Genomic DNA, 144179 nt, shown 5'->3' with positions numbered 1-144179 from the left:
TCTTACAAGGCACCACTTACATTCCATTGAGAGCCCATCATACCCCAGCGTATCTTTATCTGAACCTATGACATCATCAAGTATCTCACTTCTGAAGATGTTCACAGCCTAAGACACAGAGGTTAGGGCTCTGTTGTGAGTTGGAAGGTGGGGGGACACAAGGGATCCCATGACACTACACTTCTATTCTCACACTTGGGAACTCTGCTTCATTCAAAATCACCCCCACATAACGTAAATTCCCCACTGTGCATTTGCACCGAACAATGTGGTTTTTGAATGCCACGTGACCTCTAAATTGTGTTTCCTACTTACTCACCACGTGTTTTCCCCCCTGAAAGTAGAACTGTGCTTTGTGTGTTGCTGGTTTGCTTTTTCTTTCTTTCTGATCTTTATGCTTTCTCCATGAGCATGATCTTGAACAAAGATGGTGTCTCATCTGTGGGATAGGATGTCAAACCCTTCCTTTGGTTTCTTTACGTGCCATCATTTTGTCATCATTTTCCTGATGAGAAACTACAGAAACTACAACTAGCAACACCCACAGCATGTCTGTATCCGGTGCCATGCATCGCTGTGGAGCTAAGCCAGTGGTGTGCACGATGCACACTTTGCTTGAACTAACACCTTCCTGGCTCTTTGGCTGACACTTCAGAAGCATAAACACACAGACATGAGTCTTAAAGACACTCGTTTCAGGAACCCAGGTTAGTGTCTCTCTCAGCGCAGTGGCACTAGATTCCCTGTCAGAATTCGAAATGGTCCCATTGGAAGTGCTAAACCTCTTACTGATGACAAGAGGCTCTTCAGGTCCCCAGAACTCTGTTGTCATAGTTAGGGTTTCTATTGCTGTGATAAAACACCATGATGAAAAGCAAGTTGGGGAGAAAAGAGTTTAATTGGTTTATATTTCTGTATCACAGTCCATCATCATCAAAGGCAGCTGGGGCAAGAACTCAAGGAATGACCTGGAAGCAGGAACTAAAGCAGAAAACAGAGTAGTGGGTTAATGTTACTTCCAAGTTTGCTCCTCACAGCTCAGCCTACTTTTATATGGTGTTCAAGACTACCAACCCAGGCATTTTACTGAATTGCTTGTGGAAGAGGTCCATGTGCAAGCATTGCTTTGATGTTTCCTAAGGTTTCTAACAGATTTGAGAGCCACTGAGCCAATTTTCAGCTTTCTCAAAACCATTTTCTGAAAGTGTGTTCTACAGATCCCCTGAATCAGAACTACCAGAAGGGATTCCTCAAAAGACAGGCCTCCGGTTCTATCCCCAAACAAGTCAGACTATGAACTTGAAAACCTTCTAAAATAATAGCTTGCAGATTTATTTTTCTGGGTATTGCTTGTTATCATTCAAGAGCGCGGCCCATGGAGCGGCAATGAGCCATCGCATGCTCCTGTAGCCACTCTCTCGTCCACCAGCTCCTTTCTTCTTTCCTGCCGTCTGCTCTGCTGAGAAAAATAAAAATCTCCATACACAATGGTAGTTTCTTTCCGTTAACGATGGCAGTCTAACATAATCTGACCAGTAACCCACAAGAGGCCGACTAAAAGCAGAACTGCAAGGCCTTAGCTTCTTTGTAGAAAGGACTTCCATAGTGCCTTGCCCCTGCTTTTAAAACCTTCTCTCTTCCTGCTTTGAAATCCTGTATGCTGTCATCTTGTGACCATGAGGAGCAAGTTTGATAACCAAAGGCCAACTCACTCACCAGAGCTGATATGGAGTGACGGAAAGGGCCCAGATCTCTGACGTCATTAAGAAACTCGCAGAGACTTTTAGGATTCCCAACTGACAGCGTGTCTCACCTCCCTGAGCCCATTCCTCAGAGGAACTACATTTCAGAGTTAATACATCAACACTCGTCCTCAGCTTCTCTCTGGAATCTTTGATTCTGCTTCCTCCACTCCTACGTCATCCTAAACATCCTAAAATGAAGGACCTCACCAGGTCAACCCGACATGCTACCAGGTCCTTTCCACTCCACAGTGCTCTGACTTTTCTCCAGAGAACATGCATCCTCTCTGTCCTCTCCAAGACAGGGAGAGAAGCAGGGGACAGGGAATGGGGAAACCATGAGCCCCTTCAAATTACTCAAGCCGTCACACAAGGAAACCCAATAACTAAAAATATAGCCCTGAACATTCTAGAAAAGATAGGAAAGAGGAGTCATGGAGCTCATTCTGCATCCATAACCACAGCTCTAGGGGTCCATTCTTAACCCAGCCTGCCCTTCTGAGTAACCCTGGAGCTTATGCCATACCCTGCTCTAGAAACACAAATTTAACAGATCTGGACAGGGCTCAAATGCATGTTTAAAAGCTTTAGAGATGTTTGGTGAGCATCCATAGTTCATAACCCTAGGTCAGAAAAAAAATTAGAAACAGCGTCCAATAGCTCAATCAAGCAATGGCTAATTCATTCCCCAGCCCTCTCTTTGGTGAGCTTTTATTTTTCCTAATTAATTTTAAAAGAATTTGCAACTAAACAAAAGAAGTATGAGTTTTCCTAGGCTATTCCTACTTAACATAAGTGGTTTCGACCTAACGGCAGTGCTTCCTTGGCGTAAGGCAGGAACGGCTTCATGGTCCCGTGTTTCTTTGTGGAGTCACACTGTTTTATTGACATATGGCTTTTGGCTGCAAACTGAATTTCTACAGAGAGCAAGCAGTTCCTAAAGGAATGGAAATACATTAGGCACATTCCAACATTCCCTGAACAATGGGACAAGTAAAGACGCTGTGGCTCTGCACACTCCTGAGTCTGGCATTGACTCAGCTTTTCTTCATAACCCTGAGTTTCCTTCAGAAAAAGAGGAATAAAATTCTCAGTTCCTTTCTTATTCTGGAACTTTATTGTAAGCTAAACCCCACTGCCCTTTGGGACTAGTCTTAGACCATGAGTGCAAGCTAAAATTATTGGAGAGTAGCAACATGGGGCGGTAGCGTTGTATCAAATGGAAGGGATGTGTTTGCTCAAAGTCTCAGAGGACTCGGTTGATTTTTATTATAAATTCACAGACCTAACATTTTGCCACTGTCTATCTGAGGCACGTCACGCAAGGCGTGATAATAACAGTTTCCAACACTTTCTTTCCAGACACTACCATCAGGGTAGTCGTCACCTGTCATAACTCTGCACCAGCACATTAAGACCCTGGATACTTATTAGAATGTAACATGTTCCAAAGAATATTACTAAGTTAAAAGTATAATCCCTGAAGCCGAAAGATGCTCACGTATTCTAGGTATTGGCTCATGCATTTAACCAAAATGGTTTGCCATAGAAACTGATCTTTCATTGACCGAGCCAATCCAAATAAGATTAGGGTCCTGTAATTACCAAGAGAAGGAACAATTGATTGCATCGATGCTGTTCTGGGAGCCCTTTTCATTTATTTCTTGTGAATCGTATGAACTATAGCGAGATCTCACACCCTCTTTTTTGTTAAGGACCAGGTAATGCATCTAACTTTCATGTATGTCTCAGTCTGAAGAACCCTGTGGTCTGGCCTCTGGGATTTAGAAAAAAAACTAGATTCTCATCAGTATTAGGATCACTGAGGAGAAGCAGAAAGATTGTTCTCAGTCATCATTGGGGGAAAACCACTCATTTTATACAAAGGCAATGACATATTCACAGCAAGATGCAGGACTTCCCTGCCAAGGTCATAACACAGCATATACCTGGACCAGCAGACCTTCTCTTTGATGGAGAATCTTTTGGGTGCAATTCTGAGAGAGAAAGAGGGGGGGGGAGGGAGAGAGAGAGAGCATATATTTTTTCACTGCCTTCATTATGTCCCCAGTGTCTGATGCTGGCGTTTGATGACCTTCTGTATCCACATCATCATCATTTAAGGCACAGTTAAATAAGTTTCTGTGGAGCAATCCTTGGGCCAGGATTGAGGTGGGATAGAGATCCATTTCCTATGTTGGTAGGCTATGTCTCTCACCTCTGTGAATGTCTTCTTTGTTTCATAGTCTTATCTTTTTTTTCCAGCATGTTCTCAGCATGGTCTTTCTATTGACACGTCACTGTATATTATAATTGTGTCCAAAAGCAGCTATGTTAGCAGAATATGCTCAAGGCCAAGAATGTAAATCATCTTCATCTTCCCCGGCTATACTTCTGATTCTAGGATTTTAAATGTTCACTAAACAAAGCCATCAGTTCTCTGCAGGAGAAGCTACGGGAGATTACCTTCAAACTGATTTTTTGTTGACTCTTGGGACAAGCCAAGATGGACACTGTCTTGAACCTAAGGCTCTATCTTTTCTCTGGGATTACTTCTTAAAATTACGATTCATTCTAGCGAAGCGGCGTACACTGTTCATTGCAAATAAGTATAATCGCTATTAGAGAATATATCCCAATTTGGAGCTGGGTTCTTTCTTCTTTTTTAAATATATCTGTTGGCTCTCAACTGCGCATGTATGTGGGAGGTCAGAGGGCAACTTCAGATGTCTTTTGTTATTGGTCTCCGCTTTAGTTTTTGAGCTACACTTGGTTTTTTTAGCTTATATTTGGGCTATACTGGCTGGCCACCGAGCAACCAGGATCCTCCTGTCTCTGTACATCCTCTCCACTGTCACCAAGCTGCCACCAGAGGAGTGACCAGTGTGTTCGCCTCACCAGCCTTCACATGGGTGAAGTTGGATCCTCAAGCTCACCAGCAGGTTTTACTCGGTGAGTCTTCTCCCCAGCCCCGAGAGCTGGCTTCTTTTAAGGTCCCCAGTTGTATAAAATTCTTTCCTAGTTTTTTTTTTGTTTCCTGGCCTTTCAACCCAATTTCCTTTAAGGTTTTTTTCTCAAATAGAGGAAGTTGGGTTGAGACAGAGCAATGAAGTTTGCCCATATGTATTAAGATAATGCCTTTTATACATTGTGATTACAAAAGCGAGTCCAAGTCGGCTACTCCCAAGACATCTGCTCTTTGTGTGCAGTTCGGCTGCTACGTTCCCTGAGGAATCTATCAGCCTACCTCAGCAACTAGTCCGGCTGAGAGAGGGATATCAGGATGTGAGAACAAAGGAAAGCAAGGCTGGAACTGCAAACTGAATCTCAGAAGTGGGTGAGGTAACGGACAGGTAGCTCACGGAAAGGGAGCACTGAACGGGAGGAGAGAGCTGACTCAGTTTTGCCAGCTCCCACATAGAGGGTCTTCCAATTGGTTCCAAGAACCAAAGTTCATTTGCGTCATCCTGGAGACAGGAAGACAGTGAAGGACGTGCTTGGGAGAATGGAGAAGAAAGGCTGGAGCCCCGTGGGTGGTATTCATTGGCCTCTCACGATGCTGCCCGTAAAAGGCAGCACACATCCGAGAGACAATGGTAGCCATTACTAGCGATCGCCTACTGCCTTACAAAAGAACACAGGGCACTTGGAGTTTATCTTGAGAGCTCTTCTTGCGCAGATCCACATGAACAAAGAACCATGAGTCAGGAGCCGAAGAAAATGAGTCAGAGGATGATGAGTTCGGCTGTTTGAGCTTTGGCATCGCATCCAGGCAATCTGACTTATAGTTTGTCTGAAACCGAGAAGCAAAGTTAGTAAAGACACGTTAACAGTAAGATCATTATCTTCCGGCATGAAATGCATGTCTGAACCCCATGACTTCCGATCGAATCTTACAGTGAAGGTTTTCGCTTTCAAAAGTCCAAATGGCCTGCTGGCTTTTTCTGATAAACATCTGTATTAAGCATGGTGCCTACTAAAATTATAGAAAACACCTAAACCAAAAGAGATGATTTATGTTTTCTCTCTAAGAGGCATGTAACTCAATCCACGTTTAAAAGAAGCTGAATTAACAATTTGAAAGCGGTAGTCACAGTAATTATGTAACAGGCAACATCATAAAATATGCCACCTCAGGGTCTAGAAAACGTTTACAAATTTTAGTCAATAAAATATCAGATTGTCAGTGAGAGGGAAGATAGCCTTCATTTCTCTACATTCAGTTCATCCAAACACTGCTGTGATGAATGAACATCTCTTTTAAGGCAAAGGGAGACCTTTGTCCAGGTTTATTTTCTGCTTCTAAAGTAGAACAGGAAACCTAAGATGGAGCGACTCATAAAAAGAGTTTTTTTCTTACAGTGTTGGCACCTGGGAAGACCAAGATTGAGAGGTGACATGGGACACACAACTTCTTGTTGGTAGGTATTCTCTGCATGGTCTCCAAAGAGAGAGTAGACCGTCACATTAGGAATGGTGGACACATGTGAAGGACAGAGCCAAACTCTGTCTTATCGCAGAGCCACTCTTGAATGATGTAGTAACTTCCCTGTTTATTAATCAATGAATGGATAAACCCATTCATAAAGGTTCTGTCCTTGTGACCTTTGGATAAGTCACAGTGAGGTTTTAATTTCAACAAGAGTTCTGATGGGGACATTCATACCGTATCAACCACGGAGACAATTCAGAAACTCTCTTGTGTTCCTTTCAAACTTACTTTCTCCTTCTACTGTTTTATCATTTTGTCTTTCATGGCCCTTTTCATGTCTCCATGACAACCAAGTAAAGGAAGTATGACAAATGTCTGAGGCCTTATTGTATCCTTTTCAAATTAGACCTAGTGGCAGATGCCTGGAGCTCCAGCTCTTGGGAGGGGAGAGGGGGCTCTCAAGTTTGAGGCTGAGTTAATCTCAAGCCTAGCTACATAGATCCCACCACACACACACACACACACACACACACACACACACACACACATTGTTTAATTCGTTAGTTGACAATAAAACTCATCATTATCAAGCTACTCTTATTAGCTGCTCCAATAGTCTCAGAAAACAGGTTTCGCTCTCTCTGTTGTTTTTTTGTTTCCATGGAAACTTATTGGAAACTCTCTTGTTCTTCTCAGTTTAACTTCATTTACCTTCCACATTTGTCCAGCTGAATGCATGAAACGGCAGCTGCATTGCCCAAGTCTGAGTGAAACACTGGTACCTGAAGCCAGCAACTGAGAGTCAAGCTGATAAGAAAGTGCCAGAGGATCACATGTGATTTAATCTGCCAAGTCATGTGTTGGGGTCATCCAGAACAGAGTACAACCAGCATCCCTGAGGAAATACACAGTTTCATGATGAGGAAGGAAACCCCGGAAATAACCCAGTAACTAAAACTTCTTCAACAGCTATACCTTAAAGCTTTTATTTGTTCCAGCCACTGTTCTAAACACTTTGTATTATAGATTGACTCATTACGACTTCATTGAAAGTACACTAGGAAGGTATTAGTGACTCTATATTAGGGAAAATGAGATGATAATGTGAGTGACAGTAGACTGTCAGTGTCACACAGCTCAGTAGTGGGGCTGCTGGCATAAAAGTCTAACTCAGAATCTGCGTTGAACAGTGTGCCGTAGTGCCCTGCTTAGATTACAAAGGAAACTTATTGATGAGGGCCAGCAAACCTGACAGGTAAAAGCACCACATTTCTCTTCCGTGTCTGTAGTTTGCAGTTACTTTAGGTGTTGGTCGTAATTTGAAAGGAACAACAGGGACTTAAACCTGAGCCAGAAGAAATGGATGCCTCAGTTGTAGAGCAGATGGATCAACAGCCATAGCTATATTACTGAGCCACCCGGGCAACATTAGATATAGAAATTGGAGAAATTCAGGGCAGCAGGAATCATAGAGATGAATCTGCCTGACAGAAGCTAACATGTACTAATCCTTCTCTGGATTGCTATAGCAACTGTTATCTGCACCAGATGACTTAGCAATTGGTATAACATGTCTCTGTTTGTTCAAAATATTGCCTTTCCTCATCCTTATGAAATAGTAAGTCATCTAACATTTGAATGTGTTTTCTTAGGTATGGGTTATTGTATTCAATCCATAGTTAATAATCAAACAGATTTTAATGCATTTGTTGTTTGTGATTTGGTTTATTCGTAATGTTTTTTTCTTATGTAACACATAGAGTCATAAAAACAAGATGTATTCATGATAGAAACTGATATCACTAATCTTACTCTTTGGGTTATATACACTGTCTTCTTTCATAACTCCTTGAAGAATTCCCTGGTGTTTGAGTGGTATAATAATAAAAAGTATATAGAACAAGAATCCAGCCTGAAGCTCTCACTGTATAGAAGCTACAGCTGAATTAATGATTATTACTTTTATTTTTTGCATTTATAAGCACATACGTATTTCTAGAAGTGAAATTACTTCTTATGAGTATGTGTGTCTTAAATTTTACCAGAAACTGCCAAATTCCCTGAAAGAAAAAAAAATCCATAGCGTTTATTCTCCCTCACCATAAAAGGTATGCTCTTCCCTATATTCGAGTGCTTGTTTTTGTTGGACTTCTTGAAACCAGTTCTGTTCTAATTTGCTTTTTGTTGCTGTGATAAAAAACACTGTGACCAAAAGCAGCTGGGGGGGGGGGGGTCAGCTCTTCTACTCTGACACCCTTAGGGCTGGCTCATCTGCACCCCCAACAAAAGGGTCATCTCTAGTGTGCTGACCAGGTTGGGTGCAGGGCCTGTTCTCGTATACCTCCTACAGCAATCAGGAGAGAGGGCTCTGCACCTTGCCTGGGCAGAACAATAGAACTAGTCCTGGTGATCTGAGTGTGGGTGACCCCAACCTGAATTCATGGGGGCAAAAGAACTGGCCCTGTTCCTTGTTGTATGCTGCATTGGGTGAGCTAGCTGAGGCTGTGCTGGAGAGCTTGTCTAGGTAATGGCGATGAGGGAAAGCTGGCCGCCTGAGCAACCCAGCTACCACCCAGACCCCTAACCAGGCCTATGAGGTGGCCTACCGTGATATACACTGCATCTTTGAACTGTTGGAGCATGTGAAGGAGACAAATCTACAGATCCAAAACAGCAGGGTCTCCATGACACAGAGGAGCCCCAGCAAGAACTCATTATTGGTAGGGTAGCAGAAAACCGAGGCCTCCAACCTGTGGCAATGAACACTTGCAGGTAACAATGAATGGACTAAAGGGGAAACTGTGCCTCAGTGGCCCACACTGCAGCTTCCATGACAAGATGACAATAATGATTGCTTTGTTTGTTTTGGTTTTGCTGGTGTTGTTTGTTTTGTTTTGTTCCCTTGCTTTGTTTGTTTTTTCGGTTTTTCTTTTAAATTTGATTTTGACTTGAGGGAGGTTGCAAGGGCAGAGGGCAGATTTGAGGGGACAGGGAGATGAGAGGGATGGGGACACATGATATGAAATCCACAAAGAATCAATAAAAGTTGTTTTTGTTTTTAAGCAGCTGAGGGGAAGGAAGGGTTTACCATCATATGTAGAAAATTAAACAAATGCTCAGACTTTTATTTCATGATATTCATGTTCTGATGTTTCTTGAGAAATGTACCCATGGGATAGATTCCCAGACTAGATGCACACAAGAAAACAAACAACAATAGCATGCATCTCAGACTCAATGTGGCCAGCTATCTCATGTTCTTACCACTACAGCTAGCGCCTCCTCCCTCACTGTCATGTTTTCCCACTATTACAGACCATACCCTCAAACTGTGAGCCAAACTAAACCATTGCTTCTTAGTCTGCTTTTGTCAGTTATTTTACCAACATATATTTATATAATAATTTATAGTTGTATAAGTTTATATATATTTATTTGTTTTATATGTGTATAACTTTTTTTCCAGTGCTAGAAATTAAACCTAGAACCTCAGGCATGCAGCTGTATTCATATCCCCAATGCTCTTTTTCTGAAAAATAAACGTTACTAGACAAGGCTAGCATCAGAGTAGAGATGAAAGAGGAAGGTGACCCAAGTTAAAAATAGATCAAAGAAGGATGGGGAGACAAATGTTTTGGTGAAGTATTTGCATCTCAAGGACAAGGACCCGAGTTTTCTCCCCAGAACCTGCATAATAAAAGTTGGACATGATGGCATGCATGTAATCTCAGAACCACAGAAGTAGTGATAGGGATCCCAACGACTCACTGGCCAGGAAATTACAACAGTGAGAATTTCAGTCTCAAAACAAAAGCAACAGAAAAGGTGTGAACATCGTCTGAATAGCAATATCCCAGATTGTCCTCCGGCCCACATATGCATGCCTCATGCAAACAGGAGCATGTAAATACATATAAACACATATGCGGGGGGGGGGGGGAGAGAATAATGCTAGCTTTGAGAGCTGTGGGGCCACATCAAAAGGTTTATTTATTAAGTTCTTATTGGCGCTCCATCATTAGAAAAGAGAAGGTTGAAAGTATGAAGCAGAATAAATAGCAGCTTAAATGTGTCTAACTGTGGTAGCTGATATAACTAGAGCCATTGGTATTGCAGACAGTCCTATGGAAACCAAGGTTGAAGACTACATCTTAAAAACAAAAAGACAGCCTGGCGGTGGTGGCCCTAGCCTTTAATCCCAGAACTTGGGAGGCAGAGACAGGAAGATCTCTGAATCCATGGCCAACCTGGTGGACAAAGTGAGTTGTGGGACAGTCAGGACTACACAGAGAAACCCTGTCTCAAGAGACAAAACAGTAACAACAAAAATACAAGCACAAAATAAGGCCAAAAAATGTGTTGCAAAAAGGCCCCAAGTCAAATGATCAATGGGTTCTCACTAGAAGCAGCAGGGGTGAGCAACGTTTCCTTTCTGTATTGTTGCTGCCTTTTACACGAAAGTTATCCTAATCAGCAACCGCAACTCTGCCCCTACCAGCAGTGGTTAGGCAGCAAGAGCCACAGCCTGAGGAAATTCTGTTCCCTCAGGCACTGACTCTTTCAAAGCTACAAAAGGATTTTATCTAAATCTCTGTCCCTCCAAAGAACTCAAGATTCAAACCCTGAGGTAGAATTCTGCTCCCCAAAGAGGCTGAATAGCAAGCAGCTCACCTAGTTCACCTCCTCCCAAGTCTCCTTGCTCCCCTGAATAACCCTTTTCCTGGCTCCTCCCAGCTTCGGGTCAGGTAGTTGCTGACTCAGCCTCCGTACTGCTGGAGAATTTTATTTAATCAAACAGATCTCTGCATCATTAAACAAATGTTCCAGAGCAGAAACATAAGTAACACACCTTAGAATAATATTCTACAACAGGTGAGAGAATACACGTTCCAAGCAATACATTGATGGTTTTATGTCAGTACAAAATATTTAACTCTCTCAAAAATATGCTTCAAAAGTCAATAAAGAAGTTGTCAGATGGAACTGAACGATTTCATAACCCGCAGATTCACCTTGAGAGAGAAGGAAAACGAGATGAAATGGCAACACAAAGATCTGGGAAACAATACTGAACATCCGAAGAAGTAAACCCACCGAAGAGTATAAAAACAGTTTTCTTCATTTTTAGGAGTACACATGACTAATTAAGGCTTCAAATTGACATTGGTAGTGGAAAAGATTTTTTTTCACCCAAATGTGATGAGGATTCAATCTTTAGCAGACATAATTTTTCCTTGTCCAGAAACTGGCAGTTGCATTATAAATACTTTTATTATTTACTAAAGTGAAATGTACATTTTCTACCAGTGCTTACTTTTCATTCACTCTTTTTTGATTTTTTTCCTCCCCAGACCTAGAAAAAAAAATGTGTCTGGAATTGATAACTGAAGTACCCACACACGGCGTTTTATTTCTAATTTTATTTATTTATTTATTTATTTATTTATTATTTATTTATTTATTATGATTTTTTGAGACAGGGTTTCTCTGGTTGTCTTAGAACTCCCTCTGTAGACCAGGCTGACCTCAGAGTCAGAGATCCACCTGCCTCTGTCTCCCCAGAGCTCAGATTAAGGGTGTGCACCACCACAGCCTGGCCCCACAAAGCTCTTTCAGAAGGAACATTTTAATTCCTACTCAATGAACTGATAAGCAAGGAGTCCAGTACTGAATAATCAGAGCTCCTAAGATCCAGGAAGTATAGCTTTATCAACTTTGCAGTGTTTAAGATAAAAAGCAATTCAATATATCTTCAGACCAGGGTCAAATTCTTTGAGGAAACCCCCCACAAACAATATTGATTCCAAAATTATAGCATAAATATCCTCTAAACAAAAAAGCACAAATTCAGACATTTAGCTTTAAATGTCTCAAATACTGATGAACAAAAATAAGGAAATTATATGCTACTAAAAGATGTGTGCATGCAGTAACAACTAATGACAAAAGAGGCCCATGGATCCGAAGGAGAGCAGGAAGGAGTATATGGGACGGTTTGAAGGAGAGAAAGGGATGGGAGAAATGTTTAACTATATTATAATCTCAAAATTTAAAAAAAGTAAGAGTAGTGACTGGAGAGATTGCTCAGTGGTTACAAGCACTACCTGCCTTTCCAAAGGACGGGAGTTCTAATCCCAGCACCTCCATAGCAGCAGCTCACAACCATCTCTTAACTCCAGCCCCAGGGAATTTGATGCCCTCTTTTGGCCTCCATGGGCACTAGGCACACACATGGTCCACAGACATATGTGCCAGCAAAACATTCATACACATAAAGTAAAATTAAGTACATATTTTATTTGAGAGAAATAAATAAGAGAATATATATCCAGAAAAAGACTATCAAACTCATAACATAGTTGTTTCCATACTAATTTCTATAAATAAGTAAAAGATTATTTTCTCTGTCCCTGTGTTCACTGGCTTGACATTTGTACTAAATGTTTCATCAATTCCAAGTGTCTTCCTATGAGCAATCAACCTCTTCACACTTCATCTCCGAGCATATTCCTCTCCTTACTACATGGTCCATAGCCTTACCATCTGCTCTGTCTCAACTTCCAGACCTAACAGTGGTCTGAGCCCACTCTCAGATGTTCTCGGAACACACGTCTCGTGCTCTTCCTTTCCCTGTAAAGTCTCTGTGGCCTTCTCTTTCCTTTGCCCTTCCTATCTATCTAAGCGGTTTTACTCAAAACCAAGAAGCCTAGAATCTGGATAAGAAAAAGAAGTAGAGAAGATGTTATCTATGTCTTAATGATAACTTGCTGTGGAACAATCCTTTGTACCCTGTGCAGATTTGTTACTTGGATTGGTTTAATGAAAATTTAAACAGCCACTAGCTAGACAGGAGGTATAGGCAAGACAGCCAGAAACAGAAGATGCTGGAAAGAAGAAGGGCAAAGTCTGAGGAGACACCATGAGATGCAGAACCAGCAGGATGGGAAGTACCTACATGAGGTAAACAAGTCTTGGGGCAGCACATAGATTAATAGAAATGAGCTAGTTTAAGTTAACGAAAAACAAGCTTAAGCTATTGGTTGAGCATTTATAATTAATATTACATCTCTGTGTGGTTATTTGGGAAGCGACTGGCAGGAGAGAGCTGATGGGAGGTCTAGACAGAAAAGTCCACCTATAATAACTAACATTGAATGTTTAAATTACTTCACCTAGTGCTTACCTATATAGTAGATGCTCTTGAGAAGGTTAAGTCCCCAACTCAAGTAGCACATGAGTATAAAAAGATGAAGAGTCAGTGCTAGCAAGATGGCTCAGAGGATAAGAGCACTGACTGCTCTTCCAGAGGTCCTGAGTTCAATTTCAGACAACCACATGGTTGCTCATAACCATCTGTAATGAGATCTGGTGCCCTCTTCTGGCCCACAGTGATACATACAGACAGAATATTGTATATATAATAAATAAATAAATCTTTAAAAAAAAAAAAAGATGAACATCCCCATTGACTCAGTGTGTGGGTGCACGCCTCATGGTCCTGAGTTCCTTGCTTGTGCTCTCTCTCCTTCTGCTCCTCCTTTGGACCTTGGGATTTCAGTCCGGTGCTCCAATGTGGGTCTCTGTCTCTGTCTCCTTTCAGAAGACAGAGGTTAATATCCAGGAGGATAACTACATGTTTTTCTTTGGGTTCACCTTCTTATTTAGCTTCTCTAGGATCACAAATTATAGGCTCATTGTCCTTTATTTATGGCTAGAAACCAATTATGAGTGAGTACATCCTATGTTCCTCTTTTTGGGTCTGGCTCACCTCACTCAGGATAGTGTTTTCTATTTCCATCCATTTGCATGCAAAATTCAAGAAGTCATTGTTTTTTACTGCTGAGTAGTACTCTAATATGTATATATTCCATACTTTCTTCATCCATTCTTCCATTGAAGGGCATCTAGGTTGTTTCCAGGTTCTGGCTATTACAAACAATGCTGCTATGAACATAGTTGAGCAAATACTTTTGTTGTATGATAGGGCATCTCTTGGGTATATTCCCAAGTGTGATATTGCTGGGTCCAGGGATAGATTGATCCCGAATTTCCTGAGAAACCGCCACACTGCAAAGCATGGGATAAAACCGGACTCGCTGAACATAGCGGACAATGAGGGCTGCTGAGAAGTCAAGAACAAAGGCACTGGGTTTTGATCCTACTGCACATACTGGCTTTGTGGAAGCCTAGGCTGTCTAGATGCTCACCTTACTAGACATGGAAGGAGGTGGAAGGTCCTTGGACTTCCCACAGGGCAGGGAACCCTGACTGCTCTTTGGGCTGCTGAGGGAGGGGGAGTTGATTGGGGGAGGGGGAAGGAAATGGGAGGCGGTGGTGGGGAGGAGGCAGAAATCTTTAATAAATAAATAAATAAAATAAATAAAATAAAAGATAAATAAATAAATAAATAAATAAAAAGAATATTGAAAATAAAATAGCCAAGGTTACCAATAGAACTAAAAAAAAAAGAAAAAGATGAAGAGTCAATCAATGGTAGTTGCCTGTCTCAATCTGAAGTTGTATCTTTACTGATTTAAGTGTGGTCCATCTACTGCCTGCTACTGACACCTTTAGGTGTTTGGTGACATCAACACACATTTCCTCCAGAGCATGTGACACCAATGCAAAGTTATTGTTCTTAAGCCCAAATAAAATAGAAAGTGAAGGTGGAAAAGGGGAAATCATGGGACACAAGGCTGCATCTACAACAGGAAGCTGTAACTTTGACCTTTGAACTTAACCTTCTTCAACTCTGCTAAGTCCCAGGGAAGCCTACATCTCCTCAACCAGAATGTACTTTTAGTACATATTGTAAATGGGTCCCCGAGTCAGATCGAGGAGAACCTGAAGGACTCAAGGAATCTGTTCCCATGGAAGTCCAGGAATATTAGCTGATCTGTCTCTCAGTCAGTCAGTCTGTCTGTCTGTCTGTCATCTCAGAAACCAGCACCCTTGAGAGCTACTTTTCAGCCAAAACCACACTTCTGCATGAAATTGGCAGGATTCGAGTTTCTGCCTGTCAGAATCCGTGCCGGCTGGCAAAGGTGCCACTGTTCCTTTTAAACTTAAATGTGCTAGCCAAATTAGCCAAATTAATTCCATTAAACTCTGCGACCTCCATTGCAGAAAGCTCATTAAAGAAGGATATTATGTGATTGTCCCTCTTACTCCACCACTGAAATCTTCTTAAGGAAACAAAACTTTTTAAATGTCATGGAGTATTAAAGGTAAGGATAAGATTTTGCTCCTTTTTTTAAAGCTGCAGTTGCTGGGGTTTCAACCCAAGGCCTCACTCACTCTCGCACATGCTAGAACACGCCCTTCCAATGTGCTAGAGTGCCATCTTGACAACAGTGGTCTACCTTGAAGACGACCCTGTACAGTCAGGCGTAACAGAAAGAGAAAACCCATCAAGATAGGTATGTTGTCTTTAGTGGAAAAATAAAATAGATGTCACTTGGCTTTTGAAGTGAAATCTTAAAAAGCTCAATATATCCTTACTTTTTTTTTTCTTAGTCTTTTAAATGTAAAACTCTATACAGTCTAATCCAATGCTTCTAAAGGTAGTTTGAGTCATTTGGGAGTCAGTATTTCACTACTTACAATCCACAATGCTTCTGTTCATGCCTTCTGATTGCTGGATTATAGGTATCTATCACTGTGCCCTAAATAGACTATGTGGCATCTAATATAGAGAATTCCCATGTTATTTCAAGTGTCTCCTCTGGCCAGACAAATCGTTTCTTCATCATAAAATTGAGCCTCCCCTTTATTTTCTTCCTAAACTCTGAAGCAGTCTTGATACTGCCGTGCATTTAGACTTTTAACTGTCTCCATACAGACTCCTCTTCTATATGCTCATCTTTAGGGGAACGATGAAGAGACTAGCGGTTCTACTTCCAGTTTTAGACTTCCAACCTCAGCTAACAATTAGGAAAAAAAATAAAAACCCATGTATTAGTTACTCTCCTCATTACTTTGACCAAACACCAGCAGAAAACATCTTAATGAAAAATGGTTTATTTCACAAAAGCTCAAAGTTTCAGGGTATAGATCATCATGGGGGAAGCATTGCAACCTGAGTGTAAGGCAGATGGTCACTTGGTATCCATAATCCGTAAGAAAAGAGAGAAGAACGTTGGTACTCTACTGTTTTTTGTTTGGTTTGGTTTTGTCTTGTCTTTTTCTTTTCAGTCTAAGACTCCAGTCCATGAGGTGGTACTAATTACACTCAGGATGTGTTTTCCAACCTTACTTAAACCTCTCTGGAAACGCCACCCAAGATGGGCTCACGGGTGTGTCTCCTAGGTAACTCTCAATGCCATGAAGATGGCAAGCAAAATTTACCATCACATTCAACCGGAGAGTCATTGGTTCAATTACTGACAATAGTGGTATCTAAAATATTGAAAGCACTTACCAAGCAGGGCACAACTTACTAAGAAAGAAAAGTTAGGGGGCTGGAGAGATGGCTCAGCAGTTAAGACCACTGCTCTTCCAAAGGTCTTGAGTTCAATTCCCAGCAACCACTTGGTGGCTCACAACCATCTGTAATGAGATCTGGGGCCCTCTTGAGGAAGAGAGCTGGTCAGTTGTCCTCGTAGACTTAGACCACAAAACCCAATATAAACAAGTTTAACGGAACTGCGATATACGGGCTTCCCATGCATGCTTCAGCATTGCCAGGGCATACATTTCACTTTTTTTGTTTTTCAAAGAAAAGGTAGAGTTATGTAGTTTAGTCACAGCAAAACCATTAGAAATATTAACACCAGTATCGAATCTCAGAATATCTCCCATGAGAGTGTTTTTTCTTACTACAATGGCATTCTGCCTAGAAGCTTGTGATACAGTAGCAATCGGACTGGAAAATAATTGTGACAGGATTTATAGAAAAGATGTGACCAGATTTCATTCTGAATGTCACCCTAAAAGGCTAAAGGAAGAGGGATGCAATGGTGGCTGAAGAAAATTTCATGAATGAGTCACCCTCAAGCTGAATTCTAAGTAAAATACAGCAAAAGGGTTCTCCTATCCATGCATGAACACATTAGAAAGGGCAGAGATATAAAAGAAAGTGGTCTGTTTAATAGGGAGAGTAGTAGAAGCACAGAGACAGTGAGTGACTTTCCCAACAAAAAGATGCTAGTAAACCCTAGAGACAATATTTGAACCCAGAATATCTGACACTGTAGTCTGTGATCTCAGCTGTCACCCAATTAGACCTTCGAGCAAATATGTGTAGGTTTAGATCAATTCCGAACCAGAGTTCATCTTATGACTAGTGATATTTATCATTTTTAAAAGCTTCAATTTGTTCATCATAAAAGACAATTCTTAACAGAAATGAGTTATATGAATGTTATGTAAACACAACACCTGGTTCATAAACGTCAAAAAATTAATAGAATAATATTGAATAATGAATACTGAATAACAGTAGTAGTTAACATGACTCAAACTGGAGCTAAATATTCAGCTAGGACTTTTTGACAGCCTCCCAACCGACATCAATTTCTTTAGTTGACAGCTACCTGGGAACACATTCATGCTTACCATTTTCACAGGACTGAAGTATGAAAATACTTTATATCCAGCCAAGCTGACCTTGATGTATTGAAGATGTAAAGATGCAGAAGGTTTAAGTGTGAATAATTTGGGGTTTATTGTGTAACTGTGTGCTTCTTGTTAGAAGATGAACCTAACCCAACTGAGAGAAAATTAGAGAAACAATGCAAAAAGAATTTATGGTGAATGCTTAGAATATTTAGTCCAATTAAGAATAAGGTCAGAACAGGATGGAAGAATAATTAGATATGTGATCTGCACTCAAAATAAGGGAGTGTGGAGGAGAGACTGATAGAAAGGAAGCTTAAACTCATTGATTGTTAACAGCATTAAAGAATATGACATAAAAGCCAGGTGGTGCTGGCCCACGCCTTTAATCCCAGCACTTGGGAGGCAGAGGCAGGCAGATCTCTGTGAGTTTGAGGCCAACGTGATCTACAAGAGCTAGTGCCAGGATAGACTCCAAAGATCCAGAGAAACCCTGTCTCAAAAAAAAAAAAAAAGAAAGAAAGAAAGAAAGAAAGAAAGAAAGAAAGAAAGAAAGAAAAGAAAAGAGAATATGACCTAAAACTCAAAAACTAGATAGTAAAAAACTAGGTAAGAAAATAGAAAAATACAAATTTTCAAAAATATTAAAATAAAAATATTTTAAGAGCAAAGAAAGCATATCATATAAAAAAGTATGGACATTATATCTCTCATAGTGCCTATAAAATAATTTTAAAGCATTAAACCAAACATAACAGCTGTGTCAATAAACACAAATGAGCTTGTGTTACCTATTAAAGAAAAAAATGCCCAATTACTTTCGAAAGACCTGGTTTTATGCTGTACAGAGAAATACCAAAACGAACATGATTCAGAAAAGTTTAAAATGAAGGTAGAACAGAAAATGAAAATTATAACAAAATGACACCGGAGGTTTTGATGTCAGACAAAAGGGAATTTGAGTTATTAAATGTGGTGAAGGACGATCTTCAATGCTAAACAGTAACAACAATACAAAATGAAAAGCAAATGGTTATGAGCATATATGCATGGAGAGAAAGGCCAGGAACCATACTGTAATATGGAATGTTAGCACATCACTCTCAGCATACGACAGTAAAGTATAGAAGATCCAATGCCACAATCAAAAGGATGGATCTCATGAATTGTTAATGAACGTTATGCCCTAATAAAAGAGAGCACATTTCCTTCCAAAGTACTCACAGAGTATGTGCAACAGTGATTCTCTCTTAGGCCAAAGGGTGGGGGGAAGTAAGGTACACAAAATAGACCACTAACACCCTCTAATGACAACCCAATCAAATCTTCAGTTACCGATAAGGTTCTTCTTCATTGACATTTAAAAACTTTTATTAATTGTCTGTCACAGACAGAGGGTAGATGTTGCAGTGAGGTGCGCTGTGGTGACCTGGACTGGGTTCTGGTACAGAAAAAAGACTTGAACAGGGACAGGTAAAGAAATCTAAATAAGAAATGAAGAATAACCCATATTAATTAATATATCAACATCGATTCTTACCTTTGACTGATATAACATAATAAGATATTAATAGTAGACAAAAATGATTGAAGAGTATATGAGGATTCTCTCTACTGTGTTTATAGTTTTTCTGGAAATATAAAATCAGTACAAAGTAAATGGAGATACAATCATTGGCCAAGGGATGAAAACTTTTCCTTGTGAAAAAGTTCTTGAGATCTAACATATAACATGTCTTAGTTAGGCTATTATTGCTATGACGAAACACCATGATCAAAAGCAACCTGGGGGAAGATGGGGCTTCTTTGGCTTACGCCTTCAGATTTATCATTGAAGGAGATCAGAACAGGAACTCAAAGGAGGCAGGGACCTAGACACAGGTGCTGATGTAGAGGTCAAGAAGCCAATGCTGCTTACTGGCACCCCCAGATGACTTACTCAGCCTTCCTTCTTATAAAACCCAGGGTCATCAGCTCTGGCATGGCCCCAGCCACAGTGGGCTGGGCACTTTCTCAGTTGTGACTCCCTCCTTTCTGATGACTCTAGCTTGGGTCAAGTTGACATAAAACTAGGCAGCACACAACATGATGATAGGAGTAACATATTTTAGAACTGAAATCTTTTAGGTTAGATATCATCTTTTCTCACCATATGACATAAAAATTGTCAGATGGTGCATGTGCTAATGGCTTGATTGTTACAACCATCAGATAAAATATACTTACATCAAAACCTCATGTTATACATATTAAATATCTGCCCTACCTTTAAAATTATAAAGTGCTAAGATAAAAAATAATGAAATACTTGTTGTTATTACTCAGTGATGCTAATTGTATAAGATAATGGGTTTCATACATACACTTGTTGTGTTTTGGTCTATCTCCTCCTCTAAATACCATCTGCTGCTTGCCCTACCCCCATCACCTTCCCTTTTCTTAGAAGGCACCCTCCGTGTTCAGGTCATCCTGTCATGCTTTGATAATGACATTGTCCTCAGTTTTCGGTTTTCACATACAAAATTTTAGTTTTCATGAGACACTTTGACTCTTTGCCTAGCTCATTTCACTTAACATAATAGCCTCCAATTTTCCTACAAAGGACGTGATTCAATTCTTCTTTGCATATCAGTAAAATTTCATTCTGTACATAGATCATGGTTGTTTTCTTTGGAGTGTTTGTTTTGGTTTTTCGCCTCATCCCTCTGTTAATGGACTCTTGGACCGATTCCATATGGAGAGTAAAGTACTTCTCATACCCAAGCACTAATCAGGTCTGACTCTGCATCGCTTCCAAATTCAAACAAGATCAGGTGCACTGTGTGTGTGATATGGCCATAACACTGGACAAACAGTTATTTAAAAAGTAAATGGGCACCGGAAATAGCAGAAACTGTGAGGATGAATGATCATGAAAACACATTTTAATGTTCATGGCACCATATTTAAAGTTGTTATCAGAGGGGAATCATCCATAGTCTTAAGTTGTTTCTAAAGCAAAGGGAAGACCTCTGCCCCCCACCACCTCCCATCAATGTCTGAGGCAGGCGCAAGTGCTGGCCTTGAGGTTGGAAGGGTGGGAGAGTTGCTCCTGCCCGCCACCAGCTGTAACCCTCGGAAAAGCAGGCCCTGGAACCTCTCCTGGGCAGCAAAATAGAAGCAACCCCATTGGCAGAAGTATGGGTGAGCCCGCCGCAATAATGTGAGCATGGAAAAGCTGTCATGTGGTGGCATGGGCAGAAGAGAGATGCCCCCCTCCGCCCATCAATGCCTGAGGGAGGTGCTTAGGCAACACAGTAGAGCTGGCCCTGAAGACGAAGGCAGGAGGACTGGTCCCACCCCTCGCTCATCAGTGCAAAGGGAAAACTACCAAGATTATGCAGAAGAGTTCCCCCTGGTGGTGAGGACAAGTTAAAGCTGGCAGGTTGACCAATCCAGCAGAACCAAGCTTTTATGTGGGCCCACACCAACATCCACCCCATCTGTGATCTGCTGGAGCATGTAAAGGGACCGGTCCTGCAGACCCAAAGCGGCAGGATCTCCACACACAGGGCAACAATAGGATAACCAAGAGGGGTTCCGGTGAGGGCCCAGAATCAATAGTGTATAGAAACCAGAGGCCTCAAACCAGACCACTGACTCTCTGCAGTGAACACTTGCTAGTAAAGATGTATGGATAAAAGTGTTTACTACGTGACTCACTATGTCACACTACAGTTTCCAAGACTAGATCTCTCCTCCCCACCTTATTTTTCTTTTCTTTTTTCTCTTAATTTTTTTTTTCTGGTGGGGGGTTGCTGCAAGGGCAGAGGAAGTATATGGGAAATGAATGGGATTGAGATGCATGACATGAAAAACTCGAAGAATAAATAAAAAGAACATTTAAAAGAAGGAAAGAAGAATAAGAAGGAATAAGAAAAGAAGATAAATGCCCAACCACAAAAGTTAAACAACAAAAATAAAAAAAACTGAAATACCATAGAAGGAGCGATATGGCAAATATAAAAGCAGAAGTTTATCAGGGAGACAGTAAAAGAATTTCGATCTAAGCATTGAGACAAGATACTGGACTTTATCAAGGAGCAACATAATAAAAAAAACACTGGCTAATTTAATTAATGGGGGAAAGCAGAGAAAACAAATATAAAGATTCACAACTGAGGAACAATCCTTAAAACATGATTTTTTAAAAAATGAGACTACCCTGTAGAACTCCTTCCAAAAACATTCTAAAAACCGAATAGAACTGGGACATTTTTCTAGGGAAACTTTTAGCAAAGTTAACCAAAGTAGATTCATAACAGATATGAATGGCTGTTGGATGAGTCAAGTTCCTGAATTGCTGTGTAAATTTACACTTAAATGAAAAGAATGACAAAGAGAACTTATAAGAGGAAAAAGATGGCTAGGTGATTAGATTCCTCTCCTGTTTGGAATGTCCTCATTTTGTGTTCACTTTTGTTATTATTATTCTCTTCCACTTTGTTTCTGTCATATAAGTCATATTTCCTAGGTTGAACACTGATTCAGAAGAGATATTTTTATGTAAACTTTTCTTTGATGCTCCAATTCATTTTGAGACCTTCTAATAACTTCATCAATAATGTAATTTCAGTTTAGAACTCTGACATCTAATGCCAAATGGTAAATATACCTTTCACATTCCCTTGTACAAACAAACCATATCCCTGCTTGAATATTAATTTGTCAAAAGCAAGGGAAAGGTTCTCAAATTCCAGACAAGAGACTTGGCATTACATTATGTCTGAAATAGCTTTCTCCACAAGCAGGCTTGACAAATGTCTTGTGATTTGTCTTAGATTTCAAACCTGTTGTGGCTTCTTTTATGAACTTTCATAGCTCCTGTCCCAAGCTCTGACCTCTCCCCTTGGAAGCATTCCTGCTTCTCAGAAGCCACCATTTCAGTGGGTAAAACGATATCTTCTCTTGGTCATCTTTCTCCTTTGTCATCTCTAAAGATTTTATCATCTGAGTGGGATTATTTTCTCTCTGAATTGCATCAGGCTCCCAGCTAGTTTCCTAATAAGCCCTGGTTAGGGGTGGGAGGAAGTGGCCAGAAATAATCAAGAGTTGTCAACCATGAGCGTGGTTCATGCTGCGGTGAAGTCATGTTTACTTTTATGAAAATGAGAAGGTGCTGAATGAGCACCCCATCAAGTGATCATAAAAATATTGCTTCTCAGTGTTCCTTTTTCTTTGAATTTCCATGGTTTGAATTTTTGTGTTGTTGAGCCAAACTCTTAATATATAATGTCAATTACTCTGGCTTTTTTTTCATTTGTAGGGCTGATGGTATCAGCAGAAATTCTTTGAACTGTAATTTAAATTTTTGAGAATAAAGTCTTCCTTTGAGCAGTGTTGCCTCTACAGCAGTCTCATGAAGCCATGGGAATACATCTGCTCAGCTGCAAAAAATAAAAGGTCATTTTCCCCCTAGATATTCTTAATATGATAAAAAAAAATTAAAAGTATCTTGGTTTTACTTAAACTTAACAATTTCCTACAGTTTAAACTTTAATTTCTCTTTGATTTAAATATAACTTTAAAAAAAAAAATCTGGTTCTAATTCAGTTCAGGCCGCCCTAGGATTCACTCTGTAGCCCAGGCTGATCTCAAATTCCCGACAGTCCTGATTCAGCCTCTCAAGACTAGGACTTTCAGTACATACGGCCATGCCTGACTTGACTTCTCTTTTCATTTAGTGCTGAAGAAAAATTTTGTCTAGCATCATTACTTCAAGTTAATTTCAGATGGGAAGGAAGTAAAAGCAGGACAAACTTAATTCAAATCAAATTCTCCTGTGTATTCCACTTCTAAAGGAGAGCCGAAGTTGGGATTAGACATTTTGTTCTGTTGATGAGTGGACATCTACTTCATCGGCTGTTTCTTACTGCCTGTCCAACGGGGAGGCTTTCTGGAGTTCTCTCACCATAAGTAAAAAAATAAAAGGTAGGGCCTGATTCCACCAAACTTGCCATCTGACTGGGAAAACAAATTCAGAAAAGAATCATGTAATGCTAACTCATGATACATCAAGGGAAGACCAGGAAGATGATGTGTTCTAGAGACATGAACATCTGGAACATTCTGTAGAGTCACACGAGGCGCCTCCAAGGGAATGAATCGCATTTGCATGGAGAGCTGAGGAGGTATGGGTCCCCAGAAGGCGAATGAGTAGAAGATAAAGGACATTCCCTTTGGCTCCTGTCCTCAAGCAGTTCCGTGGTATGAGGTAGCCTGGTGTAAGGAGTGACCATAAGGAGTGTTTCTTGATACAACTTGCCATGAAACCTATCAACAATTTTGATAGAAAAAAAATAGGAAATGACCCTGGATATATACACAAAATAAATACAAGGTAAACTCTGGCTTCTATTGTTATGATTTTCCATTCCAGATTCTCTATCTCTCTCCCCAGCTGCATCTCTTCCCTGCCAACTTCCAAAGACAGCACCCCTGCTGCATCAGCCCCCAAGCAAGAGGCCCTTCCCAGGCACATTCCAAAACCTCTTCTAAAACAGCAGAAGCAATCTTTAAATAAATGCAACCCATGCATGAGTTTTCAACACCTTCAGCAGTCACTGCTATTAACAGCATAACACCCAGTCCTGCTTACTGAGGACGGTCTTTGTGCTGGGATGCCCCATGAGAGTGATCTTTTCACGTCCACTTCACGAGCTAGGAGAGAACAGAGATTAAGAAAATTCCCCAGGGTCACATACCTAGAAAGTCCCAATGTTGGGCTTTGAATTAAGACTATGCCTTCATGATAAGTACTCCTTTTGAGACAGACAAAGCCCTTGCTCACATAGAACATATTTAGAACAAGTCAGGGAGATGAGAGAAAAGTAATACACAAGAAAATGAGGAATCTGGATAATTTCAGCACGCCACTAGTTCTACAAAGGAATTAAAACGACATCCAAAGATGGAAAAAAGACGGGTAGTGGAATGGATTAATTAAAAATGCTGCGGAATACCCGATGGCTGCAGCAGCAGAAACACTTCAGGTCTGCCAAGCCGTGGCAGCAGACCATGTGGCAGCAGGCAGCGTCCCAAGAGCAGCCAGTCCTAGGCAGGGACTGGCACAGTTCCCCAAGTGGCTGCAGCAGGCCACCAGGAGAGAAAGACAGATGGGCATGCCATGAGACCATGCTGCAGGTCTCTGAAGGCGGCCGGTCCTGGACAGGAAGACAGGTAGCGGGCGAGAGGAGAGAGAGACAGAAGCGGCCTCTCTAAGAGGGAGTTGGAAAGGGAAGGGACTTGGGCAGCGAGCAGGAAAGATTTGCCTGCCTCAGCAGATGGGGGAGAAAGTGGGCGTGGCTTGTCTCTTAAAGAGACAGAACAAATTACAGGTAGCTCCACGGAAAAGAGGAAAGGGAATGACTTCCATCAGAGAGAATGGCAACTGCAAAGCTGGACGGATTATTGGGAAGCATGAAATGGCCATACATAGCGGAGGAACTGAGAGAAACCTAAGTATGAATAAGTTTTCTACTTCCATTTCTATTGCTGTGATAAAATTCTCTGATTTTTCTTTTGTAAACCAATCTGGAGCAGAGAGGGTTTATTTTAGCTTCCAGGTTATAGTCTATCATCTGAGAAAAGTCACGGGGGCAGAAGCCTGAAGCAGTTAGTCACAGAGAGTGTGTGTTCCAATTTGCTAGCTTGTGCTCAGCTCACTGCAGTCCAGGACCCCTGCCTAGGGAATGGCACCACCCATAGTGGACTGGGTCTTTCCACATCAATTAATAAGCATGCCCACAGACCAACCCAACCTAGACAATCCCTCACTGAGACTCTTCCCAGTCGATTCCAGGCTATGTTAAATTGACAATAAGCTAACAACCACAACAGGAATGTGAGATTGGATAGACCAGACTCATAAAGGGTCTGATGTCAAAGTGAGATACTGGGCAGCCAGGAACCTTTTCTTTAAGCTGTAAAGGGTCTGATTTATAGTTCCAGAATTTTACTGCTATGACCAGATCACAGATGTTAGGAATTTTTCTTAATGCAAGCTCTCTGCCGATGCAAAAATCCCAATCAAGCCAAATTAAGAAATATCCAGGTTTAATGGGATTCCTGAACCCTTGGGTGACCCGGAGGGGGAACCAGGAGGCCACTATTGCAACCACCACAGGGAGGCGAGGAAAGAGACCACGTGTTCCTCCTTTGGGAGCTCATTTAAATATCCTGTGGGAGTGGTCCTAACCACCTTCTCAGGGATGGGTCAGGACCTGGCATGCTGGGATTTGGAGTCCAGACCAATACAACTCTCAGGCCTGGGGTTATGCTCCCAACTTAACAACAGGGACCCCCAAAAGACCACCATAGAGACCAAATCCTGAATGTAAAAGCAAAGAACCTTTATTTAAGCAAAGCTTGGACTCTCTGTTGAGGGCAGAGAGTGACCAGCCCAGTCAGGGTAGGGTTTTTGTCATAGTAGAGGTTGGGGTGAGGGGATTTCCAAGGCTCAAGACCCTGATTGACTGACATTTGTCTAGGGTATCTGGGCCAAAGGGGAATAGGTGAGTCCTGGGCTCAGGGACACCTGTTGATCTTGTCTAATCTTATCTAATGGTTGGAATGCCAGGTACTCCCCTTTAGAGGCTGGTCCTTCCTGAGTGGTGTCAGCTTATGGCTTTTTCTGAAACGCAGTGCTGCCTTCCAGTAAACTGAGAAACTTAGGCCTATTTCTTAGCTGGTGTCCATCAAAGCCTGCCATGGCAGCTGTGCATCTGGGCCCCATATGTGTGGCCAGGCTGCCCTGGGTCCCACCTTTACCTGAATTCGTGTTTGGAAACATATATCGTTGGAACTAGACGTGATAGAAGACAGGTCAGATCCATGAGAAACAGCCGTAGTTTTTAGCAGGGTGTTTGCAGTGGGCCTAGAGAAGGGAACAGGTCCAGAATTTAAAACTGAAAGACCCGGATAAATCCAGACCCCTCTAGCAGGAAGAGAAGAGCCAATAATCTAGGATGAATAGGTTCAGTGACTCTGTTTCAGGAACCAGCTGAAGATAAAGTTAGATTCTAATCTTGAGAATAATCTTGAGAAACGGGGAGTTACCCCCTTCTGATTATCACTGGTATTTTCAGAATTTTCAATGATCACTGGTATTTTTGGAATTTTCCAATGATGCCCTCCCTACCCCCTTTGAATTACTGGGTTATGGTTTCTTCCCTTAAATACCCCTTCTCCTAGCTACTCGGGGTCAAACTCCTCCCCTGCGTGGGTTATGAGTCTTGGCCCCAGTGCACTGGCTCCTGTTCTGTCATCAATAAACCTCATGAGTTACTGGGGGGTCATGTTATCCTGAGACTTGAGTGACAGTCTCCCTACTCCGGGGGTCTTTCAAAACTTCCTAATGAATTTGAGAGAACAAGACCAGAGGAATGCAGAATTAATCCTAGACTTTTGGGATTGTATAGCTGCAAGCAGTGGCTCCTCCTAAAAGAGGAACAAGTTTTGACTTTTTTAATTTTATTTTGTTTTAGTTTTTTTTTTTTTATTTTCAGGGATGATTACGAGGTTGGTTTGAATATATTAGGCCATCAAGTAAAGACATAAAGCACAAAACTCGTCTATGTGAGGCTGTGCCCAGGGCTCGAGATAATAAATGTAAGAGTTATCTCATGTACATGAGATGTAAAACCTGCAAGACAGAGGGAGAAGAGATGAAGGACTGGGCCAGGCTGCAGTGGTTAATAAACCGCCCATGCCGGGATGGAGCTCGGAGTCCCTGTCAGTCAGCAATACCAAAGCATAAAGAAAACAGCTTCTGCTGAAGAATCTAAGTCTAATTTGTACTCCTTTCTCTTCGCTGTGCTTGCTCCCTTCTGTGGATGACAGGTAGAGAGATATTTTTGTTCTTTTTTCCTAACAAGTTCTCAGCAGAGATTGACGGACATGATGACATCTTCCTGAAGGAACAAGGGGAATAATTCTTAGATCATAGTCCAACTTTCCTCCCATGGCCTGAGTCCCTGCAGATAAAGGTCCCTATTTATTTCCTTTCGGAATGTCCTTGATGGTGAGACCCTGAAACGATGAACCTCTCTATGTAAATCAGATCAATCTGAGGTGACAGACACTCCACGGCAGCACGGAGGAGTAAACGGGCACAAAGCAGTCTCTACCAGCCACATAATCATTCTGGAAAATTCAGTTTCAGCACCGAGATTTACAAAGGCCCAGCAGATCCTCCTGCCATCCAAGTCTTAAGTATTTACCAGGTGCCCTTAGGGTGCCTAAGACTGGATGAGGCTGCTTTTGTGAGCAAGTCAGCCGGTCCTCAGCCACGAAAATAGAAATTTAATCACCTGCTCATCCAAGCATTTCCCTTCTGCTTCGGCAATATGCTTTTTTTGAGTGTGCCAATGACTAACAAACTGCTACAAAGAGCCTGCAAGTCCAGCCTGGAGGTGCTGGGAGGAGAGATGACTCATCTCTCTGACGTCAAAGCCTCCTTCCTTTCCGAAGAGGAGGGGAGGGGTAATGGCCTGGCAGAACGACCCAAATGCCCTCCTGAGAGCTGTGAGGGTCAGAACTGCTTCCTCCTCCCCCGCCTGGCAAAGATGATTACAATTCAAAGTTTAAGCTGTAAAATGTCGATTTCACTGTGGAGTTTACTGGGGAACTAGAAGCAGAAAAGTCTTTCTTCCTGTCAAGCAATACATTGTGTCTTTGTTAGGAATTTCTTCCCCTGGAAAATGTTGAGGGCTTTCCGCTCCTTTCATGGAGTGTCTCACGTTATTTTTTGACTTAAAGTCTCTCCAAGCTGCTGTAGCGTATGGATCATACAGTAGGTAGGCTTATTAAGGCTTGCTTGTATCCAGCAGTTCAGAGGCTGAGAAGAATCCAGCATCAAAGGGTCAGTGAATGCCCTCTTTGGGTGGCGAACTGCTATCTCTTCCCACATGAGAGCGAGCTAGCAGCAATCAATCGTTCTAGCCTCTTAACTTTTTTCTTCTTTTATCATATTTATTTGTTTATTTGTTATTTAATTTTGAAAAAGTTCCAGGTAGCCGAGGCTAGGCTCAAACTCCCTATGCAGTAGAGGATGACCTTAAATTCTTGATCCCATTCTTTCCTTTCCCCAAGTGCTGGGATTACAGCACAGGCCACCACACCTGGCCTCTTTTTGTTTTTCTTGTGAAGACATTGAAGACATTCCATTGAAGCAAAGCACAGAACCTACCTGATGCAACCATCCCTTGAGTCCTCCTCTCCAAATATCCACATACCAAGGGCAGGGTTTCAACACACACATTTGAGGCACAACAACATTCATTCCACGCCGAAGTCATGACTGAAGGCTTCATGACCTAAAGGAAAAGCCTCAGGAAGACTGGGAAAGTCCAAGCAGGGGAGCTGACCTGACACATCTTATCAGAGGACCTTAAAGACCCAGGAGACTTCGGGTAAGAGGATCAGAACACTGGCCTTCATTGGAGTCTACCACTTTGACACTGCAGGGGAACTGACCTCCAGATGGAATTTTCCATCCCAAAAGTTTCCCTCACTACAAAAGCCCCAATCTTGCTACACCATGAGTCCAGTCTTTACTCTTCCTGGGAGACTGGTACCCTTTACTGATTAAAGGCAATCTGCTTCTGGGGAGGCTGGCTTAATCTTTCATTTATTTCCACATCACCTCCATCAATCCCAGGCTAACAATGCCCATTCTCATCTCTATTTCATTCCAGGATTTCTTTCTTTCTTTCTTATTTTTTTTATTGATTTTTATTGAGCTCTAAATTTTTATCTGCTCCCCTGCATGCCTTTTCCCTCCCCTTCAACCCTCTCCCATGGTCCCCATGCTCGCAATTTACTCAAGAGATCTTTTTCTACTTTCTACTTCACATGTAAATTAGATCTATGTAAGTCTTTCTTAGTGTCCTCATTGTTGTCTAAGTTCTCTGGCATTGTGGTATGTAGGCTGGTTTTATTTGCTTTATGTTTAAAAAACACTTATGAGTGAGTACATGTGATAATTGTCTTTCTTTGTCTGGGTTACCTCACACAAAATAATGTTTTCTAGCTCCATCCATTTTCCTGCAAAATTCAAGATGCCATTATTTTTTTCTGCTGTGTAGTACTTTGTTGTGTAAATGTACCACGTTTTGCTATCCACTCTTTGGTAAGGGGACATTTAGGTTGTGTCCAGGTTATGGCTATGAAAAACAATGCTGCTATAAACATAGTTGAGCACATGTCCTTGTGGCACAATTGAGCATCCTTTGGATATATACCCAAAAGTGGTTACTGGATCTTGAGGAAGGTTGCTTCCTAATTTTCTGAGAAATCATCACACTGACATCCAAAGAGGCTGAACCAGCTTGCATTCCCACCAGCAATGTAGAAATATTCCCTTTACACCATAACCTCTCCAGCATAAGTTGTCATCAGTGTTATTGATGTTGGCCATTCTTACAGGTATAAGATGGAATCTCAGAGTTGTTTTGATTTGCATTTCTCTGATGACTAAGGATGTTGAACATTTCCTTAAGCCTTTCAGCCATTTTAGATTCCGCTATTGAGAGTTCTCTGTTTAGGTCTGTACTCCATTTTTTTATTGGATTATTTGTTCTTTTGGTAACCAATTTCTTGAGTTCTTTGTATATTTTGCAGATCAGACCTCTGTCTGATGTGGGGTTAGTGAAGATCTTTTCCCATTCAGTAGGCTGTCGTTTTGTCTTGTCAACCATGTCCTTTGCTTTACAGAGAAGCTTTTCAGTTTCAGGAGGTCCCATTTGTTGTTTCTCTCAGTGTCTGTGCTGCTGGGACTATATTTAGGAAGTGGTCTCCTGTGCCAATGTGTTCAAGTGTATTTCCCACTTTCTCTTCTATGAGGTTCAGTGTGGCTGGCTTTATGTTGAGGTCTTTGGTCCACTGGAACTTGAGTTTTGTGCATGGTGATAGATATGGGTCTATTGTCATTCTTCTACATGTTGATATCCAGTTGTGTCAGCACCATTTGTTAAATATGCTTTCTTTTTTCCATTTGATATATTTTTGCTTCTTTGTCAAAAATCAGGTGTTCAAAGATGTGTGGGTTGATATCCGGGTCTTCTATTCAGTTCCATTGGTCCTGCTGTCTGTTCTTACGCCAATACCAGGCTGTTTTTAGTACTGTAGCTCTGTAGTAGAGTTTGAAGTCAGGAATTGTGATGTCTCCAGAAGGGTTTTTTTTTATTGTATAGGATTGTTTTGTCTATCCTGGGTTTTTTGCTTTTCTATTTGAAATTGAGTACCCTTCTCTTGAGGTCTGTGAAAAAATTTGCTGGGATTTTGATGGCCATTGCATTGAATCTGTAGATTGCTTTTGGTAAGATTGCCATTTTTACTATGTTAATTCTGCCTACCTAAGAGCATGGGCGATCTTTCCAGTTTCTGGTGTCTTCTTCAATTTCTTTCTTCAAAGATTTGAAATTCTTGTCCTACAGGTCTTTCACTTGTTTGGTTAGAGTTACTCCAAGATATTTTATGCTATTTGTTGCTATTGTGAAGGATGTCGTTTCTCTGATTTCTTTCCAAGCCCTTTTATCATCTGTGTACAGGAGGGCTACTGATTTTTTGTTGTTGTTGCTGTTGTTAATCTTGTATCCTGCTACATTACTGAAAGTGTTTATGAGTTCTAGAAGTTCCTTGGTAGAATCTTTGGGATCACTTATGTAGACTATCATATCACCAGTAAACAGTGAGAGTTTGAACTCTTATTTTATTTGTATCCACTTTATCTCCATTTGGTGTTTTATTGCTCTAGCTAAGACCTCAAGAACTATATTGAGTAGATATAGAGAGAGTGGACAACCTTGTCTTGTTCCTGATTTCAGTGGAATCGATGGGAGTTTCTCTCCATTTAGTTTGATGTTTGCTGTTGACTTGCTGTACATTGCCTTTATTATGTTTAGGTATGTCCCTTGTATGTCTTCAAGACCTTTATCATGAAGGGATGTTGTATTTTGTCAAATGCTTTTTCGGCATCTAATGAAATTATTATTTTTCAGCTTGTTTATATGGTGGATTACGTTGACAGATTTTCGTATGTTGAACCATCCCTGTGTCTCTGGGATGAAGCTGACTTGATCATGGTGGATGATGGTTCTGATTTGTCCTTGGATTCGATTTGCCAGAATTTTATTCAGTATTTTTGCATCAATGTTCATGAGTGAGATTGGTTTGTAATTCTCTTTCTTAGTAATTTCTTTATGTGGTTTGGGTATCAGGGTAACTGTAACCTCATAAAAAGAGTTTGGCGATAGTCCTTCTGTTTCTAATGTATGGAATAATTTGAGGAACATTGGTATTATTTCTTCTTTGAACATCTTGTAAAATTCTGAGCTGAAGCCATCTGGTCCTGGGCTTTTTTAATTGGGAGACTTATGTTGACTGTTTCTATTTCTTCAGCAGTTATAGGTCTTTTTAATTTGCTTATCTGGTCTTGATTTAATTTTGGTAAGAGATATTTATCCAAAAAGTTGTCTGTTTCCTTTAAGTTTTCCAATTTTGTGGAATACAGGTTTTCAAAATATGACCTGATGATTCTCTGTATTTCCTCCTTGTCTGTTGTTATGTCCCCCTTTTCATTTCTGATTTTGTTAATTTGGATATTCTCTCTCTGCTTTTTGGTTAGTTTGGATAAAGGTTTGTCTATTTTGTTAATTTTCTTGAAGAACCAACCTTTTGTCTTATTGATTCTTTGTATTGTTTTCTTGTTTTTATTTTGATTTCAGCTCTCAATTTGATTATTTCCTGCTGTCTCGGTCTCTTACTTGTTTTTGTTCTGGAGATTCAAATGTTCTGTTAGTTCACTAGTATGGGATTTTTCCAGCTTCTTTATGTAGGCTTTTAGTGCTATGAACATTCCTCTTAACACTGCTTTCATTGTGTCATATAAATTTGGGTATGTTGTGTGGTGATTTTCATTGATTTTTAAAAAGTCTTTAATTTCTCCCTTTATTTCTCCCTTGACGCATTGATGATTCAGGTGAGCATTGTTTAATTTCTATGTGTTTGTGGGTTTTCTGGAATTAGTATTGCTGTTGACTTCTAGTTTTAAACTATGATGATCTGATAATGTACATTGGGTTTTTCGAATTTTTTTGTATTTGTAGAGGTTTGTATTGTTACTGAGTATGTGGTCAATTTTTAAGAAGTTTCATGAGGTGCTGAAAAGAAGATATATTCTTTTCTGTTTGAATGGAACAGAATATTCAATAGATGTCTGTTAAGTCCATTTGAGTTATAACATCTGTTAGTTCCCTTATTTCTCTGTTCCTTTTGTCTGACTGACCTATCTATTGGTGAGAGGAGAGTGTTGAAGTCTCCCACTATTAGTGTGTGGAGTTTAATGTATGATTCAAGCTTTAGAAGTGTTTCTTTTACATATGTGGATACCCTTGTATTTGGAGCATAGATGTTCGGTATTGAGATTTCCTCTTGATGGATTTTTCCTGTGACTAATATGAAATGACCTTCTTTGTCTCTTTTGGCTGATTTTAGCTTGAAGTCTATTTTGTTAGATATTAGGATAGCTACACCCACTTGTTTCTTAGGTCTATTCGATTGGAATATATTTTCCCTGCCCTTTACTCTGAGATAATGTCTGTCTTTGAGGTTGGGAGGTGTTTCTTGTATGTAGAAGAAGAATGCATTCTGTTTTTGGATCTAATCTGTTAGCCTGTGCCTTTTTATAGGTGAGTTGAGTCCATTTATATTAGGAAGTATTAGTAACCAGTGATTGCTATCTCCTGTTAATTTAGTTTTCATAGTTGGTGATGTTAATTTGTGTGTTTTTCCCTTCTTTGGGATTTGCTGCTATGAGATCATCAATTGTCTGTGTGTTTGTTGATGTAGCCAACTTCTTTGGGTTGGAGTTTTCCTTCTAGTATTTTGTGTAGGGCTGGGTTTGTGGCTAGGTATTGGTTAAATCTAGTTTTGTCATGAAATATCTTGTTTTGTCCTTCTATGGTGATTGAAAGTTTTGCTGGTATAGTAGTCTGGGCTGGCATCTGTGGTCTCTCAATGTCTGAATAACGCTTGACCATAACCTTCTGGCTTTTTCTCCAATGAAAATTCAGGTATATTTCTTATAGGTCTACCTTTATATGTTACTTGGTTTTTTCCTTTGCAGCTCTTAATATTCTTTCTTTACTCTGTATGTTTAGTGTTTTGATTATTATGTGGCAAGAGAACTTTTTTTGGATCCAGTCTATTTGGTGTTCTGTAAACTTCTTGTATCTTCATAGGTATAACTTTTTTAGGTTGGAAAAGTTTTCTTCTATGATTTTGTTAAATATTATTTTTTTGTGCTTTTGAGCTGAACTTCTTCTCTACCTATTATTCTTATATTTGGCCTTTTCATGGTGTCCCATATTTCCTGGATATTTTTGGGTTAAGCTTTTGTTAGATTTAATGTTTCTTTAACTGATGAGTCTATTTCCTCTACTGTATCTTCAGCATTTGAGATTCTTCCATTTCTTGTATTCTGCTCTTCATGCTTGTGTTTGTGGTTCCTGATAATTTTCTCATGATTTCTGTTTCTATAATTTCTTCGGTTTGTGTTTTCTTTATTGTCTCTATTTCAGTTTTCAAGTCTTGAATAGTTTCTTTCATGTTTGATTGCTTTTTTTTTTTTTTTTTTTTTTTTTTTTGGTTTTCTTTCCCTTTTTTCCCCCTTCCCGTTATATGGAATCTTGGTTTTCTTTAAGGGATTTGCTGAGTCTTCCAATCTTTTGTTTGTCTTTTCTTCCATTTCTTTGAGGGAATTTTTCATTTCCTCTTTAAGAGTTTCAAACATTCTCCTGAAGTTATTTTTAGGTCATTTTCTTCTGCTTCATCTATATTGGTTGCTCAAGTCTTGCTGTTGTAGGGTCTTTAGGTTTTACTGGTATCATGTTGCTCTTCATGGTGTTGTGTGTATTTTTCCCTTTTCTACTCATCTTTTCCTTTAATAGGTATGGTTGGGGCTGTCTGAGATTCTGTTGATTAATCTTCTAGGTGCCAGTGAATCCTAAGCTCAGATGGTTGTTCCTCTTGGTACAGTCAGTGCCACAGTTCTAGTTACATCATTGGTTACTCTGTGTTCCTGGAGATAGCACAGTGCTCCTGGACTTTGCTCTGCTCCCTTGGAGTTTGCTGTCTCAGGCCTATTTTGGCCTAGGTTACTACTGGCTTTGACCTGTCTCTGTAAATCCTGGTCTGGATCTCCTCCTGCAGAGGTCCCTGTCTTGGAGTTGGTCCTGAACAGGTCTCTGGCTCCGCTCTACTGTCTCAGAGTTCCCAGGCTCGGGTGCACCCAGAACTGCAGAGTACCTGGCTCAGGCTTACTCTCTCAGAAGTTCCAGACTCACACTTGGACCAGCAGAGGTTTCAAGTTCCTGCCTATTCCCACTGATGTCCCAGACCAATGTCCAGACGCACAGAGGTCCTGGCTCAGGCCCACTGCCTTTGAGGTCCCAGACTCATGTCTTTTTCTTCCTTCCTTCCTTCCTTCCTTCCTTCCTTCCTTCCTTCCTTCCTTTCCTTCCTTTCTTCCTTCCTTCCTTCCTTCCTTCCTTCCTTCCTTCCTTTCTTCCTTCTTTTTTTCTTTCTCTGTAGCTTTGGAGCCTGTCCTGGCACTAGCTCTGTAGACCAAGCTGGCCTTGAACTCACAGAGATCTGCCTGCCTCTGCCTCCCTAGGGCTGGGATGAAAGGCATGCACCACCACTGCCTGACTCATTCCAGATCAAGTCATGCATAGGGCCTGTCCAGTGTTTACTTTGATATTATCATACAGAGGCTCAGATGTACTAAAGAGTTCACGAACATCTGACAATGCTCTGACCATCCTATGTAAACAGTCAAACAAATTTGTCCCTGTAAAGGTTTGTGCTAAAACATACCATCCCCCCCCCAGGTATTTGCCCCATCTGTGTGATACCTTTGCTTAACTACTTAAGTCCTATGATCAATCCTATTCTATATTCTCTTCTTTGCAAGGAGACTAGATGGCTGATAAGTAGATCAAAGTTATCACTAATGGATCAACTTCTTGGTCCTCCTTTGAAATCTCTGTTCAAGCAGTAAATCTAGCCTTTCCAGTATCCGACAATCACTGCTTAACTCTTAATTGCCTATGAATATTTATCACTCCTTGCTTCTCTCTCCCATATATAAATATATTCTGATATATGTATATTATTATAAATAAATATATATAAATATATAGATGTAGATATATTATATATGTTGAGAGCGATAAACTTTTTCAGTCTTTAATCTTTTGCTTTTCTTCTTTTACTCAGAAATAAAGATAGATAGATAGATAGATAGATAGATAGATAGATAGATAGATAGATAGATGATACAGATAAAACATTCAATGGCAACTGTTCTGAGCTGATCTAGTTTCATATAAAATGTCTTCCACAGGCTCATTGTTCAAAGTTTGGTCCCCAGTTTCTAGAAACTTCAGGAGATAATGCCTAGCTGGAAGGTGGTCACTGGGGAGTGTGAATCCTTGAAAGTATATCTTTTTTCCCTTACATTGGCTTCCTGGTTGCCACAGGTTGCCCTAAATTAACCTGTAAGCCCCACCTGTCCAAGTACGAGGTGACTTCCTGGGATGCTAGGAGTTGTAGTTCTTGGAAAATAATAACAAAGCCTCATGGGAAAACACAGTGACTATAAAGGTTTGTTTTTAAATAGTTCTACAGCATTTGTCTCTGAGCCACTCAACTTCAAGTCCAGGGAGGGGTCTTGACCAAACTCCGTCTTGGTCAATGTTTAGTATGTTAATAAAGCTTGCTTCAAATTTGGCTCAAAATGGCAGAACTGGTTTTTCTCTGGAGACTTTCAGGATTAGCACATGCCCACTTGCATCCTCCTCTACGTCAGCATAACCAGAAACAAGGGAGTCAGGTGACCACGCACTGAATCTGTCAGTCAAATAAATCTTTCCTCTTTGAAACTTTTGTGGGGTATTTTGTGACAAGAAAGCAAAGCCTTGACTTGCGCAACTACTTGTCATTTGCTTTGTGCCTCTTGAGAAAAATACACTTGACTGACCCTTTAGTCTTTGCTTTGTCTTCTTTTACACAAAAGCCCATGGTAATGCCCTGCCCTGTAGGTTTATTCCTAAGTGTCTTGGCATGGCTGGGCTTCCGTTACAGCAGTTCTGGAACTGCAGGTGCGTCTCAGTTTATGATGGGGTTTATATCCCAGTAAACCCATCATGGTTGTGAAGATCATGAGATGAACATGTATTAATATGTCTACCAGCTGTACTTGGTAGGGTGTTGATGGCTGGCTCTCTTGATCACATAGTTGGGAGCTGTGGCCCTGCTCAACATCAGAACACTGTCGCCAGCGCCATGTGCTGCTAACCTAGGAGAAGAGACCCTTTTGAAAATGTGGCATCTACTCAATGGATCTCGCTTTGGAACAAGTTAAAAAAAAATACACAAATCAAATCGTCACGCATCAAGGATTGTCTCTCCTAATTGTGAAAATCTCATGGATCATTTCAGATACTGAGATGGGTTAAGATAAGCTGCTTATATCTTTCAGATGCTCTTAACATATCTACATATGTACCCACTGGTGTCCTCATTAGGCCTGCTTAGTTTGATATTAGTCCTGACCTAAATTAGACCTCAAAGCATTATTACCCTCCAAGTGCACAGGCCTGATTGCCAACAGGAAACAGCCCAGTTCTCCTAGTTAGGATGAAAAGAGGGTCTGACCTATGAAACATCACACCAGCCAAGACTAACATGTAAGTCTTCTAAGGAGAACAAATTAGAATGGGGGAGTGCCCAACAAATACTGAGTAAGAGTAAGGCAGATATTTGGATGGGCTTTAGAAAGGAGAAATAAATCCTTTCTTTCCTAGAGTGATAAAACTCTGAATACAGGAATTAGGAGTGCAGTTTTTTAGAAAGTACCCAGAACCACTATGATAAATTACTTTTTTCTTTTTCGGGGGAGTGGGGGGCTGTATAAATTTATATCTTCTCAATTCCTTGTCTTCATCTTATGTTCTTAACGGACATTCCTTAGTGTCTTTACCTGTTTGTTTATTTGTCTGTTTTTCTTTTCCCTCTTATAGAGACTACCTGGTTCATCTTGGATAAGATTTTCTTTATCTACCTGATAGTTCTCCCTCCAAATCTTTTAACTATTCAGTTTGGAATTTCTCTACTCTGATTATGCATTTGGAAAAAAAAAAAGAGGCAGGTCAGGGCTGGTGGTGAAGGCCTGTAATCTTATGTGTTCAGAAGATGGAGGCAGGAAGACTGGGGGGCTTTCTTGAGCTAAGGAGTTCAAACCCAACATGAGCAACTATAAGGAAGACTCATTCAAAATGAAAACTAAACAGGAGTCAGGGCAACTGCTCAATCATAGAGAACTTCTTACTAACAGCAGTGGAGGGGCGGTTTCTGAAGTTTACACTAGACAAACGCAAACTCCTGGCATCTACTGGACTAAAAAACGAGAGTGAAATCAAGAACAATTATTCCATATCAGGAAGAGCTGGCAGTTCATGGTTATTGTGACAAAGAATTATGATTTGGGTGTAGAGAGTCCCTAAATGAAGACAGATTAAGTGTTGGGGTGAAATTTAACTTTTACTGCGTACACTTCAATATGCGATGGTGGCTGTGAACTCAATTACAAGGAAACTGTGCTACAAAGGGTTAAAAAATGTAACTGTCCATTGTGGGTCTCTGTCTCTATCTCCATCCATCGCCAGATGAGGGTTCTATGGTGATATGCAAGGTATTCATCAATATGGCTCTAGGATAGGGTCATTTCAGGTTCCCTCTTCTCAGTTGCCCAAGGAACTAGCTGGGGACATCTCCCTGGACACCTGTGAGCCCCTCTAGAGTCAAATTTCTTGCCAACCCTAAGATGGCTCCCTTAATTAGAATATATACTTCCCTGCTCCCATATCCACCCTTCCTTTATCCCAACCATCTCATTCCCCCAAGCTCCCCCCATCCTCCCCTTCTCACTTTTCTCTCCCCATTTCCCCTTACCCCATCCCACCCCACCCCCAAGTTCCAAGTTTTTGCCTGGCAATCTTGTCTACTTCCCATATCCAGGCGGATGACTATATGTTTTTCTTTGGGTTCACCTTCTTATTTAGCTTCTCTAGGATCACAAATTATAGGCTCAATGTCCTTTATTTATGGCTAGAAACCAATTATGAGTGAGTACATCCCATGTTCATCTTTTGGGGTCTGGGTTACCTCACTCGGAATAGTGTTTTCTATTTCCATCCATTTGCTTGCAAAATTCAGGATGTCATTGTTTTTTACCACTGAGTAGTACTCTAATATGTATATATTCCACACTTTCTTTATCCATTCTTCCATTGAAGGGCATCTAGGTTGTTTCCACGTTCTGGCTATTACAAATAATGCTGCTATGAACATAGTTGAACAAATGTTTTTGTCATATGATAGGGCATCTCTTGGGTATATTCCCAAGAGTGGTATTACTGGGTCTTGGGGTAGGTTGATCCCGAATTTCCTGAGCTCCCAAGGTCCAAATGAGGAGCAGAAGGAGGGAGAACATGAGCATGGAAGTTAGGACCACCAGAGGTGCACCCACCCACTGTGATAGTGGGGCTGATCTATTGAGAGCTCACCAAAGCCAGCTAGACTGGAACTGAATAAGCATGGGATAAAACCAGACTCTCTGAACATGGCGGACAATGAGGGCTGATGAGAACCCAAAGACAATGGCACTGGGTTTTGATCCTACTGCATAAACTGGCTTTGTGGGAGCCTAGCCTGTTTGGATGCTCACCTTCCTGGACCTGAATGGAGGGGGGAGGACCTTGGACTTCCCACAGGACAGGGAATCTGGACTGCTCTTCAGACTGGAGAGGGAGGGGGAATGGAGTGGGGGGAGGGGGAGAGGAGTGGGGGGAGGAGGACGGAAATGGGAGGCGGGGAGGAGGTGGAAATTTTTTCAATAAAAAATAATAAAAAATGTAACTGTCCTGAAGGGCACAAAAATATTCTAAAGAGACTCATGTCTTCCCTTTGGCTATTGAAGTAATGGGCCCCCAAGTAATTGGGATTTCCCTAGAAATCTCACGGTGGGAGAAACAAAAGATTGAAAGCTGGGATAGCCAGAGAAAGAGCTTAAAGAGAGTTCACTCCATTCAAACAGTTCATCAGACCTCTGCAGAAGACTCTAGAGCTGAGGCTATGGGTCAGCAATGGGCAGAGCTCTACCTTGAGCAGGACTGCTTACTTACACAGAGCTCTTTCTTCTATTTACACCTGCACTTCATGTCTGGACCCCAAAGTTAAACTTGGAGCATTACTTGAATTCCTTTTCCCTCTTCCCAATGCGGCCACAATGAATAAATCTCATTCATTTGCATTTTACTCTTGTCTCCTGAGGACAGGGGAAGGAGTTAACACGGCAAGGTTCTCCTGGGGCTCCACCCTGGCGTGACCTTAACAACTCTGGTAGTAGTTTTTCTCTGACCCCGACAGACCCAGGAATAAGCACTTCGGAGCAGAATGAGATTTAAACTAATTCTATCAGGCTGAAAATCTGCCTGGCATCTTCCAGTGTATGTTCGACTCTGAGTATCATGACCTCTCAACTCCAACAATCAGCAACTAAGTTTCTACTAAGTCTACCGCTTGAATTTACTTCCCTATGCCTTCCCTAAAATACATCAAGTCAAATGCATTTCTCATGGTAGTGTAAATTCACTGATGTCCCTCTGGCCTGGAATGAACCTTCATTTGCCAGGCCCTCCATCTGTTCAGCATCCTTGCCTGTGGTTGGGGTTGGGTTTTCTCTCATTCTCCTCTTTTTGAGGCCTATCAACTCTCTTCCAAGGCTTGAATTGCCTCAGAGGCCCAGGCCAGCATCGAGAAGACAGTCACTGTTCTGCATCCCAGAGCCCAACAATCCCAACCTCCTTTCTTTCTTCTTAAGGAGTGATTTGTTTCTTACAGTTCCCGCCGCTGTGACATACTTATATTGCCCCCTAGCTTTTCTTAGTTCCCCATCCTTTTAACCATCTTTTCTGCTAAATTCCATCTGCTAGAATGACTGAGAATCTGTGTTTATGGCATAGCAACTGAAATCAGGAGTTGAAATTCTCTCAGCCTCCAGCCCACACACAGCTTTGTTATTGAACGCATTGGAAATATTTGCCACTTCCTTCTCATCCAGGTTCATCCAGCACAATGTCATCAAAGCTGAGGGCTCACATGCTGTTCTTCGGAATGACAGCATACTAAAGAGCTCTGCCATTACCTTGTGTCAGAAAGTAGGAGAATTGACGCAGCCCTGAGCCCACACCTTGAAGGTATGCTCTTGGGCCCATCAGGTAAAGAGCAAACTGCCTCTGGATGTGCTTTCCAATCAGAAAAGGCCGGCTACTTCATGCTAAATGCTGAGAAAAGCAAGTTTGCCTCAGTAAAGATAGCACGTCCAATTAGACATGAATAAGGGAGTCTCCTCTGATTACTCTTCTGGGAGTGCACAAGCAGTCCCAAAAATGAATTTCTACCACTGTACAGGGCAAACGGGCAAGATAAATGTGGATACCGAATTTCACCATGACTCAAATCTTCTAAGCATCTGAGGTGCTTTGGGAAGAAGAAAGAATGTAAAAAGACTCATCTGCGTGGCTCTGTGGTATGCTCGAAGAAACCTCATCATTGTCCTCAATATGCTTTTCTAGAATTGGCCCAGAGACAGTATTAAAATTATAATTTAAACCTTATTATAGTAGGATTGATGGAATAATGGAAAGTTCTTCCTTTTTCCATTTTTTTTCAATTTCCAACTCTATCCAATAAACTTTCGCTTGTTTTTCAATTTGAACCAAATCCTTTTATACAGAAGTCTCTCCTACTTGATAGTTAATAATTCTTTCTTAGGTATTTCCCAAAGCCAACACCACGTGACTTACTGGTGATTCTACTGAGGTCAGTATGGCTTTATCCCTTTCTAGTCACGTGTTCCGAACCCTCCGAATCAGTTTCTTCAAATATAAAACTAAAGAAACAATGTTACTGTGGAAATTAAATGCATTTGAGATACAACACAGGCTGGAAAGATGGCTCAGTGGTTAAGAGCACTTGCTACTCTTTCAGAGGAGTTCAGTTCCTAGCACCCACACCAGGCAATGCACCCTTTCCTGTAACTCCAAGCTCCAGCGGATCCAATGTCCCCTTCTGTTGCCTAGGATACCAACACACAGGGGCCATCTACTCCTACATGCAAATAAATAAATATAAAACTGAGCATTTTTAAAGAGATAGAAGGCATATATAATAGAGCCCAGCGCATGGAAAGAATTCAATAAATAGTGGCCATAGTGATAATAACTAACCAGCCAAACACAGCCTCTACTAGCATCCATTGAGTGGGAAGTGGGCCAGACACTATACTGAGCATGTCAGTAGATTATAGCCCTTCCTCTCGCGAGGCAGCGAGGCAGATGCTACTAACGGGAGTGAGGCTCTAATTACAATTCCTTTAATTACACGCATTCTCAGCCGTGCACCCGGAGAACGACCAGTGTGGACAGCTATGAATTATTATGAGCTCATTAGGTACTCGTTACTGCAGTGATTTCAGACCTTATTACTCAGAAAAACAACAGCACAGACTGGATCTTAACACCACGATCCCCATCTCTTCCTGAAACTGGACAAAGCTTTAGACCCCTCATGGGCACCCTAATAGCGCTTTTAATTTTTTTGCCCAATGTAACAGGAACTGACTTCCGGTTTGACCCAGGTGCCAATGACACTCTCATGTGATCAAATTATGGTCCTGTTGCTCTTATCTTCCCTCACTGAGGTTTCAGTCTCCAGCTTTTAAAAACAGTAAAAAGAGAACGGGAGGAGGAAAATACAAAGAACGAGGATCAGGGGGAAAGTGCAACGAAACTCCCCTCGGAACATGCTCTGCCCCAGAAGCTGCAGGTAGAGGCCCTTTGCGACTTCAAAGAAAGATGTTTTTGTTGTTGTTGTTTTTATTTTTTATTTATTTATGTTTTTGTTTTGTTTTTCAAGACAGGGTTTCTCTGTTGCTTCGGAGCCTGTCCTGGAACTAGCTCTTGTAGACCAGGCTGGCCTGGAACTCACGGCAATCTGCCTGCCTCTGCCCCCCAAGTGCTGAGATTAAAGCCATGCACCACCATTGCCTGACATGTTTTCTGTTTTTTCGACGAGATCGGGCGCGTTCAGGGTGGTATGGCCGTAGACAGGGTTTCCCTGTAGCTTTGGAGCCTGTCCTGGAGCTAACTCTTGTAGTTGTAGAAGGCTGGCCTCAAACTCACAGAGATCCGCCTGCTTCTGCCTCCTAAGTTAAAGGCGCGCACCACCACCGCCTGGCAAGGAAGATGTTTTTAATAAAACAATCCTTGCCTTTGTTCTTCTGGATACAATTAGATCCAAGTAAGCCAATATAATCAGGATGGGCTGAAACAATAGCTTGATAAAAAGAATGAGATAAACTGCTGGTCTTGGCTCCTATAAAATTGCCCGAAGCTCTTGACACTTTATTTAGCTCTTTGAATTCAAGTTCACACCATAAATACAGCAACTGTGAGGAGCCAGATATACTGCATGAGCTGGCTGCTAAGGCACATAGTCACACACCAATGTCAGCCACGCTCACTTCTCTGCGTCATTCCCTCTCAGGGACAATTTTAAATCCTTTATGAACAGTTAGCTACTAAATGTAAACATTTTAATTTTCATAAAAGAGAACCTGTATAAACAAGGCAATCAGGCATAAATGCCTCTTGGTCTCCACTTGGAGATTTTTGTGTGTTTCCATCATTAGTAGTAGCAAAAGTCATTCATTCCAGAATAGACCAGCTCTCCTATATACTCATACCTTCAGAAAATGTCTAGTCACATAAACTAGCATCTGTACCCATCTGTGGGGATAAAATAGAAAGCCCCTGACTTCAAGGAATATCTAGGAAAACTGTATGAGCCTAGTGAGCCTGAGCTATGGGCAGCAGGAGCTGGTGAAGAGGCACTCTGACTGTATAGCCACTGAGTGATCAAAGTGTCCCGGTGACACGGATGGAGACAAGAGATTTGGCATTAGTCCTCTAGTCATCAAATCCTCTTTAAAGACCAACACACATGCAATGAAGAAGCCAGTAAATACGAGGGAGAACACAGCCAGTGGTGAAATGCAGACAGTACAAGCAAGTTTGATCTTGGCTCAAGAAAACCTCGGAACCGCGGGATTATGACTCTACAGTCCTCTCTATACCCATGTATTCTTTCTGGCCTGTGGAAAGGGCCTAGCCAGAAAAGCAAGGCCTGACTAGAGTAGAAATGCTTGCGTGGATTTGCCAGATAAGAAACAAGCTGATTTGCATGACGACAGGGGATCCCGGTCTGGGGTAGCAGCAGGAAGAGGCCCTTGCAGAAGGGAAGGTCCATCCAAGCAGAAATGCTCACCAGGGGCTCTTCAAGGACTCCGAGGGTGGAAGGTGCGTTCCTTAGGATTGCACAGGCTTAGCCCAAGTACCTGAAAGCTCCATCCTAACATACTTCTCCATCTCAGCTCCTGGTCCCCAGAGCATCCCTGTACAGGACCATCCTCTGACACTCTGAAGTTCCTGAATGTCACAGCAGTGTTCTCATGTCCTCCTCCCCCTCCTCCTCATATCTCAACTTCCAATCTAAGTACATTCTTGGCTAGGCTAGGACTGTACACACGTCCATTTTCACAACCACTGTGAGCCAAGAATTCAGCCTCTTACTTAGCTGTTTCTTTGGCATAGCTCCCCAGCACATTTCTCATCAACCTACTCACCACTCTCTTGGACCATTTACTTCCCTGTCACATGGATCTTGTCAGTGTACCAACTCAATCTCAATCGCTTGAGAACCAACAAATGAGTTTATGAGTTTGGCTGACATTTGCTGGGCACTTTCTAATTGTCAGGCATGAACCAAGCTCTTCCAAGATTTTCTTATTTCAATTATGTCAAAAATATAGAAGAAAGGACAGAGAAACCATGTCTCGAAAAACCAAAAAAATAAAAACATAAAAAAATATAGAAGAAAGGAGATGCATTTCCCAGTTTTATTAATTAAAAATATATATAAACTGAGAAATCGGCAAAACCCAAAGTCCTATGGAAAATACAATCAAAGCCAGAGACCACATTGTGGGCTTCCTTATGGCAATGAGAAACCAAATTCTAACATTAAACTGAGAATGAGGTTGGACATACCAGCTGTACAACTTTGTAATTTTCTACCTAAAATTTTCTATCTAATCATAGCATCACTCACTGGTTTTGTTGTTGTTTGGTTTTTGTGTGTGTTTCTTTAAAATAAAGATATGGTGTGCTGGGGAGATAGCTGAGTGGGTAAAGTACTTGCTTTGCAAGCATGAAGACCCGGGTTCAATCCTCTAAACCCATGAAATGATGTCAAATATGAAGGCATACCATTATAATCTGAACCCAGGAGAAATGGAAGAGGATCCAGGGTTCACTGGCCAGCCTGCCTATGATCATTGGTGAGCTCCAGGTCAATGAAAGAGGTGGACAGTGTATCTAAGGATGACACTCAGGCTTGTCCTCTAGCCTCCATATGCACACATGCATGTGCACATGCACATATACATATATTTGCATAAAAGTTAAGACATTTGCTTATTGCATGATCTTAACCAAAGCCATTTTAATTAAAGTAGTCTGCAGTCTATGCTTGTTTTTCTAAACTCAGTGTACAGATAAAGGGGGCACTCCCTACACTTTTCAGAAACATTTATAACGAAAGGTTTGGAGTCTACCATTGCAATTTTCCTTGGGTGTTGCTTTGGATTCGTTTTTGGTTTCAGGTCCACGTTCAATCTCTCTTCTTTCAAAGTACTCTAATCTTTCTGCAGACAGTTCCCACTCGGCCATGTGGAGTCCAAGGTACATTGTCTCACCTTGGTACTGACAAGGTTCTAAAGGGGAACCTTCATCTACCTTCTCCCTGGAATGGCAAGGGTGGATATATGATCCCACCAGTCATTCAAATAGAAACACAGGGAACTTCATGACATACAATCCTAAGAATGACCTCAGATGAAATCTTACTTGGGACAACCTGGCAGCCGCAGTTCTGGGGCAGTGGGAATCATGATTGTATAACTCTGAACAGGCTGCAGTCTTTAAGTCCAGCAGTCAATGGAGGGTGAGTTCAGCTGCGATCTTGATGGGAGATGCGCTGGAGATGCCCTGACTCCCACCATTTTCCACGTATGTGTTCTTGACTCTCATCAATATGATAAATGTTCTCATGTATGCACAATGTCTGTTTATTTTCATATCCCCCCTTTGACTTAATTTCTTTCTCATTCATTTCCTTTTCCTATTTCTCTCCTCGACTCTCCTGTCCTCTTAAAATAGGTGATGACCAATAGAAAGTACTAAAAGGCAAATAAGTTCATTGGAAATAAAACATGTGTTCTCCCCTGTCTCCATCCTTGTATAGTCTCAACAGCTTTGTCTTGAAATGCAAGATGAAGCCACAAGGAGAGGATGTTTACATAGTAAAAAGGTCTTATGACTAAAGAAATCTAAAAGTACTAGGATTCAAGATGGTCACACAGAATATGAGCAAGAACAAAAGGGAATTGTTACTGAAGAAGAACTTTTCCAAGTCTCCAAGTCTTGCTTTTACCTAAAAACTACTGAATTTGAAGATCACATAGCTGACAATTATATTATTGGCTTCTTAGTGGCTCTGATAACCCCTCTGATATAGCAACCTTGCTATAACAACTGCAGGTAACTTCATAGAAACTTGAAGATTGTTTCTGCTGGAAGCACTGACTATTACAAGGCGTGCAGATGTCTACTGGATGACTACAGTGGCATGGAAGGATCTGTGGCTCTGGCTTCATGTGGTATTTGTTTCCTTTCTTGCTGTAACCCATGAGCTTCACTTTGTCCGGCATGGCATGTAAGACCACTTGGGAAATGTTTTGTCTAGGACGCCAACGGAAGGTGAGCTTGGCCTATTGTCTATGGAAGCTGGTATGTCTCTGCTACCATATTCCATGCTTTCTCAGCATGGCAAGCACCTAGAGTCCTTCAGTCACACCATAAGGTCCAGGCGAAGCCACAGAAGTTTATACAAGCAGATGCCAGTGACAGGATGGATCCATCTTCTGTTGACAGAAGCAGTGAAATTCCTTTAATAAGACTGACAATGCCGACAGCAGGTAGAACTCATCAGTCCCTGGATCCAGCAACTCCTTGTCAGCCCACCAAATACAAAGTCAGAACACTTGAATGTCAAGAAAAGTACTTATTGAAACCAGGTCCATGATCAAGGAATAATTACCAAACTTCTTTACAATCGAATAAAAGCCTACTGCCCACTCTGCTGAGCACAGCAGCTCCCTCCTCATCCCTGCCTCCTCCCTACCTTCCTCCCTTTTCATAGTAACTTTATGGTTTAATTCAATAAGCTTATATAATAACTACTCTGACTTGTGTTTACATGCCCAATATTCTTGGTCAGAAAATACTTTTTTCATTTATCCATCGGAACAATGAATCTTTGGAATTGCTCTCAAATTCAACTTCCAAATCACACATGAAAACCAGTCTCATGAAATTAACACCATTTCTACCGGAACGACTTTCACTCAAGTCAATCATATACCATAGTTGGCCTCAAGAGATTTCCGAATACCTGGATGCTCACCAGGGAACTGAGGCCAGAAAGTTTAAGAATTCAGATTTCTTTCTCTTCATGCCCGTGGGACCTTAGTCCAGTCAACCATTTGCCTGCTCTCCATTATTAAGCTATAAAGTGGGGTCTCTTATAGAACAGGTTCCCATAGTGGGAACTCAGATGTCATCCAGTCATGACGCAGCTGTACAGTGTGGTTTCCCTGAGGTATGTCTGAAAGAGGAATTCTGGCCTGTGTATGAGCACCAGTGCCAAATTAAGCATAGATCTTTCCAGAACAAGACCACACAGCATCTGGAATCTATGCTTTGGCATTTCAGCCTTGAAGATGGTAGTAGCCCAAAGCGGCTGCTTAGTTCTCCTCTGCTCAACCTCATCCATGATCAGTGTCTTTCTTCTCCTAACTCTGCTTCGTTAGCCAGAACAGAGATCTTATAGCCATTTCTTGAGGACTAACTTTGTCCTGAACTCTCCCATCCCAAGATGGTTGTTCTGTTAAATGCTCATTGAGTCTTGCCTGGCAGTATAATTCCTCCCCAGTCCCTACACAGCCAAGTGAGGACCTACTGAAGGGGACACATCAGAATAAACAAATGATGAGTGAGTGGTCCTTCCCTCTTCCCTGCATTGTCTGCTTTCATCATCTGAACACAGTTGCCACTTGATTTTTAACTTCTGTCAACACTACCCAGTTGTGGTTTTAATTAACTCCTGTTTCTCTATGATGTGTCTGGCGTGAATGTGATCTCATCTTCTATAATCATGAACTCTTCGAAGCTGTTTTAAGAACTCTGTTTTCCAGGCGGCTTTATGTACCCTCAATGAAAAGGGAAGCGGTGGAATCAGCACTGTAATGGTCAGGAGATTTCTGCTCCTCCGTATGATTTCTAGGGGTTTTGTCTTTTTATTAGAAGACTAAGGAGGATAAAGAGATAAAAATGAGAAGGAGGAAGAGGAGGAGACAGTGGAGGAAAGGGCATCAGTTGTATTAATACAAACCAAACTTTGTCTGATAAACACAAATTTTATAACTTGAAGAAAAAATACTTTCCGGAGGGTTTTCATGCTTGTCCTTTCTGTATAAGGAAAGAGTTTGAAAAAAAAAAAAAAAGCCTGCAGATGGAAATCAAGTCAGCATAGTAAGTATTAGTTGGGAATAACTATGGATTTACCCATTTATTCATGTATGCATTAAGAAATCAGCCTCGCAGGAACTGGAAAAATGGCTCAGCGGTTAAGAGCATTGCCTGCTCTTCCAAAGGTCCTGAGTTCAATTCCCAGCAATCACAACCAACAATTTCCAGGCTCACAACCATCTGTAATGAAGTCTGGTGCCCTCTTCTGGCCTTCAGGCATACACACAGACAGAATATTGTATACATAATAAATAAATAAATAAATATTTTTTTTAAAAAAGGAAATCAGCCTCGCTGGGTGGTGGTGTCACACGCCTTTAATGCCAGCACTCAGTAGCAGAGGCAGGTGGATCTCTGAGAGTTAGAGGCCAGCCTGGTCTACAAAGTGAGTTCCAGGACAGCCAGGGCTATCACACAGAGAAACCCTATCTTGTAAAACCAGGAAAAAAGAAAACAAAATCAGCCTCTACGGGATGCCATCCTGTGTGAGCTATGGACACAGAAAGACCAAGCCTTCCTTTCTGAGACTATTTGCTGTACAGGACGGCATATAATGTATCCACTAGCCACTTAAGATCTGTGTAGAGAGAAAAGAAACAAAGAAAGAAAGAAAAGGAAAGTTGAAGAGAATAATGATGGAAGGCCAGGGAGAGCCTCCTGAGGGCCAGATGCTCCTGAGACGTGTCCTGGGTGTTAAAGGTGCAGGCTCTCTCCGCAAAACCAAATGTGGAAGCAGAGACAGCAAATGCATATATATGTGCAGATGTCGTCAAACGAAAGCTTAATCTGCCAACAAATCAATAGGGCAAATTCGGATGGTGTAAGTGTCGCAAGGAAAATGAGACAGGGCCATGAACAAGAGAGCAACCATGGGAAAATAGCTGGCTGTTTCACTTCGGCAATCAAGCAAGAGCTCTGAGTGGAGATGACAGATAAAGAAGTTTAATATTTAACCAAGCAAAAATGCATAAGCAACCAAGCGCATCCCGCATGTGTTGGGGGTGGATAAACAAACCACAATGAGGCTGGAGACATCATGAAAAGACAGGCCTCCACACCAAGAATTGTAGGAATTATCTTAAAAGACACAGATAGCCACTGCTGAGTTCAGAGGCACAGAGGGGATGGATGTGACTTCTGTCTTAACTATCTTCCCTCCTGGGGAAATTATTGGGTTTAGAGATTCTTCTCAGATTCTTCTTCATTGGATAGACTTACAAAAGGCAATGAGTCAACAATGTAAACTGAATCTGGTGCCTATCAACAAACTAATGGATATCTGATTTCATTCCTGGCCAATATTCTGAAACTAAACCAAATTTAAAAAAATAATAATCACCAAGTGGTATGCAGTACCAGCATGCAGGGAAAATGACTAGCAAAACATGGCTTCACAAAGGCCTACGGATCAAGTATGGGGTAAGAACCAACCTCACCCATACCATGTTATGCAGAATGTGGAAGAAAGAACCTTGTAGGTCAAGAAACAGAAATTCTTCCTCAGAGAGGAGAAATGGGTGCCCTAGAATGCACCTCCAAGTGGACTGTGGGCTGGCACCTCCCTGTTATGTCTCTAGTAGAGCATAGGCCTCAGGAGTTGCCAGGCTCTTTCACATAAAAATCATCTTATTCCAGGCAAAACATCATTATGTTTTATAACATAAGGTTTAACAGACAGAAGGGGAACCCTAACTAGAAATTCTGTACTATGTGTTTCAAAAAGATAAAGGATTTAGAAAACTCTCACTACAGAGAATTGTAGATGTTTTAGGATATAAGTTTAGTTAGCCTGATTTAAACAACACATAAGATAAGCCTTCAAACATGTGACACATGGCTAATATGTACAACGTCTATGTTTTTTAGTATCAGTTTGAATTAGTAGTCAGTGAATTAGCAAAGTGAGTAGTTCCACATCAGACATTTACAGTCTGAATGCGCCTGTGAATCTGGGTGAGATACAGATTGAGAACCATTGGGCTTTACCACCATCTTCACTGGGCATCACCTTATTGATGAAGAAATAGCCTCTTGCATGATGAACATCACACAATCAGTTGTCTATCCTAGGTATTTAACTCACTCTCAGTTTTTAAATGATTATTAATGCCCTAGAAAGCTCACTCTATAGCATACTGTCATGAGTATCTTTCACTTTTGAGACTTTTCCTTCTTAGGTATAAATCATGAGTCAGAAGATATACTGCGCCAGGAGCCAGGGAGTAGGAATTCCCTCTTTCTCTTCCTCCTTCTCCTCCTCTATTTCCTCCTCTTCTTCTTCCTCTTATTTCTGCTCCTCCTCCTCCTCCTCTATCTCCTCCTTTATCTCCTCTTCCTCTACTTTTGCACCCCATTCTTCTCCTTCCTCTTGAGTACCCTTACTTGTAAAGTCGCCATATAAAAACACTCCACAGGTTGGATTTGGCCCTTGGACCACAGTTTGAGGACCTGAGGTAGAGTCTCAGCATTTATGAGCCATCACATAAGATCATTTTCACACACACCAACATACTCTTCTTCGGCAATATAGGTTTATCTGTCATCTTATAATGACTATTATTTTTAGTTTTGTTTTAAGTCATTTTAATTTTGTTAATGACAAATATACATTCACATATATATGCACAATTGTCAATCAGGTATACTAACATATACATGTGTGCAAATCTACTTCCATTAGAAACATGGAGATAATGGGGGGGGGAGCCCTAAATTATACTAACTCAAATGTTGACTGATAGTCTTTACCCAAGTCATGTTGATTCTGACTCTACATAATCCTAACAAAGTGTGAAACAATTGCATTGCACCTTCAGAGCATCTTCCTAGACTCCCCCTCCCCCCCAATCCTTCCCTAGTTATTTGTATCCACATACCATGTTACCAAACAACAGTGTCTGAATAGTGTTGGGTGTCAGAGTGCCCGTGGCAACCTTTAGTCTCAGGCATTCACTAAGGGAACTCTGAAGACACTGAAGCTGTGAACGCACTAGCTAAACACTATGACAATAAAAGAATGGACCTCCGAATCAGTAAAGAGAAAGAGTACAGACAGCAAAGTCCTAGGGACACCAAATCCGAGATTCTCAACATCCACTGTCAACAGCATCCTATGAGGGTGCCTTCAATACACCAGTGATGATACTAATCCTAATTTTTGACTCTAAAGTTTTATTTTGCTGCATTTCCATCAACAAAGAAGATGATGAAATGGAGGATCAAATGAACAGGGAATTTTTGCATTTGCCATTATGAAACTTGATCTCTTTTGCAACTTTCTATATTTCCTCGATTGCTCAACTGCTATAAGTTTCAAAAGGGGAAAAGGGGGGCGGGGGAGACAGTATTTTTCCTGCCCTTCATAAGCAATGGTTGAGCTCCATCTAGTGTAACTGGCCATCAATCATTCCCATGGCAACTGCCACTCTGAGCTACACTCAACCTTCCTTAAAGGAATCTTCCTCTCATTTACAAATGTGCTTCTCCAGGCTTCATTTTGACTTGCATTTGTACAGCTCCTGCAGGGTACAAGAGAATGCCAATGCATTTGTGTAGCAGAAGGCAAATGGAAGATTGATGAGGATGAGAATCAGCACACCACCACTTCCTAACTCCATAAATCAGAAAAAGAAATCATACAAAGGGGTGGGTTGAGGGGACTCGTTTTAAAAATGCTATCCCTGCAACAATTGTACTAAACTCATTATCTATGGGAAGAGCTAAACACAAAAATGCTCTGCTTGGGTAGAAACAAAGCGTGTATTTTTAAGAGTCTGTTCTTTCACATATAATCAGAAGCCACCAGGGTCTCATCCATCTTGAGAACAAAAGGTGACAACGAATTTGCCACCAGGATGAATGAATGGCTTTGCATAAACAGAATTGAATTAAAGCTGACCTGAAAATATGGGCGCCTAGAGTCTAGTATCAACGCACTTATTTCTTTCACAAAATATAAATAAACAAACAATAATAATAAAAAAAATTCTTAAGGTATCACTATTGCATTCAGTTTTAGTGTTGATCCTTGCATCACAGGGCAAGCAACACCTGACTTTCACTGTGTCCTTACTGACACTCCCTGTGCCAGGGCCTGATACAGAAGGTAGGCTCCTTAGCAAAAGAGAAAAAAAAAATCTTGGCAAATAAGAGTCAAAACCAATCTTCTGAAGCTTTGGGATCCTACCATGTTTTGGAAATGTAATTATGTCTCAAGATAAGAGACAATAGAAAGCCTTTTGACCAAAAGTGAACAATTCCGATAATTTGCTGTGAGAATGAAGACACTGCTTTGATACTTTCGCAAACCTGCTGTGCTTCTTTTTAAAAAAATATTTATTTATTTATTTATTTATTTATTATGTATACAATATTCTGTCTGTATGTATGCCTGCAGGCCAGAAGAGGGCACCAGACCTCATTACAGATGGTTGTGAGCCACCATGTGGTTGCTGGGAATTGAACTCAGGACCTTTGGAAGAGCAGGCAATGCTCTTAACTGCTGAACCATCTCTCCAGTCCCCTGCTGTGCTTCTTTAAAAGTATTCAAGCCTGGGAGTCATACGAGAAACTTACTGGAAACTCATAGACCATTGACCAGAAATAACTCTCTCTCTCCATTTCTTATCCCTCTCTTTTACACATGCGCGCACACACACTCAAAACCATCTTGATCATTGTAAATATTTTTTTCATGTCATCAGTATATAAGATATATATTTAGGTATATGAGATTATATTTAGGTATCTGCCAAAAGATATTGAAGGAGACATGTCATTGAAAGAACTTTTAGAGGAGGCAGGAAGAATGGATGATGGAAATTCACGACAACAGTGGCATTTAAGTGGTATCTTTTAAGAATCTAGGTATAAAATGGCTGGCAAGATGGCTCAGTGTAGAGGGGTGCTTGCTGCTAAACCCAGTGACCTAAATTTGATCTCCAGAATGCAAACGGTAGAATGCAAATGGTAGAAAGAGAGAACCAACTCCCACGAGTTATCTCCATGCATGTGCCATGGCATACACAAAGAGGAAGCACACAAAAAACATTTTTCTTAAAGAATCTAGGGTTAGAAGATGGACCAAGTAAAAGGAATAAATTGAACAATCAAAAGCCAAGAAAAATGGGATACACTCACCAGGCAGAAGAGAGCAGGATTTGTAACTTGTATTAGAACAGAACAAGGAGGCTCTCAGAAGACAGAGAAGAAGACTTCACTAGCAATCTCGGAAGAGGGTTTGAGCAAAAAGAGTCTAGGGCTAGGCAGGCATGTAAACTCAAGTGGACAGATACAGTGCTGAGAAAGTAGAAAACAGCAGTGTTGGCCCCAGGCTCCAGATTCTGAACATCCCAATATTGCCAGTGCTTACAATTTTCCAAAAATTATACAATTACACCTAATTGTATCAAATTATTAGGTCAAATAACAGGCTTTACATAATGAGAAACAAATGAACCTACAGGCTCAGAGTGTCCTTGGGACTCAAATTTTTATCTCCATAAAAACATCTGTGGACTACGAATGACAGACATCATAACCGTGTTTTTGTTAATACAGCTGATGTCTATATCTCAGGACCTGACTTAGCTTCTTCCGCATTGCTGCTGCCAAAATCCCTGAAAGGAACAACTTGACATAGGAAAGAATTTGGCTCATGGTTTCAGTCCTTGATGGCAGGGAAAGACTGGCAGAGTTTGTAAGGGCCACTGTCGCTGGGCATGTTGTATAAGAGTCTCAGAACCATGACCCGCTAAGCAGAGAGAACAGAACCGAACTTAAGACTGGGCTATAAGCTTTGAAGGCCAACCCCGAGGTTCCTCCTACTAGGACCTGCCTCCTCAAGAATCCACAATATCCCAAACAGCGCCACCAGCTGGGTGTTTAAAACATAAGCCCGGGAGGGACACGATATTCCAGCCGTCACAGTAGCTTGTTTCTGCAATCACAAGATAAGCAGCCGTGTGGGTTCAATGCCAAGGGTCTTATGGTTTGTCTATGTCCTAAGAACACACTGACGTCCTAGTCTTGATGATTCTGTTGGTAACAGCCCAGCACTGGGTCATGCATTGTTTAGGGCAGACTCATGTGACAATAAACAGCTTGAGTTCACTGGCTTCAGAAAGTAGAAGTCCCCTTCTGTCGCTTGAGATTGGTCAGTTGGTTGGCTTTTCTAACATGTTTTAAACTCTCGGCAAGCCTCTGCTTTCTCTGAATAATGGGTTCTTTCCCATCAGCTATAACAGTGAAGACGGAAAATGAATGACCACATATCAGTTCTGTGACTCAGAACATCACTTTGACCCACATTCCATTGGTCATTACTACACCATGAAAAACCTCACTTGCAAAAGAGATTGGGAAATGAATTCCCACAGCACACCCAAGAGCACCAGGAAGTGATCTCATAAATGAACACGCAGTTTTTTTGCTTCGCTTCCCAAGCCATGTTGTTTGCATCCTCCCTTGGCTCCTCAGCTCGGAATCAAATGTGAAGCTTTCGCTCATGCTTAGCTATAAACAAGGTTAAATGGATACCTTCGCTAAGTGGCCAAAGCTGCCATTGGACGCTACCTTTTCAGACTGTTATCCAGGGCCAGGAAGACATGTTTCCTTCTCAAGACGTGAGAAGTTCCACCTGTGAAACTCCCAAACACAAACTTGGCAGTTCACTTCTCGTCCATATTCCAGGAGCAGCCTTTTCTTTACTCCTGCAACGGTGTCCGTCGTTCAGAGCGCACTCAGTATACTTGACTCCCATCAGTTGAAAGAATGAAAATCATGCCCTGAAAGCGGTTAGCTTGTAGCACACACCAGGAAAACAGACTCATCAAATACCTTCCTATGGTAATGCCTTTGATCTAAAGAAAAGTTAATTAACCAAATGATTAGCACCATGACCCCATCAAAGTCTGAGCACTGGTGCTCTCCTTTCCTTTCCTCTGGTGTATAATGAGTAGTCTCTCTGGTTCACCTCAGTCATCCCATCATCTTCCCATAATCCACCTCTCAGTGAGTCCCGTCAATGACACTCAGGACTAGCATCAAGGTCCCCAAGCTCTATTGTAAAGCTCTAGCTAAACACAAATAGGATTCACAATTCCACTAATCACGCACCCTGGCCTATGTGCTGTGGCTTATTGCTTTGATTTCAGAGACTGGTTTCTGAGAACCATAATAGAGATAAAAATTCAGGTCCAATTTCCTATTGCAGTTCATAAAAACTAAAATTATATTTAATGGCATTTGGATGGCGTCCTCAGAAAAATTCTTAACTTCAGTACGTACATATTGTTGCTCATAATGTTTTAAGTGCAGACTACTGGAATAGTGTGTCTTTGTCTGGTTTCTATTGCTGTAATAAAACACCATGAGCAAAAGCCACTTAGGAACAGCATAGTATCTGTGCCGAAGCTCAAGGCAGAAACTTAGAAGCAAGAACTGAAGCAGAAGTCATGGAACAAGACTGCTTACTGACTTTCCTTCATGGCTTGCTCAACCCACTTTCTCACAACACCAACAACCACCTGCCCAGGAGTGGCAATGTTCCCAGGGGGTGGCACTTTTTTCCATCAGACTTCACCCACCGACAAACTGATAGAGGCATTTTCTCAGCTGAGGTTTCTCTTCCCAGATAATTCTAGCCTGTGTCCAGCTGACAAAAGCCAAGCAGGACCCAGAGTGAGAAGGCTAGAATACAAAGGTCTCGCAGGAAGCATCTCCTGAAATCACCAACTCACCTCATTTTATACTTCATTATTTACTGTGTTTAGGTTTGTTGTATATGTAAAAGATTTACATTTTCCTCAAATTATGCTTCTATAATTTTAGTAAATTTTTCAATTAACAATCTAAAATTGTTGTCTTTGTTGATATCACATGGGATTATTGCTCTAAGTAGAATATACAACTGATTCTAGCAATTTTTCTCATTAACTTACATTGGTTTATTTCCCCATTATTTTAGTCTTAGCCTTTAATCATATAATGACTCAAAAATTGACTAGACAAAATGTCACTGAGCATTTTTTTCCTCAAAGTGCTCAACTTCTAAATAATGGAAAATGTAATTTCATTAAGTCAATTCATTACGGAAGATAAATTCTCCAAATATGTATTTAATCCTGCATAATTAAAACTAATATATATATAGTTTAAGAGCTTTATGAAATTTCATTTTATTTAACCAAAATTTAACATTTCAAGCATTCAAATTTAAACTGTATTAATTGAAAATTTATCACACTCTCACTTCTCAGTTTATTTGATTCCATTTTAATGAATGCAAATAATCTAACTGTTGCTTTATTTTTTCTTTTTCAATTATTTTAAAAAAATTTGAGAATTACATACAGTATATTTATTATACTCTTCTCCTTGCCCCCGTGCCTCCCAGATCTTCCTCCTCTCTACCCACCTAACTTCATGTTCTTTCTTTCAAAAAGAGAGAGAGAAAGAGAAAGAGAAAGAGAAGGAGGGAGGGAAGGAGAGAGAAAGAAATAAAAACTCCATTAAAAACCATGGAGTCTGATTCGTGCTGGCCAACTACTCCTAAGCATGAGGTCTGCCCTGGACTGTGGTGGAAGAACCCAGTGTCACTCGATGGAGGCATAAATGTATCTCAAATTAACTGACTTTTCTTAGTCAAGAGAGAAATGCTCTCAAAAGAAACGTTTGAACATTATCTGGCAAAGTTCCAAAACACGCTAGAAAGCAAAACAATAAATGAGTACCTAGAACTGAAGCCATGATGAGAGAGGTGCACATGCTAGGGACCGATGACCCACATCCAAGAGGACCCTAAGATTCAGTAAATATGTGAATTCATTCGTGGAGAACTTTCTAACGTCTGTCTGGAGGCTTACCTATGGTGTCATATGCCGATAATCTCAGCAGCTGGGTGGCAGGGGCAGGAGGGTCACCAGCTAGAGGCCAGCTTTGGCTATACAATGAGGTCCTGTGACATGAAAAAAATGACAGTGAGTGTGGTGGCTAGATTTCTGTCACCTTGACACAGACTTGAGTCACCTATATTTGAGGGACCCTCAGTTGAGAAATTGCCACCATTGGATTGACCTGTGTACAAATCTGTGTGGCATTTTCTTGAGTCATAATTAATGTGGGAGGGCCCAGCCCACTGAGGGTGGTACTACCTTGGGGGGATGGGGGTTCTAAGTGGTATAGGCAAGCAAGATGAGTAAGCAGCAATCCTATGTGTCTGCTTCAGTTCCTGCCTCCAGTTTCCTGCCCTGACTTCCCTTCATGATGGTCTATAAACCATAAGCTGAAATAAACTCTCTTCACCAAGGTGATTTTGGTCGTGGTATTTTATCGCAGCAATAGAAAACTAAGACAGAGAGGGAGAAGAGAGGGAAGGAAGAGGGGGGGAGGAAGTAGAGGAAGAAGGCATTAAGTCAAGGAGAGAGAGAGAGGGAGGGAAGGAGGAAAAGGTGTGAGGATGGAGAGGAGTGGAGAGAGAAGAGGGGATAAGGGATGGGGGAGAGGAGAAAGGTGACTTTAATAAAGCCCTAGATATTATTAGATGCTTGTGGTTTTACCTGTGACAAAGCAGATTATTGCTATCTAGTATCAAGGCACATTGTGTATGGGTAGTTTTATTAAGTGTTTGTAACAAATCAAAAAAGGGTTGAAACAAAGAAATGGCCTCCCATTTACCATTGTTGGAAATTGGCATTGGTTGGCTTTACATATCCCAGAACATCTGAATGTATTGTATCAAAAACTGCAGGGACCATATGAAAAACTACACTAACACTTATCAATGTGTTTATTGATGAAACCTCTGAGAAGTCGATCGATGTCCACGCAGTCCGTCAACAATATTTTATAGTTCGATAATACACATCTTGGAAGGATTATTGGGATTCGAAGCACAGTGTATTTGATGAAAGCCTTACCATTATTTTAAGAGATTCAGGATGAGAAAATTCACTTATTTTATCGCAAAAAAGGTCTTGACATTTGTTAATGAAAGTAGTGAAAGATTGATTGCTTCCTCGGCTGCCAGTAAAGAAATCCTGTTATCACACTGTAAAGAAATGCTGGAAGAACAGAATGGGGGAAGAAAGGACTCTTCTCCCACGAGCCTCCACCTTGTGAGGTTCTCATTACTAAATAGCAAGAAATTATTGTCTTTTTTCTCTTTTTAGCTGTTTTTGTGTGCATGTGTGCGGAGGAGGGTTGTTTTGTTTTGTTTTGTTTTGTTTTGTTTTGTTTTTGAGACAGGGTTTCTCTGTGTAGCCCTGACTGTTCTGAAACTCGCTGTGTAGATCAGGCTGGCCTTGAACTCAGAGATCTACCTGCCTCTGCCTCCTGAGTGCTGGGATTAAAGGCATGAGCCACCACTGCCAAGGGTAGCAAGAAATTCTAAAGGGATTTTACCAGAAACTAAAATTAAAATTATAAGAACTAAAAGATTAGTTAACACATACACACATGTATATGTATATATATTACATGTATGGTCATGAAAACACACTCAAGTTCATTATCAACATTTTTTAACATTTTATTTGGAAGTTTTATACAAATTCAGTATTACTTTTCTTTTCACTTGGTACTTTTCTTAGACTTTTGTAATAATAAAGAAAATAAGCATAATGATTTTTCACTAAAGTTCATGTAAGCCGTTCCTCAAATCCTTTGAATTTACCCCAGTATGCCATATAAATATAATCACTTTCTATGTGTACACCGACAGGAAGAATACTTGAACAAGCTGAACCGTGTCAAAAATGTTATTATCTAGAATATAAGCAGTACATTTTATGATACCTTCATGCAAAAACACTGAGAAGGAACCAGAAAAACCTCTGAAATTACAGAAAGTTCAGTTTTACAAAATGTTTGAAAAACAGATTCTTACCATATTTTTTTTTAAGTTACTGCACAAAACTGAAGTCTGTCTAAACAAAGTTGTTCAAAAAGGACAAACATCAACCTGCCACCATAATTATATTATTAATCTGAAACTACATCAGCTATTTAAAGTCCATTTATTACCTCATATGCAAACTGAATTATTGCCTTTATATAAATGGTTATATTGAGAAATGGGTCTGTTTGACTGTTCTTCCATTCTGGTTTTGTCATCATCCCTGAAATATGACTGATGAGATGAACCAAAGACACCAAACCATCATGTTCCCTTTCGAGATCTCCCACAGAACCCAAACTCAAACTCACTATTGTCTTAGGGAAAACAAAAGCGTCCTAAGCACTCTGATATGGATGATATCAGACCTTGACATCCACAATGAAAATGCATACCCGAAACTCCAGACAGGGGCGCCGAGAACAAACGCCACACAGCAACTCCCTATTTCATGTCTGAGCACACTCAGTACCTGACTATGCAGAACGTTTGTTTTGGAAGCATGAAGGTGACATGGTCACAATAATAGTGGTCAGCAGAAAATATTTTCTTGGGGAGGGGGAGAGGAAAAAGGAATGGAGTCACCTCCCATAAAGGACACAATGAAAATACATGCCCTAAGGAAACCTAATACATTCAGCTTACATTAAAAATATTTGAAGAAGCCTCTCAATCACAAGGATTAATTAGGACATGAGATGTAAAATAGTAGTGGAGATGACAATTATTGATCTAGCTATTCCTTTGTTAGTACTTTGGTAATAATAGGAGATGCTGTAATATTTTATCTCCAGATCTCCTGAAACCATAATAAATAGGTAACTTATAGAAAATATAACCTTACTGAAATGTCCCTTATGTTCAATTGAAAGTAAAGTAAAAATAAAAAAAAACTCAATCTAGCACCTTCTAAGACATCAAAATCATTTATAAAGTTCTATGCCAATTCTGAAGAAAATAAGTTGAATTCAAAATATTAAATTATATTTTGTATACATATAAATTGTATCTGACCTGAAATTATAGTAATATTGAACATTTAAAAAAATGTCTGCATCATGTATGAAATCTGAACTAGTAACATAAATTTGAATTCATGTACCTTTTAAAAACATTTAGGAAAGGCATTTGTTATATAAAATATACTTTACATTCAAAATTGTGTGTTATCACAAAGTAGTTGTCAGTCTACAGGTAGACTGATCAAATGGCAACAAAAATTATTATATTGTAACTAATATTTGAAATTACGTTTAAAAAAATGCCACAAACACGGCAAACAACTATGCGATCTGCAGCAATTATTTGAAACAACTAGAGCCACAATGAGTACTGATACACAGAATAATACAGACACGTAGCAACTATAAATACGTTATGCTAACAACAATCCCTTTAAGTTATTTTTGGCATCGAGCCAGAAGCTGTGTGGAGACGGATGCAAAGAGTTGCTCATTGGTCGATTCCCAACACGAAGCACTCAGAATCTTCAAGTAGACGGCACAGTTAAAACGTGGGCTTGTTCATGTATTCTTCCATTGTCTGAAAAAGAACAGTGACTTAGAGCAATCTTCCCTTTAAACTATATGCATTAACAGACTATGATTTGTTTTTCATTCTGTTGGTTTTTGTCTTTTGCAATGTTGAAAAAATTCAAAAACATATATAGACATAACTCTTTGCATTGTATCAAAAGTAGCTACAAGTTTGAATATCATTTATCTACATGTCCACATGGCTGTACATACATCACTTTCAACTGAGAAAAGGGTAAGCTTGTCAGGAAGTGGATGTTTGGGAAGAGAGATGCTAAAGAAACAACTGCGGAGACACCACTGTTCATTTAAAGCTCCTGTCTAAATGGCCGCAAGGACCATATGTGGGCACATGTGTTCGAGAAGCCCCAAGTATACACATGTAACACATGCATTGTTTTCTATACTGTGTGGAACCTCTTCATCATACCTACAGCCCGGTCAGAAGGGATAAGTATCCTATGACTCTGAAAGCTTTCCACCATGCCTTTGGAAGAGCACTTCTCCAAAATATCTAGACCCTCTTTCAGTTATCAAGTTTGCTGCTAAGCCCTAAAGTTTTAGTTTCCTGTCTTCATCTTTTCTTTTAAGTGTTTGATAAGACAGGTAGAGTTCCACACTGGTATTGCAGACTCCCTCCTACTGAACAGATACACATTTATGAAAATCAATGACCCAGGTTACATCAGAGCTCATGGAGGGTGGGGGGTAGTAAGTTATCCTTAGGCAAAACTTTAAGCCACTTTGAGTCACTCCCAATTTGCTTAGCAATTGATATTTAATTATGCACCCCAATATGTGTGTGACCATTCAACATCTCAGGAAAGATTGGCAGCAGGGCCAAAGAGTTCAACGATAATGGCCAACAAGATTGTCCAGAGCCACTCAACCTGGAGGTTGCATAGTAGATACCCAGCAAATCAGGTATTTACATTTATAATTCATAGCAGTAGAAAAATTACAATTATGAGAAGCCACAGAATAACTTTATGGTTGGGGGCGGTCATCACAACATGAGGAACTGTGTTGAAGGGTTGCAGCATCAGGAAGACTGAGCACCACTGGTCTAGAGGATACCCATATCAGAAATCAGGGTTTCTACCTGTGCTCCCTGTCTCTTTAGAATCTCAGTGTACCACTGCTGAAATGATTTATGATTAGTCACCCACACTTTCTTAAAGCTTGTCCAAAGAGGCTCATAACCAAGGACATCTGGCTTGAATCTCCTCTTAAATATTCCATCACTACCTTTAATTTGACTTGGGTATCAACACTGACCCCCAGCCGATGTGAATTTTGTAGAGTCTATCCCCATTTAAAAATATTCAAAGCAAATTAAGTCTAAAATTTATTTAGAGTAAGAGATGACAGCACATTATCAATATTAAAAAAGATGATAAGATAAAATCTAGAATAAAATATTCCCTTTGTTTGATATTCTTATATTGCTATGGCTAAAATGTCTTACTGTTGCAAATCTGAATGGACAGTATGGACACCCTGCCCAACACTTTCTGCAGCCTTGACGAAGCATAAGATGATCAAGGACATAAAGTGACTACCTCACAGCCGCAAAGGTTCACTGGGCTCTGGTTAGCCACCCTATATTAGCATGAAGTGACTCAGCGACTGCCAGACCTGCCCTCTCTGAGTCCTGCTATCACTCCAGGGACATAAAGAAATGATGTAAGAATTTGTTGTTTTCTTGAACTTGCACTTAAAATGGTTGGAACTGACTTAAAACAGTAACAGTCTCAAATCTTTGTCTTTCCTTGCCTTCACAAGAGTGAAGCTAGGGTCATATCTTTGAACCCAACTGGAGACTCTCACACCTTGATAAGATGCATTCTGTACCTAATATGCATCACCTTTGTACTGCATTGCAGTTTTGGTTTATGCTCTGAAGACTGAAACGTGTTGGGGTGCGCCAAGCAGTTGTTCATACATTCTCAAGGATGAGATGGCCTACGGCTTGACTCCATTTGACCATCCCTTCCTAACAGACTATTGTCTGTGAAGATCATTCTCTTAATGTGTGCCTCCATATGGTAATCTTGAGAATTAGAACCTCTATTCTACAATCTCTATGGTCCTAACTTTATGACATCACCCACATTGCTATTACTCCGTCTGATATCAGTCATCCCCAGACAATTAGACTTTCAGAATTATCAACATCTGACCTGGATATGCTCAGATTAAGATGAGCACCTGGAGCTTTAAGACTATGGGCCTTATTAAATATGAAATTAACTTTTGTTTCTCTCCCCTAGCCCAAGGAACTTTCATTAGGTGTAATTGAGGGGAAAGTCCTAAGAGCTACTTCATGGTTTTCAGTTGTTCTGAAAGAAGACAACATCATAAAGGCCTTCCTTGGCCCCTAGTAACTACTAGTGTGTACTTGGAGCTGAGGTCAGAGTGGGAACCCACAGAGGAGGATCCGATCCACCTTGACTAAAAGTCAGAGAGTCAGACCTTTTCTGGCTCCTTCAAGGTTATATTTCGGGAGGTTTGACCTAAGGTGTGGCTACTGACATGATGTTTTGACCTAGAGTGTGGTTTGGGGTACTAAGAATGTAATTACTTTGTTAGTTCCTTGTATCATGGTAAAGAAGTCTCTTGCCTTCCCCTTCCTCTTTGGATTGGGGTACAGAAAGCCTATGAGAAAAAAAATATGAGGCAAAACTCATTATTTACTAGATGCCCTCCCAACTTTATCAGTTGTCTCTTGCCTATTTTTCTTAATCCTCACACTTCCCTCCAAACAAGGACGAAGAAGCCCGGCAGGACCCAGTAATTGTCACCCAGGCATGGGATATGACAAATGGTGTCCAACGTGGGGCTCGTGGCAGGTCAGGAAGTAAAGGGGCATTCTTTCCCCTTTATGCAATTTGAACATTTTCTCCTACATATTCTCTACTTTGTGAAGCAGACCAGACAAGCAAAGCTGACTCTTCCACAAGCTCTCCCAAATGTTCACGGATGGCACTGGAAGGGGTACTGGAGCCCACAGGGACACTAGCAACACTGGTGTTTGGCAGGCTCTGTTCATTCAACAAGGGTCATTTAAGGGCAGCCACAACCTTGCCTGATAGCTGGGGTACAGTGCTTAATACGGGGCATCTAACTCTACCAGTTCACACTGTCTTCTCAGCCATCGGGGACACGGCCAACCAGTTAGTGCTTTCCTGTGAAAGGGCTCACTTCTTGAAATGCCTGCTTCCAAGATTTAAGTGGAACTAGGAACACAGATCCACTGAAAGTTCTTAAAGCCTATTTCCTGCAGCCAGAGGACTTCGAAATAACTCAGGTGTGTCTTGGCCTCGTATCAGGAAGCTTTAGCTACGAAAGTACCAAAGACCCTGTGAAAGGTCTGCCTCTCCTATAAGAAGCTTCTATCTTAAAGACAAAGAGTAGAGTCTTAGGAATAACCCCCACTTCCTACTCCCTGCTTCTCCACCCCAGCATATTTTAATAAATGTTCTTTTACAAGTTATTTACAAGTACTGATTGCTTCAGTGCCTCATAAAATCCCTTTTGTGACATTTGGAAGGAGTCAAGTAAGACTCAATGAGGTTTAATGCATTTCTTCAAGGGGATAATACCTCTAGCAATGAATACATTGACCTAACAGGCACCCAGAGCTGCTTGTGGGAACCCACCCTTGTCTTTCTTCATGTCCACTCACCTGAGGATGGAGTCCCTCCATGGGCAGGAGTAAGTAATCAGCTCAAAGTATTGCCAAGACAGTTGCTGGGAAATCATGCCTAATGTCTTATTAACTTAATCAGTCTCTTATTTCCAAATAGCAGGAAGAATGGCCTTAGTACCAGTTTTAAAAGGGTACTTTACAATTCTTGAAATCCTCTTGACTCTTGACCTGCTGTTATGAAAACAGGAAGATGGAAAGACCCACTGAGGCCAGGTGTGGTACACGCCTGTCATCCCAGCACTTGGGAGGTAGAGGCAGAAGAATAGTGAATTTAAAGCCAGCCTGGGTTACACTGTAAGACTCTGTCCAAAAAAACAAACACACACATACACACACACACACACACACACACACACACAGCAGAGAGTGGGGGCAACAGAGGGGAAAAAGAGGGAAGGAAGGAAGACCCACTGATATTCTGAGAGGCTGGGAAAGAATCTAAGCACCCAGAAATATGCTTAGTTTAGGACTGCTCAGAACTGCCTCATTCTAGAAGGCAAAGGTCCGTGAAACACAGTGTTCTTTTCCAGTGTCCTGGAAGAAGTTAATGTAGGTTATATCACCCTACTAGGTCAGATTCAAATCTGGGATGCTTCTAAAAAAAAAAGTCCCTGGATATTATATGAGGCAAAGTGTCAGGGGCAGTGCCAAGCACAGGTTTGAGGGCCCATTTATACCTCAGCAATTCAGCCATAAGTGCTCCTGATTCATTTACGCAAACAAGAGCACACAGACCTAGGGCCTTCCCAAGAGGCAGGGAATTTCAATTAAAATGACAAATGCCATCTTCGATAACATAGCTCTAATATTCCTAGCAAATGAAATAACTACATACTGCTGTGTCTCCTTTCCAGGGCACAGCAGATATTTTAATGAAAGCCTTTGTATACATCGCATAAAATTACGTTTGCAAAGAATAGCTCCAAGCATTTGATACCCCTAAGAGGGTAAGATATTTTAGACCCTGTAGCTCAGCCGGACAGGACAAGCAAAGACTCAGGACTAAACCGCAAGGGTCCAAAGATCTATTTCATATTTATTAACTTCAAACATGAGCAGGACATTTCACCTCCCGAGTCTCTGTTCACTCACAAGAAAACAGACTGAGACTGGTTAGAATTGCTGAAAGAACTAAGCAAACTAATACGTGAGAATTGTTTAAAGTAGAAGCTATGCCCAGCACAACATGAGGGTGTAGTAATCAGAGTGGTAGCTATATTATAATTAGTGCTGGAATCAACATCATCTTTCCCAGGAATAAAAACTATACTGACCTCCTGTAACATATCAGAGTCTTCAATGGCCTTGACTGCTGTTTTCTTGGATGTTTCCTGAATTTCTCCACCTATTATAAATTCATCAAGGATAAAATACGCCTTTTCAAAATTAAAGATAATATCCAGCTCACAGACCTGGTAAGGAGAAAAAAAATAAACGTTTTGATAAATTTGGAGTAGAATCAGGAAAGCGTCTGCCACTGTCTCCAACTCTCCCAGCATTGCCATTCAAGTGGTAGGCAAACATAAAACACCACATGGCATTTTAAGGATAGAAAGACGGGAGAAGAGAATCCCAGACCTTAAGAAAACGTAAAACCAAATCCTATTAAAGCAGAGCATGTCTTTAGAAAATGAGATTTGTAGTGGTTTGAAAGAGAAATGGCCCTCATAGGCTCAAGTATTTGAACACTTAGTCACCAGCTGGTGGTGCCTGGGGCGGTTATAGATCCTTTGGGGGGGGAGGTCCAGTCTTGGGGGCAGGCTTCAAGGGTTGATACCCTCATCCCTCTTCCGGTCCATATCCACTCTCTTTATCTCTGCTTCCTGTGTGAGATTGAGATGCGACCCCCCCACCTGCTAGCACACCCCCTGTCATTATGGACCCCTCCTCTGGATCTGTAAGCCAAATAAACTCCCCTTGATGTGCTCCTTTTGGTCACAGTATTTCATCACAGTCATTGGAAAGTAACTAATAGAATGTTTTGTGTTGTAACAGAAAATATGAGACTCCGTGAAGGAGTGAGGCTTCCTAGGTTCCTGTGTGCACAGACACATGCAGAAGCTGGGTGCTTGCTGCTTTCTAAGTAGAAGGACAGAGCCTCAGTTCTCCTGCACTCGGATTTAAAGATCTTGGCTGTTAGGCCAGTGAACTGCAGATTTCCAAATTCCCCTGTTAAACCTTCTGAAAACTCTTCCTGCAGGCCAGGTCCCTGCACCTTCCGGGTCAGTAGGTCTGGATTGGGTCCAAACACCTGTGCGGCCAGCATATTCCCACGATACTGAAGGCCACTAGATAGGGAAACATTACATTAACCAGGGTCAAAGATCGAGAGGGACTGGCAGGTGTCACTGTGGAAGTGAAGCAAATGGCGAAGCTATCCCAATAATCTAAACACTTCAACCAGGGAGTCCTGTTTCTGTTGGCTTCCTCACTGCTTACCCCACAGTGCACTGAAAACTGACTCCTTCTGCATTCAGACCTTACCTGCCCAAACAAAATTGCTTTCTTTAAGCCATCTAGCTGAAAGCCCCTCAATTCTCCCTCAAACTCCCCTTCGTAGCAACTAATACGCCTGCCAAATTTGTTTCTTAGAAATTTTTCTCCCTTGATGTTGGCCAAGCCATCTAATGACTGTGGGCCTCCTCTGACTCGGATGATGATTCTCAGACTTTCTGGATGATTCAGTGTTACTCCTCCCCACTAACTTGTATTTGGTTGGTAAGTACTTACTGATCTGCCAACAAAGCTCAAGGATCAAAGTACTTGCTTCCAAGTCCTGGACCTTGAGTTTGATCACCAAGACCCACATGGTGGAAGGAGAGCACCTATTCCAACAAGCTGGACTCCCAACTCTACACACATGCACTAGCAGACATGTAATTCTCCACCAAAATAAAGGAATATATATAATTTCAGAAAATACTTTTTCTGAAGAAGTATTTATGGAGTGATTGAGGCATATCAGTTTGCAGAACGGCAGTGTGTCCCCCACATGTAGCATTTCTTCTTAAATGACAGCATTCTTCAGCACAGCGCCTTCGCATTGCAATAGACATCATCTTCTAGACAAACTCACTGGCTCTCAGGGACAGCTCCCTTCTCTCATTCATCTCCATCTACCGGGTCTGTCCTCTTGATGTGGTCACCAATCCCTATTGGTTCTTACATTCAAATAGAACACTTCTCATTCCTCCACTTATAGCCGCTCTGGCCTGCAAATGGGGCAGCAAACAAGACCAATCCCCATTTGCCCAAAATTTTCACCCCCTGACTACACATGTCTGTCTAGTTGGGCGTTCTTAGTTCCACATCACCATGTCTGAAATTGATCTCAAAAATATTCTTTTCTTTAAATGATTTATTTATTTTTATTTTATGTGCATTGGTATTTTGCCTGCATGCGTATCTGTGTGAGGGTAACAGATCTTGGAGTTAGAGACAGTTGTTAGCTGCCATGTAGATGATGGAAATTGAACCTGGGTCCTCTGGAAGAGCAGTCAGTGCTCTTAACCATGATCTCAAACATATTCTTTCTTCCTTTAGTCTTTATTTTGCTTAGTAGCTTCTTTCTTATTATTTTCTCTAACTCATGTGAGAGCTCACTTATCCCCCCAACACACACACATGCACACACACACACATGCACACACACAGACACACACACACTCATTCTTCTTGTATTGGCAAGTTTTATGTTAACTAGACACAAGTTAGAGTCATCAGAGAGAAAGGATCCTCAATTGAGGAAATACCTCCATATGATTAGGCTATAGGCAAGCCTATAGGGTATTTCCTTAATAGTGATTGATGGGCTGATGATTCTGGGTCCTATAAGAAAGCAAGCTGAGCAAACTACAAGGAACAATAAGCACCCCTCCAGAACTTCTTCATCAGCTCCTGCTTCCAGGTGCCTGCCTTACTTGAGTTCCTGTCCTGGCTTCCATTGATGATGAACTGTGATGTGAAAGTAAAAGCTGAATAAACCCTTTTCTCATCAAGCTTCTTGGTTGTGATGTTTCATCACAGCAATAGTAACCCTAATTGAGACATCTTTTCTTCCCTTGGTCCTGATGTGTTTCCTTGGTTACCAATCCTATTGATTCTACCATGTAAATAGAGTACTAGTCTCCCATAGCTCCACTTTGCAGCTGCTCTGGCCTGTAACCCCTCCTATTGGGTTTACAGCAATGATTTTTTAGATAATCTCTTTGCCCATTCAAAACCACAGTCAGTCTCACACTTTGCTAACATGCTGTTCTCATTCCTCTTTTTGTGAGGTCTAGGTTTTAAGATAGACTTGATCTTTATCACCTGCCGCAGTCACTCAAGCTACCAGCTCACTATGTTCTTTCACGCCCTTACCCTGGCACATGCCAGTAAGAACTGAACTGCTCATCTCGGCACCAGGAGAGACAGCAGTGGGAACCTTCATCTAGCGATGGATGGAGATAGAGACAGAGACCCACACTGGAGCACCGGACTGAGCTCCCAAGGATATAATGAGGAGCAGAAGGAGAGAGAACATGAACAAGGAAGTCAGGACCATGAGGGGTGCACCCAACCACTGAGACAGTGGGGCCGATCTAGTGGGAGCTCACCAAGGCCAGCTGGACTGCTACTGAAAAAACATGGGATAAAACCGGACTCTCTGAATGTGGCGGACAATGAGAGCTGACGAGAGGCCAAGGAGAATGGCACGGGAACTTTCATCTGGCGATAGATCGAGAGAGAGACAGAGACCCAATTTGGAGCAACGGTCTGAGCTCTTAAGGTCCAAATGAGGAGCAGAAGGAGGGAGAACATGAGCAAGGAAATCAGGACCACGAGGCGTGCACCCACCCACTGTGACAGTGGAACTGATCTATTGGGAACTCTCCAAGGCCAGCTGGACTGGGACTGAATAAGCATGGGTTGAAACTGGACTCTCTGAACACGGCGGACAATGAAGGCTGATGAGAAGCCAAGGACAATGGCACTAGGTTTCGATCCTAATACATGAACTGGCTTTGTGGGAGCTTAGCCTGTTTGGATGCTCACCTTCCTGGGCCTGGATGGAAGTGGGAGGACCTTGGTCTTTCTGTAGGGCAGGGAATTTGGACTGCTCTTCAGTATCGAGAGGGAGGGGGAATGGACTGGGGGGAGGAGAAGAGGAGTGGGGATGGGGGAGGGGAGTGGGGGGAGGGGGCAATATGTGGGAGGAGGGGGAGGGAAATGGGAAACGGGGAGCAGTTGGAAATTTTAATTAAAAAAGAATAAAAAAAATAAAATAAAATACACATAATACCATGTAAAAAAAAAAAAAAGAAAAAAAAAAAAAAGAAAAAGAACTGAACTGCTCTTCCAAATCCGGGCACATGCCAGTAAGAACTGAACCGCTCTTCCAAATCCGGGCACATGCCAGTAAGAACTGAACTGCTCTTCCAAATCCGGGCACATGCCAGTAAGAATTGAACCGCTCTTCCAAATCCGGGCACATGTCAGTAAGAACTGAACTGCTCTTCCAAATCCTCCCACCTTTTTTTATTCTTTTACTGACAAAAGCATACAGAATTCTCAGTGCAGAATTAATTCTCGAAAATTCCCACCTAAGATAAGCACAATATAAAAACAGATGAAAAGGCCAGGTATGGAGGCACACACCTTTAATCCCAGCACTTAGGAGACAGGCAAGTGGATCTCTGTGAGTTTGAGGCCAGCCTGGTCTACAGAGTGAGTTCTAAGACAGTCAGAGCTCAACAAACCAAATCAACCAAACAACAACAAAATAATGAACAATGTATAGACAAAGCAAGAAGAGGGGCACTATAGATGTCTAGAAATAAGTATAATGTCAAGGAGTCAGAGAAAGGCAAACTGAATCCATACTCACCAGGAAATTAAATGAAAATATACATTGCTGGTGATGGCATGAATAAGTACATACCCTCACTGTCAATGAATTTATAAAGCTTGTACCATATTTGGTTGGCTGGTCAAATTTTAAATGCAAAAATGCTCTCACTCACATCTGGTAAGATGGATCAGTTGGTAAAAAAGCACTTGTGAGAGAAGCCTGGTTTTAGCAGGTCCTGGACCTCAATAGCCCCCAGGCCTTAGCACAACTGACCCCATGATGAAAGCATCATTCGGGCCATAAAACTCAGCACAAAGACATAAGCCACCACACTACACAGTTCTAGGAAAGTCTCTAGATGTACTAACCTTGGTTTTTAGCTTCTGTAATTCCACTTCTGGCTAACTGTTCTTGCTAACTGAAGCATGTCAACCCTAGACATAGTTCTTGTGCTCACCCTGAGAAAGGCTTGGTGCTGCCAGCTAACAAAGACTTTCTATTGGTAGTCTTCTCTGGGGACACCCTACAATACTGACAACCTGGGTTTGATGCACAGAGAGCACGTAAAGATAAAAGGAATGCCACAAAGTTGTCTTCTGACTTCCACATGTGCAATGCAGCTTGCATGCAATGGTATACACACACACACACACACACACACACACACACCATGCACATAATGCCAAATAACAAATAAGTATTTTTATAGTTTCTGGACTCAACAGTTCAATAAGGAGCTTAGCCTCATGATACTAAAATCAATGTCTAATAGACATATAAGCAACAATCATTATGTTTATTATATATCATTTATAAAAATAATTGGGAACAACCCAAAGTCCAATCAAGGGAACTGTTTAAACAATGTATGTACAGCCAGGCAGTGGTGGCACACATCTTTAATCCCAGCACTCAGGAGGCAAAGGCAGGCGGATGTCTGTGAGTTCAAGGACAACCTGGTCTATAAGAGCTAGTTCCAGGACAGGCTCCAAAGCTATAGAGAAACCCTGTCTTGAAATACAAAACAAAACAATGTATATACATCTCTACAATGGCAGAGGACTTCTATGTACAATTTGGAAAGAATAGGGGACTTCTACATGTAAATTGTGGGGAAAAAAATCTCTAACAAGCTTGTAAGGAGAATAATAAAGTTATATAAGAATATGCATACTGCAATCCATTTGCTTAAGTTTAAAAGACTGAATGTACAGAAGAGTATGAAAATGCATTTTTCTAATTTTAAACAATAAAACTAAACAGAAAGAAATTACAGTAAATTAGAGATCCTTGCACAAGAATGAAAGGACCAGAAGAATCAGTTATCAGAGGTCAGGAGAGGTAGAAGCCAGGAGCAACAGCAGAGAGACCTCAGCATTCAAGGCTGATACAGACTAGAAATACAAGACAGACAGGAGCCTCATTAGGACAGAGCATCAACAGAGGCCTGTCCAGCAGACCCAACAAACATTCTACAAATTCACTAGGAGTGTCTCAGGGCCTGCTCTGAGCAGTCAAAAATCCCCAGACCTATGGCTCCTTTAACAGGCCTGGGGCAATCAATTTACTGCACCTGGTTTCAGCGACTAAGGCAAGGAGGTGTGCAGAATCGGACACACACAATCATGGATACTGTTGGGAGTGAGCAAGTACTTCATAAAACTCCCAAATGTTACTCTACAGCCCAGCTCCATCGAAACCGAGGAAGGGGTGTCAACCCACAGAACTGGGGTGAAAGTCAAGCTCTATTGGTTCTTTCTGGGATACTTATAAATCCCACCTAAGGTCCGCCCCAGCATAGAAGAACTAGGCCTTTGACACGCAGCAACCACCACATTGTATGTGGCATCTTCCTTCATAGTCCATGCTAAGAAATATGAAACATTCCTTTGATTCCCCCCATGTGTGTAGATTCTGACACACAACTTACAAATGGCAGAAAAATGACTGTTTCACTTTATCTTTCACTTCCTGATATCTGTGTGTTACTATAGTATGGCTTACAGCTCTTCTCTCACAGCCAGTACATACTATGCTGATAACATTTCTGACATTTCGTCAATGACACCCCTTAGGGCAGAGTCTAAGAAGCAGCTGTCCTTGAACTCTAAAGTAAATACAAGAAGTTTCAAGTTACACAAAGGAAATGTTTCAGGTAATAAGAACCACAAAGCTACAGGAAAACAATACCTAAGTAGCAACCAAGTGTTTATATATCTTTGCTACTTATTGTATGTGAATTTAACAAAGCAAATATTTTTATCTCCCTTTCCTATGTCGTATCCTCATCAGTGAAATGGAGATAGGTGGTAGGGCTAAAATCTTGGGTCTGGTTACTATGTGAGCAGACACCAGGATCAAGACACTGCATGTTCTTCTTCTTACAACAGAAGAACTCCCTAGGTCAAATTCAAAAGCTGGCTGGGACAGCAGCACTCACATACTCAGAATACATCAATCAACGTGCATGCTGCAATGCAGAATGGAGATATGGCAGGCGTCTAAATTTCTTATCTACTGGGAGACCCCAAAGCATTTCTTCTTAGCATCTATAAATTGGGGTTAATGCTTCTTACTGAAGATTGAAAGATTATCTACACAATCCTTGGTAATCTCCTCGGAATTGAAAAGTACTATGAGACACATCACTCAAATTAGTAACCAGAGACCTTGAGTTTTATCTGCCTTCAAAATACTATATCTTCAAGATGTAAGTTTCCCCTTGCATAATCTAAGGGTAGGATTCAAAGAGATCTTTGGTATTAGCATGAGAAGGAGATAAATCCAAAGAGAAATGAAATATTGCTGAGATGATGACAACGAGGATCAGTTCTAGAAGCCTTTGGTCATCACTGTTAATTAATAAGAATTGAACACCTACTGGGCACGGAGCCCTGGAGTGCTCTTAGTTTAATGAAAGAGTCACTGAATGCTTTAGTGAATTAAAATTTTGATTCATGACAAAGATAAGAGTGAGCTTCGAAAGGTGTACCAGAATTGGATGGAGAAGCAATGCTAGGCCGGCAGTTATTCTGATCCTCTTTAGGCTTTCCTTGGGTAGAGGGCATCCAGATTCTCTTAAGTGATGCGCTCTGACTTATCTGACTAACTTTCAGTTAAGCACAGAGAGATCAAAATTCAGCTTCAAGTTACATGACCAGAGTTGGCTTAATCCACAGAAACAGAACAGGTCAAACTAGAGTTCAGAAATAAAGAAGAGAAAACAGGTTATATGAAAGTTCAGACGCCAAGAAACTCCTCCAGAGCAAAAGACCACATGCAAAGTTCATTTCAAAGGAAGGCACCAAAAATATCAGAATTCATTAGAATAAAAGAAAGCAGAAAGTTAAATATTTCTGTGTTTTAAAACATGCTGCTTCATAAGTACTACTTAGGAAAAAGAAATAAACTTAGAGAGGCAGGAGCAGAAAGAGAACTTGGTGTCACTGTCTTATTATTCCTAAATACTGGCAATAACTGAAATCTTCCAAGCAACGTGTTACCTCTCACAACATCATTTACAGAGGAAAGAAGAGGGAAAATAGGGGAGAAAATTCAATTAGGAACCCATTCAATACTTGTTGTTATTGTGAAGACTGTTGGAAAAAAAAAAGAAAAAAAAAAGAAAGGAAAGGGGGTTAGGGAACATGCAAGAACCACCAATGATGAAAATGTCACCTTCTTCAGTTACACAGAAAGAATGTTAAAAACTCTTCTGGAGCCAGGCAGTGGTGGCACACACACCTTTAATCCCAGCGCCCCCCAGAGGCAGAGACAGGCGGATCTCTGAGTTCGAGGACAGCCTGGTCTACTAGTTTCAGGACAGGCTCCAAAGCTACAGAGAAACCTTGTCATAACAAAAACAAATCAAACAATATAAAAACAACTCTTCTGGAAGCAAATTCTTCTAACAGCACTTGATACACTTCCACTGACTAAGAGAAGGAGCAGAGAACATGGCTGGAGGAACCTTTTCCAGATCTGATTGTTTTCTTTCCCACAACAGTGGATTTTATCGGTGTCTCTACAGCATTTGCTAAAACCTGACCCAGAGGTATTTACAGTGGCAGGGGTGGGAGAGGCCAGAGGTCTTGACCTCCGGGAAGGGCCGGGTTTGCTTTCAGGTTCATTTTGCACCAGGTAGAATGCTGGGTCCTGAGCTTTTGCATAACCTGGAATGCTGACAGAGACAGGTGCACAGAGGAAGGAACACAGCAAGGGCAGAGGACTGGTCGGTTGTTACTGTTTGAAAGTTTAAATTAGAGCCTGGGAAGTGTGGAGTTTTTCCTGATAGAGAAGGGAAAGTGATGGGCAGTAATGCCCCACCCTAGGTCTGTACTTTTTTTAAAAGATGCTCAACAACAGGCCAAGCAAAAAAGCAAAAAAGAGTTTAAGGGTAGAAATGGACAAATAAGAAGCTAAATGTAAGATCCCAAGTAATTTCACTACAGTAGTGAGAGGGAGATGAAGGAGATGAGTTTTAGGTTTAAGCTGAAGGGTCAGGTAGGCTCTAGTAGCAAGCAAAGAAAAGCAAAAGAACCCCGTCTTTTTGCACTGCAGGGTTCTGAGACAACAAAGTCCAACCACCAGAAAGAGCAGGTTTGCCAGAGACAGGCATAGTACTTGGTCATGAGAAGATTGGTGAAGACCATCACCAGGTAAGGCAAGAAGAGCAAGCGAGAAAGAAGTCACCTAGCAGTAGAGTCTGGGAGAAAGACTCCACAGACACACTAGGCAGGTGGGAAGAGGGGCACAGCATCTAGATGATCAGAAGAGGAAGGAGAGCTTAGGGGAAAAAGAAAACCAAGGAAGGGCCTCCACATACACAGGCCAAGACCCAGCAGAAAGCAATGGCATGGTATAAAGCATGCGGGGGGGGGGGGGGGGGGAGGTACTAAAAGGATGAATATGGATTCAGTGTTGCGGAGGGAGAAGCAGGCAAAGACTTGAGACATCAGTGGTGCAGAGCAGTATAGAGAGGGCTCAGCGGTTACTGTGCAACTTCCTTCGAGTGGGAAGATGGGGCCCTGCTGCAAGCTGGCGCAGACTGAACAGGCTTTGAAGATAGGAGCAGCTGTGAGAGATCGCTGCATCTGTTATGTAAATAAATGCAAATTAGATTGTTTGTTTGGGTTGATGGTAGTTGTCTTTGTTGTTTTTCCTTGTGTACTAATGATATTGTATCTTTGTATCTTTAAACAATGCCAAAGAAGGAACAAAATGTCAAAACAGAAAAAAAATGGCAAAGCCAATGAGGAATAAGGGACAGAAATCACTCACAATTAAATTCAAGCTTCCTGAAACAAAGCCTTCGATGTTTTTGTAATCTGAAGGTAAAGATATACCCTCATCTTACTAAGAAATGCAGGTAGGGAGGAATCCTGTAATTCTGAACCAAGGTGGGCCAGCACCAACCTTGGTACAATGCAATGGATAGTTTAGACTTGAAAAAGAGAAAAGGAATACAAGAGATGAGCAGAAGCAAGAACCAAGATGGATAGACTCTAAAGGGCCGGAAGGACACTTACATTTCCAAAGTACTTGTCCAGCAACTCCACATAACGATGTACAATCTCTAGTGTCAAGAGCTCATTGTCCTGATTTTCTATTGCACAGCAAAAATATAAGCTAGCATACCTTGAAAAGAAAAAAATAAGGAAAGGCAAAATTGAATGAGACAATAAACAAGCTTAAGTGGGTTTTCTCAATGGGTGTGCAGTCTCCTGCTCTCTCTCTCTCTCTCTCTCTCTCTCTCTCTCTCTCTCTCTCTCAAGATTCCCTCCACACAAGGATAAAATTCATCGCTCATGGCATGCAGTGCACTCTTCAAATATAAACCAGAATACATAAAGATGCCACAGGGGTTAATTACTTCATTAGTCACACAAGAGGCTCTCAACAGAATTTCACCTTGAAGAGCTATAATCAGAGGGATGGTATCCTTTCGTCTGTGATAATTAGGGTGTTTGCTCGCGCCCTTTTCCAGTTTGTAAATCACCCCCTTTAATATACAAGCCTTCAGCAGCGCTCACAGGGGCACACACTACCAAATCTGGCTTCACATGGTGATTCGTTCTATGCCAAACCTCCAAACCTATAGAAGCTGCCTTGTTAAAGCACTTCCTAGTGGTGGATTCTACTGACTATCAGAACGGACATGCCACCTCTCTCTTTCCATTAGTTTTTATAAGAGAACACTTCCAGTGTGAATTTTCTGTTTTAGAAACCATAGTTTAATAGAGGGCATGGGGTCAGGCTGACTATGTTCAGGCCCTATCTTAGGCATCCATTACCTGAGTCTTCATTGAAAAGCTTCCTTTACCTCTCAAGCCTCAGATTTCTCATCTATAAATGAGGTTTCCTTGATAGTATGGTCTTGCCACTTCAAACAGATGTATCAAAAGAAATATAGGCTTTAAAGGAAGAAAGTTCTAGGCTTGAGTACTGGCTCTACTGATTACCATTCAACTACTGTGACCAGGAAGTAATTGCTTAAACTGTGTGTCCTCAGTTCACCCATCTGCAAACATGGACAGCTTTAATATGAGCATCCCATTGGAAATGGTTCTCATTCTTCCAGTGCATTCACTTGTGCTTTCCCACAGCATTTGGTACTGAATATATGTTGATTGCTTAATAAATAATTTTGCTTCTTGAAAACATGAACATAATCTGTCTCATTCTTTTGCCTCTCTATCTACAGTCATTGAAATGATGCCGGGAATGTAACTCATGAAACAGAACTGAGCATGTGCGTGCAAATTCAGCGTACAGTTTAAGTATTTAGAATCAATCCTAACATGTGGAAGCTGTTTTAATCAGATGGGGAATCTTTACAAGCCCTGTCACTGCTGCAAATATTTAGACTCTCCTCATCAAAGATTTCAGAATTTGCCGAGATGGGTATTGCAATCTAAAAGAGTCAGAAGGGAAACGAGTCAAAGCCACAATGCAATGTCTGGTTCTTGTGAAGTTACTCACACCTTTTATAAACAAGTTTCAGCTCCTTCCAGTCAATGAAGCTGCTCGTCCTGTGCCCACGAGAGAGGACAGCCTGGATGATCTCCCGGGTGATCTTCTTCCTCTCCTTGTCAGGGAGCGTGGTGTACCATTTCTGCAGCCGAAGTTTCCCTTGTCGACTGAAGAGCAAGATGAAATGTATCTAGAACAACAATGCACAGAGAAGGCCAGGGTTTAGTCATCCAAGTCACTTGCTGCACAGATCAGGGTGTTCTGGGGCTGGGTGGAGCTAGGAATGTATACAGAGAGGTATTTACCCACCAGAGAATGAGCCCATCTTAACATGTTCCCACCAGAGAGCCAAAGGTGAAACATCACAAACACCACACACACACACAAGGTGGAACATCCCACACACACACCCCTTACTTCTGTTCCAGAAGAACATGTTGAAAGGAATTTAATTCCTTTGAAGGATTGTAAATTCATCAAGAAACAAAACATATCAAAGGAAGTAGTGGTACTCTTTGAAGCAAATTCCTCCTCGAAAAGCAAAACAAACAAGAACCATGTTTTGACCAGCTGAAGGATTTACTTTAGACCTCTGCTCCATATCACAACGATGAAAACACAGGAATGGAGAGAGGACAGAGGAAGGAGGAGGTAATTATATTTTACTTTTAAAATTTTGTAAATGTTAAAAGAATGAAATTAAATAAAGAGAAAGCAAGGGGAAAGAGCAATAAACAGCCAGAGAAGAACTAAGTGGGACCGTTTAGCTCACTGTGGGAGCTTCTTGGCTGGCCCCTGGTATTACCTATCTACCACCTATTAATTATCACCTATCTATTACCTATCTCAGGCCTCCTCAGCATGATAGATGGGTAACAGTTTCTAAGGGTGTTAGCCATGGAAGTTACCAGGAAGTGTTACCAGTCCTATCAGTAAATAACTTGATTTTGTTTACAAATCAGTTTTGCTATGTGTATTCAAAATAAAGTTTCATATTTTAGCGACTTTTAAGAACTTTAAATGGTCGGGTGGTGGTGTATTCCTTTAATCCCAGTACTCAGGAGGCAGAGGCAGGCCTCTGTAAACTCTGTGGATTTGAGGCCAGCATGGTCTACAAAAGCTAGTTCCAGTCCAGACTCTAAAGCTACAGAGAAACCCTGTCTCAAAAAGCCAAAAAGAAAGAAAGAAAGAAAGAAAGAAAGAAAGAAAGAAAGAAAGAAAGAAAGAAAGAAAGAAAGAAAACTTTAAATGAGGGACAACAATCTAAATCCTGTACCTTAGAAGTAGGGTAGAGTTTATTTACAAAAACAGTCAGGTAGCCAGCCACTCTTTATTTTACAGAAAACCACATTCCCTCAAACCAGCATATTAGAAGACTTAAAGTCTTATCTTTATTTATGTCTATGATTTATTTCGTTGTTGTTTTTATTAATTAAAAACTAAACGAAAATGTAGAACTGGAGAGAGGACTCAGTGATTAGGAACAGTTGTTGCTCTTGCAGAGGACCCTGGCTTGGTTTCCAACCACCCGCGGTTGGTGGCTCATAACCATCTACAACTCCATTTCCAGGGATCCAAAGCCCTCTTCTGAGATCTGCTCACTCATGTGGTGTACATACACACATATATGAAGGCAAAAGACACCTACATGTGAAATAAAATCAATCTATCTAAAAATAAATCTATATAAATAAGATGCATCATTTCAATAAATTGTTTTGTGAGTGGAACAATACATGCTGCAAACTAAGAATAACTACAGTCTAAAAAAGACAAAAACAAAAAACAAATAGTCTGTTCTTTTTGCCAAAGAGGTTTCTCTCTTAATGCCATGGCACAGACCCTAACAGCTCGGTAGGTGAAGGCACACCAGGATCTTTCCTTGGAAGGTCCTCTAACTTACAGAATTTAGGGGCTTCTTTTTGTAATTAATTTTATTTGTTATTAGTGTATATGTGCTTCGTTCTCTTTGTCTTGCTGTCTCTGTCCGCCTCTGTGTCTGACTTGTCTCTCTCTCTCTCTCAGTGTGTGTGCGTGTTTGTGTATGTGTGCATGCTTGTGTGTGTGTGTACTTGTGTGTGTGCTTGTGTGTGTGTGTGTGTGTGTGTGTGTGTGTCTTTGGCTGCTGGTAGAGGACAGCTATGGAAGACAGACAACTGGAGTTGATTTTGTCCTTCTACCTCTAAGTGGGTTCCAGAGATGGAGTTTGGGCTGTGGCCTTTTATTTATTTATTTTGTTAAGTAGAGCAAATGTAGATTTTTTTTTTTTTAAGAGTGACCACAAGCTCCCAGTCACACAGACAGCACAAGGCGAGAAAACAACTTAAAACGCCTGCTCAATAAGCGGCTTAAAGAAAGCTCTTCCTAAACCCGGAATGTTCTTGAGCACTGCACTTGGATGGGACACTTTCCACTATCCCCGACCATCTGAGCTCCATCCCCAGGACTCACATGGTAGGAAAAGAGAATCAGTTATTCTCTGAAGAAGAAAAGAATGCTGCATTGCCTTAAATTCTATTTCCTATCAGACAGGTATAAATGATTCAGGAACAGAACACAGTGACTATTTCCTAGCAATCAATCATACTGGGATGGGTACTTTGCCTCCTATCCTGGATGGTTTCATTGTCAACTTGACACAATCTAGTGCCACCTGGGAAGAGCAAATCTCATCTGAAGAGTAACCTCAACTCAACTGCCCTACAGCCATGTCTGTGAGAAAGTGTCTTTTATTGCTTTTGTTTTGTTTTTTTGGTTATTTGTTTTCTTTTGCTTTAGTTTTTCAAGTCAGGGTTTCTATATGTAACAGCCCTGGCTGTCCTAGAATTTGTTCTGTAGTCTAGGCTGGCCTTGAACATATAGAGATCCTCTTGCCTCTGCTGTCAGAGCACTGGGATTAAAGAGGTGCCACATCACTGCCTAGAGAGAATGTGTCTTGATTGATGACTGATGGTGGAGGCCCTGCTCTTCTGTGGAAACACCATTCCTAGACAGGCCTGGGGTGTATAAAAAAAGCTAGCCGAGCCAGTGAATGAGCTGTTACACAGCACTCCATGCTTCCTGCAGTGATGCATTGTGAGCTGGAAATGTAAAATGAAATAAACTCCTCCTCCAAGTCGGTGTTGGCCATTGTGTTTTCTCACAGAGACAGAAATCAACCTAGAATACCATCCTAATAATAGAAAACTGAATGGCTCTGAAATTTAAAAAAAAAAATCAAAATTGCACAGAACTCAGGATTTCAAGAACAAGGCTCAGTCTGGGATTACCACCAGATGAGACTGTTCAAGAGTGGCCAGATTTCTGCTAGAGGGATTAAATCTACAAATTCAGAGAGTATTTGCTTTCATTTCTCATGAGAAATACTGTTTTCTTCCCATCTAACCTAAATCTCTTCTGCCTCACCTGAAGTTTCTCTTGACTTTATCCCAGAGCACAAAAAGACACAGCCTCAGTAACCTGTAATGTAATGAGCTCTTTGGCTAGTTAAGATGGTGCTGCAAGCTTCTCAGCCATCTCCTTGCAGAAGAAACACTCGGAACCTGCTGTCCACTCCTTGTGTATTTACAGGTCTCATAATTCTCACTCTAGAGAGTCCCTTGGAACTCTCCACAGACTAAATGTTACTCTGTCAACCCGGATTAGTTCTGGGTTCTCTGTGAGACTGGGGCCTTCCTTTCCACCTTTTCCTTTCTACGAAAAGTATCTCAGAATGAGATGTCCATGCTAATATGGATCGATAATCTAGAACAATGAAGAAAGAGCACTTGAAAAACCAGTCAAGGAATCTAAAGAGAAAGGATAAAAAGAACACGCACACACACACACACACACACACACGTTCATGTGAAATACAAAAATATGTTCCCTGTTCAAATGATACAATAAAATCAGTTCAAGTGCACTCAATAGCTAAAATAGTCATTGTTAGAAGACTCAGTGCTGGCAAGTTCTGTGATTTCTGCTGGGGAACCAGTTACCTCCTCAGATTTAATTTCACAGGTTGGGCAAGCTAGCAGCATGGATTGCAGTGATTTCACAAGCTGACTGCCTCCTACAATTAATTTTATCTAATTTATTGGTGTAGTCATTCAGGGCACATTTGACTAATTCATTTTAAGAGGTTAATCAAATACAGTCTTGTATTAATTAGCATTATCCTGAGTAGCAAAAAAAAAATGAAAGTGTTTCTTTTTTTCATTATTTGTAGAGTAAACTTGGACTTGATGCCCAAAACAAACTTGTGACTTCAGAAAGCAATGCCTAATACCTCACAGATAATGCCATTGAGAGGAAAGAAAAGGGAGAGCTAGTAACACCCGCTCTGTTAAAATTCAATAAAGTGTGTCGAGCATGGTTATGGTCTTATTATACATTTGACCCAAAAGCTTAGTCTGGGTTGTCCCCTGTGTCCACCCGGAACTGTCACCCTCTTCTTAGGACAGGCCACTTTATTGGTCCCATTTTGAGGGGTCTAGTTTGGGCACAGATGGTCTGTCGAATGCAGAGGTGAACTGTCGGATGGATCAAGCATTCCTTGTCTTCAGCATCCACTAGAGTAAGACTTGACCTCATTGGGCAAACCCAGAACTTGGATAGTTTGGGTTTTTCCTTGTTATAGACCACCATTCAGAGAGAGGGCACCACCAGGCCTCTGGCAGAAACACAAACCAGACTAGTGCCAGTCCATCTGTTCTATTACTTTGGACTACTGTTGGCATCTTACTTCTAGTTCATTATGTACAGAAAAGGCTTCTAATAGCAGCACTGGTTCCTAATGTTTGCAACATTACTAGCTCTTAACCTCAAGACATGAAATGGACCCATAATCAGCTTGCAAGATAAGAGACAACCAGAGACCTTCCCCTGCCCCCAGTACCTCTTCACCCTGAGCACCACATTCTCAGGATTATGCTATATTTCAGGATGTGAGCCACAAATATAAATGCTCAGAACATGTTCCTCTGATCTATTTTACAGCAACTCTGTGAAGTCCCAGCCCAGGGCAGCCCATCCATTCCTATCTTTCTTCTATTTAGAGGTGCCAGACACCCCTGAGGAAAATCACAAAGAACTTCCCAGACTATTACTGCCATGGCTGTCTGATAAGCCAACTCATGAACTCCTGGTGGTTGGAAACTTCCCAGGTACTTCTTAACCTAAAGAACTCGCAACCACCTCCCCTTCTACTTCCCATCTCAGTTATTCCAACTCATCACCACGGCCTTCCCAGTCCCTGTATCTATCCTCACTCCCTAAAGCTGGAGAGATGAAGGCTAATCCGAGGATTCCCTCACCTCCTCCCACACCCTCACACTCACCCCTAACCCAGTGTGTTTTCCCCATCTTCCTTAGTCCTTGACGTTTAACCTTTTCTTATGTCCTAGGAAGGGTGTGTCATCGTTTCTACATTGCCCATCTATGTCACATTTTCTGGAATTCTGTATGTGGTGATTTCTCTTTCCACCTATGAAAATCCCTGACCTTCAGTAAAAGCAACTCAGCAGTATCAAGAAGCCAGTGAGTCTACTTGTAGAAGACCTCCCTTTAAACGGAAGTAAACAAAAGTGCATATGATGTATGCCTGCAATCCCAACTCTAAAGAGGCAGATACAGGAGGATCAACAGCTGCAGGCTAGCCTGGGCTACATAATGAGAATCTGCCTCAAAAAAGCAAAAAGCAAGCAAAAATGTAGATAAATGTTCAGAATCAGATATTCACTGTACTAACACACTCAACCCTGGAAAATGCCTTACTACCTAAAAGTAGATAAGGTCTTGGGTGATATTCATTAACCAGTTTCAATAAAATAATAATTCTGATAAGTTGCAAAAACATGAAGTTGATATGTAATATTATACCCCAAATGGATTATACTTGCAAGGAAATTATATGAAGGAAAGCACACTAACTATTAATAGCAGTTGTCTTGGAATAGTGAGATTTTATTTCACAGAAAATGTTATGTTCTTCATATTTCAATGAGTTTTCTATAATTCACATATATGATGCTATCATTATAAAACATGTAATAAAATATCTTAGCGGGTTCATTAAAAACCAGTCAATGTTCTATCCAAAGCCTAACACTGAGTGATGAAGTTCTCTCTGTTCCATAGCATGGCACCCCATGTGGGGCATCCGGTAGCAGTACTAAGTGACTCAGTAAGTCAGTGCATGGAGGACAGGAAAGGCAGACATGACTGTTGGGGTAGTGAAAATGCTTGCTTATTATGGCAGAAACATGTCATTCTATATTTACACAAACTGATACAATGCCCAACACCAAAGTGGACTTTAATATAAACTGTGGATGTAGGTGGCAATAAAGAATCAATACAGGTTCATAATTGTAACAGAGGTGCCATCTGGCATAGGATATTGATAATGAGAGAGGCTGTGTCTACAGGATGCCTTTTTATAGTATGTTCACCTGTGCTATGGACCTTAAAAGGCTGTAAAATATTACACGCTTCAAAACAGAAAACTGTCTAGCCAGGCTAACTGTCTCTTAACCACATGGCTAAGATATAAGCTGGGCATGCATATGGAGGAAGACACCAGCTCAGGCCGGGGAGGGGTATCTACAAAATGCATCATTATTGCCTTAGTTGCAGTGGAAAAACCTAAGAATCTTCCTTTCCATTTCAAGGCAATGTTATGGAGTTCCAGGGATGAAATGAAGCTGGGGGAGTGAGGAAATGTGTGTGACGTTCACAAAAGCAGTGGTTTTGCAACAGCAGATAACAGTACAGTAGGTTATAAAACACACAAAACAAAATGGGTGGTTCCCATCACCATGTTTCAGTGAGACAGCCGAACAGAAGAGTAGCTCAGAGCATCACTCACAGTAAGGTAAGGATCGAAACTTCGTCCCAATGCCATATATTTGTACTGCTTGGTGACGTAAATGAACTTGTTGCTATGGCTGTGCCTTTAAAAAGGAGTCAAAGAATGACAAAGTGGTGGTGAAGGAGAAGGATAGGCAGACAAGGACACCGAGTCCATCGGGACGGGCATTCATGCAGTACAAAAGCAAAACAAATGTTTAAACAGAAGGCTGATCACTAAGGAAGCGTTAACAGAAAAGCCATTTTTCATCTACTGTTAATATTTAACTCTCATGGACTGTAGAATACTGAGAAGGTTACAGATAGAATTTTTTTTCTCAAAGTATTGGAAGCAGTTGTTGGGTGGGACTCAGCAGGTTGAATTGCTACACTTTGGCAATGCTAATAAGGACAAATAGCCAAGGTCCCTTGTGGGAAAAAAGGGGGGGGCTCTCCTTTGATTTAGAAAACATGCTCCACTCTTTTTCTTAATATTGACAAGTTAAATAAACAAGCCAGCTGGAGAAAACTCCATCCTTTAGTCACCGGGGTCAGTTCAAAACCCTCTACCTGGCAGTCAGCACTTTCCCCTCCTTCCAGGATTAACCAGAGACAGTCTCCAGGGAAATAATCACATCAGTAACTAAAGCAATTGTATTCCTGAAAGGTATGTCAGTACAGATCATTAATTCATTTGACTAGGATTTACCAGAGCTTATGATGCGTGACACTAAACACACAGATGGACATTGTAGCCTGTACCTTGGGAGCTTATAACAGCGATAAGAAATCCAAGGAAACTTCAGGATAAACATTGAATTAACCACTGACTTTTATTACTTCTTCCTCCCAATATGCTATTAAAATGACAGTAACGGAAGTTTAAAAAATGTGTTAAACCCCAAAGAGTAAGAGACAGATGGGGAAATAATAGGAGCCCAGAGGTTTCAACCAATCTTTGAAATATGGAAGAAGACAGAAATGTGACCTGTGGGGCATATTTAGCAAAATGGGGAAAGCCAGATATGAGGCAACAAACATTCTGAATATAGAGAGAATGGCTGAAAGTCTTCCTGTAGGAGGGTTGGCATTTACTACCAGCAGAATCCCCAGGGACTACAGCTAAATGAGAACATACATACATGTACATATGTAGGTACACACACACACACACACACCACAGTACATTCCCACTAGATTATTTAAAGACAGAAATTTAGCAAAGACCATGCCTTTGGAGTAGCTCTTAGCTAGCACAGCTTTACCACAGACTTGTAATACATTGTACCATGACATAGTCATAGCTATGACATCATGAGGCAACAGCAGTATTCTAGCTTTATTATCATCTTAGGGCACCACTGCCCATTGTTAACTGAAACACTATTCTATAGCCTACTCGGGGGTCATAGTACCACTCAGGAGGCTTGACAAACCCTAGAGGCTTAGATATTTATAGCTGCCTGCAACTCTCCTGGACTTAAACAGGAGCCTGATGTGGGATGCCCTTTTGTGTTTGTGTTGCTTGTATTGGTTGATGAATAAAGCTGTTTGGACCAATGGCTTAGCAGAGTAAAGCCAGGTGGAAAATCAGGACAGAGAGAGAGAGAGAGAGAGAGAGAGAGAGAGAGAGAGAGAGAGAGAGAGAGCGCAGAGTAAAAGATATGCCATGTAGCTGCTGAAGGAGAAGGACCAGGAACCTTTCCGGTAAGCCACAGCCTCATGGCAATACGGCAATACACAGATTAATAGAAATGGGTTAACTCAATATGTAAGAGCTAGCTAGAAATATGCCTGAGTCATTAGCCAAACAGTATCATAATCAATATAGTTTCTGTGTGACTATTCAGGTCTGGGTGGCCAGGAAACAAAGGAACAGTCTCTGTTTACAGAAGTCAGAACCAGCAAATCCATGGACTCTCATGTAAGAGAAGAACACATTTTGAGCCTCTGCCCATATCATTGCATTATGAAAGAGCCCATCCATTCATTGTGTTACTGATCCCACTTCTACCTCTGAACTGCCTATGAACACCCCAGCAGCCCACTTCATGGTCAGTAGACAGTCTAGAAGCCTCTAACAAGAAAGAGACAGAAGGTGGCAGGAGAAATGGTTCAATGGTTAAGAGCACTTGCTGTTCTTCCAGAGGACCCAGGTTCAATTCCCAGCACCCACATGGCAGCTCACAGCCATCTGTAACTCCAGTTGCAGGAGACCCACCACTGTCTTCTGGCCTCTGCTTGCAACAGACACACACACAGGGAGCAATGCAGGCAAATACTCTATTATGCTCACATCATGCTCAGAGTTACAAGATAGAGTTCCTGTACTAAGGGAACAAGAACAGAGTTCTACACTTTAACAGGAGAGAGAAGAACACCAAGAAATTGTTTGAAGCTTTCCCTAGAATTAAACAGATAAGATTTCAGATTAGCAAAGACAACCAAGTGTGCTGTGTAACAAATTTTAAAAGCACAACAGCGAGAAACACCAGAGCACCCAAGACAAAGTGAGCAGCCTAACGATTCCAGGAAGACAAGAGGTTTCCATGAAAAGAATCAGAAATCCGAGTCAGCCTTAGACTCTACAGACTGGAAGACTGGAAGTCTGCATCCCCCAACACACACACACACGCACACAATCAGTCAGTTGAGGGAAAGAACTGAAGACTTGTGAACAGATAAAGATGAAACATACAAAGAAAAAGCGAAAAAGAAAACAAATAAAGCTGTCTAGGGAAACAAAGGAAGCCAAAGGAAAGGGGGAGGCAGAGAAGAAAAGAGGGTGGAGAGGAGTAAGGGGGAATGTGTTCAACATATAATATAGGCATATCCGAAAACTTCAAATGAAATTGCCTTAGAATCCCCTGGAGAAAAGAAGGCCCTTGGGACATGGAGGAGCAAATGCAGTTAGCTGTGTTCTATAGAACACAGAACCAAAGTCAAAAGGTATTGAGAGGAAAGGCCAGCATGATGAGACACAGCTGGCCACTGTGTATGGAAGTGGTTGGGAGGAGGGTTGTCCATTGTATGCACATAGGGGTGTGTGTGTGTGTGTGTGTGTGTATGTGTGTTGGGGGGGGTATTTTATTTATTGGTAGAGTTGGGAAAATGGTTGATTGACATCTAAAAGACCTGGTGATACAATAGAGAAAAACTACCAATAGATTCCAAAGTAAGCAGTCAGGGGAAAATTATAAACCCTAGAGGGAAGAGAAGTATAATTTAGGGAAAAAAAAATCTCATGGTTTTAAAAGTGTTTTGAGGATAGGAGAGGGGGAGGGAGGTAGGAAAAGAGAAAAAGAGGAGGAAAGGGAGGAGAGAGAGAAACAAAGCTTGTCTACATGCTTGCATACACTGACATGCTTGTGCACGTGTAAGTGTGTTCGAGTAGAGTGGGGGTGACCAGAAGAGAAAGCAATGCTCAGAGGCACCTTTAACACAATAGGAAGCCGGGAGACACTGGAAAACTGATTGAATGGAAGCATACTACTTAAAAACATAAAGGAAAACAGCAACATAAAGGAAAACAGCAATATAGGATGCTGGAATTGTTGAAAGGTATCGCCTCTTGGAGAAAACTTCAGGGAAATGAGAGCTGGCACTTCACTAGAGATTACTCCACTGGTGACCAAAATACATTATATAAAATTTTTCAATTAAAAATCTGAACTCTTCACTCATAAAAGGGGAGGCAATTATTTTACTGTAGTAGACTTTGGAAATGCCAGTGAGCTAGCCTATAATATATCTTGGATCAAAAAAATAAAAAGCAGAGTTGGAGATATGGCATACGCATGGTACACAGACATACATGCAGGCAATATATTCACTCACATAAAATAAAATGAATGATCAAATTTTAAAAACAAATAAAAAATAAATTTTTAAAAAGTCATTTGAAAAGTCATAGCCAACATACATGCTAGGTTGTTACTGTCCCTTTCTTATGTTAAACTCAAATCTTTAGAAGGAAAATCCTTAAGTACATTGATTATCCTAGACTACCCATTATGAGCTATTTCTCTTCTTATCTGCTATTCTTATCTGCTATAGTTTAATCTTCAGCCATTCATACAGTGAGGAAACCCTTACTTTACTAGCTTCCATATTAAGGACACATTTGATATATGTCCCAATTTTACAACACCTCAAAAATTTTTTACCTGAAGTTTAAAGTTTCTAACCCAGCCTTTTCCACATTTATTAAAGTATAAATGACAAAAATATTTTGAGTACATTAGAAAATTCATGTGTGTGCATACGTGCATGTATTCATTATGAATATGTTAATAAAGTACAAAATGTGATATTACTATATTGTAAAATGTCACCCAAAATTGTGTGTGTGTGTGTGTGTGAACATTTGAGACCTACCTCCTTGGCCATTTTCAAGCATACAATACACTGTTATTAAATATAGTGACCATGCCATGCCTTGGATCTCAGAATCGACCCATCCCCACTGAAACTTTACACCCTCTGCCCAACAGCTCCCCTTCTCCCTCCTGCCACATACAATTTTAAGGAGAAAAGATTGATAGGAAGTTTGCTAATGCTGATCGTGCCTAGTATATTTCAGTAAGTCACTGTAGACCCTTCCACACCCTCACCTGGAAGCATCTCACTTTTCAGTCATCTTTTCCAATCACAAATTTCTTAATTTCCCTATCATTTTACACATTTCTTCTTGAGTGATGCCTAACTCCAGACTCCTAGCTCAAAACAAACTCAAATTCTGAAGGAACTGTTAAGTATGAGAAAATGGCAAGTAGGCCTGCACACATAGTCACAGGAGAAAATTACTTTATGGCCCAGTACACTGCTTGACAGGTAAAGCCAATCTCCAGAAATTAGGTAGACAGTTTCCTATGATGAGGAGAGAAGGAGAGGCAGGACAATCACGGGGAAGTTGGCATGGCGGTTATCCTGAAGTGCACATCGTAGAGAAGGAGAGATTCTGCCTTACCAAGGTGGAAGGACAGAAGCAGCTCCCCAAGTTATCATCTGACCTCCACACACATGCAATGGCACACACATGCCCATATTCACAAGCACACCTCCCTCTCTCTCTCTCTCTCTCTCTCTCTCTCTCTCTCTCTCTCTCTCTCTCTCTCTCTTTCTCTCTCTCTCTCTCTCACACACACACACACACAGACAGACATTACACACACTAATAATAACTGTAAAAATGTTTAAAAATAAAATTACTTTGGGTTTTCTCTAAGGACTGGAGAACACTATGGTTTGGTTTGGTTTGGGTGGTGTTGGTAGTGGTTTTTCTGTTTGTTTTGGTTTTCTCTTTTCTTTCCATTTCTTTTCTGAGACTGCTGCCCTATAAAAGCCCAGGCTTCAGTGGGCATCATAATCTTACTACTGGTGCAATGAACACAACACAATGGTGCTTTGCAGGTCTCTCCATCACTTGTCAGAACTGGTGTGGCACTTCTCTGAGTGCAAGTGTGAGAGCTTCTGCAAAGCCAGGATCTGGCCATTCTCTTCCTGCTAGATCCATCAGAAAGAGGCACACAGGACTAGCCTGAGCACCTAACACTCATGGGTTTAAAGTCTGTGTTCAGTTCACATGCGGGAGGATGCCCTTTAACAACAAACCCCATTGCTCTTCAGTCCTCTCTGAAAGCCATGAGACTATGCTTCCACGCTCTGCCTCTTAGGCCTCTCCCTTTGCTGCAGGGAAGCTTTCTCCCAGTGGAAGGGATGTGTGTCAAGAGGACCAGCATTCTCTGTGAGTTCGAGACCAGCCTGGTCTACAAGAGCTAGTTCCAGGACAGGCTCCAAAACCACAGAGAAACCCTGTCTCGAAAAACCAAAAAAAAAAAAAAAAAAAAAGAGGACCAGCATATCTATCACTATACATAGTCATCTTTGTGTGTGTCTTCAGGAGCATGGTGCAATTTCTGAAATGGCTCCAGCCACCTCACCCTCTCCTAAAAGAGTCCTTGGATAAGCTTCACATGATCTACCCTTATTAGAGACGATACAGACGTGCTTGGGTGCAAATCAGATTCGCCAGACCAGTTTCTCAGGTGACATTCACATGCACTTTTAAGTGGAGGCTTATTGACAATCTGCCAGGCTTCTCACTCATTTGCCTTTTGAAATACATACGCAGTTTCCCACAGTTTGGTATTTTAGTTCTTGTAGATCTGTTACGTACCATCCAAGCAAACATGCGTGACTCAACTGCATTTCCTGGTTTGGTCCAAATATTCTATGTATTTATGAACAGGCTAAACGAGAGTTGGCCCGGGCACTTATCAAAAGGCCAGTTTAAGTTAGGTTCAGGCCATGCTAGGCATTTATCAGCAGGCATAGACACATCCTTGCCCAGGGTGGGGCAGCAGGCAAAACATGCAGATAGGTTACTCAATGAGATTTTGGTAACTAGTAGCTTGAGAATTTGCGTCCTACCTTGACTCTGTCATGTTCAAGTTAAACGAATGTGGAAAATTTCCTGACTTTTCTGGCCCTTGGTCTGCTAAACTATAAAGTCAGTGACATTGAGAACGTGAGATGACACAGTACATGGCAGCTGCTTACTGCAGAGTTACACACAGAGCAAGTTCAAAAAATGCTTGCCGTATCTGATAACTCACCTAGGAGATGGTTCCTTTCATGTACATTCCCTGAGGTGAACAAGAATATTCTCTTCTTCCCTTCTCGGCATGACTACATCACCACCCCACTGTTTTTCACTAATAGGTTTTCACATTCTGATGGAATGTACCCCAGAAAGTCCATATATTGAAGCCCTAGGCCCCAGTGTGACTTAAATGAAGTCAACAGAGTACTGTGATGTGATATGACTGGTGTCTATACAGAGGAAGAGACGCTATACGGATGCTCAGCTTAACTCCTCCACTCCCAACACACGTGTACAGAGGATGGCCATGTGAAGAAGCTGAAATAAAACATCATCTCAAGGCAAGTAGATGCCCAGCCCGCCTCCCTTTGGTCTTGACCTTTAATCTTGACCCTCCAGCCTGCAGAACTGCGAAAACTCAACTGCCATTGTTTACACTGAAAAAAGGAGAGAGAAACCCCAGCACCCATTACTTAGGTTTCCAGAAAGCCACAATGCTGATTCTTTGGGCCGGAACAAATCACTGGCTATCTAGCTGACCCGCTGCCACATCTTTTCAGCCACCTCCTCTTATGAGTCACCTTTCCAATATTTAAACCGTAAGCTTTCCCAGAAACAGTACAAGCCTGCCGATCCCCCCATTCTGAGTTCCTTTCTATCTTTAGCCTGATGATCAAAGGCCTTCTATGTATCAATTCATCTTCTCCCTGTTCCATACAAGGTGTTTGCCGTTCCCTTTGGCTTTATTTTCTTTAGGTGTGTTTCTCGGGTTCTCATGTCTTTTATCCACAATTAAGAGCAGTCTTTCTGGATTATAGCTCATACTTTTCCTGCTGATTCTTTTCTGGCACTGCACCCCATGTTTATGGCGAATCATTTACTCTCTCCACCAGCAGTGGGTTAGAAGGAACCGGGAGACAGAAGAAACACTCGGGAATGCCAGCCCCCAACATCAACCTCTGGTCATCATCTATGAAGCAGGAAAGCAAGTCACATGCTCAAATACCGACCATGGGTTGGGCAGAGGCATATGAATTGCGAGCAAAGGTTCAGTGCCATAAAACAAGGGAAGGAAAAAGACAAATGGTCAGCATAAATCACAAGACCCAGAGAAGGTAGCCACTCCAGGAACCCCAGTCATGTGTCACCAAGAAAAGTGTGCCAAGTTACTACTGTCAGGTCTTCGAGAAGCCTGACATCTAGATGATGATAGAATTGTTTTAATATTGGTGACTAATTATAATCAAAACAAAAAAAGACACCGCTCATGCTAAATAAAACTCATTGTGTGTGAACATGATCTCTGAGCTGCTTTTTCCTATGGGTTTCACTTCAAGACTCTGAATAAAATGATGGCCGGAGGCTGGCAAGACAGCTCAGAGGGTAAAGCACTTGCTGTGCCAACAGGAGGACCTAATTTCACATCCCTATAGCCCATATAATGTTGGAAGCAGTAGTGTCCCTACCATGATACTGGAGGCAGAGACAGAAGAATCCCCCAGAAGTCTGCCAACCAACTAGTTGACCTACATAGTGGCAAACAAGAGACCTATGTCAAACAAGGTAGAGGTGAGAACTGACATCCGAGGTTGTCCCCTGATCTCCACACACAGGCATAGCACATGAGTGCTCAAGCTAACATATGCACACATATACACATACATACAAACATCTTGTTAATGACAGCTGAAGGTTCTCACTGCCCTAACAATAGCTTCAATGGGATCAAAAGATTTTGCTTTTATGATTTTAAAGTTACTCATTTGAAGAAGTTCTCTGTTGGCTCTAGAATCCCGCTTCCACATCTCCATATTATTGTCAATTTCTGGGACCGGGTTCTCCAAGTAATATTTGCCCAACAAACTTTATAGATTATTTCCTCTCAATATTTCAAGCCTCAGTTCTGTTTCAATGAAAAGAGAAAGCAATGTTCATGAATAGATTATATCTCAGAATCTCATCTTTATCCTTTGCCGTGAAATAAGATGCAGAAAGGCGACCACACTGGCTTACGTATTCAAAGCTTTCCCAGTCCTTGCACACCATCTGGTGGCAGAGCTACCTGTTTATAACAGAAGAATGCTCAGTGAAGGAGGCAAATGGAGCTTGAGGAGGAAGACTGAAAACAGAATAAAAGGCAGGGTGGACTGGGGTGCAATGATACAAACGTGGGTTATATGTTGGGTGTGTGTCAGCCAGGAGTAATATGCAAATTGAAAGACTGGCCACTAAGAATCACCTGATGGTCAATTGTATAAAACCTTAAAGTTCTCCCTGTGAAGAAAATTTCTCAAGAAAGTGTTAATCATCCACCTATATGGCACAATAACATTTATTGAAGGGGAAGAACAAAGGAAAAAAGAAAGTAAGTTAGGACAGGTAAGTGCTTTCCCAAATGAGAAGCTTCAAAATCATGAGAGAGAGAGAGAGAGAGAGAGAGAGAGAGAGAGAGAGAGAGAGAGAGAGAGAGAGAGAGCTGGGAGACAGACAGACAGACAGACAGACAGATTTGGTCAGGCACAGTGCACAGTAGTGAACACCTGTGATCCTAATACTTTAGAAATGGAGGCATAAGTTCAAGGCCAGTGTGAGTGGTATGAGACCCTGTCTCAAAAACAATAAAAATTCTTTTTACTTCAGTAAAGCTATACAGTATTAGTAGAGTAAGAATCTTCAGCCTCCAAGGAAATGAAGAATAGGAGGGAGGGAGGGAGGGAGGGAGGGAGGGAGGGAGGGAGGGAAGGAAGGAAGGAAGGAAGGAAGGAAGGAAGGAAGGAAGGAAGGAAGGAAGGAAGGAAGGAAGGAAGGAAGGAAGGAAGGATAAAGACAGAACAAGCCTGCAGTGGATGGGATCCCATGACTCAAAAATTTATGTTACGAGTTCTAAACTCTAAAACCTAATAATGTTACCTTCTATAGGAACAGACTTGCAGCTGAGAAAAATCAGTTAAAATGAAGGCATGTTGATAAGATTGTGAACTACCATCCAGTATGACTGGTGGACTCATAAATCTAAGAGTTTGGACCCAGAAACATACTTGCACACTGTCATGTGAAGATAAAGGCAGATTGTGGTGATACAAAAGGCTGTCAACAAACCATAAAGACCTGGGAGAAGGGTCAGCAGCTTCTCTCAGTTTCCAGTAGTCAACCTTGATCATGCCTTATCCTGGGCTTCCAGCCTGCAAGACCGTGAATCGGTATTTCTGTAGCTTGCATCACCTAGCTCATGCTTCTTGGCTACAGAAGTACCAAATTAATCAAAGTCTGTCTCTCACTTTGAATTTTACAACTTTTGTTCTGTTTTAAAAATTATCGCCAGGCCGTGGTGATGCACGCCTTTAATCCCAGCACTCAGAAGGCAGAGGCGGCGAATCTCTGAGTTTGAGGCAAGCCTATCCATGACAGAGGGAGTTTCATGACAACCAGAGCTATACAGAGCAACTCTGTCTCAAATAAATAAATAAACAATAAGTAAATAAATAAAATATCATTTTCTAGTTTGTTATAAGTCACTATCATGAAAGCAGATCAGCCACATTCCTGGGAAAAAAAACAACATATTCTGTTCAACTTAGCAAATATTATCTATCAGAGTGACATATTTTTAAATGGAATTAACACTCATTTCCTAGACTCATGAAATGAAAACAACATTTATTAGAAAGGGTGAAATACCTTATTTGACAAACCATTGCATCTTAAGACTTAAGAATTTCTTTCATGAACTTGAGTGTAAAAATTGTCAAGAAAATATTAGCAAATCAAATCTAATATAAGTAGAATTATATAGCCCATGAGTAAGTGAGATTTGTTCCAAGAATTCAAGCTTAGCTAAATATTTTTAAATCAACTCATACATACATCATCACATACATAAGCCACTAAAAAACATTATCATATCAATAGACAAAATAAAAGCATTTGGCAAAATTCAGCACACATGAAAACTCCTACACATATGGATGTTCAGCATATGAAGAATGGAAGGTTATGTTCTCAATCAGATAAAGAGCCTGTGCAGGAAAGGCACGGCTAACATTATACTACCGTCATTAGCTAGCAGTTTGCTTTTGCTGTGGGAGCACAGCAAGAATGGTCCCTGCCTCTGATACTTTACACTATTTATTGCATTAGCTAAAAGGTCTAACCAATGCTATGAGACAAGAAAGAGAATTACAGGAATATATATATATGGAAAGAAGAAAAGTAAAGAAATTAGAAATTAAGGGCCAGAGAACTTATGGTCATACCCTAGATGGTAGAGAATAAGCAGTAAAGTTGGAACAATACGTACTGTGAGCCCAAGGCTCTTTGCACTCAGTGCCTTACACCAGTATTTCTTGTCCGAATAGTAAAACTATTACTCTTCTTCATTTCTTACGCATGCAAACAACTATAGCCAAGGAAGACTTTTGTTAACACCAGAGACCTCCATACGCTGTTTGACAACTGACATGTCGAGGGTATATGTTAAGCATTTCACACGTATTATCTTATTTAATATGACTCAAAATTGAAAGACACTGGTATCAATACTCAATCCAACTGAAAAGAAATCTGGACCCACCAAGTTGAGTGTGTTAATGTTATTTCAACTTAACCAGTTATAAAACTCGAAAACTGACCTTTACCCCCAGAGCCCACTTTCTAAACAGCTATACAGTGTTCCCTAAGGCACAAGCAAAAATACGCCGACTGGTCTAGTCCATTTTAAAGTCAGCATGGTACGGGTCATCTTTATACCATGAAGGCAGCTCTCAAACCTACCCTGTTCAATACCAGAGATTTCTAAGTTAATTGTGTGTGTGTGTGTGTGTGTGTGTGTGTGTGTGTGTGCCAAATGACCTATGCCTATAGGTATTAGTAGAGAGCTTCAACTGAGGACACACTGACACCAGGACTGGGGCATCCCAAGTCTCAGTCACTGCACACTACTCAGAAGAGACAATGAGTTGAGAGAGTTGAGAGGAGAAACTATGCAAAATTTCTTGACTATCCAACTTTTAAATGTATTTTATGTATGAATACTCAATCTGTATGTATACCTGCATGCCAGAACAGGGCATGAGACCCAATTATAGATGGTTGTGAACTGTCATGTGGTACCTGGGAATTGAACTCAGGTTTGGAAGAGCAGCCAGTGCTCTTAACCACTGAGTCATCTCTCCAGTTTGAACAACCAAATTTTTGCTAGCAGAAAAAGATACGAAGTCATCTAATCTAGTCCTTATTTCTTCTCATACAAATGAGGAGCTTGAAATTAAAAAAATCACACAAACCTCTCTACCAAAGTCCTCTAAAGTTATTGAGAAGTCATCATTTCCTTTGCGATTCTAAGATGTCAAAACAGGCTTTCTCAGTAGGGAAGTCCTTGTCACTAACGGCGACAGCTATTCTTGGTTGTCAGCTTGATTATATCTGGGATGAACTATAGCCCAGAAATAGAGGGCACACTTGTGATCCTGATCGCGAGGCAAGAAGATCTAGATCTTGAGGCTGGAAAGCTCAGCGTGGGCCACACCTTCCCCTGGAAGCCTATGTAAGGACAATGGAGGGGGAAGGGTGTGTTCTTCCCTGCTTCCCCTCACCTTGTCAGCACACCCATTTCTTCTCCAGGATCCCAGCACACCAGCTGAGACAGCCTCGTGGCACTGAGCAGCTACTAGATTCTTGGAATTTCAATTCATAATCAGTCATTGTTGGACTACAGCCGGTAAATCATTCCAATAAATTCATATTATATATATACATATATACACATGAATATATGTATATGTGTATAAAGAGAGAGAGAGAGATTCATTCCATAAATTCTATGACTCTAGAGAACCCTGATAATACACTAATGGAAGTGGAGTTGGCCTTCTTTTCTTACCTCTTACCAAAAAACCCCCAGTGTGTTCAGTTTTTATCATCTTTCTTTCCTTCTTTCATTCATGTATTCAGCAAGTATTTACTGAATGTCTGCTATATGCTGGCTACTAAACCATGAGATAAGAATACTACTAAAAACAGGTTGGACAAGACTCTAATGGGAAGAGGTAAACATTCCTATGTTCTCAATCATATCCATGCACGATATGTCAAGGCAGCAGTGCAAGGAGTTATTGGAAGGGGAGGTGACCATGTCTGAAAACTGAGGCCACGTATAAGGAAGTAAATGACAGCCGGGCCTGGTAATGCAGTCCTGCAATCCTAACTTAGGTGAGAAGGGGATGATATCAAACACAGCCTGGGATATCGAGAAGTAAATGACTGTCAGTCTAAGACTTGAGAGAGGAAAAGATGTATTAGTCAAGTGGGAAGGAGGTCGGTAGAAAGGCCACGTGAGAATGAGCGGAGGAAAGAGCACACAAAGAGACAGGGAGAGACAAAGAGTGCATGCACCTGCAAAGGATGGGGCAGAAGAAAAGATGGGCAGATTCCAAAAGGGTCTTGTCAGGAAGTCAGAAGGGGTTTGAACTTGAGGCAATGAAGAAGTAAAAAAAAAAAAAAAAAAAGGAGCAGGACCCAGTGAGGATCATTTCTCTCAGCAGGCAGAGTACTGTGGGGATTCTAAGCTATGTCAGTAGCACAACAATGGGACTTGGTTGGTTGGTCACAAGTGAAAGAGGCAGAGAACAGCCAAGAGTAAGTATCAAGAGTCCCGTGCACGGGGACTAATTTTCTGAGTCGGGAAGAAAAGAGAGCCAACGACAAACCGAAGGGAAAGAACAGTCATGGTGACAGGCTTAGAGCTCTGACCACGTCACATCTCAAAAATCCTTTGGGATACGAAGATTGTCTTCCAGCAAGGTTTAGAATAGAAAGCAAACACCTCTGAAATCATTCACTCTGAAGTCCATGTTTTATAGATGTGAAAACTGGGGTACACAGAAGGGAAAGAAAAGTTAATTAAGTAACCAGATGGAGGGGCTAGGTGGTGCTCCCTGCCAGATACCACCTCGCAAAGGCAAGAGTTGAACTTCTTTTCCTTCTTACCACCTTACTAGAGCAATCTGCCCAGACGAACAAAACAAAGAAACAAAAAACTGTATTAGATTATGGGTACTTCACTCTTTTCCAAAAAAACCACCTAAACAAAAGTGTTTAAATGAAGGGTCTCAACTAGTTCTTTCAACTACATGGGAAAATTAGAATTATTTGCCAGCTGAGATTGTGTATTGTGCTTCAGGCTTCTAGCTTTTGTGAGCTGTCACGTGTTCTGGTGTGGGTTTTTAGCAATGCTACCGTATGAGTCATTTCCGCCCCTTTACCCACACTCCCAAAATAACCCCAAAAACGCATTGGTTCACACACACACACACACACACACACACACACAAAGTTTTCCAATACATGTCCTTTGGGTTTTTGGTTTTGTTTTGTTTGACTGTTTTTTATTTATTTTTGTTTTTGTTTTCTCTTTTTGCTTTATTTAGACGGTTTCTCATTGTAGCTCTGGCTGTCCTACAACTCATGCTATAGACCAGGCTGGCCTTGAATGCAGAGGTCCTGCTCTGCCTCCTAAGTGCTGGGATCACAGGTATGCACTACCACCACTAAAAAAATGTGCTTTCTAATAATGTACACTGCAAAAATTGTCAACAGCAGCTGGGCAGTGGTGACACACACCTTTAATTCCAGCACTCGGGGAGCCAGAGGAGGACAGATCTCTGTTAATTCAAGGTCACTTCTCAGGAGAACATCAGGTGAGAAGCCCTGCTTGGGTCATCACTATGGGAGCATGTGTGCATGTGTGTGGGTGCATGTGGGCATGGAGACCTGGGGCTGGTGCTGAGGCTCATGTGTGCATGTGTATGGGTACACACACACATAGATACCTGGGGCTGGCACTGAGGATCACGTGTGCATGTGTGTGGGTGAACATGCACATGGAGACCAGGGGCTGGCACTGAGGATCTCTTTGATCACTCTGCCACCATATGTGCACTGAGGCAGGATCTTCCAGTCAAAACTCACATGACAGGACTGTCTCCACAGTCCTTCTGTGTTGGGGCTTTGCTGTCTCTGTCTTCGAAGTCTCAAAGTGCAGGTTGACCTCCATGACAACCCCACATTTACAAGGACTCTAGAGATCCAGGCTTTCTTTCTCTTGCTTGAGTGGCAGGTATCTTAACTAAAGAGCCTTCTTTTCAGTACTTTTTGTTTTGTTTTGTTTTTCAAAACAAGCACAGCTCTGGCTGTCCCAGAACTCACTTTTTCAGGCCAGACTGGGCTTGAACTCACAGACATTCGACTTCCTTCCTCTGCCCCCTGAGTGCTGGGATTACGGGTGCCACCACTGTCTGGCTTCAGTACTTGTGAAGATGCATATTTTTACACTTAAGTTATAGCATCCAATGCTGTACTGCTGATGGTAAAACAAAAACATTTAGTCTCCAACTTAATCCTTCTGGATAAATAACCTGTCAGTAAATCTACATGTTTATCCAACATCATTCTAAATGATGCTAACAATACACATTAATGCTTCACTGTGGTTTGGAATAAAACCTAACATCTTATATTTTTAAAATGAATTTTGAAAGTGGCTGGCATTTCTCAAAGGTCTCCAACTGTTTGGTTTTCAATGATAAATTTTAAGTTTGTGGAAGCTGGGGTTTGGCTTTGTTTTTATTTTAACTGTGTAGTATATATAATTTATATAACTTCCTCAGAATTTTGCAAATTATAGTGACGCTGAAGTTGGATTTGAATAGTTTGTGCCTGCAGTGCTCTGAGCATGTGAGAAGCCTCCATTTCCAGTGCCAGTTGGCCTAGGAAAGCATCAAAAGCCATTCAAAAGAGCTGGCACTCTTACCAAGCAGAGATTCTACCAAATTACAGAGAAATAAAGAAAGCCTGGCAGAATGAACATCCAAACTGTAAACTCTAGAAAATTAGAGCCTGGCACAGCAGCTCACACTGGTAATCCCAGTACTTGGGAGCCTAAGAGGGAGGAAGATTGTTACAAAGCCAGCCAGGGCTACATAGTGAACTTCAGGATAACCCTACCTAGAGTATCAAACACTGTACAGAGAAGAGATAGTCATTTTTACTCAGTGGTGTGTCCACCAGCAGGCTGTACCCATACACAGCACTAACCGGACACATTGGAATTGGAATTAAAAATAAAAAAGGAAGGAAGGAAGGAAGGAAGGAAGGAAGGAAGGAAGGAAGGAAGGAAGGAAGGAAGGAAGGAAGGAAGGACATGAAATTGGAAGAAGGACCTACTAAGATGAGAAATGGAGACTGGATACACTGTAGACTCGTGTGAAATTCTCAAAGACAAAAAAATAACATTAAAAAGAAAAAAATAACTTCACAACTCTTTCAGAGGGTACAGAATTTAAAAGACTAGATTTAGATACTTATGTAAGTTTCATGCTAGCTTGGGCTACATACTGAGGCCCATCTCAAAACAAACACAAAATCAAAACAGACTTGCACGAAACATTAAAGAAGCCACACAGCCTTCCAGCAGGCATTGCTGCCAAGATAAAAAGAAACCAGACAGGTTTCAACTGAGAAGGGGTCACTGTCTCCAAAGCTCTGGGCCCGAACACCTCCTGGAATTTGACAGCAAATACAAAGGTCATGCTGTGAATAAGCGCAGGTCACGCTCCACGTTCTGCTTCTTTTTAATCTAAACAGCGTGCTATTATATATCATCTTAGCTGTATAAAACTAGATCCTCCCCTGTAGTAGTTTCTGTTTGGTGACTTGTTCTCTGAGACAAGGTCTCATATAGCATAGGCTGACCTAGAATTTGCTATGAGGATGACTCCTGGTCTTCCTGCCTTCCACCTCCTGAGGGCTGGGATTATAAATGTGCACCCCAACACCCAGCTCCTGGTCTTCTGAGTGCTAGGACTGCAGGCGTGCACCCCCAAAACATGATTACCCTATACTTTTCACACTGCAATGTTGATGGTGGGGGGCTTTGTTTGTCCAGGCTGCCCGGCTAGCTTACACCCTAAATAATCACACAGAAACTGTATTCATTTAAACACTGCCTGGCCCGTTAGCTCTAACTTCTTATTGGCTAATTCTTACATCTTAATTTAACCCATTTCCATTAATCTGTGCATTACCACATGACTGTGGCTTACCGGCAAGATTCTAACCAGCGTCCATCTCAGGCAGGAGATCCATGGCTTTCTCCCTGACTCTGCTTTTCTTCCCAGCATTCAGTTCTGTCTTCTCCACCTACCTAAGTCCTGCCCTATCAGGCCAAGCAGTTTCTTTATTGATTAACCAATGAAAGCAACACATAAACAGAAGGACCTCCTACACCATTGCGAGAAGATGCCTTCATATTTTCAGCACTTAGAATGTGTATAAATTCTTATATACATAAGTGTGTACACATGTGTAGATATGACTAAGGTTTTCCACTAAGGTATTTTTGTTTATATGTGTGTGTCTATGTGAATGTATGCTAAGTGTTTAGGGGTACACCAAGAGGCCAGAAGACGGTTTTGGATCCCCTAGAGCCTGAGCTACCTTAATTAAGTGGGTGTTGGGAACAGGACTGAGGTCCTCCAGCAGAGCAGCAAATGTTCTTAACCACTGAACCATCTCTCCAGCCCCTGTGTGAATAATTAAGATGGGAAAGTTTCTCTGTGGGGCTCCATTAACATCAGGTATTGATTGTGTTTGTTTTTAGAACATTTAAAAACATTATAAGTAACATTTGGAATGGTTCTCCGCAGGCATATTTCAGGTGGCTTTATTTTCCTCTTTATACATTTCTACGCCCTTTTTAAATGCGCTGCTAACAAATGAGGATGCGAATGACTTGGAAATCTTTTGCACTGTGTGCAGACATGGAAAATTGTAAAGCCACTTGTGAGAAACAGTATAGAAGTTCCTCAGAAACTAAATACAGAATCACCTAATATGTTACTTTCCATTTCTGGGTATGTGTCCCAAAGAATTCAGAGAAGGGTCAGGCAGAGGCAATTAAACACCCATACTCATAGCAACATCACTTACAGTATCCAAATGACAGCTCAGTTGTTGATTGACTGCTGAGTAAACAAGTAAAATGTGGTATGCACATGGCTTTGAGGGAACATTACTAAGCCTTAAGAGAGCGGCATTCTGATACATTTGTAATCCTGGCTCACAAAAGGTAGAGGCAGAGGGACCAGGAAATTGGGTATGGAGGCACACACATATAATCCAGCACTCTGGAGTCAGCCTGTGCTATATGAGACCTTATCTCAGAGAACAAGTCACGAAACAGAAACTACTACAGGGGAGGATCTAGTTTTTATACAGCTAAGATGACATAAAATAGCATGTTGTTTAGATTAAAAAGAAGCAGAATCTGGAGTGTGACCAGTGCTTATCCACACAGCATTTTCTTTGTATTTGCTGTCAAATTCCAGGAGGTGTTAGGGCCCAGAGCTTTTAGAGGCAGTGACCCCTTCTCAGTTGAAACCTGTCTGGTTTCTTTTTATCTTGGCAGCAATGCCTGCTGGAAGGCTGTGTGGCTTCTTTAATGTTTCGTGCAAGTCTGTTTTGATTTTGTGTTTGTTTTGAGATGGGCCTCAGTATGTAGCCCAGGCTAACCTGACACTCTGACCTGCAAAAGCAAGCATTACTCCGTTTCCTATACAACAAACACAGTCTGTCTCTTTGCTTAAAAGCAAAGATGTGCGATTCCATTATCACCATTCATTTCACATATTGAACAGTCATGCACAAGTCCGCTGGCTTCACCTCGCCCCAGGCAACTAGCATCCTTTCTCCAGCTGACTACTCTATGTATCTCAGGTAGGTAGAATGAGAAACTGCTGGTCCTTTGTTGCTGGTGTGTTTCAGTTAGTGCAATCTCAAGGTCCACCCATGCTAAAGTATTTATCAGGATGTCCTTCTTTCGAAGGTTGAATACTGCTCCCTCAAGCTACGTACGCTCCACATTTTTCTCACCCACTCAGTAGTCAATGGACCTTGTGGTTATGGTAATATAATGCTGCTGTGAATGCAGGTATGGGATCTACCTCTACCAGGACCTTCTCTGAACTCGTCGGAGCATGTACCCAGAAATGGAACACTACATCGTAGTTATTTCTGTATTTGATTTCTAAGGACCTTCTACACTGTTTTTCATAAGCGACTTTACTATTCTACCAGCCTGCCCACGGTGCATAAGGATTCTAAAGTCCTTCATCCTCTCATCGATATTTCTTATTTTCGGCTTAGATGTGATGACCCATCTTAGTGCCTGTGGTACACCATCTGAAGGAGGCTGCAACTGCATTTCCCTAATGACTGGTGATGTGGAACATCTTTTATGAGTTTATAGATTTATATTCCTTTATAAATGGTTTTCAGAGAAATAGCTACTTAAGCCCTTTGCTTTTCATCAGGGACTAGAATCAGAGGAAAGTTTAACACTCCATCTAAATGCAACTGTAGATTTGGGGACATTCTTGGTGTCAATAGTTATTTGGGACATAGACTTGGACTTTTGTCTTATGATCTCTTGGACATAAGATGTGGAAAGTTGGAGTATATGATGGTGCAGTTCTCAGCATGATGTCCTTAAAGTGGTGACATGTGTTTATTTTCTGCCACTTTGATTGAGTCAATACAATAATACCATACAGCCTCGGACAACAGAGAGGCATCATGGTTCAGAGTTTATCAAGAATCATTTCTATGGAGTCACACAAGCTCACTGACATCTCCGGAGGACCAAGCCTGACATATTCCACAGTCCCTTCCCACCACCTCGCATGAGGCAATGCTCTCTATGCATAGCTTTAGAAAGAGTGGGGCAACAAGGAGGATTGTCAGGTCAGCAGTCAGCAGTCATGTGCTACACATCCTTCAGAAAGCATATCCTACAGACAAGCATGATTATGGTTAAGCTGACCAAACACTTCCCATTTATATGTACGAGTGCACGCTTCCTTAAAGCAGGAGGCTTTACACGTTTTGTTTCACTGGTGCTGAAACAAAAAACGAGATAACTATATCTCCGGCCCCCAGGTCTTAGCACAATGGATTGATGGAGGAAGGTCATTGGTTAAATAATAAAGAAACTGCCTAGGCCCATTTATAGGCCAGCCCTTAGGTGGGTGGAGTAAACAGACAGGATGCTGGGAGAAAGAAGCCGAGTTAGGAGTCGCCATGATTCTCCCACTCCAGACAGACGCAGGTTAAGATCCTCCCTGGTAAGCCAGCTCGTGGGGCTACACAGAATATTAGAAATGGGTTAGATCAATATGTAAGAGCTAGTCAATAAGAGGCTGGAGCTAATGGGCCAGGCAGTGATCAAAAGAATACAGTTTCCATGTAATTATTTCGGGGCATAAGCTAGCCATGTGGGCGGCCGGGTGCCGGGGACGCAGCCCCGCCGCTCATATTACAACAATGGATCCCATGATGGACCTACCATTTGGGCCAGAAAACTCTGCATGTACCACAGGCCAAAATGAAAACAAAGACCTAATCCATCAAAGTCTTTAGTTCTGGGAATGTCTCTAAGTGTACTAACCTTGCTTTTTGGCAGAGCATGGTGTTTTGTGCTGAAAACTACCCTGAGGAAGACTAAGTGCTGCACTGGGTGTCTGGCATCGCAGTGCTGTCACCGGCTGGCTAATAAGGACATTCTAGTTGTCCAAGCAGTCTTCTCTGGAGGATGCCCACAACAGCACCTAAAGCTGAGAGAGAAGATCAACTATAAACAGTAAAACTGCAGCCAAGCAGAAGGGTAGAAGATTCCCCAATTCTGACTACTTTATCAACTGTAGGTACTTTGAGGACAGAGCTAAAGCCAGTGGGATACAATCCAGCATATACTCTGTAAGCCACAAAATACAGACAGTAGGAGCACCAACATATGGGGCAGCTCACAAATTCACAGACTGAGAAGTAGTTGCTTTAGACAAAAAACTGTGAGAAGGAAGAGGCGGTAGTCCTCATATCACAAAGGTCCAGAGTTTAGAACCAAAGCATCATCCTGGCTCTCATAAAGAAGTCCCAATGATGCTGAAACCCAGAGACACTCTGTGCACCTGCACACCTGTAAGTGTGCGTCGAACCACAGCTCAAGTTCCTGGCATGCACAGTGGATCTATGTTTCTATAAATCGAGCTAAAATTTGTGCAAAAAGCAAAAGGAAATTGGACAGTATTTTGTACACGACTCATGTCTCAACTTGCTAAAGTGTGCTACAATGTGTACAGCCTTATCTGGACATTTCATTTTTCCACATACTGGAGGCTTTAAGAAATGGAAGTGGCCTGGCCTCTCCAAGTAAGAGAGGTCTTGATCTTATCTGACATTGAGGAGTCAGGTCGCCTAGCAATGTAGAGAAAAGTTGCTAGAAAGAGGTTCTAGTGCATAGCAGGCATCGCTGGGCGTTATGCCCTGTACTTTGTTTTCCTGTTCAATCATAGGTGGTGCCTGTTCACTACTTTTCATTCTGCTCTGCCCTATCTAGCTCACAGTGTGCATAGCTTAATAGTGAAATAAAATGTCAAGGCTGGTCTGCTCCCTCCGTGCACATCACCAAGCTTGTAAACCAAACGTACTTCAAAGTTTAGAATGTAAACCATCTCATGGGGCTCTGTGTATGAGATAAGTTTAGACTTTCCCTGTTCATGGGAACACACACTATTTACCAAACATTCTCCTCTCCCAAAGCTAGTAACTCTTAGTTGTCTTTAATCAAAAAGAAGTTTTCATATCAAATTAAAAGATTATCACAAGGGGTAGGGATGATGGCTCTATAGATAAGAGTGCTTGGTGCACAAGTGTGAGGACCTGAGTTCAAATCCCCAGCATACACATAAAAAGGCAGGGCTGACTGCAGGTGTATCTATAATTGAAGTATGGGGGGGAAGCACAGACAGGAGGATTGCTGGGGTTTGCTGCCTACCAATTTGGTTCCAGGTTCTGTGAGAGACGCTGTTCCAAGGGAATCAGATGGAGAATGACGAAGCAGGATGCCTGATGCTGCCCTAACAAACACAAACTATCCTGAGTGTGTGTGTGTGTGTGTGTGTGTGTGTGTGTGTGTGTAATCTCCTGAGGTTGTACAGGAGTTCAGGTTGACAGTAAAGGTAAAAATATAATCATTTTTTAATAAACACTGAAAATTCTTATATTGTTTTGCTATAATGTTAAGGACACAGCCATTAGTCCTTGCTTGTTGTGTTTTAGACCAAACTCTGACAGACAGGGCAACAGATCCACTTTGAGACAAAGCGCCTGGGGGTGTTAATTCCAGAAGCCATCAGTGGTTGACTTTGGAAACAGTCCAAGAGAAGCACAAGGATTGAGATCATTCCAGGCAGACTGAGGTTGTGGTTCTCTAGAGCATGAATTCCCAAGCTAACAGTTCATCTTTTAACTTTAAGAACTGTCTATAGATTCCTGAGGGCTGTGCACTATCCTACAATGAATGCATGCTTAGATCTGTAAAACTAACCCAACAAGTGAACCCTATAAGAAACTTGAAGCTGGTGAGTCCTGACTTTGTATAAAATCTAAATACTTTTAACTCCACAGGGAACAACTCAAGCCTATGAATCACTCTTCTGCATTATGAACTACTCTGCATTCCAGGCAGCAAAAACGCTATCAGAATGAACCTTGTTACCCTGGGGCACATTGGTTTCATGAAGAATGCAAGGAACGCAATGTAGCACACACTTGATGACAAGCTTCTATGACAGAGAGTGGATGGGTGCTCCGTCCAACCCTATGCACTTGAAGACCAACAAAAATTACTTTGCACATTTCTCAAAAATAAATCAATAAAATGGAGAGATCCTTTTTGAGTAAAACAAGGTTCCAGTCCATGAACATAAAACACTGTTTAGAGCAGGGCAGTGGTGGCATACGCCTTTAATCCCAGTATTCAGGAGGCAGAGACAGGTGTTCTCTGTGTATGTGTATGTGCATATATACTGTGAAAAGACACCACGACCATGATAATCTTATACAAGAAAGCATTTAACTAGGGGCTTGCTTTCATTTTCAGAGGCTTAGTCTATTATGATGGCAGTCCATCATGGCTGATAACATGGTGGCAGAGGGCACGGCAGCATGTAGGCATGGTGCCAGAGAAGTAGCTACACCCTACTCAGCAGGCCGAGGGGGGAGGGAAGGCTGGACCTGACATGGGCGCTTTGGAAACCTCAAAGCCCACCCCCAGTGACACACTTCCTTCAACAAGGGCACACCTGCTCTAACAAGGCCATGCCTCCTAATCCTTATAATCCTTTCAAATAGTTCCACTCCCTGGTAACTAAACATTCAAATATATGAGCCTATGGTGGAAGCATTCTTATTCAAACCACCACAGGTGTCCTCACTGATCATGGAATTTAGCTGTTCACCTAGAGTTAGATGCAACCAGTGAGTTAGAAATCATCTCCCATTACTGCTACCCTGACTCTAATTTTTCCCCTCAAATGTTCTGACTGCTCCCCACAGAGACTTGAACATGTGGAACAACTAATGGGGACATCATAGTCCACGTGACAGTACATTCACCAGGAAGTGACCCACCACGTAGCTGGTCTCTCAGTTCTTATTAACAATATACAAGTATTTTCACTAGTTATAAAAATAACTCAGCAGCTAGAAAAATGGTTCACTGAGTAGAGACACTTTCTGCCAAGCTTAAGGAGATAAATAGACATACACAGAGCAAATAAATAAATAAATAAATAAATTCAGAAAAAAAGAAAGAAAAACATTGGGGGATTAAGTCTTAATGTAACTTTGACTAGATTTAGTATTGTCTTTAAAAGACCAATGTTTTGACCCTGGAACTAATTTATGGCAGAACAGATTGCAACAGTGTAAGTTTTATTTGTGTGATGCTTGCTAATCTAATTGTGTCATCATTTGCTTTCTCTCATGATTGACAATGAACTTGTGATATTAATTTACAAATACATCATACTACCTGAAGTAATGGGGTACCATTACTTGAAGGTCTAAAAGGTTTTTATCCCAGACCTAAAGTAACTTCTTACAACCCTGTTTGGCAAATGTTTATACAAGGCCCCAGAATTAAAGTTTTCATATTGAACCCATGATGCTTCAAAACATCTCACTTTATTTTATTATTATGCTTAATAGGTTGAATGGTTTGGAATTCAATAGGCCTGCACTAACTGACATAAAGCCACGCAGTAAGTATTTCCTACCTGAATTTTCTTTCAAATTGGCTGTAGGCAAAGATAAATTCAAATTGGTCTGAATTACAGGTGTGGTACAATGTACCTAGTTAAACAGAAAGCAAACACCACACCTTTGGAGCCTCAGATCAGTAACAGTTATTCACCCATATATAACTCTCTGTATAATTTCTACCATCAAAAATGGTGGAGCTGTAGGTGAGGACTCTGTTTAGTACTTGACCCAACCATGATTATCACATTGATTAGATCCCATACCTACAAAATGAGGACTCCCAGATTTTAAAATATATATATTAATCAGATCTTCTAAAATTCTACTCTCACTCAGCATCCAAATGGCTGCACTTTTTCTCAGGCCTAAACATCTACAGATTTGGGGGTATTGCTTTGTTTTCAGGGAAAGAAAGCAGTGTTTACCAAACACAACTCTTTGAGTAGCCACACCAACAAGGAAGCCACCACAACTTCCTTGAAGGCCCCAAGACATATCTTGCTAGAAAACGGCTTACTGCCCAGCTCAGCTGTGCCCCTTGATGTCTGAAATACACTTCTCACCAGTCCAAACCTGTAACAACTTTTAAGACCCTGACCAAACCTTTATTTTATATTATTTAAGATACCCACAGTTTAGGATGGCACCCAAGTTGCTCCATTCATGGATACTTAGGAGAAGGCTCAGTTTCTTTTTCTTGATAGCAGTTTTGCAACACAAGAGATGGAACTGAGGGCTTCACACTCATTATACACAATAGATATATATGTATGTATGTATGTTTATGTGATGTAAGCATGCATGCTATGGCATGTATGCCAAGGTCAGACAACAGCCTTGGGTGTTGGTTCTCACCTTCTGCTTGGTGTGACGTAAGGTTTCCTTGTTGTTTCCTGCTGCCATGCCAAGATAACTGGCTTGTGAACTTCTTTGTCTCCACCTCCCATTTGCCCTTTCAAAGAGCTGGGATTAGAGATGCTCACGGTACATGTCCGACTTCTTATACGGGTTCTGCTGGATTTACATTTCCTTTGTAAGCATTCCACTTCTTTATATTCTATTCGCTTTGTGTCCCTACTCACCACACAGCAGACACCCTCTAACACGCATTCATTCTTTTCTGAAAAAGTGAAGGCAGGATCACCACTCCCTTCAGGGATCAGCCCAAAGCCTGAACTTCCCATCTCCTCCCTGAACCTTGGTAATGATTAAACATGAGCTTCATACTTCAGGGTTAATTTCACACCTCTGGACTCATCTAGCCTAGCACGTGAGTAATATCTCCTGAGCACCATGATGAGCTTCTGGTAAACTAGGGAGGACTTTACACATGTGGGCTCATCGTAGCAACAGTAGCAGTTGAGAACAGAAGCCGGACAAGTGGGAAATCCTCTGGCACATGGTGAACACACTTGTCATATCTCCTGGACAAAGGGCGCAACCCTGAGTATGTCTAGTGTCCTGATTAGACTTTCCCTGGAGGTCAACGAAAAGCCAGACTTCTTTGTATTTTGTCCTATTTCAAATCTTTCAAGAAAAGAGCAAGAAGACGCTCTAAATACATGTCAGAAGTTCTGGGCAATTTTCAAACCAACTTGAATTGAAAAGACAAAAAAATGATCCAATAATTTGAGACCCTTTTTCTATTTCTTAGCAATGCTTATTTGCTCTTTCCTTCTTTTTAAGATACATTTTTTAGTGTTGTGTGTGTGTGTGTGTGTGTGTGTGTGTGTGTGTGTGTGTTGGGGGGATGGTGTGTGCATGTGAGAGCTCTTCTGCAGAGGCCACATGTGTAAAATCCCCCACAGAACTAGAGTTACCGGTGCTTGTGAGCTACACAATGTGGGAACTTGGAACTGAACTCAGGCTCTCTGCAAAAACTGCACCATCTCTCCAGCCCCCAATTGATTTTTTTATTTAATTTGTTATTTAATCATTCTTAATATGAAAATTTTAAACTTCGTTCTGAAGACCATGCTTAATAGGCTAAACTCACCGCTCTACACAGTAATGTCCAATGTTCGATGTTTATTAAGAGCTCTGATCTCCAGGGCTGGGAAAGCGGCTCAGGAGAGCGCTCATGCAGCATGGCCAGGCCACAAAGAAAGGAAAAAAGTAATAATTTTATTCCTACTTCAGCCTGCTTGGCACTCATCAAAAAATGTCTGCCTGGACAGAGACTCTTCAGTTGCAAACCAATTATATAATGAAGTGGGCAGTGGCATAGCTGTCCCTCCACTCAAAGTTTAGCACCAACAAAATTCAAGTTGTCACCACATTCTCGACACCCCAGATTGCACCTGTTCGCCCTGTGTTTTACAAAGACTTTTCAATGTGGACAACATTATATGTTTTGTGTTTAGAGACAGGGTCTCTCTCCACATCCTAGCCAGGCTGGCCTGGAATGCATGGCAGTCCTCCAGCCTTGATCTCTCAAATGATTGGATTAGAGGAATTTAGCCACCACGCCTGGCTGCATTCTTAAAGTACTGAAAACATGAGATCAAATGGATTTCGAAAGTCGATGTTCACACAAATTGCACTTGAATCTGAGGATGTGACTGCACGGTAAAGAAACTGACTCAGGCCTGTGACTCCAACAACTCAGGAGGCAGAGGCGGTCAGATCAAAGGTTCAAGGTCTGTCTGGGCAACAAAGGGAGCGGTGTCTCAAAATATAAAGTAAAAAGAAGGCTGGGGACACAGCTCAGTTGGCTGCCAGGTACAAACCCTAAATTCAATTCCCAGCATGGGAATGGAGGCAGAGAAAGAGAAGGAAGAGGAAGGGAGAAACAGAGGAACAGAGGGACAGAAGGACGGAAACTAAAGAAAGGAAACAGTTCTATCTACAGAGTTCTGAATTATTCTTTTTTGCAATGGGATATTCTTATAACACTTTTCTACACCACTCCATTTTTGCAGCCTATGACATTTTATTTATTTTATTTTTTCAACTAAGTTTCTTATAAGCCATTCTAAAGTGTTTTCCTATTTCTCTTCACAACAACCCTTTCTGAACTTTTGGAATGTGTCCCTGGTGCCAGGCGCTATACAAACTGAACTGGATAATCTCACCCAATGTTCGGGCAACCTTGAGCAGAGCGACCAAGGAACACAGACACAGGCTGCCTACCTCTCCCCCTCTCTACCACATGGTGTCCACACCTTCCTTTAGAAGTGAACAGGCAGGAGTGTCTTGGGGCCAGGAAAGATGGCCAAAGGGTCACTTCCACAGGGAACACACAGCCAAGTGTGTACACACAGAAGCCGCTTTTCTGACAGCAACTTTATCATCAGACAGAATCCTGACACTCTTTAATAACATATTCATTTTGCCAGGCGGTGGTGGCACACGCCTTTAATCCCAGCATTCAGGAGGCTGAGGCAGGCGGAACTCTGTGAGTTCGAGGTCAGCCTGGACTACAAGAGCTAGTTCCAGGACAGGCTCCAAAGCTACAGAGAAACCCTGTCTCAAAAAACAAAACAAAAGATAATCATTTCATTTACCTCTTGTAGCTTCACTTGCAAAATAAAATTTGCTATGCTGATTGTGGAGGCAAAAAGCAAGAGGAAATTAGGTGGACAGGCTAAGCAGCAAACATGAAAGCTGAAGGAAGGTAATTCAGAGAAAATCTGAATCTGTGACCTCACTCGTGTGTGTGTGTGTGTGTGAGAGAGAGAGAGAGAGAGAGAGAGAGAGAGAGAGAGAGAGAGAGAGAGAGAGCTTGTTGTATGTGTGCCATGAAGCAAATGGAAGTCAGAGGACACCCAGGTCTCTTTGCTGGTTTTCTGCTGTATGTCAGGCTAATTGGCCTGTGAGCTCCTGGGGACTTTCCTGTTTCCACTTCTCACGTCTCTTCTAAGAGCACTGCAATTACAGACTGCATTGGTGATGGACTGGCATTTTTTAAAGCTTTCTTTTTACTTATTCTTTGTGTCTTCCACATTATGCATCTCCATCCATTCATTTCCCTGGCTCTTCATATCTGCTCTTCCCCCTCCCTTGTAACCTCCCCCGCAAAATAAAATAAAATAAAATTTAAGAGAAAAAAGAAGGAAAAAAGAAAAAAAAATCAATCCCATTATGAAAGTGTATCAGGACACACTGGGTCATGCAGTAAACCCTTTTATCCATACATCTTGCAAGTGTTCGCTGCAGAGTCAGTGGTTGGTTCGAGGCCTCTGGTTTCTGCTACACTATTGATGCTGGGTCCTCACTGGAACCCCTCTTGGATATCCTGCTGCTGCCCTGTGTCACAGAGACCCTGCTGCTTTGGGTCGGCAGAACCAGTCCCTTCAGCAAATGACAGATGGGGTAGGTGTTGGGGTGGGCCAACACATAAGCCTGGGTCTGGGACTAGGTAGTTGTAGGGTTAGTCAGCTGGCCAGCTCTCCCTTTTCCTCACCACCAGGGTGACCTCTCCTACATTGCCCTGGCAAGTTTACCCCTCACAGTGATGGGCAAAAGACTAGGCCAGTTCTCAGCTTCAAAGTCCTGAGGGTTGGTTACATCTACACCTTCAGGGCCTGTTCTACTTTGTTGCTCAGGCGTGGAGTAGGGGCCATTCTCCTGAGTGCTGCAGCTGATAAAGGGCAGGGACAGTTCTCTCACTCTTGTGGCCTCAGGACTAGCTCTTCCACCTGCCTCAGGCATTGATTGGGGTGGGGAGGGCAGGCAGGGCGTCTCTTTCCCACCTCTGCCACCATGTAAAAGATGAGTAATGGGGACAGCTCTCCCATGCTCACAACTTCCTCTCCCAATAGAACTGGCGCTCTTGTACTGCCCAGAAGAGGACTGGGACTGTTGCAGATGGTGGGGGACAGGAACAGCTCTCCCACCCTGCCCTGACTTTTTATGTGTGTTCTATGAATGAAAACTTAGGTCTTCAAACTCGCATGGCTAACTCTGTTGCCTACTGAGCCATCTTCCCAGACCAATAGCTTCTTTTTGACTTTTCCTTGGAACAATTTATTTCTGTTTTGTTTTGTTTTTGAAGTGTGGTCTCCCTGTGTAGCTCAGGCTGGCCTCTAACTAGCAATCCTCCTGCCTCATCCTCCCCAGTGCTGGGACTGTGAACTTACACCACCAAACTATCTTAAACTTTAAGCATGTTTGGTGTCTTCTGAACACAGAGGCCAATACCAGAAGAAGTGACAAACATCTCTGTCATTCCTAAGAAAAGGTGAGAAATATATGTCTTATTACCAAAAGTCTCTTCAGAGTCAGGAAGAGGGAACAAGGCATAAGATTCACTTTCACTCTCCTCCTCTGAGCTCTCTCTCTCTCTTCTCACATAGAAGGCAAGAGTTCTGCAAGTCTGGCCAATGCATAGTTAACAGATCGCAAGTATATGTCCACAAACATGTATGTGTACATGTGCATATACACATATGTATATATATATGAATATGCATATGCATTTTATGTAGTCTCTTCTGCTTATATCTCAATTCCAGACATGCCCAGACCCAAGAAAGGGAAAAAATTATAGTATTTTTCTGAAAATATAACATTACTTTAAACTCATTACTTATAATTGAAAATAGACTGTATTAATTATGTATAAATAAAAGGGAAGTACATAAAAGAATCTATAATTTTAAAAATAAATATTCTAAAATGGATCTGAAACCGTATATTAAACAAAATCAGTCAACTCAGAAAGATATGCACTGCCATGATTACTGTTATTTAAAACCTAGATTTAACATTATGTGCATATTTAGATATGTATGCTTGTCTGTCACAAAACTAAAGGGGATCATAGAAGTAGAAGAAATCTTAAGAAGGTGTGATAGGGAGTGTGATGGAATACACATAGTGAGAGAGCAGTGAGGCCAACTGAAGGAAGAAAGGGAACCAGCTGCAGAGCCCGAGAAAAGAATGAATAGCAACATGATATACCGACATACATGTTTGAAGATGCTACGATGAAACTTACTGTACCATGTGCTAACCTAAGTTAACAAGATGGTAAAATGTGAGAAAATGCAAGAGATAGGTTCAAAAATTTTGTTTTGTTGGGTTTTTTTAACCATCAAACACCTAGAGTCAATTGTCAGAAACAAACATCTTCTTGTATATCCTGCTAGAACTTTTCAGTTCCACTCTAGCTGTGTCTGTCTCCTTTTTATTTTATTCTAGTTTATGAGATTAGGTCTCACTATGTAGCTCTGGCTGGCCTCGAACTCCCAGAGGTCCACCTGCCTCTGCCTCCTGAGGGCTGGGATGAGAAATGCCCAATCATACCTTACAGTCTCTTTACACATGTGAGAGTATCCAAGCTAACTAATTATGCCATTTCCAATCAACAGAACAAATAAGGCAGGACTGGTAAAACCCTGGCATCTCACACCCAGGGCTCACCACTGGGATGTGACATGTCAATGCTTCAGCAGAGACCCACCAGTCTGAGACCAAATGCCACAAAGTGGAAATGACTTCTGATACCTTTGTGCAATCATAACTAGCTTAAGAAACAGTCAAGCCAGGGGGAGGAATGGCCCGATCCCTTCAAACCAAGAAGGGAGTAGCCACCAAAGCCATTGCTATTCCCTTTCAAGCACCACAGCTGGGTCTCCACGCACACCACATGTCTCAGAAACATCAGAATGTCCCATCTATTCAACGTCAAGATCAGCTACAGAACGCTCTCACTGCCCAGCACCCAGTGATAGATTACTCTTCTGCATGATTGACTCAAGTCTTGGCAGAACATAGTGACCACCACACCAAGAGCCTAAGCTCCGTAAGGCTTAAGGCCAGGGAGTTTTTGGTCTGTTCAAGTCAGTCTCTGAAGCCTCGATGTGGGATGACATCTGTGAACTTAGGGTCACTGCATAAGGGCCTGTGTTCTGAAGAACATGGCACTAGATTTAATTCTCTACCCTCTACCATCGTTGTCTTCAAATCCCCAAAATGGTTTTTTTTTGTTTGTTTGTTTGTTTTTCGAGACAGGGTTTCTCTCTGGAACTCCCTTTGTAGACCAGGCTGGCCTCAATTCCCAAAATGTTTTAAAGAAGAACCTTGTGTGTTTATTTGGTCTGTGCTGGGTAGCATACATTAGGTAGCTAGTGTACTCTGTCATAGAGCTGATAGCCAATGCAATTTTATCCAATATCCAAATGAGTGGATTAGCAAAAAAGTTGTTTTAGAATGGATCCAGGGGCTGATATGATGGCTTAGTGCATAAAGTGCTTGTTATATAAGCATGAGAACCTGAACTCAGATCCCCAGCATCCATGTAAATGATAAGTACTACAGCATGTACCTGTAACCTCAATGCTCCCAGGAGCTCACTGGTGAGCCAGTCTAGTGGAAATGGCAAGTTCCAGATTCAGTGAGTGACCGTCTCAATAAAGAAAGAGAAGAGGTATACAGGATACCTGGGGTCAACCTCTAACCCCCACATCTGCACACAGGGGCTTGCACACAGGCAAACATACACATGTCCACACATGCAGGTATAAAATGAATACAAGTCAAAAACCGCTCCCCCTCCCAAGCTTATTACTGTATACAACATTTATCAGCTACCTTAGTTTGCAAAAGAAAAGTTGAGTGATAGAAACTTTAGGGTTTGCAAAACCTAGAATATTACAACCAGCCTTTCCAAGAAAGTGTGCTACCCTAGAACACTGCCTTACAACACTGGCTCTCACATATTCCTATCTAAAAAACAATAGGAAAAGCCAATAGCCTTGTGATACCTGGAAATCTAGTCTTAAGTAGCTACCCACAGACAATCTTTGTCTTGTTACTTTATAAGTCTGTGTGGATTTTGTATCTTGAACCTAAATATGTATTGTTGGGTCCCAAGGACATGTAGGATGGTGCGGGAGAATTGTCTGTATTCTGTCAATCATGTTTTAAATAAACGCTGATTGGTCATTAGCCAGGCAGGATGTATAGGTGGGACAATCAGACAGGAAGTAGAAGCGGATCAAGGAGAACAGGAGAATTCTGGGAAGCAGGAAGCTCCCTCAGGAGTCCTGCCCAGATCATGGAAGAAGCAGGATGTGACCTGCCCTGCTGAAAACGGTACCGAGCCATGTGGCTGACATAGATAAGAATAATGGCTTAATATAACTTATAAGAGTTAGCAAGAAGTCTGAGCTGACGGGCTAATCAGTCTATAATCTTATGGAGACCTCTGTGTGATTTTCTTTGGGACTTGCCGGCTGTAGAAACTGGACAGGATGGAAACTCCAACTAGCAAGCCCAGCCCTCATGTTACAGTAGGATAAATGGCTAACCGAGGTGCTTATTAAAATATCAAAGCGGATGCTGGCTGCCAGGCTCTCCCAGCATTGCAAATTACAGAGTCCTGTTAGAGTCCTGGCTCCTCTCAGCCTGTCTTGCCTCACCCCTGCCCTAAACCTCTCCAGCCTCTGAGCTTCCTTTCCCTTCCCCCAGCTTCTGGTTCCTATAGAACTCAGTGATTTATGCCATGTGTTCCTTTGGTTCTTCTCTCAATTTCTTCTCCTCTCTTGGTCCCCTCTCTTCACTCCTTCTCTCTTCCCCTGTCTTGTTCTCCTCACTTTCCCTCAGTCTCTCTCCTCTCATGGCCTGGTTCAGTCTGCTGGCCATGTCTACTGTACTTCTTTCTCTCCTTGCTCTGGACCCCTCCAGATGCCTCCATCTGCCTAACCAACCCTAGTAATGGTTATATCCTCATTTTCATTCATGCATATGTTTTATTTATTTGTTTGTTTGTTTATTCAGTTTGGATTTATTTATTTATTTGGTTTGGAACCTGTCCTGGAACTAGGTCTTATAGACCAGGCTGGCCTCAAACTCACAAAGTTCCACCTGCCTCTGCTGGGATTAAAGGCATGCGCCACCACCGCCCTTATGCATATGTTTTAATATAAACATTTTGTTCCAAATCTAAGCAATGTGCCAAGGATGACTCATGGTTGGTTAGCCCTCGGCATTCATTTCTATAATGATGGTACTCAACTTATGGGTCATGACCCTTTAGGGGTCAAATGACCCTTTCATAGGGTTCACATATCAGATGTTTACATTGCCATTCATAACGACAGCAAAATTACAGTTAGGAAGCAGCAATGGGATAATTTTATGGGTGGAGGGTCACCAGTCACAGCGTTAGGAAGGTTGAGAACCACTGTTCTGTAAATAAGCACACAAAGGAACCAGGCACCTCAGTTTGCAAATCAATCTTGGTTCCTCTTTTATATATTCAGTTTGGAAGTCTCCCATAGCCTTTGCGAGTCTACTGAACCTTGACACAAACCAGTCATTTTCACTGTAGAAACCGTGCGTGAGAAGATCCAGCAAAGTCATTAGCATATAGGCTTCCTTATGCCCCTCTTCTTGCCCGAATGTACTTTAAGTCCATGCCTGAGTACACCAAATGACTCATGGATGACCATCTTTTTCCCCTAGGCAGGTTTTAGCAACTATTTAGAGAAAGCAATTGTGGGAGCCAGCTCTACCTGTCAGAAAGCTGCCACACTGGATGCTTTAGGGCAATTTTTTGCAGGCCAGCTTCCTAACTTGCTCCATTCCCAGCAGGGACCATCTGCGCATTTCCCATGCACTGTTAGGGTTCCTAGCTGATCAAGCTACTAGAAGGTGTATATTAAGTACACCTCTCCAGAGAGGTGGGTAGATCACTCGCATGACAAGGGCACTTCTTGTCATCTACAAGCTCCTTTCTCTCAAGTCACAGGATCTTAGAGCTTGAAGAGAGATTTCTGGGTAATGTCTAGGATGTTTTGTGAAGGAAAGCAAATACCATAAGGAAGAATTATCAGAGAAAATGAGATATACAGAAAGGAAAATGCTATGGGGGAGACAAGGACCAGACCAAGGTGGAAAGCAACAAGAGTAGAGTTCTGATTTCTGGAAGAAGGACCAGACCAAGGTGGAAAGCAACCAGAGTAGAGTTCTGATCTCTAAAAAAAAGGACCAGACCAAGATAGAAAGCAATCAGAGTAGAGTTCTGGTCTCTGGAAGAAGCTCTGGTTATGATGACGAGAAAATAAAACAGAGGAAGTGATTCATGAGGACCTCAAGAAGTGTGAATCTCTAGGGACTCAAAGGAACCTGACTGTGTGTGTGTGTGTGTGTGTGTGTGTGTGTGTGTGTGTGTGTGTGTGTGTGTGTGTGTGTAGAAGGGAGGTAGTTTTTGCTACTATACCCTAGCTCATAATGGCATAATTCATAGAAACCCAAGGGGGGAAATACACACTATACCAACTGTTTCTGGCCAGTTCTGCTAGTAAAACTTCATGCAAAATCTGCAAGCAGGTGGCAATATTCAGCACAGAAGGGACAAAGAAGTGATGGGACCTAAGAAGCAGTAGTCAGCATCATCGGCAGGGGTCAATACTAGCCTCGGTGGTAGCATTGGGAAACCTGTGGGAAGAGTTTGCCATCAGTGAGAACTTGGAACAAGTGAAACCCACCAAAGGTCATTTTCCCTGTTCCTCCCAAGCCCCCTACCCCACCCACACCAACTGCTGACCAATAGCCCAGACTAAGCCTCAGGAAGGAAAGAACTCATTACTTTGATGGATTCTGTTCCATCAAAATGTAAGACTACCAAAATATCTCATACTTATTTCAATTTACGTAAGTCTCAAACAGTAACATTGCTACACCAAGGAGCAAGAGTAGGAGGGGGGTAGACCTACAGATTGGAGACTGATTTCTCCATCTTCGTGCCTGCACCAACAGGGGCAAAGTTTGTTGTTGTTGTTGCTGTTGTTGTTGTTGTTGTTTGCTTGCTTGCTTGTTTGCTTGCTTTGTTTTTTAATAGTCAGATTTGGGAGAAGAGTCCACTTACACTGTTTCAAATGAATACCAGTCTGACAGAGAAATGGCTTCACAATTCAGTCAGCAAGTTCTCTCACAAACACAAGTTAGACATTGTGGCACACTCCTGGAATTCCAGAACTCAGAAGGCAGAGGCAGGAGGACCACTGCAATTATGAAAGAAGCCCTGTGGTCAACATACCAAATTCCAAGTTACTCAAGATTAAATAGTGAAACCTTGTCTTAAAAAGTTGAAAAGAAATTACAAACATGGAAGCTTCTGAATTGGTTAATATAAATCTATCTCACTCCATACTGTACCAAACATTACAAGAACTAAGTTTACCACAGAACTATTCACATTTCCAAAGGGACCTCCTTTTGGGTTTCTTCAACAGGGGTGATTCCTCTATGATGTTCTTTGGTGGCTTTCAGAGTTAGATGAACTTTTTAGAAGGACTTTTATAATCAAGGCCCACTTCCATTTTTTTACTAAAGGTATCCCCAAAGCCTCTCAACTGCCTCTCTAACTGTCCCCATGCTATTGTAAGGAAAAATAAGGCAACAATAACTAAAAATCCTCCTTCATCAGCAAGTATTCAATAGGAAATTCCTACTATAATATCTTAAAAATACAGAGGGAGTATGGGGATGTTTCTAAGCACAATAGACTTAGCACTGTTTTCCAAAGGGGGGATTTCTAACACAAAGGCAAGATGGAGGTACAGTTGCTTCAAACAACTTGATGAAGATACACACAGACACTAATCAGCCCCTGCACACATGCTATGAAGCCCAGAGTGGAACAGACCACTTTCTAGAAGAAAGTACCTTCTAGAGGAGGCAGCAAGAGATAGGATCTAGGAATGAGGAAGGAGTCACTGCTGTCAGCAGCAAGGGGTGTGTGCTCCGGCTGGTGAGCACTAGAACAGTCACTTCGCTTCCCTCCCCTGACAGCAGAGCAGGAGCTGAAATGCTGCTGAGCACAGAGGTACAGGGGTGGGGTTTCTTAAAGCATCGTGTGTGTTCACGGTCCTGGGGCATCTCCAAGACAACGAGAACACCAAAGGTCTTTTTGTTTCCACAGGTTATATTCACGGATAGTTACTGCATTAGAAAACAAAACAGAAAGAAAACAGAAAAAAAATAACTTCAGATATTTACTAATTCAATTAAAAATCATAAAGAGAGGGGTGAGAAAAGAGGAAAGGAAATTAATGAGAAGAACGGCATCATATTAGAGTTTGGAAAAACCCTTCTAATCCGACCCAGCAGAAGACAGTTGGACGCCCCTGTCAACCACTGTGATTGATTTGTTATGTTGTTAATATTTCAGATCACTTGGGCTCAGATAAACTTCACTATAGTCTTAAGTAATGTGAATTAAAAGGGCATAACAACATTTTACCAATCCTTACGAGGCTGGGTTTGATCTTGCAAGCCTCTAAGAAAACCTTGGGACCCCCTGGATATCCAGGCCACAAATGAACGCCTGCCATGTATATCACTTAGGAGCAGTTACTATCCCACCAAGCAAATGAGCACACCCATAAAGAGGGAGGTCACACAGTTGCAGGTAGAGGACAAGGTGTGACCACCTGCTTTGGAGGTGGCAAGGGTGGCCTGAGTCATGGTGGGGAGGAGACTACGGCTCACTAGAGGAGCGAGTGACAGTATTTACCACCAGGGTGTGGATGGGGGGGGGCAGGGGAGATGGGGGCGGGGTTGGGGGTTGGCAGGGCACAGCAACTGGGACTGGAGGGAAAGCTGGAGAAAAGTCCCAGACTTCTGAAGGTCATTTGTCACAGAAAAACAAACTCTGACCAGGTGCTGCCTAAAACACGGGGGTCCTTCCCTCAGATCCTGCTCCCTGCTCCTGCCTACCGAAGTAAGCAGCTTTGGGCTCCATAGAAACTTGGGGGGCCCCATTCCACCTCCATTAGGCAAATTGAGCAGGCTGCCTGGGCACGCTGTCTCCTTGTTCCTTGGGAAACTTGAGCAAGCCAAGAGAGCTGCTCCATTATTTACAGCTGCCTCTTTGCACCACCCTGTATTTCCCAGGAACCCTCAACAAACAAAAACAGGCCGGCTGGCCGAGAACCTCATTGACATCCTCTGGGCTCCCTGTCCGGGCACCCAAGGCACCTCCTCCTTTCTGAATTCACCCAGTGCGGCTCCCCGCGGTGAGGAAAGAGGGCGCCTGCAGGAGGTCACTCCTCTGAGAATTTGAAAAGTGTTCAGCAGCTGGAGAAGTGGGACAAGCTGCTCTCCCAGTAACTGTCCCAGCAGAAAGTCAGCGCGAACCTCAGATACTGCTTCCATCCAGACAGAGCTGGACATCTACTTCTGAGGTCTCCTGGCTTTCATCTTCACACACACACACACACACACACACACACACACACACACACACACACACCGGTCCGTCCTACGCCATCAACCAAGGGGTTCATGAAGCATTGAAACGGTAAAGTCGGTTTTCTTGTCAAAACTCGAGCGAAACAAAACCCAAACCGCTTATGAAGAAGATGTGCTCCATGGGACCCCGCCCACCTCTGCAGCCACAAACCGGGGTTTCGTTTTTCTTCTTCATCTTTGCTAATTCCTCAACTGCAGCACCCTAGAAGGGTACTCTAGAAGAGTCTCGGAGAGTTCAAATGCCACCTCCTCGAAAAGGGCCTCCGATTCAAAAGTTACCTCTCTGCCCGGTTACTTGAGGCTTCTTCTCACTCTGAGAAGTTATCTTTTCACCATTCCATCACAGTCTCCTTCCCTCCGCATCCTCTCTTAAAAACGTAAGCACCTAGTCCCCTGCGACATCCCCAGCGCCTGGCTCGGACCAAGCGATCAGCAAAGGAGATTGAAATGAATGAAGCGGTGGTGCCCGGTGTCCGTGGAACTCGCAGACGGGGGAGACCTGCACTGTCCGGAGCAGCCGGGCCACCTGCGCGTGTGACTCCAAGGTACCCGGAGTCAGGCTCGACGCGTGCCCCCTCCCTGTCGCACGTCCGGCCCTGGAGCCGCAGGTGTCACCCGGAGCGCGCACGGCACCGGCCAGCTCCACCAAGATGCACAGCCTGTACTTACCATGGTGGCCGCAGCCGCGATCGCCCAGGACGCGACAGCCAGGGGAGAGCGTAGCAGCCTGACCGGCTGACAGGTGAGGCACCAGCCTCAGACCATGGCTACTTCCCACAATGCCCTCGAACTGAAAGTTTGCAGACTCCACCCCGCTCCGGGCCGCTCCTCCCCCTCAGCTCCTCCCACACACCTTCCTCCCTGCTTCCTCTGCTCTCAGCACTCCTACTCCACCTCTTCCCCGGCCTCCTCCTCCAGCTCCTCCTTCTGCTCTTTCTCACTCCCTCTCACTCACCTTTTCCTTTCCTTTGCTCTACCTCGCCCGCCCGACACCGTACCTCGCCCCGCCCCTCACTACCTCTAGCCCCGCCTAGGGCGGTGCTTGCACCTGCGCGCGCACCTTCAGCGCCAGCCGCACCTGCCACCCTGACTTCTTCCCTGATCTGGGGACAGCTCTCCTTGTTCCGCCGCCGGGATTTGACCTTCGTGAATTAGACTAACATTCGTCGGATCGGCAGAAACCCCTATACACCCAAGAAAAGTGTGGGGAAACTGTCTGGCCCTACACCTCAGAGAGGGAGCAGTTCACACCGGTAGAAAAAGATGGAAATTTTTTACACACATGCACACAACACACACGAGTTTTGTTTTGCTTTTACCAAAGTAGCAATGCAAGAACATTCATAACCCTCTCCGCTTAAAGTTCTCAAGGACGTTATGGTATTGAAACTTTTTTTGTTTTTCCTCCCCGTGATTTTTAAGCCTCTATTATTTGTGTTGTTTAAATTAAAATATCATGCCGGGCGGTGGTGGCGCACGCCTTTAATCCCAGCACTCGGGAGGCAGAGGCAGGCGGAGCTCTGTGAGTTCGAGACCAGCCTGGTCTACAAGAGCTAGTTCCAGGACAGGCTCCAAAACTACAGAGAAACCCTGTCTCGAAAAACCAAAAAAAAAAATAATAATAATAAAATATCATTGCATTCTTTTCTCCCTTCAACTTCTCCCATGTGTCCCACCCTGTTTTCTTTCAAAATAACGACCTCTTTTTCTTTAGTTGTTATTGTTTGTATATGCCTAAATAAATAAATGTAACCTGCTCTGTTTACTGTTACTCTCATGTGTATGGTCCGAGCTGACCACTTGGTATTGTTGGATTATAATTAGGGGAGTTTTTAATCGCTACATTAAGAATCTCCTGGTCCCAGAGTTATAAGCAGAGATTTTAGCACAGATTAATTTGGGGAGAATAGATAGGCTTTGCCATATACCCAAAGAGACACAATGACCCTTAAAAGGTTGACCTTTGTCTGCATGGCTCTCAGACCCATCATGAGTCAAGTGAAGTCCTTCCCAGGATCCCATTTTGAAACCTTTGCAGGATGTAGACCCCGTCCAGGGACAGGAAAGCAAAGAGAACTCCTCCTGCTGGGCTCCTGAATTCCTGCCACACTTGTTTATTGTATTACACCCCTTGCCAGGCCCTGTGGAGGAGTCCTGGTGATGTCTGAGGGTACACAGTTTGTCTTTCTGCTGTCCTCACAGTCTCCAGTGGGACAATAGGTGAGAGACAAGTTGCAGCAAAGCCCTGGGAAAGCTAAGAAGCCCCTGACTTCTGCACTAGCTAAACACAGATTAGCGACTGTAAATTACCAGGAAATCAGGTAGACTAACCCCTGGGGAGGTGAAGGTTCAGACAAAGAAGTCAGAGCACTGAAGAGAAAGATTTGCCCCCCAGACTGATCCCAAAGTCAGCCTCTGTGTTTGGAGTGCAGTGCCAGGGAGGTCCGAGGGACAGGGAGGAACATGAGGACCAAGCTAAAGGCACTCATGGGCAGCAGCCTCCAGCTCAAGTTCCCACAAAGTCCTCTGCTTCCAGGGTTCCAGTTGCTGTGTACTCTGACAATCCTTTTAAAGTTGATGTCATGACAGCTGCTGGGACATGGAAGAAGATTATTTGACAACAATTAAACACCCAGCTATGGTGTTTTGCCTGCTGAAAAAGAACAGAACTGCAGAAAGTTTGCTTTCTAAATTCTTGCATTGCTTGCCCTGTTGACTTTGGCTTCACCTAGCCGTAGTAACCTTCATGCTTGCTTCCACTGTGGCTCACTCCAGTGCAGGGCACAGTTCTGCACCGCTTGCCTTGCTGAGCCCATTGCAAAGCATCCAGTGCTTTCTGTTTTGGAAGGCTTTATCTATAATGGGAAAGAGGTGGGATTGCAAAAGAGCTTTAAAGCTAAAGAAATCTCAGTGAGTTAAGACTTAAGCCAAATACTCAAACAGGGGAAAGTTCCCTGAATGTGTGGCCCATGTTGGAAAGGGTGGGATTAGAAATTAACTTAAAAGTGAGTTGCGTTCTTTGCCTTCCCTCTGACTCTGCTGAGATGGGCAGTGGACACTGTCTTAGGCTTCTGCTATCTAAAGGGCTTCCCTCCACATTCTCACAGCTTACAGAGTCACCCTAAGAGGAAGGCCTGCCGTGGGCTTCATATAAGTTATCTCACCAGCCATCAAAATGAGAACTGTACCCACTGGACTATACATATGAATGTCCGAGGTTCTAAAGGGCAAGACCAAAGCTGCTGGTTCAGCTAGGGAGAGACCAAAGTGAACAGGAGATAAAGGCATTGAGAAGGCAGGCTGAGAGGCACCCAGCACTCAGCAATCAGGGACGGACAGTGTGCTCTTGGGTGACAGGCCACCATGCACAGTAACTTACAGTTTCTGTCTGACTTTCCTACACCGTCTTTTCTTCCCTCCCTCTCTTCCTTTCAGTACTCGGGATCCAGGACCTCACACATGCTAACAAGAGCTCATACACTGAGCTAAATCCTCAGCTGTCCTTTTACTTTGTATTTTGAGAAATGGTCTCATTGATGGATGAAAAAAAGGAAGGACATGACTGCTCCTACGTTTGGTAGAGGAGAAGGGTTTTTGTAGATAAAAAGGAGAACACAGCCAGAGGCAGAGTCATCTGGGAAAGTCCAGAAAGAATACGACCCTGAGCTGAGCTGCATGAAGAGAAGGGGGAGGGGAGAGAGGAGAGGAGCGAGCCTCTGACCAAGAGGTGTAACCTGGGTCAAGAGGTTGACATTTCCAAAATGGCTATGATTTACTGGATTATATAGGGCAAGGAAGCCAGTCCCTGGACTGGAGAAGTTTAGGGTAAGGGGAGCCTCAGCTGGGCAGATGTTCCCATCAGAGTGCCCTGTAGACAAGCCTATGGGGTGTTTTCTTGATTGATGATTGATGAGTTCTAGTCCCGTCCACTGGAGATGATGCCATCCCTGGTCACATGGTCCTGGGATGTATAAGAAAGCCAAATGAGCAAGCCAGGAAGTGCAAACTGGGAAGAAGTACCCCTCCATGGCCTCTCCCAGTTCCTGCCTCCGAGTTTTGCCATGGAATATTATTTTAAGATGTACATTGGTTTGTGCTGTAGAACATTTGTTTAATGATGTGACGATGTGTTGCATTCTTTTATGTTGAATTTGCTTAACTCTGTAAAGCTGTGTTATTTTGCCTGCCTAAAACACCTGATTGGTCCACTAAAGAGCTGAATGGCCAATAGCTAGGCAATAGCAATAAAAAGGCAGGACTGTCATGCAGAGAGAATAAGTAGGAGGAGAAATCTAGGGAAGAGTGAGGAGCGAGAAAAGGAAAAAAGAGAGGAGGGTGTCAGGAGCCAGCCACCCAGTCACCCAGCAAGCCACGGAGTAAAAACAAAAGAAAGATATATAGAAAGAAGAAAGGTAAAAGCCCAGAAGCGAGCCAAAGTTAAAGAGTAAGGGGATAATTTAAGTTAGAAAAGCCAGCTAGAAACAGGGCAAGTTAAAGCCAAGAATATTCATAAATAAAAACAAGTGTCCATGTATTTTTGGGAGCTGGGTGGCGGGCCCCCACAAAAGTAAACAAATAAACAAACAAAAAGCCCAGAGCTATAAAGTTTCTTTCCTGAATTCCTGGCCCTAATAATAGACTGTACCCTATGAGTCAAATAAACCCTTGCCTCCCCAAGTTGCTTTTGATGATGGTGTTCATTACAGCAATAGATACCTCACCAGGACACTGGTTTGTTCAGGATTACCTTGAACTCACTCTGCAGTTCAGACAGGCCTTGATCTCAGCCCCCTGCCTCTACCTCCTGAGTTCCAGTGTTCTAGCTGGCCTTGCTCTCACTTTAAGTCCTGGTTCTATATCAAGACCATCAACCGACAGGTTCATTTAGGAAAGGCTCCAAGTCCTAGTAGCTAGAGATGTTCTGCTGTTGTGTGAGTCCTCAGTCAGGCCCCTAAGGGGCTTTGGAGTTCACAGTCTGATGTATGAGCCTGAAGTTCTTGTGTTATATGTTTTGGCTGGGGTTATTTTTTTGGCCTGTGCATGGGATTCAACACCTTACTTTAGATATCTACTTTAGGAGTTTCAATCATAAGATAATCAAAGGAGCAGAGAGAGCGCAGTAGTAGATCAGCCCTGAGTTCACAGTCGGAGAGACAAACAACGAAGAGAGTGACAATGAAACAAAATAAGGGTCAATAAATCAAAGTTTTAGCACTTTAGAAACTGAGGGGCATTAAGCTAAACAGCAAGAGAAGCAAAGGAAAAGGGAACTTCAAAGGCAGCTGACGCAGCTCCTGCAGCAGTAGGCATGTTCAATATGGCCCCAGCCCTGCTGTTCTTTCTTCTCTGGCCTCCTATTGATGTCACAGGCAATCAGCATCTACAGAGTCCCTTTGTGGTATCAAGGAATTCATCCGGTCACCATTTCTGGCCTCGTGTGCTTTTGAGACTCTCTTGACTTCACACAGCAAGACAGTTGTTCTAAGTGGAAAACCCTACCCAATACATTTCTAGAGAACATGTTCAGAAACTGTTCAGTTAGAAGACATTAGAGGGTCTGTGTAAAACTGGAAAATAGATGCAGCTATTCAGTTAACACTGCACCTTTAATTCAACCTCCCAGAAATACTAGCTGCATTTATTACCTTTCCCGCCAGATCTGTGTTCTTAAGAGGAAGACTAGGAAGGAAAATAAAGAGTTTATTTTTAAATAGGTTTTAGTTTTGAGGTGGGGCCTTCCTGTGCAGCTCAGGCTACCTTTGAACTGTCAGTCCCCCTCCCTTGGCTTCCTAAACATTGGGATTGCAAGCAGTACCCCTGTGCCTAGCTAAGAGGTTTCATTTCTTTAAATAAAAATGCAAATCCTATTCCTATAGGTAAGTAAGGGTGCATCAAAGAAATCACTGAAATGGCCACTCCATGGTTAAGGAGAAAGTTTATGTTGTCGGTAAAAAGGTGAGAAGAGAGAGAGAGAGAGAGAGAGAGAGAGAGAGAGAGAGAGAGAGAGAGAGAGAGGCATCTGGACAAGTCTAGAACAGAGAGAAAAAGCAGCAGACTGGACATGGCCAAGACTAGAGAAGTGGGGGATGGAGATGCAGGATATAAGGAGCATAAGTAGATGGGGGAACGGATGCCTGTGATCTTGAGCAGCATGGGAGGTTAGGGTGGAAGAGGCAGTAAGAAAGGCCAGGAGGCTAGTGTAGACTTTGAAATGTTAACACGTATGTGTGAATAGAGACTGAAACTGGCTAGAGGTTAGCATGGCTTTGATCTGTAACCACAGGCATAGCCATGGGAAGGGCTTTCTGGAAGACAGAAACCCATTTCACAGGTTCCTAAGGAATATTGTCTATGAACTTTTATCTCTCCAGCAGTGGTCCTTCTATAGTCTAGCTTGAGCTGAACCAAGACTGACATTTTGGGGTTCCCTTTGTACCCAACGTTATGATTTCAATGTGTCCTCTCCCAAATTTGTGTTGAAACTTAACTCCCTGGTGGTAATGATAAGAGACAGGGTCTAAAGCCAGGCATTGTATTGCACACCTGCAATCCAAGCACTTAAGAGACTGATGCAGGAGGATAGCACTGACTTTAAGGCCAGCCTGGGCTACATATTGAGTATCAGGCTAGCTAGGACTACAGAGTAAGATCCTGTATCAATGAAACAAAACAAAGAAGAAGTAGGATCTTGGGGTACAAAATTGAATCATAAGGACTCAGCCCTTATAAAAGAGCAGGTGTGAATTAGATTAGGCCGCTTTTGTCCTTATGTCCCATCTGTCATATAAGCACACATCAGTCTGTTCCACAGTAAGAACTATTCAAGGCTTTACCTTATAAAAGAGACTAAACCCTCACCAGACACCCCGTACTTCTGGGACTGTGAGAAATAAACTCCCATTTTTTATTTGTTATATAGTCTTGGACTGTTGGTTGTAGTAACCAAGCAGACTGAAACACACACATGTACTACCTCACTTCTCACTGTTATATTTTTTGATGTCACGGTTATTGAACAAATGTTTATTGGACATCTGCTCCACACTTAAACTGTGCTGGGTGCTAGATACAAAAGACAAAGTGGAAGGAGGTGATATGATCTCTCTCAAAGTAAGTGATCAGAGACATCGAGATGGCTCAGGGGTTAAAGAAACTTCCTGCCAACCCTGATGACTTAGGTTTGATCCTCAGGACCCAAGTAACGGATGAAGAGAATGAACCTGGAAGTGTCTTCTGATTGTCACAATCTTTCCATGACAAGTGCATGCCCCACCACTAAGATAAACAAAGAAATAATAAAATTTGTAGATAAGTGTACAGCAGAATGCAGAAGACATGTGTTCAGCAAATAATCGCTTACATGAATGTGTAGTTATCTCAAATACTCTGAAAGGCTAGGAGCAGATGCTATGCAGATTCATAATAAAGAAATTCCTTCCTGCTACTTGCTACCTATCTTTCCCACCAGCCCATCATCTTCCTGTAATTACTAGGTTGGGTTTGGGGACCCAACACACACATGAACTTTATAGGTGACAGATGACCCAATCTATGTTAATCAGAAATTTGGCTTCCTACAGTAATAATTATTAATCTTCAAAGAGGCATATGCCCACACTCCAGGAACTCAAACTAACAAAACTAAAATCTGAGATATTGGGGGGTGGCTTCATTTCTTCCTGTTAAGGTTGCATATGAAAGGAAAAGCTGGTGTTGCTGTAGTTGTTAAAATCGATTAAGAATTCACTTCTCAAAGGAGCTGCTATCAAGAATATTAGGCCAGGTAGACTGGCATAGGAATGTCAACATGTGTACAAACACCAATGCAGTAACATACCTGGAGACGCAGAAAACAAAGACTCCTCCGAAAATTACTGATCCTACAAAATAGCATCTAGAGAGTGAGTTAGATAAAATCCCTGATAAAGAATGCAAAAAGGAGGATTATAAGTATGTTTAAAGAAATCAAAGAAGAAAATAAGCTCCTGACTGAGGACACAAACAGCTGGATGAAATAAGGAAGGTCATACAAGATATGAAAGAAGAATTCAACAGAGATGGAAATACTGAATTAAATTCAATCTGGTTTTTCGAGACAGGGTTTCTCTGTGGCTTTGGAGCCTGTCCTGGAACTAGTTCTGTAGACCAGGCTGGTCTCGAACTCACAGAGATCCGCCTGCCTCTGCCTCCCGACTGCTGGGATTAAAGGTGTGCGCCACCACCGCCCGGCCTTAAATTCAATCTGAACAAAGGAAATTACACGACAACAGAAAAATGTGTTGGAAGTGACTGGGGAGAGCAGGGAAAATTTGGGGTGTAAATGATCGAGATACATTATACATACACGTCACTAACAAAAAGTAAGCAAGATGTCAAGATGTATTTTATAAAAAAGAATATTGGGTTAACTGGTAGATACATGATCAAGCCCCCAATGACATTTCCTGAGGCCTGGTTCAAGCCCCAAACTTTTTGGTTACCAGAATCAGTTTGGTACATTGCGTGTTACCAATTTGATTCTGGACAGGAACTGGTCAGAAAATGTTCCCTGGAGGCAGAGACATGTCATCTGTGACCCAGAAGATGAAACAAAGCAAAAGGAAGCTACCAAAACCTCACATGACAGAAAAGCTGCAGGAACGAGGTTTAGAAGTGCCGCTAAAGTATTATTTAGCAATCATTCTGTTTGGTGTAGCTGGCAAGATGAACGTAAGGACACAGAAGGAATGGTGGATGAGGAAAGACTGGAGCCGTGGCTACGAGTTCTGAATGATCCCACTGAAAGGTGCTGTGGGGGCTTTGGAAAGGGGATTATAATGGATTTTTTTTTTCATTTCATTTTCATCATGAGATTTCCTGTGGTCAATATCTAGTTTGAAAAATAATATTTAAAGGATATAAAATAGTCCATTCTTGGACTTGTCGTATCTGTTTTATTACTTAGCACAGAGATTAATCCCAGTTTTACAAATGCTATGCGCAAATACTATAAACTGAAAAAAAAGCTATCTAATTCCTGGAGTCTATGTCTTCAGAAGTAAGGAAATTGTTCCCAGTGTTCATGGGAACACTCAGTGGCCTGAGGCTCCCTGGCAACCTCACTCCTCAGATTCTGATTCTCCCTGCTTTGAAGAACTGCTTCAGCATCTCCTCATCTTTCTTCCTTCTTCACATCTTTTGAGAAAGCAGAAGGAATCAAAGAGCGCTTCCTAGTTCCTACATCACCAAACACCCCAACAGGCAGGGTCATCCTAGTCCTCTGATCTTTCCACATGTTGTCCGTATCACAATAATAAACAACCATCTGCTCGAGCCCCCCTCAACTCCCACCCCTCCCCTCCGCCCCCACTGAGAGCAGTGTCGCTCTCTCCCTCATGTAGACAATGATCTAACTAGGCAGTTTCCACTTCCATTGTTTCCCCTGTCTGGGGATTGTTCAAACACACAGCAATCCTCTTATCTTCTGAAAACAAGACATCTTTGGCCTTGTCTTAACTTTAACAGACACCCTCACTTTGCTCCACTCTACAACACCTCAACTTTACTTCCTGGCATTCTGCTCAACCCTCTCCCATGAGGTCCCCCATTCTGTGCCCATCCCTCCTCGAAGGGCAACACCCACTCTTCATTTCATTCAGTCTGAACTGCTTCCTGCTTTCTCCAGGAAGCACCATTCTCCAGCTGGCACTGACTCCTTCTGCTTCCTCACTCTGATCCTTTGCCTCTGTTAAAGCCCTTCTTACCCTGCAAACCTCTAAGCCACACTAAGCACCAGCTGGATCTCTGACCTACTCCTGCCTTCCCCTTCAGGGCACGTGCAGGAAGGTGGGATGTTGGAAACAGACAAAAAAAAAAAAAAAACCTTGTCCTAAGTACTGCTCTTTTGACTTCAGACTCCATTCTATTACCTACAGGGTGAAATAAAGTTTTCCAAGCCCTAGGGGAGCTGAGAACATTCCAATGGCTGACCAACCTTCTCCCTAAACCATAGAAATAGTTGTTATGCAGCTTGAGTTCCCTAGAAAGGCCATGGCTGTTCCTCACAACAGAAAGAACACAAGAATCTGATTGGATTGACTGAAAAGTTTGCATTGTATGTTGATTGACAATGATGAACAGTAAAGGAAAGCCCCTAATCTTTGACTTCCGATTGGTGAAAACTGTAACTGTAGCTTGGCAATAAATGGTTATGACTTTTGTGCTTTAATACTTGTTGCAACTGGCCTTCTTCAGGGTCACAGTTTAGCTCCGAGTCTGTTCTGCAGCCCTGACTGATCAACCCCTCCACCTTTTCCCTTCTTTTGCTGCCCTGCATTAAATCTTGCCTTGTGGTAACCTCTTGTGCCTGCTTGGGTTAATTTAGAGCCTTGGACCACAACAGAATAATGGGTGTTCCAAAGCAGATAGTGCAGGTTTGGGTCTTTAAAGGACACAGAGGCCAGTCAAGTAATTAGACAAGCAGATGTACCGAAGGATGCTGAGTCAAGATAAGCCTGGAAAGAGTGGGGGAGTAAGTTAGGGGTTAGTATGGCTATAACAAAGCCGTGCTTAAGGTCAGTTTGAGAAGATATTTGGCTATGGGGCAAAGGGACAACACGGTAGGAGGAACTATTCAAACTATGCATATATCTCATGAAACTTTAGATGTATCTTTAAAATTTGAGAAGCACCTAGTATTCAACTGGGAACAGAGATTCATCACATATGTATAACGTCATGTCTAAACACGCCCGTTTATGTACACAAGCACACACACTCACATGCCTCCCCACGGGTTTATAGCATCCTGCAGAGCTTGAGTTATGTCTGTACTGTCTCTAGAAATTAATCAGGGAAGGTAACACACAAACTCTTGAGCAAGCTTCACTTTTTACATGAAGCATTTACAGTATGCTTTCCCTGTGATCTGGGTTTACAGGAAAAGGGGTGCAAACCCCAGAGCTAGAGCGATAGGGAGGGCTAGCTGGGTCCTCAAGGAAGGTGGTAGTCAGTAAGACAGATGCCATAGGTTGGTCATTACCCAGCAGTTCGCCATGATGGATGCGTTTCGGGGGAAAAACGAAGACAGATCATTTCTAAGTGAGCTTTGTCCGTGGCAGACAACACCAGCTCTCTGAAAACCTAGCTTTATGCACACCTACCTCTGAGAGTGGTCTGGCTTCGCACATTTTCTAAGTGTAGACATTGTAGACCAGTAGGAGTGAGACATTATTAAACAATAGCGCAATAATTCCATGGCTACCTTTACCTTTGTATTAGAGGTTTAGTGGTATCTTAATCTAGCTGATACCTATATACTGGTGGTACTTTATCACACTATAAATGTTTGTCTTTAGACAAGAAAAAGTGCACGGCCAAAGGCAGATAGGTATCTCTGTCTTCTGGCCATTCCTGAAGCCTAAGGAAGTCTTAGCAACAATCTTTGGAATCTGCAAATAGACTCACTTGGAGTCATCAAACAGGACTTGTTGGGAAATAAACAGCTCTTCGTTTTAGAGCAGAGGCCATCCTGAGAGCCTGGTTAAAGACTAACTAAACTGAAGATAAGCAGGCCTCCTGAGAAGCAGCTACTGACTTCCTCATCTGTTTAGTCTCATTAAGCACCAACTACCTCAGGCATGCGTGCTGACGGTTATCACCACTGCACGGAAAGGAACACACCGAGCCGTGTGCATCTTAGGAATCAGCTGGCCGAAAGCCATAGAGAAAAATGCATCACGCCAGGGTCACGAGTGCTGAGACGTGGAGCCTCCGAGAGCAAGGAAGCATATTTGTGTGAGAGAGTCACCATCGACTTCTCAAGTCGGCGCTGGGGTACTGGTCTTACTAGATCCTCCCTAGATCCTACTCTGCTCTGAAATCTGTTACCACGCCCTCCTCCCTCACAGACATCTTACTTGGGAATTCTGAATAGTCAAACAAGTGCCAGCCCCCTAGAAAGTCTCATAGCTACTGGGCAGTTGTAAAGACTACAGTTCAAAGTTGTAGGTGATATGGATGAGTCTCCCAAGACATAGAAGATGCTGGGGCCAGACCTAGGAGTATGTAGGGGAGAGAGCCTCGTACATACATAAAGGCCTTAAGTTTGACCTCAACCTTGTTGCCAGATTGTCATCTTACCTTGTCATGCTGCTGTGGAATGCTTTTTGTTCATTTGTTTGGGGGTTTGTTGTTTGTTTGGGCACAAAGTCTTGTGGCCCGTGCTGGCTTCAAATTCACAATCCCTCTGCATCAGCTTCAGTTCAAGTAGCTGGGATTACAGGCATGTGCCTCCATAACTGACTGGTCACGCTTAAATTCAACAGCAAGCCGAACTGTCAGTCCCGGGAACACTCTCTGTTTTGGAAGCTTTAAAATCAATTCCCCTGGCAATCTTGCTGTACTACGAAGGCCAAGTACGAAGGGCAGAGTCACTGGGTAAATTCATGTGCTGGACAATGGACTGAACCTCAGGGCAGTAGTTCAACATCTGGAGCAGAGTTGGAAGAAGGGCAGAACACATAGCCTCAAGTGAAAGGTTGAGAACAAATCCCTGTCCAAGACAATGGAGTGCCACAGACATGTCCTGGCTTTGAGCTGGCCTCACAGGAGGAGAGGTAGCCAGGGGCTACAGTGACCATTCAGTCTCTCTGACCAGCCAGGAGAGTCTCCTCATATGCAAAATAGACATAATAACTCCTAGGTGTCTGAAGGTGCTGGTAGCATTAACTAGTCGGTACATAGTAATTACAGCTGTTACTACCAATAGCAGATATCCATCAGTGTGAGGCTGATGAAGAGGCATCCTTGCTTAACCACATCCTTCGCCTCCCCCTTTTCTCTCACACTACTCATTACAGAGCTGAGACCGTCACAGATTTCTGTGTACATCTCTATCCCTCTTATATTTGGGGGAACTGAGACTCAGAAAGGTCAAATGCATGTGCATCATCCCCACACTGAGGAAGCTGAAGCAGGAGGAGAGTCACAAACCCAAAGCCGGTCTGTGCCTTGGAGTCCATTCGACGACAGACAGCCTGGGCAAGCATGTCGGAACCTATCTCAAGCAAACAAATGGACAGCAACAGAAGTCTTCTGATAAGTTGGGTATGACAGCTCCCATCTGTAATTCAGTGCTCTGGAAGCTGAGGCAGGAGGGTGGCAAATTTAAAAGGGCCTAGGTTACATGGTGTCACCCTATCTGAAAACAAAACCAAACACACACACACACACACACAAACACACACACACACACCGCATACACAAAAGAAAAGGGAAGCAAACATTTTACATAGAGATGAGGTTTATTTTTCCTTACTGCCTTGGAGGTTCTAGTCTATGATCCAGTGGCCCCATCGATTTGGACCTCTGAGGAGAGGGTACATCACAGTGGACATAAGTAACTCAGAGTATGAGCAAAACTGAAAGAGTCTGGGTCCCACAATCCCTCCCAAGAGCATTCCTCTAGTGAACTAAGGGGCTTAGCCAGTTCCCATCTCCTAAGTGGTGCAGTTTCTCCTGTGCCTTTAATACATTTGTCCTTGAGGGACATCCAACACAGCAATCATAACACAAACCTTTGATGTCAGTGGGAGAGATCCTAGGCAGTAGAACTTGGTTTATCTTGTAGACTGACTCCAGGTCTTCATGAGCAAGTTAAGTGCTCTGCCTCAAGAGTACACCTCCAGTCCCTTGTGGGACGATTCCAGAGAGACCCTTTAGCTTCCAGTCCTGCACACTATATCCATATCCATACTTCTTTCTACATCTTGAGGCAAGGATAACTCATGCATCAGTAAGAGCCTCCCTGCCTACAACCTGGAGCTCAAACATCCTGCTAAGGCTGAGGAGATTCCATGAGATCACAGGCCTCTCTTCCCAGAACCAGTGGGCCTCAAACTTTGTTCTGTAGAGGATGGCTGAGGGGACACTTCACGTCTTCACCACCCAGTCAGCTGTCCCACTGGGGCACAGCTACAGTCAGTCCAAAGGCTTCTGAAGAGGTGGCAGTGGCCTCAGATGACAGCAAAGCTGAGGTTTTGGTTTTGTCGGTAGTGTTGGCTCTGCCCTAGCTTCCTTATCTGTACCTGGAGGCAATAGTGGTGGCTGACTCAGTATCCTCGTGAGAAGAAACCACAATGTACCTGGAAAGTGCTTGCTAAGGTGTCCGTGTCTAGTACACAGAATAAAAGTTAACAGCTCTGCTTGGAACCACCTTGGGCAAAACTCGGTTCTGCACCAGCACGGGGCTCTCAATGGAACCAGTAGCAGAGCTCGGGTTTATACTTTCCTTCCCTACCTCATTTCAGCAAGCACCAGTGTGAGCTGGTTTTCAGTTCACCTTGTCCCAAATACTCAGCGACTTGCTTCCAGTCAGTCCCTGATAAGAAGGCTGAAAATGCCAGGTTCCAGGTGGAGGACGTATTTCACTCTTATAGGTTAAGGAGTATAAGGAATTTGCATTTATTAATATGCTCTATTTTTAATATGGCTGTAAGCTTTGGATTATGTACTAGTTAACGAACGAGACTACTAGAGGTGGCTTCCTTGCTCATAGGAATCCGCCCACCATTATTTGTTACCTTTCTGAACCTGTTGAAATTCTCTCTGGTCCCTTCTCTGGTCTAACATGGTGCAAGACACATATGCACAGGTATGGGATGGGGCTGCTCCTTCTGCCTTACACGTATGTATAATCTAGTGTTGGAGCCGATAGGCAGGCAGTACATTGCAAATATAGCATATCTGGAAGGCTGCTAAGGCCCAGAGTTGACACTGCCAGGGACGGGGACAGGGAAGAATGGAAAACATACTTGACTGGGAATTCATGAAGAGATTTTGAAGAAGAGACATTTAACCTAAAATCTGAAGAGGGCCAGCCAGGTGGGGTGTTGGGAGGAAGTACCTGAATGAAGGCAGGGAGGGAGGGCTGGAGCAGGGAAGGCGGCCAGTGCTACAGGACCTTGTTCCCGGTGAGCCCAGCCTTATGGATTCCGGTAAGAAGCTGGGGTTTTGTAGGAAACGAACTTCTTATTTTCCCTTCCGAACAGCACTTAGGAACTGATTCCGCTATCCTACCATTTCTCTTTGAATTCATTTGCAAATTAAAAACAAAAGGTCCCAGCCCTTGTGAGCAGGAACCCAGCCCACAACTCAATATGTAGCACAGGAAATCCTCTCCTCTTGGATTATTGGGAGTTCTCTGCTCTTGTGAGGTGGCTGTTGGGTGTGCCCTGCATTTTCCCTTGCTGCCATTCAGTCATCATTCAACAGTGCCCTGGATGGCCCTGCTTCACACCCATGCTTCCAGGCGAAATGCCAGCTGGATATTAATTACCTCAGAGTTAGATGTCCGATCAAATGAAGCCCAGAGTGGCGAAGAACTGTGTTTCAGCTTGGTCTTCAACTTTAAAAACTGGCTTCTTAGAGTCTTGGGAGAATTAAAGACCAAGGTTTTTAGGTCAAAACATGGCAGTGGGGACATCTAGTGCCCATTATGAGTAATAGCTGCCAGTAAGAATCTATTTTTCTTTGCTTTTTTTTTCTCCCTCACTTTCCTTCCTTTCTCTCCCCCTACTCCCTAGCTCACTTTTTAATCTAAAGCAAGTAAAGCACTCTATGGGGGAAAATATTCTTTATGTACCATGGCTACTCAAAAGCACCTTCACTGACTCTGTGGATATATATATATATATATATATATATATATATATACACACACATACATACATACATATATATATATATATATATCACCCTTCCAAATCTGAGGAGCAGGATTTAGTGAACTCCTGGGGACGTCTGATGCCAGCCCCAGCTTATACATTTCATTATGTCCAGATCTCATCACCGCAGTTTCTCCAAGCCCACAATCCTGTGTGGTCCTGGCTGTGAGGCTGGGTCACTCCAATTACAGCACAGGCTATCCTCAAACGAAAAGGCCTAAGAAGAAAGATCAGCAGGGAGTCAGAGAGGAAAGATTCAAACATGAAGCCCTGAGGGGTAACGAGGGCTTCTCAAACTCCATCCGTCAGGACTGGAAACCGAATCCGCGCCCCACGCGGTACTCCTCTTGCCTTGACTAGCTGTGGAGGAGCAAGCCCTGATACTATTGGAGAAATGCCTTTGAGGCGTTAAACTGCTGGTCTGTCACAGTCTGGCACAGAAAAGTAGACAAGATTTCCTCAGAGGTTACACGTGGCAGGCCATGCTGAAAGCGCCGCTCATTGCATCTTTGTTCCAGCTTTCTCTGAAGGTAAGTTTTCTCCCAAGCTGACAGACAGGTGAGGAGAAGACACGGTGCTCAGGGGAGTCAACCAGAACCCCAAACCAGAAGTGCACTCCCACTTCTTCCCCGGTGCTATATAAGCTACAGCATTCGGACTCAGTGGGTGTATTCTGACAGGACCAAGACCCTTCTGAGGAAACGCTCCAGATGGCTCTGGCACCTTGCTATGGTTTCTCAGCTCTCAAAATTCTCAGCTCCATTGTCCCTCCACTGTCCTTGGAGGGTCTCTCTCCCACGGTGCACTCTTGAAAACACGTGGAGAATGGCCTCTTTCAAACCTCAGTCTTGTTCAGTCTTAATGAGAGCCCTTCTCAAGACACCAGATAACAGGACTCCCCAGGGGCTGGGTCTGAGAACTCATGCGTGGCACTGCTTACAGTTGACCCCAGGTGAGCGCATCCTGTGCCCTTTCTAGGCAGTGAAGGAGGAACTCAGATGGGGCCAGGCCATACATCTCACCGCCCCCACGGACACACATAGAGTGAAATGGCTCCCAGTCTCCCATCCTAGGCTCTGTTTTCTTGCATCTCCCCCCTCCCCAAAGCAACTTCAAGTCTCAAGCCTTCTCTGTCACTTCGGGGGTGGGGAGTGGGGGGGCGGGAGAAGGAAGAAAGGGAAACCAGTACACACTCTCTTTAACTTGAAGCCAGCTAAAGCTGCTCTACATGTTTTCTTCCTCGTTATGTTCCCATTCTGCAGGTGACAAGAATGGCCACTGTCCACAGCGGGTGCATAACTTATACATGTTAACATAGCCAGCGACACTTTAAAGAGTTGAATCTGAAGCCAAGACTCAGGCTCAAGCTATTTCTACCCTATGCCAACCTGCAGGTGCTCCTTAACACTTCTCGGATAATTCTGCATCCCGGAATCCCTAAACAGAACAGAATGTATTTTTGGAGTCAGAAAAAGGAGAAATTGAGGAATGCTTTGCTACCTGTGAAATAGGAATAAAAATTCTTGCTGACTCGGGGCTTTCATGAAAGGATTGAACAGTCCAGGTAAGTAATTTAGTATTGGAATTGGAAAAGAATGACAAACCATAAGAGCAATCCCCGACTCCACCTCCTTCAACTCTGGATTCCAGTAACCCAACCCTGGGCCTCCCGTAAAAGAAGCAGTAATGTCAAGGCAATCAAAAATGCTGGGATGGCAGCAGCATTGAGGGGAGAAACAGTGCCTACCTCGGCGTCCATCCACACAGGCCTGACCTCAAATACGCAGCCTCAATTCGGGTGCTGACAGCAGATATTTGAGCAGCTTTGTGTCCAGACAGACCTGGGCTCAAATGAACAAGACCTACAATCACAGACTGATGTCATGTGCTTTGAATAGGGAGATTACTTCAGCTCTGATTCAGGTTTTGTTGTTGTTGTTGTTGTGGTGGTGGTGGTGGTGGTGGTGGTGGTGGTGGTGGTGGTGGTGGTGGTGGTGGTGGTTTTGTTAGGTTTAGTTTGGTCTGGTTCTTTTTCTAACTGCTTAAAATCAAATAGAGGAATTGCAAAGAGAAAACAGTACGAAGACTATAGAACCTGGAACACATTCATGCAGCCAGATGAATGTCCTAACTCTGCCCCTGCTAAAGCCCAAGCTCTGAATAAAAAAGCAGCACACGAGAAGATGCATACTATCTGTTCCTTTATTCTTGGGATATAAAAAGCAATGCTATGGCGGCAGACAATTTCAACTTTATTTTTATGCAAATACAGTAAACTGGAAAAAAAATTCTTCTTGAAGTTTTTCTAAGACTATATTTACAAATGAAAAAAGTTAGAAATTAAAAAATAAAAGACTGTTGCTTAAATTTGCATTTCTAAAGGCTCTTTGGCATACTGTGTGGTTCACATCCTTTCCAGCTCATGGTCTTCTAGCTGCACCGTTAATGCATTCCCGAGGATGCATGTGTAGATATGCGTGTAAGTAAAGCGGTCCAAATATCCATTTTCCTTCACACAGCTCCTCTTGAAGCTTTTCTAAAATTTCTAAAGGGGTCTTATAAATAACAAAACATTTTACTAAGTATGAAATATGAACAAAGCACAATGACATACAAGTTTGGCAATGTTATAATGAAACCTATTGTTTTGTATGTAAAGTTAATATTTAAAAATTAATTTTAAAACAATTAAAAGCATTTTTTAAAATAAAAGGACAGCTGGTGACCACATTTAGCTGACTTCCTAGATAAGAGGGTGACAAGACCAATTATACCTACCAGCAGAAGCCCTAGAGGACTCAGGAGTCTGAGCTGGAGGCACTTGCAGGGACTAGGGTGGGTGAGGTTACAAAAGTGGGCAACAGAGTGGGCCCGAAAGTGAGTGAGGCCTATGTAAAGCCTGGGACATGCACTCTGTCTTCAACCCTTTCTTTAATAACTGCTATGTCTGTCTGTCTTCCTTTGTTCTGGGGCACAAGAATGTGGATATTCTCCTTTAACCCCCATAGCAGCTGGTGTCGGTGGAGTTGGCTACGATAGATGAGCAGCGATTGGCCCTACCAACTCTCTTTTCTGTCTAGAGACAAGAAAACAAAGATTCAGGAAATGTGAGGTGCCACTTTCTGATGCCCATCACTAACTCCGCCCCAGATAGATTTTGGGAAACTCTAGATTCACAGACCAGGACCACTGGGAGATGCCCCTGGAAGCAGCACAGCCAGATGTCCCCACAAAGTGCAGTGATGTTAGCATCTTAGAACTGTTTAAAAGTACAGGTAGATAGCCAGTGGTCTCCAGACACTGCAGGTGAGGCAGAAACAAGCAGGGATCCTGAGATGGCTGACGGGGAGGGAAGCAAAGACGAGGCTGCCGAAGTCACTCTCGGATTCTGCAGAAAGACAGCAAGGACTTTGTGTTTATGTAACTGCGACAGTAAAGCAAAGGGGCCTTGAACTTTCAGAGAATACAGGGAGTTCTTGGAAACTACACATCTGAAAGTCGGGATGAAATGTTCCACAGGAAATTTTAACATAGAGCTGAAGAAAGCATCCAGAAAACAGAATTGATGACAAGGTGATGAGAAGCAGGAAATGAGAAAACTGGATGATCCATCGTAGACAAAAGAACAGAGAGAACAAAGAGAACGCGCTGGAGACACCACGAATGGAAATAATTGAGGGAAATTTCCCAGAATTGAAAGACACAAATTGTTAAGACTGTGGGGGATTCACTGAGTGCCTCCTGAGGAAAAGACGAACACACTCCTTTGGCAGGTTCAGAATACTAAGGGCAAAGAGAACATCTTAATTTTTTATAGTCATTATACAATAAAACAAAATTTTGCTTGTTGGGCTGTCTGCTTGTGGTTTTTTGTTTGTTTGGGGGTGTGTTTCATTTTGTTCTGTCAGCTTGACACAAACCTAGGAACACCTGGAAAAATGGAATCTCAATTGAGGAGTTACCTCCATCAAAATGGCCTGTATGCAAGTCTATGTGGCATTTTCTTGATTTAATAATTGACATGAGAGGGCCCAGGACACCATGGGTGGTACAAACCCTGACTTCCTTTCATGGTGGATTACAAATGTAAGCTAAAAAGAATTCTTTTCCCCCCAGGTTGCTTTTGGTCATGGTCTTTATTACAGCAATAGAAACCGAACTAGGGTAAGAATAAAACAAAGGACTCAAAAGGGATTAGGCTCTTTATTTCAACACGAGAAACCAAAAGACAATCCTTCAGCATGTTGAGGAAGAAAAAAAATCCATCCTACGATAAGATAATCAAACTGTCATTGAGTATGAGTGAACAATAGAGAGTTTTCTGGTGACAGGTGTGACAGGTGCTACCCTCCACCCTTTCAAAGCCATTGTCTGCTCCTCTCATTCCTTCATAGAGGTTTCAAGTACTGCTCAGCTACGAGACGATTCCTCATTTCAGAAATATGAAGTTGTTTTCGCTTGTTTTTTGGGTTGTTTGTTCGAGATAGTGTCTCACAGGGAATCCCTGGCTGATCTGGCACTCACTATATAGACCAGGCTGGCCTCGAGCTCACAGAGATCAACCTGCCTCTGCCTCCAAGTACTGGGATTACTGTCAGGGGAGCCACCACACCTGGCTTGGAATGAAGATTTTTTTTAAATTTTTTTCTTTTGTTGATTTTTGTTTGTTTGTTTTATGACACCAGGTTTTTCTCTGTAACAGCCTTGGCTGTCCTAGAACTCATTTTTTTTTTTCGAGACAGGGTTTCTCTGTAGCTTTGGTGCCCATCCCGGAACTAGCTCTTGTAGACCAGGCTGGCCTCGAACTCCCAGAGATCCGCCTGCCTCTGCGTCCCTAGTGCTGGGATTAAAGGCGTGCGCCACCACCGCCCGGCTCCTAGAACTCATTTTGTAGACCAAGCTAGACTCTAACTCAGAGATCTGCCTGCCTCTGACTCCAGATGCGTCACCACATCTGGAATGAGGATATTGTAAAGGAATGTTTAAACCCCTCTTATCGGCTATCAACCTACTGAACCAGTGTCCTAAGAAGTTGGAATTTCCCTAGGCATTTGTTGACTTTTCACAAGTTATGTCTGAAACGTGGCAGTTTTGATTGAAGATTGGTGTCAGAGGAGAACCTGTCTCCAAGAGGCTTCACACAGTGCCAGAGGAGAGCCTGTCTCCAAGAGGCTTCACACAGTGCCAGAAGAGAGCCTCTCTCCAAGAGGCTTCACACAGTGCCAGAGGAGAGCCTGTCTCCAAAAGAGGCTTCACACGGTTCTGAGAATGAGTCAAACTACCTTCCATGAGGGATTGGAACCTAGACAATGATAAGTCAGTGATAGGCAGGACCATACCTCAGCCAGGTCTGCATAGTTATGTAAACTTCTGGTCCTCTATTTAAACCTCTTATCAGGACCCTGAAGAGGGCTTGGGGCAGGAGGTGTCACTGGGCCTCTGTATTTGTTCCTTTTCCCAATGTGGTCAACTTTGACTGGTGCTGTTTGGCCTAAAAGGCTAGCCACGCCTAGCTCCTGTGAACCCAAGTTTCCAGGAAAAAACTATACCTCCAAGGTGATCCTTCTACAAGGCTGATTAACTAATCACAACTCAATGATTATGGAGGGTTTAGAATGTTGCAACACCAGAGCCAAGTTATCTCGGGCCATCTTCAGCCCTCTCAATAGCCCTCTATTTCTCTCCTGTGCGCACCCGACTTACCAGCTTTGTGATTAGTAGGTAAATCACTTGGAGTGTCCAAAGGCAACACTTTCCTCTGCACAGAATTCGCTTAGCAGATGGTGAGCATCTGCCAACCAGTGGTGTTTGGCAGCAGCTGAGACTCTACCAGCCCTGTTCCCCCTTGGCAGTACCCGGCCTCTCCGATGTGGCCACCAGTGTCCTCTGGAAAGGGTCTTGACTTTCCAGTCAAGTTTCTTTGTTGTGTTACTAGAAAAACTTGGTCAAACTTCTTCCACATTGAAACATGGAATTGTAACTCCCCCCAGGAATCTCTTGCCAGTGGAAGGGGAAGGCTGAAGCCCTGGTGTTAGCCTGAGGGGGAACTTGTCTCCCAGGAAGATGTCTCGGACTGTGCTGTCAGCTTGTAGACCACCATGGAGGAGTGGGGGACAGAACCACACTGGAATTTTAGTTATAAATACTATATTTAATAATACCATATAATATATATACAATGTATTTTATAATACAATATAAATACTGAACTTATAAATGGACTGCTTATTATATATACTCTTGCCCTCTATTTAAAACTTAACCTTGTGACAGGACTCCGATATGGACTTGAAGGGGTCGCTCTTTGTTCTTCCTCTTCCCAATGAGTCCACACTGAACAAACCCCTTTCCCCTTTTCTCTGCTTTTTGCTGTTATTCAGCTCTGTAATTTGTGGATGGCCAAGTTTAGCTTGCTGGGGCTGTTGAGACATAGGCTTTGACCCTAAAATCTTTAGTAAGATTCATTACCCAATTTAGGTAACATCTAATTTTCTTTCACTTTACCAAAAATGCCTGAGAAGAATTTTTTTTAATATTTATTTATTTTATTATGTATACAATATTCTGTCTGCGTGTATGCCTGCAGGCCAGAAGAGGGCACCAGACCTCATTACAGATGGTTGTGAGCCACCATGTGGTTGCTGGGAATTGAACTCAGGAACTTTGGAAGAGCAGGCAATGCTCTCAACCGCTGAGCCATAACTCTAGCCCCTGAGAAGAATATTTATCTATTTTCACTGAATTAACTCTCATAAGGCCCCCGATGGTAGAAGAAAAGTAGGTATGCTTCAAGACTTACTAGAAGCAGGCGAGCTGTCTTCTATGTTCTGGTAGGCTTCGATTTCCAGATATTAGGCGCAAATAGCAGGAAACATCTGTAGTGGTATTCTGCCTTCTGAATGCCACTCACCTTTGGATCTGGCTGTGCCTTGGGAAGCAGATCAATGACCGCACACTTTGAGCCTCCACAGCACTCAAGGGGACATGGCAGACAGTTTACATCACAAGACTCAACTGTATCTGAACTGATTACAGGAGCACAGAAGAAACTTCGTGACGAGCAAAAACATTTGTAAATATGCAATTGCATTTTCAACACAATTAGATGCCTAATTGGGTGCTGTCATTCATTAAC

The 144179-nt window shown here is 42.2% G+C and overlaps 1 protein-coding gene across 2 annotated transcripts; it reads right to left on the bottom strand.

Moving 5' to 3' along the window:
* Nucleotides 1-59125: 59125 nt before the first annotated feature.
* On the bottom strand, nucleotides 59126-122182 carry Ap1s3 (adaptor related protein complex 1 subunit sigma 3). Of its 2 annotated transcripts, XR_009056678.1 has the most exons (6): nucleotides 122010-122182; nucleotides 77560-77738; nucleotides 76105-76213; nucleotides 66018-66155; nucleotides 64720-64914; nucleotides 59126-61038 (listed from the first exon to the last, which is right to left on the bottom strand). XR_009056678.1 is itself a non-coding variant. In XM_057761784.1 (5 exons), the coding sequence occupies exons 1-5, from the start codon at nucleotides 122010-122012 to the stop codon at nucleotides 61003-61005; spliced, it is 465 nt and encodes a 154-aa protein (XP_057617767.1). In that variant the 5' UTR covers nucleotides 122013-122180; the 3' UTR covers nucleotides 59126-61002. The 2 variants fall into 2 exon arrangements, 1 of the variants encoding a protein (XP_057617767.1); XM_057761784.1 differs by lacking the exon at nucleotides 64720-64914 and having other exon boundaries at nucleotides 122010-122180.
* Nucleotides 122183-144179: the final 21997 nt, after the last annotated feature.

The sequence above is a fragment of the Chionomys nivalis genome, chromosome 2, assembly GCF_950005125.1.
Source record: "Chionomys nivalis chromosome 2, mChiNiv1.1, whole genome shotgun sequence".
In the NCBI taxonomy this organism is placed as follows: Eukaryota; Metazoa; Chordata; class Mammalia; order Rodentia; family Cricetidae; genus Chionomys; species Chionomys nivalis.
The sequence above is the reverse complement of the archived record's forward strand: the minus strand, read 5'-3'. Positions and strand labels throughout refer to the sequence as shown.

Bases quoted from the DNA above. Each gene is read 5' to 3' on its own strand.
- Ap1s3 (XM_057761784.1), bottom strand. The intron at 76,214-77,559 runs GTGTGAGTAACT...TTTCTTTTCAAG, and splicing joins CTGAAACTTGTTTATAAAAG to GTATGCTAGCTTATATTTTT. The intron at 66,156-76,104 runs GTAAGTGTCCTT...TCTCCTTACCAG, and splicing joins TGGACAAGTACTTTGGAAAT to GTCTGTGAGCTGGATATTAT.